The following is a 144179-nucleotide window of genomic DNA, read 5'->3' as shown; positions in this document are numbered from 1 at the left end:
AACATACAGTGTATCATTATTTCAGAGATAGAGGTCAGTGATTCATCAATTGCATATAGCACCCAGCGCTCCTTACATCACGTGGGCTCCTTAATGCCCACACCCAGTTACCCCATCTTCCCACCCCCGCTCCCCTCCACCAATCCTCATTTTGTTCCCTATAGTTGAGTCTCCTCTCTCTCTCTCTGTTTTTATCTTTTTTCTTTTTCCTTCCCTTCCCCTATGTTCATCTGTTTTGTTTCTTAAAATCCACATAGGAGTGAAACAATATGCTAATTGACTTTCTCTGACTGACTTATTTTGCTTACCATAATACCCTCTAGTTCCATCCACGTTGTTGCAAATGGTAAGATCTCATCTTTTTTGAGGCCGAGTTAAAAAAAAATGAGCTACTGCTTAATGGCTTGAAGAATGGTTTCAGTCAGGAACTTCCAACTTCGGGCAAATTAATATCTCTATCCAAAATTGAAGAAGAGGGCAGCCCCGGTGGCTCAGCGGTTTAGCGCCGCCTACAGCTCAGGGCGTGATCCTGGAGACCTGAGATCAAGTCCCACGTCAGGCTCCCTGCATGGAGCCTGCTTTTCCCTCTGCCTGTGTCTCTGCCTCTCTCTCTCTCTCTCCTCTCTGTGTATTCTCATGAATAAATAAATAAAATCTTTAAAAAAAAAAATTGAAGAAGAGGGCTCTCTTTCTTTTTATTAAGTTTATTTCTTAAAAATCCTTTGAAAAAAATAAAATAAAAATAAAAACTTAAATAAATAAATAAATAAAAATAATTTAAAAATAAAAATAAATTAAAAAAATGATTTCAGTCAGGAACTTCCAACTTCGGGCAAGTTAATATCGCTATCCAAAATTGAAGAAGAGAGCTCTCTTTCTTTTTATTGTTTATTTTTTAAAAACTCCTTTAAAAAATATAAAAATAATAAAAATAAAATTAATTAATTAAATTAATAAAATAAAAATAAAATAAAATAAAAAAGAATGGTTTCAGTCAGGAACTTCCAACTTTGGGCAAATTAATATCTCTATCCAAAATTGAAGAAGAGGGCTCTCTTTATTAAGTTTATTTTATTAAGTTTATTTTATTTTATTAAGTATTAAGTTTTATTTATTAAGTTTAGTTTTTAAAAATTCCTTTGAAAAAAATTAAAATAATAAAAATAAAATAAATATCCATTCATCTTTCGATGGACACCGAGGCTCCTTCCACAGTTTGACTATTGTGGACATTGCTGCTATAAACATCGGGGTGCAGGTGTCCCGGTGTTTCAATGCATCTGAATCTTTGGGGTAAATCCCCAACAGTGCAATTGCTGGGTCTTAGGGCAGGTTTATTTTTAACTCTTTGAGGAACCTCCACACAGTTTTCCAGAGTGGCTGCACCATTTCACATTCCCACCAACAGTGTAAGAGGGTTCCCTTTTCTCCGCATCCTCTCCAACATTTGTGGTTTCCTGCCTTGTTAATTTTCCCCATTCTCACTGGTGTGAGGTGGTATCTCATTGTGGTTTTGATTTGTATTTCCCTGATGGCAAGTGATGCAGAGCATTTTCTCATGTGCTTGTTGGCCATGTCTTGTGAGATTTCTCTTCATGTCTTTTGCCCATTTCATGATTGGATTGTTTGTTTCATTGATGTTGAGCTTAATAAGTTCTTTATAGATCTTGGAAACTAGCCCTTGATCTGATACGTCATTTGCAAATATCTTCTCCCATTCTGTAGGTTGTCTTTTAGTTTTGTTGACTGTATCCTTTGCTGTGCAAAAGCTTCTTATCTTGATGAAGTCCCAATAGTTCATTTTTGCTTTTGTTTCTTTTGCCTTCATGGATGTATCTTGCAAGAAGTTACTGTGGCCAAGTTCAAAAAGGGTGTTGCCTGTGTTCTTCTCTAGGATTTTGATGGAATCTTGTCTCACATTTAGATCTTTCATCCATTCTCAGTTTATCTTTGTGTGTGGTGTAAGAGAGTGGTCTAGTTTCATTCTTCTGCATGTGGATGTCCAATTTTCCCAGCACCATTTATTGAAGAGACTGTCTTTCTTCCAATGGATAGTCTTTCCTCCTTTATTGAATATTCGTTGACCATAAAGTTCAGGGTAATGGATAAAGAAGATGTGGTCTATGTATACAGTGGAATATTACTCAGCCATTAGAAACGACAAATACCCACCATTTCCTTCAATGTGGATGGAACTGGATGGTATTATGCTGAGTGAAGTAAGTCAATCAGAGAAGGACAAACATTATATGTTCTCATTCATTTGGGGAATATAAATAATAGTGAAAGGGAATATAAGGGAAGGGAGAAGAAATGTGTGGGAAATATCAGAAAGGGAGACAGAACATAAAGACTCCTAACTCTGGGAAACGAACTAGGGGTGGTGGAAGGGGAGGAGGGCGGGGGGTGGGGGGGAATGAGTGACGGGCACTGAGGGGGGCACTTGACGGGATGAGCACTGGGTGTTATTCTGTATGTTGGTAATTGAACACCAATAAAAAATAAATTTATTTTAAAAAAATAAAAAATAAAAATAAAAAAATAAAAGATATCACTGATTAAAAAAACTGAAACTTAAGGAACAAAGAAAAAGAAAAGAAAAAAGAAGAAATATAAATAGACAGGTGAACATAACAGAGCAATACATTATAGCCTAGGTGTTTTGGGTCAGTTTGTTAGAAGAAACTACATCTCAAAATTGTAAAGAAAGGAAAACATATACGTACAAAAATAAAATTAAATACAATGAAAAAAAATAAAATAAATAAAATTAATTAATTAATTAAATAACTAAAAATAAATAAATAAAAATAAAAATAAATTAAAAATAAATAAATACATGAATAAATAAATAAATAAATAAATAAATATATAAAAATAAAAACTCCTTTGAAACACCACAGTATTTGGTCTTACCAATAGACCAAATTGGTAAGACCAAATCTACTTACCTCATTTCTAATCAATAAAAGACTATTGAGCTTCTACAATTTCCCTGGATTTGTTTGTGAAGATATACCATGAAAAACAATCCACATTGTCTGAATTAATCACCTACTGGGAGTTCAGGGAATATAAGTCATGAAACCTAGGACTAAGGAAAAACTTCAAGAATAAGGCTTTGGATTTGCTCATTTTAAAATGATCTCGAGGGGATCCCTGGGTGGATCCGTGGTTTAGGGCCTGCCTTTGGCCCAGGGCACGATCCTGGAGTCCTGAGTCGGGCTCCCGGCATGGAGCCTGCTTCTCCTTCTGCCTATGTCTCTGCCTCTCTCTCTCTCTCTCTCTCTATGTCTATGAATAAATAATAAATAAAATCTTAAAAAAATAAAATGATCTCGAGGACTAAAAAGTTATTGCTGAATTCATTGTGTTGTAAAATAACTACAAAAATAATTTTAAGTTGTATCCATTGTATTTGTCAATGGTTATAATTTTGATATGATAGATCAGAGACTCCAAAAGAGAATGGCTTAAACAAGATAGATTATTATTTCCCTACCACATTATAGACTAGCTGTTTGAGGCTGGCAGGACCTCTCTGCTCCACATGGGCATTCTGAGATCCATGTGTCTGCCACCTGTGCTTGGTCATTCACAAAGGCATTGTCTTTGTCTTTATGGTCATAGGTCCCTAGCATGTCTGTGTTCCAGTTCCTGCAGGGGGAAAAGAACCATTGTCTGGGAAAAGTAACTAGTCCTGAAGTCGGAGAAGAGATATAAGTTGAATATGTCACTTATAGTTCCCAGATCTCCTTGTCCAATGTTAGTCACATGGCCACACCCATCTGCAAGAAAGACTAAGAAATGTAGTCTCTGTATGAATTACCACATATCCAGGAAGAAAGAGACAACTTGCATTCTGCTCTGGTCTGCCTTTCTGTCCACCCGATTTTCCTACACACCATTCCACCCACACATGGAACATACTACCCTTTTCCTAAAATACTCAACATCCCATTCAGTTACTGTGGCCAGATCAAAATTCAGGATCCCTGAATGACAAGCAACTTTTCCATTTGGTCCAGAGTGGCTCCTCTGGACTAGAAAGCAGCTTATATATGTTATCTACATCTTTCCCAATATGCACACAATATACAATGAGGACCAATTCCAGCCTGAGCCTATCTTGTTCTTATAATACTTTGCTAACAACATCAAAGGCTCAAAGGAATACACGTCTTCAAATTATGCAGACCTCTAGGCACCTCAGATCACTGGTATCGGCTTCCTGAGAAGCTGCAGGCTGAGGAAGTGGTCAGTGGCCTCCTCTGGAGGTTCCTGAGATCTTTAGGGAGCTCTCAAGCAGTGCTGGGTTAGAGTAACAATGACAAGTTCCCAGCTCTTCTCTTCCCTCAGTGGTGGTGGAAGACTCTAATTGTCTGTATTAAAATGTTTTATTCTTGGAATACTGATTGACTTTTATTTTCCTGATCAGACTCAAACTGCTACATCATATTTCATCAAACCTTAGTCATCATCAAATGTAAGATCCAGGGCAGCCCCAGTAGCCCAGCGGTTTAGCGCCGCCTTCAGCCTGGGGTGTGATCCTGGAGACCCAGGATTGAGTCCCACGTTGGGCTCCCAGCACGGAGCTTCTCTCTCTGCCTCTCTCTCTCTCTCTCTCTGTCATAAATAAATAAAATTTTTAAAAAATTTTTAAAAATGTAAGATCCACCATTAATATATTCAACACAAAAAAAGAACGACTATATAAGCCAAGTAAACTATGGCGTTGATTGGGAAACATCCTGATTTCAGAGAAAGAGATATTTGAATGTTTAAAATGTGTCTCTTAGAATTGATAAAATATGGGAAGATGTTAATCCTCTTGGAATTTCGCCCCCTCCTTGGAATTTTTTTTTAAGTATGGGATGAAGTAGGATCAAGCTTTATCTTTTTCCACATGGATACCAAATTATCTCAGCTTCATTTATTATAAACTGTGTCCTTTCTCCACTAATCTGTAGTGCTACTTCTGTCAAATATCAAATACCTTTACGTGTGTAGATATGATTCTGGGTTTTCTAGTCCATTCCATTGATTTGCCTATCTCCATACCAATACCATGCTGCCTAAATCACTATATTGTCAAAAAAAAATTTTTGATAGCTATTAGCAAATCTTACCATCTAGTTCTTCTTTAGGGTGATCTTGGCCTTCTGTATACTATATAAATTTTAGCTTAGCTTACCAAGTTACACACAAAGCCTTCTGCGGTTGTGATTCAGATAGCATTGACTCTAAGTCCATATAGTACTTACTCTTCCAATTTATAAACATAGTACATAACTCTCCACTTTTATATTATTCTTTCAATAAAGTCTTTTAAGATTATTTATAGAAGGCTTGTGCATAGGTTGTTGGATTCATTCCAAAGTGCTCCATATTTTTTATGTTTTTGTGTATGGTATCTGTACAGTTCAATTCATGTCTGTTGTTTTCACAAAGTCTCACAAGTCTGCATAATGACAGTTTTGTTTCTTCCCTCTAATCCTCGTACCTTTTATTTCTTTTTCAAGTTTTACTGAACTCGCTGGAATCTCGAGGAAAATGTTGAATGGAAGTGGTGATAGCAGACACGCTCGTCTTCTTGATCACAGAGGGAAAGAATTCAACATTTCACCATTAAGTGTGACGTTAGCTATCGTTATTTTGGAAAATAAGAATGCTAACTTCTCTTTTATTTGTAGTTTTTAAAGATATTTTATTTTAAAATAGACCATTTTACCACATTTTATTATGTGATGAAAAATGGCCAGTGGCACTCCAGGCTCCAATATCTATTTCCCTGTCACCTGCAATTCATCTGCTAATAAGCAACATATCATCAATTTTTTGTTATGACAGTACACTATCTCCAGGTACCTATCTCTAAATATGTTAAGGTAAGTGCTAAACTTTTCCAACAAAGGTAACCTCTCACATAGCAGTTTATTTTATTTTTTAAAAAAAGAATTTATTACTTTATTCATGAGAGACACAGAGAGAGAGGCAGAAACACAGGCAGAGGGAGAAGCAGGCTCCATGCAGGGAGCCCGATGGGGGACTGGATCTCAGGACTCCAGGATCACACCCTGTCACATAGCAGTTTGGAGGAAATGTTTTCTTTCTTACCTAGCACTCTGACCATCTACCCTCACAGGGATACTCTCGTCATCAGTTTTTATATAGCACCCAATGTTGTCATGCACCTGAGATTCTTTTGAATGCACTAAAGCTCTACTCCCTAAAGAAAAGAAAATGTGTATACTGTCTTGAGGAATTTCAAAACAAAAATGATTGATGCTGCTGCTTAAAATGATCATGCCAAATACGTCCTTTCAAATTCTGTTCTTCCCATGCACCTGGCTTCCCAGCCAAGGACTATAATTCTAAGTTTCCCTTGCAGCCAGGTGGGCTGCCTGACAGCTTGAGCCAATGACTGGTGAGGGAAATGGAGTGTACAAAGTCTACATCAGCTCCTTTTTATAGACAAGCTGCCTTTCCAGGACTTTGGCTCTTTTTCCTTTCCTCCAAACCTGAAAGCAGATATGCCAGGAATCCAGTTTCGAATAAGCAGCTAAAGATAAGGGCTAGGAGAAGAGCAGAGTAACTGGCAGAAACTTAACCTATTCTTAAATTGCCTCCTCCACTGCGTTAGCATAAACCCCTTTTGGAAAAGAACCTTGATTACCAATCAATAAAATCAGATTTTAAAAATTAATTGGAGAGTTTCTTATTTCAGCAACTCCATTAGAAGATAATAAAGTGTTCGAATGTCTAGGAAAAGATGGCTAGAAAATAGATTTTTAAAAACCAAACCAATTGTTCGCAAATTTTCTTATTTTATATCTCAATCACAAAATTCAAGCCTAACAAATCTATTGAGTGCCTATGTTTTGTTCTAGCATTATAGGAGGTACTGGGAAACAATAATCAATAAGACAGCCACTGGCTGCATAACCACAACACATAAAAAGGAACTGACACACGTTTCCCTCTATGTCTCTCTCCACTTTCCCCTTGTCTCTGAAATTTGGCTAATGGATGCAGGTACTCATGAAATTTCGAGTACATTTTAAACTATTTGGTGGATGTGGGACAGAACTCAACTTCAAACTAAATCAAATCTTTGAGCTGTTTTCAAGCAGATATCATTTACATATTACCGCAGCACAAAGAAAAATTATCACTGTGGTAGGTTGCCCTGGTTCTATTATCCTGAATAAGCTCAAAAATGAGAGAATGACCACATACACTATATAAAGTCAGTTGTCTGCTGATCGCTATGTTAAAGAGTTACTAAATGTAAACCTTTTATAACTTAAATAATACTAATACTAAACCTTTAAACTAAAGTGACTAAGTCATTTTTGAAGCTTACAATCTAAGGAATAGTATTACCTCATATTAGTACCCAGTATATATTAAGGGATTCAATCCTCGCACAAAAACTCCGTGACGTAGCCATCACCAACGTCCTCCTTGTACAGATACAAAAAACAAAGCCTCGAAGAGGTCGAGTAACTTGCTCAAGCAATACAGTATTCAAGTGCATGAGGCCTGGATCATCAGTATATTCTCTTTGTTTGAAGTCACTGTCCTGTTCTCATCTTCTCATCTGGCTTCCTCATGGCCTTCTCTTGCTTTCTCTCCTTTTCTCCTCTATTTAAAGAAGATATGATGGAATATGACACCATGGAATATTACTCAGCCATCAGAAAGGATGAAAATCCACCATTTGCTTCGACATGGATGGAATTTTGGGGTACGATGCTGATTGACGTAAGTCAATCGGAGAAGGACAATAATATGGTTTCACTCATACAGGGAATATAAGAAATAGTGAAATGGATTATAAGGGAAAGGAGGGTAACTGAGTGGGAAAAATTATAGATGATGACAAACCATGAGAAACTCCTAACTCTGGGAAACAAACAAAGGGTTACAGAAGGGGTGGCAGGTGGGGGGATGGGGTGACTGGGTGACGGGCCCTGAGGAGGGCACTTGATGGGATGAGCACTGGGTGTTATGCTCTATGTTGGCAAATTGAATTTAAATTAAAAAATTAAAAAGAAAGAAAAGAAAGAAAGAAAGAAAGAAAGAAAGAAAGAAAGAGAAGAAAGAAAGAAAGAAAGAAAGAAAGAAAGAAAGAAAGAAAGAAAGAAAGAAGAAAGAAAGAAAGGAAGAAGAAAGAAAGAAAGAAAGAAAGAAAGAAAGAAAGAAAGAGAAAGAAAAAGAAAGAAGAAAGAAAGAAAGAAAGAAAGAAAGAAAGAAAGAAAAAGAAAGAAAGAAAGAAAAAAGAAAGAAAGAAAGAAAGAAAGAAGAAGAAAGAAAGAAAGAAAGAAAGAAAGAAAGAAAGAAAGAAAGAAAGAAAGAAAGAAAGAGAAAAAGAAAAAGAAAAATGTATTTTGGGACACCTGAGTGGCTCAGTGGTTAAGCATCTGCCTTTGGCTCAGATTGTGATCCCAGGGTCCTAGGATTGAGTTCAGCATTGGGCTCCCCACAGGGATCTTGCTTTCCCCCTGCCTATGTCTCTGCCTCTCTCTGTGTATCTCTCATAAATAAATAAATAAATAGTCTTTATAAATAAATGAATGAATAAATAAAATAATAAATAAAATGTATTTCATAGGGTGCATTGTAAGAATCAATAAGGAATGTCTTAAACTTCTTCAGATTTAAGCAGAATGGGAAAAAGTTAAATAATCACTCAAGTTCTATATCTTTCTGTGATGTAAAGTCTTATTTTTAATTTTTGCATAACATTTAAATTTTTTTTGGTAATTTACATAATTATTTTATTAAGTGGCTTTAATTACTATAAAAATATAGGAATAATTTTTAAGTGGCTGGACGACACTGACTAGGTCAAAACAGGAGTTCTCCCTTGTTGGCAATATATTTTATAATCCAATGTATGCAAATATCAATGAGCCATAAATATTTTTCTTTATGCTAAGAATGATGCAAAGTAACATTTGTCATAATTTGGGAAGGGTATAATCCTGTAGCAGTCTGCAAGCCACAAATGCAATTGTGTGCCAAGTCACATATTTTATGTATCCCAGTGATCAATCAATCATAAAAACAATAATCAATCACACTAAAAGATGGAATTATCACTCACATCTATATAAAAATTATATTGAATTATTATCATATAAATAAGCAATAAAAGATTATGCTGCCTGAAATATAGTGAAAATGTCCTATAGATATGTTTCATTAATAAAACTATAGCCTGGGTGGCTCAGCAGTTGAGCGTCTGCCTTTGGCTTGGGGCATGATCCAGGGTCACGGGATCAAGTCCCACATGGGGATCCCTGCCTGTGTCTCTGCCTCTCGCTCTTTGAGTCTCTCATGAATAAATAAACAACATCTTTTAAAAAAAATTATTTTTTTAAATTTTTATTTATTTATGATAGTCACAGAGAGAGAGAGAGAGGCAGAGACATAGGCAGAGGGAGAAGCAGGCTCCATGCACCAGGGGCCCGATGTGGGATTCGATCCTGGGTCTCCAGGATCGCGCCCTGGGCCAAAGGCAGGCGCTAAACTGCTGCGCCACCCAGGGATCCCTAAAAAAATTATTTAACTATAGTTATATTTTTAGTTTTGGAGATGATTATGGTATTATCATATTTTTAAGGTTGTAATGTGTTGTGATTTCTTTCCTCATTCCAAAAAAATATTTTCTTACATAATTTATTCTGACGATCCCCAAAATTACATAAGCTTTAGTCTCCATCAGAAAACCTAGGGATGCTTGGGTGGTTCAGCAGTTGAGCATTTGCCTTTGGCTCAGGGTGTGATCCCAGGAGCCTCCTGTATCAGGCTCCCTGCAGGGAGCCTGCTTCTCCCTCTGCCTATGTTTGCTTGTCTCTCTGTCTCTCATGAATAAATAAATAAAAACTTCAAAAAAAAAAAAAGAAAGAAAGAAAGAAAATCTAGATCTTCCTCTACCTCCGCTTTTTGTTGATATCACATGATTGTCATGAGGATAAAAGGAAACAATGCATTTTAAAGACCTTGGAAAAGCAAAAAAGTACTATAGTACTGAAAACTGTTAGTATTATATTGTTTTGGCTGTGACTCATTTTCACTTAAATCTTTCACACATGGTAGAGAGATTTCCATAATGGATTTTCATTTCCAGCTTAAAATGGAATGCAGTTTTCTATGTATAATATTCAGGTGTGAGGCATAACTGCTAAATTATGTGGTATCTTAGAAATTTAAGATACATTCTCTGCACTGAAGAGATTCAGGAATTCCTGAGGAGTTTCTTCATTTGCTTGCTGAGCCATACCATAAGCCAGACAATATGTTATATGATGAGTCAGAAATAGAACCTGCTTTCAAGGTTGTCTCAATGATAGTGTTAATCCATTGAGAACAGGTGTGGTTTTGAAAAATCCAAGTCATTTGGAGATAATGGGATGAATGAGTCAAACAAACTTGGATAATCGTGTTTGAGGCTGTAAGTAAGAAGTGAGTGAAATAATGAGGTTAAGTTTTCTTGTATGGCCCATACAGTGGATCTGGATACAACTTTTGAAATATTTGTTTATAGGAGCACCGGGTGGCTCAGTTGATTGGGCATCCAGCTCTTGATTTTGGCTCGGGTCATGATTTCAGGGTCCTGGGATCAAGCCCTGTGTTGGGCTCCAAAGTGAGTTAGGAGTCCGCGTGAGAATTCTCTCTCTTCCTCTGCCCCTCCCTGCACTCACACGCATGCTCTCTAAAATAAATAAATAAATCTTTAAAAAGTTAAAATGAAATGAAATATTAATTTACAGTAATCCTTCATGACTTTATTGCCACATTTTGTACACACTGTGATTTGGAGACTTGCTTGTACACATGCCTTCAGCAAAGAAAAAGCCAATGCAGCTATATATTTAAATATATATATATATTTACTCTTAAATTTCTTCAAGAGAGATGTATTCACCAAAGCAGGTTTTATTAAAAAAAAAACCGAAAAATTAATCAATTTGTGAAATTATATATGCAGAAACATAGGCCAGCAAGAGCACTACTTTCACTGAGGCAAAGCATATGCTTGTATTGGCATAATGATGAATTACTATTAAATAATTAAAGCTTCATTCATGTCTATGAAAAATGGCTGCTGTTTGGAATTTCAGAACAACTGCTGGGATTTCCTCTGCTTTTTGAAGAAAAAATTTAACTTATAAAGAATAAAAGAAACATATGTTAATCCAATGTCAAATCAATAAATTTTTTTTAGTCTGCCCATTAGAGCCCAGTAATATCAGTAAATTTATATGCAAACTTGAACCTCCTTAATATCTATTCCTTTTGCATGGAATGAATTTAATTTTACTTACTATGGAAATCAGTCAAGCTTAATTCCTTCATTGCTCATCTGTAATGGATTCATGGGTTTCTATCCCTCTCATAGCTGGAAGAAGAACAAAGCTCAGGGTGACATATTCAGAAATGTAACCAGTACAAACATGAAAGCGGAGTCCTGCAACTTGCTGCTAACACAATGTTTACAGTTTACCCAACTTCATAACTTGCACAGCAGGTCTCCCTTTGCTTCTGGAGATTTCTCAAGACACATTCTGAACACTAAGAGGCTATTCCCATAGTTTGGAGAATCTAGTACCAATCATTTTCCTTTACAATTGCCCCCTTTCACAGAGCTCCATATTTAATAGAAAAGTTGTGCCTAGGCATTACTAATTCTAAGAAGCTACCTTTAAAAACTTATGTGTACCCTGCCTCATTCCACAAAAATTGAGAAAATTCACCAAAATCAATTAATTATAACTGGGTAGGATAAACATAAAACTAAAAAAACCAAGGCCAGGAGGAAAAGGCAATCATGCAAGGGACTAGTAACGGACATTGCAAAATGTGTAGAATCTTCTATTTTTTTTCTTTTTTCTTTTTGTTTTTCTTTTTTTCTTTTTGTTTTTCTTTTTTTCTTTTTCTTTTTCTTTTTCTTTTTCTTTCGTGTGTGTGTGTGTGTGTGTGTGTGTGTGTGTGTGTGTGTAGAATGTTCTATTAGCAAAGACTCTGCGAAGCACACTGGGAAGGACCAGGACTTGGAGTCTGTTCCCAAGTCCACCACTATATCTGTTACTCAGCCAGGGATTTGAGTTACTTTCCAATTTAATAAATAAATTCTTCTGGAGCATTTTCTGGGCCTCAGGGGCTGTTCTGGGGGTGGAAGATGCAAAACTTCAGGGCTCCTGCCTCCACCCAGGGGAGGCAGGCGGCTCCTGGCCCTCCCTGCGAGGAGGAGGAGGAGGTAGGTGGTTAGCTGGCCACGCTCACGAGGAGTGGGGAGAGATTTCAATTCCGACTTGGAATCACGAAGGGCTTTGGAGAAGTAATGAGTGAGGTGAGCTTTCAAACACAGAATTTTGACAGGAAGGCGAGGCAGGCGAAGAGCCGCCAGGCCCGGAGGCCGCCCGCCCCCTCCCCGCCGGGCCTGGGAGCCCCCAGCTGCAGCTGCAGGGCCCCGGGGCCCTAACCCGGCTCCCCCGCCTCACCTGGCGCCCTTCACCTCGCCAGCTCCTTCCATCTGCACAACCGCAGAGTCTTTATGCCCTTAGCATTTTCCTTCTATTAGCTAAACACAGAGGCCCAGGTTCAGCTTTGGCAATGGCCCCCCTGGGCCACAGAGCCTCCTTCCCGTGGAGGGCAGGGATCCTGTCTGCTATTTTGACGGTCCTCATCCACACTGACTTAACATGTGCTTTCATTGAAAAGCTAATTAATGAATGTTAGCTATTTTTTTATTTATAAGAATATAATTTATTATATACTGAACACATGCAATGAAGATATATATTTATGATTTTAAGTGTTTATTTACTTATATATTTGTGTACTTTAACAGCTATGAGCTAAATGTTGACATTAAATAAAATATGGGACGCCTGGGTGACTCAGCGGTTGAGCATCTGCTTTCGGCTCAAGGCATGCTCCTGCAGTCCTAGGATCGAGTCCCATATCGGGCTTCTTGGGGGAAGCCTGCTTCTCCCTCCACCTATGTCTCTACCTCTCTCTCTCTCTCTCTCTCATGAATAAATAAATAAAATCTTTATAAATAAATAAATAAAATAATAAAAGTTACCTAATAAGATCCTCCCTCTCAAATCATTCCGCAGACTATAGCGTATAATGGTACCATATGGTGATGTCACAACCCAAACAAAGCTCTCTTTTGTGTCCTACCCTCCCTGGGTGACGCCCCAACCTTCTCAGCCTGGTGTATGAAACTCTACATCGTCCACCAGTGCTTAGCAATCTTGCCCCATGGCTCTTCATCCTACCGTCATACTCTACACTCCAGCTCTCACATTCCTTGAACCATATCTTTTCTTTCCAGTTCTCTTATGCTTTTAGAGACTGTTCACACTGTCTGAAATCTCCTACCAAAATGATCCTTCAGCCTAAAACCCTTTTCCATTCTCTTGCTGAAAAAATAGAGAGAGAGGGGTGATAAGAGGTTAAGTTTTAAGATAATCTTTAGAGGGTAACATGATATAGGAAGAGGAGGCAATCAAACGTAATTTTTATGACAATCTTTTGATGCATGGGTCTGAATTCCTCCTAGGGCATCTGCTTAGAGGTATCCACAGAGAAATCAAACTTAAAGAGACACCTGACAAACAAGCCTGGAGCAGGTTTATATTGGCTTCTGCCACATTCAAATAAAGCAAGGCTGAGATTTCCAGAGTTAGAAAGCCCTTAGAAGCTTAAAGGCCATGCCTTGATGAGCAGAGTCTCTGAGAGGCACAGGTTTGCAGTGATGGTTTAGCAGTGACCTCAACAGCAGTGAGGCCCAGCCCCACAGCTCAGGAGAAACTTCCTAATGCTGTCCTGAACCTGATTCCACCCACCCCATAACTTCTTTTGCTTGGCTACCTGCCACCCCTTCTTCATATTTCAGCTGAAGTATCATTATCCAGCATCTAGGGACCACCCTAATAGCAAGTTCACAACATCTTCTGGGTTCCTTGCCAAGGTGTTAAGTCTTATATCACCAAAGCATGTCCATAAACTAATATACTCTCTACTAATCAAGCACCTCACAACCCAGTCTCATTCATACTCTCCTGACTCCTCCTACATTCTCTTTACTCTTTTATCAGGCCCAGCATATCCTGCTGGGTTGTGTTGAGACTTAATTCTGGATCCAGGACCCATGGCCAGGAGAAGATACAAGGGAAGATCCCAAGGGGGTACCTCTGCATCACCTTCAACAAAGGGAGAATGTTAGCTATTAATAGGAGGAGAGGGCTATTCAGGATCAGAGAGTTCAGGGAAATCTAGAAACTCAAGATTTGAGGATCAGACAAGTGGGATTTATTCCCAGGGTGTATGGGTGGCTCAATATTCACAAATCAATCAATGTGATATATCATGCAAATAAGAGAAAAGATAAAAACCTAATTTCATTTCAATAGATGCAGATAAAGCATTTGACAAGTAAAACATCCATTCATGATAAAAATTCTCAACAAAATAGGTTTGGAGATAACATATCTCAACAAAACAAAAGCCATACATGAAAAACCCATAGCCAACATCATACTCAATGGTGAGAAACAGAGAGCTTTTACCCTAAGGTCAGGAACAACACAAGGATGTTCACTCTTACCACTTTTATTCAACATAGTAGTGGAAGTCCTAGCCACAGCAATCAGACAAAAAAAAGGAATAAAAGGCATGCAAATTGGTAAGGAAGAAATAAAACTTTCACTATTTGCAGGTGACATGACAGTAGTATATATAGAAAACCCTGAAGACGCCACTATAAAACTACTAAAACTGATATATGAATTCACTAAAGTTGCAGGATACAAAAACAATGTCTAGAAATCCATCACGTTTCTGTACACTAATAATGAAGCAGCAGAAAGAGAAATTAAGAAAACAATCTCATTGACAATTAGATCAAAAATGATAAAATATCCAGGAATAAATTTAACCAAGGAGGTGAAAGACTTGTACTCTGAAAACTATAAAACATTAATGAAAGAAATTGAAGATGATGAAAAAAATGGAAAGATATTCCATCTCATGGATTGGAAGAATAAATATTGTTGAATAGTCAAGTCAGTTAAGTCAGTCAGAGAAAGACAAATACCTTCTGATTTCACCAGTGTATAATTTAAGAAACAAAACAAATGAACAAATGAAAAAAAAAAAAAAAAACAAGATTTTAAAAAACAGACTCTTAACCATAGTGAACAAACAGATGGTTACCAGGGGAGGGGGTGATGGGGGATTAAGAGTACACTTAAATTGGATGAGCACAGAATAGTATATGGAATTGGTGAATCACTATATTGCACACCTGAAACTAATACAACACTGTATATTAACTATACTGGAATTAAGATTAAAATTAAATTTTTAAAAAATTTTTAAATTTAAAAAAAATTAGTAACACTTAAAAATTGAGAAAAAGAAGATTTGGGCATCAGAGGAATCACTGTCTATGTGTCAGGGTCCCATTCTTTCTCAATAAGCCTGCTAACCAGGACCTACCTGCTGTGGTTGGAAGTTTAACACTTTCTGGAGCTGAGCTACTCTGAGAATTAAGTCCTAGGCATGACTCCAATCTCCACAGCTTCTCTAAGCTTCGTCTTCAGAAATGAGAGCCTTTTTGGAAGGTACCTATGCCCTCTGGCTTTCACACTTGGTTTTCATTGCCTATTAAATGTTCCTTGCCTTTCATTATCATTTTATAGAACATCGATCAAACTTACCCAGAGTCATCAATTCCATTCTTAAAATTACAATTCCCTTCCTACTTTTCAAATACCTGATCCATTGCACCAGCAAGCGTAACCCTTTATGCCAGCACAGCATCACAATTCACCACTAGTAAAACTTTAAACAATCAGAGCATCGGTGGGAGTGATCTGCACCCCACCTACCAGAGATGGGTCTCTGATATTAGTCCCACAGTAACTGATCTAGCTCCAAAACCCATCCTTTAAGAAAAAAAAAAAAAAAGATATTATTTATTTGACAGAGAGAGAGAGCACAAGCAAGGGAACTGGCAGACAGAGGGAGGGGGAGAAGCAGGCGCCCTGGAGAGCAGGGAACCTAATGTGGGACTCAATTCCAGGACTCTGGGATCATGACCCGAGCCAAAGGCAGATACTTAACCAGCTGAGCCACCCAGATTCCCCCCATCTCTTTTTTTTTTTAAGAATTTCTTTCCAAGTTTTTTTTTGCGGGGGGAATAATGGACATACATCATCATATATATGTAAGGGGTACAGCATGATGGTTTGACTTACATATAATGTGAAATGATTGCAATATGTTGAGTGTTCCATCCATTTTCTCATATAGATACAATAAAAAGAAAATAAAAACAAAATTTCTCCCTGTGATGAGAACTCTAAGATCTACTCTCTTAACAACTTTCCCATGTCTCAGGCAGTGGTGCTGGCTGCAGTCATCATGTTGTACGTGACATCCCTAGTACTTATCTTATAACTGGACGTTTGCACCTTCCTCCAGTTTCTGTGAGTTTATTTTTGTTTGTTGGTTCTGAGATTCCAAATTTAAGATCATACAATATTTGTCTTTCTCCGACTTATTCCACATAGCACAATGCCTTCCAGGTCCAACATGTTGCTGTAAATTGTAGAATTTCCTCGTTTTTTATGGCTATTATTTCATTGTGTATATTTATCACAATTTACTTATCTTTCGATATACAACTTAGGTTGTTTCAAAGTCTTGACTATTATAAATAGTCTTGTTATGAACATGGAGGTGCAGGTATCTTTTTGGGTTAGTGGGTTTCTTTTTTCCTTTGGATATATACCCCAAAGTGGAACTGCTGGATTATATGGTAGTTCTATTTTTATTTTTTATTTTTTTTCCTTAGGAGTTGTACCAATTTACAATCCTATCAACAGTACACAAGCGTTCCCTTTTCTCCACATCCATATCAGACACATGGAAAAGTAAGTATAGGCCAGACAATGACAAAGGAGCTTAGACCTGTGTCGGCCATGGAAGCTTTGGGGCAAACGTGATATAATCAGAAGTGGGAGTTGGGAAGATGATTATATTCATCACTCCAACTTTCATCCAACTAATTGTTATTAAGAAGCATCAGTGTATTATTCCAAATGTTGTATATACTTGGGTCTTTGCCCTCAAGGAAATAGGCAATAAACAAATACATATACTGACAATATATCATTATAAACTTTGTCTGTGGGAAGAAGTCATCAATACGAAGCTCAGTTTGGAGGCTCCTGTAATGGTCCAGGCCAAACAAAAAACAAAACAAAACAACAACAACAAAACTTAGTTCGGCCTCTAAGGAATGTCAGTGGCAGGTAAGGAGGATAGAAAAAAAGCACGACACATCTGGAAATACAAGGAGAAGACTGTGTGACCGATGGGAGTAAGAGAATCAGTATTTTAGGAAATAAGAGATGTGGTTAGTTGGATTACAATTATGTTGAATTTCAGATTTCCACGGGATATCTCAAGGGACAGTATAAAGAAAAAGAAGATCTAAATAATAATAAAGTATGTGGTAACTCTCTTAGGTTCCGGGGAGGGGGGGGGGAGAGAGCCCTATCGATTCACTTCATCTCACTGCAGTTCAGCTTCACTGCACTGCTAACATCATAGGGTTTGAAGGAGGATTTAAAAAATAATAATAATATGTGTGAAGACACTCTGTAAATCGCATACAAGTAAAGCTTTCTAAGAAATGGCCTTGGGGAGTCTTGGTGGCTCAGGCGGTAGAGTGCAAACTCTTCATTTTGTCTTGGGGTTGTGGGTTCGAGCCCTGCGTCAGGCTCCATGCTCAGGACAGGGTTTGTCCCTTCCCCTCTGCGCCTCCTCCACCCACTTGCACACTTTCCCTCTCTCTCTCTCTCTCTCTCTCTCTCTCTCTCTCTCATTAAGATAGATAGATGATAGATGATAGATAGATAGATAGAAGATAGATGCTAGATAGGTAGATAGGCAGATAACTTTTTTAAAAAAAGGCCTCAAATGCTATAGGAAAGTCAAAGCAGTTGAGGAGCTGGCAAAGGCCTCTGGGTGCTGCCATTTGGCGGTGAAAAACCAGGTGAAGCATGAAGAGAGGTGAAGCGACCTCTCCTCTTGAAGCCCAAAGATAGAGTGAAATGACAATGGTGTGCCCCTTTGAGCTCCCTGAAAAACAAATATTTTTAAAACCAGATTGAAAGAAAGCTTTAAAATGCTTTACTGCCAAACATGAATTTTTTTCTCTTTAAACTTAAAGTCAAAAACACCGCGTTTTTCACTTCTGCATCCCCAGCTCATGGCACAAAGCCTCACACGCGGGAGGTAGTCAGGAGGCTTTGAGGGGTGAAGCGCACGAGGCCCGGTGACCCCATCTTCCCTTCCCAAGCACCTCATTCCTCCTGCCCTCTCCTCGGCCCTGCTGGCTCTCTCCAGCTCTTCAGACAAACACATTACAGCAGGGGGTCAGGTACGGGTTGAGCCGCCCGGGCCCTCCCAGCCTGTGTGTCCAGTAAATATTACACAGGTGGTCAACGGACATTGACTTAGGAGAACACACAGGCTTTAAAAGTACGTTTTTATTTAAAAACATATGAGGATAGGGATCCCTGGGTGGCGCAGCGGTTTGGTGCCTGCCTTTGGCCCAGGGCGCGATCCTGGAGACCCGGGATCGAATCCCACGTCGGGCTCCCGGTGCATGGAGCCTGCTTCTCCCTCTGCCTGTGTCTCTGCCCCTCTCTCTCTCTCTCTGTGACTATCATAAATAAATAAAAATTAAAAAAAAAAACATATGAGGATATAATTATCCTTCATCCAAGATATAGAAGACCAGGGATCAAGCAAACACTTTTGCGACCTTCTAATTTCTAAAAGCACTTGTAATCTTTAGCAAGCCCGATGGCTGATACTGGGTGGTTTCATTTCTTGTTTCTTTTTTTTTATTTTTTCTCTTTTTTTATTTTTATCTTTTGGTCCTCATAAACTGGAGGATGTTGCCCCCTTCAGGAAAACTCAGATTTAAAAAAAAATCTGTTCTAGAAGAAAAAATGTGGGGAGAAGCCCTGGCCTGCCCAGGCCCTGCGAGGAAAGGCAACTTGGAGGGAGTGGCCACTAAGGCGTGGGGGTTCTGACAAATCTTGGTGCCTGTTCACACGTCTCCGGGGCACACGCTCCTGTCCTTCACGTTTTATTTGTTCATCCATCGGAGTTTGCTCGTGTCTGGGGACTCACGCCGGTGAGGCCGCCGTGGCCTTCCCTTCCCAGAGCCCTGGGTGCACCTGCCGCGCCATCCACACCCAACTCGCAGCTTCTGCTCCGACAGCTCACTTCTTCACATTTTCAGAATCTTAGATACTCCAAATTTCAGATTTTCGAAATTTTAATCCCACACATTCTTTTTAAAGATTTTATTGATCTATTCATGAGAGACACGGAGAGAGAGAGGCAGAGACACAGGCAGAGGGAGAAGCAGCCCGACGTGGGACTCGATCCCGGGTCCCCGGGGTCACGCCCTGGGCCGAAGGCAGCGCTAAACCGCTGGGCCGCCCAGGGATGTCCTGATTCCGCAAAATTTTAGTGATGAAGGGAACCGGCACCCTGGTAGCGGCTGCGCTGTCCCGAAGGCAGGGAGCGACATGCTGCCCCTTTCAGTGCAGGAGACGGTGGCCCTTCTAGATGTTTCTAGCAGGAAAGGGTCACAACACGGGGACAGCGAGCGCTCGTGCAAGCTGCTGGCTGAAGGCGCAGTCCCGAGCGGCCGCGGCCCCTGAGGCTCCCGCCCCCCCCCCCCCGCGAGGTGCTCCGGCGCCCCGGCAGGTGCAGGCGCCCCCCCCCCCGCTCTCCCGCAGGCGCCCCGGCAGGTGCAGGTGCCCCCCCACCCCCGCTCTCCCGCAGGCGCCCTGGCAGGTGCAGGCCCCCCCCACGCCCGCCCGCCCGCCGAGCGCCCCGGCAGGTGCAGCACCCCACACACACACACCTGCAGGCGCCCCGGCAGGTGCAGGTGCCCCCCCCCCAGCTCTCCCGCAGGCGCCCCGGCAGGTGCAGCACCCCCCACCCCCGCCCACCGGCTGAGCACAGGGCTCGCACCTGCGGCCCGAGGCGCCCACCCGCCGACGTCGGCCGCCGCGAGCCCCGCGTGGGAGGCGCCTCGGCCCCGCTCCCCCTCCCGGGGCTCGGCGAGCCCAGCGCCTTCGCCTTAGCAGAACCGGAGTCCGGCGGGAGCTGCGGCCCCAAAGGCCGGGGAGCGAGGGCGCCGGCGGGAAGCGGCTCCCGGGCGACCCCCCGCGGCCCCCGCGGCCCCCAGCGCCGCCCCGCCAGGCCGCAGCCCGCGCCGCGCATCCCCCCCCGCCCCCCGGGATGCGAGCCTGGCTTCCCAGCACCGCAGCAGGGCCCCGGGGCCCCCCGTGAGCCGGCCCCCCTCCTGCCCCGGCGGCGCCCTCCTCATCCTCCCGCCGCTCCGCGTGTCGCCGCCTGCACGTGCTGGGGGGGGGCTCGCGAGGCCATCCACGTACCCCCTCTTCTAACAGGAATACCACCACCCACCACCCCACCCCCGCTCGCAGGACGAGTTTCCCTAGTTCCACACACCGTCTCTTGCAGGTGGGACACTCCGATCAGGACCCGCCCTGTGCTACCCCAGGCCGTGACCCGGGGCACCAGAAGGCCAGACAGCACATGCTCAGTGGCACTGGCCTTAGATACCTTAGGCACCAATTCAAGGGTCAAAGATCCTTCGGTGAGGACAATCCGGTTTGCATTCCCCTCTCCAGTGTTCTCTGAAGGTTGCCTTTTAAGAATTACCTATGGTTGAAGAACATTCTGCAGAGCCCTTTTGTAAGAAGTGCCCAATTACCTAATCGGAGCTGAGGTGTTTCACCTCAAAACATCTGTGCTAAATAGGATTCTGTGCTAATTCTGACGCTCACCTTACTCACTGAGGACTGGCTATTGGTGTGGACACTTACGGTTCTCAGTAAGATCTGTTACCGAGCCATCTAGAAGCTTTGACCTAGAGGGAGCTTCAAATATTGGCCACTCAGTCCTGCCTATTAGCTCCGAGAGAGGACAATGTAGGCTCATCCAGCGCTAATTACAACAGGCATGAGTAGGCATAAAATATTCACCTGCTGAAGGATGAACACAAGGAGTCTACATACTGAATACACGAGACCATCAAGGATAAACTCTGAGTGACAGATGACACCACTTCTGCTTGATAGCAGCGCTCCTGCTGCTAGCTTTCCTGAGAAGGGCTTCTATCGCTGGTTTTGGAATGGCGGGATCAGGGTACAAAAGGTCCCCGTGAAGAACGTGTAAGTGTAGAGAGACACTTAGCTTATCTAAACACCTTTTAAGACTTTATGTTGGTCTGGATTACTGTATCGCCTATTCCCATGACAAAGGAAGAACCCTCCTGTCCCAGCAACATCACCTTTCCAAGGCTGCTTGGAAACACCAGAACTTTTGTCTTTAGTATTTTCACCATTGGGGTGGACTCCCTGTTGGCCCATCCTTTGGCCCTCGACTCCTGGTTCTCTTTTCTATCTAGTTTTCCAGATCCTTCAACACACCTCTTGCTCTCCATGAAGGGTTGCATCAAGAGCTCAAAAAATAATTCTCCTGGCATTTATTTTTACTTACAGCTAACTTTCAAATTATACTATTCTCTCATTATAAAGGCGTGGATAATGTGATCTTGTTTTCGTTATTGTTCTGGATAGTTTCTAGAGGATGGCTAAAGAGATTTGGATTTTGGTGACTTACATTACCCTTAAAATCCTAGGTTCCCATTTTTTTCCCCCTTGGCCAACCTGTTTTAGGAACCCTCCATGATACAAGAGATTAAGGGACAGCAGCATAGCAAGAATAAAACTTTAGTATTCTTAAAAAAAAAAAAAGATGTATTTATTCATGAGAGACAGAGAGAGAGAGAGAGAGAGAGAGAGAGAGAGAGAGGCAGAGACACAGGCAGAGGGAGAAGCAGGCTCCATGCAGGGAGCCCAACATGGGACTGGATCCTGGGACTTCAGGATCACGCCCCTGGGCCAAAGGCAGGCACTAAAAGCAGGCTGAGCCACCCAGGTGTCCCACTTTAATATTCTTTACACCATTTCTACTTGACAGCAGTGCTACTGAATATTTCAAGTACACTGGACCCATTGAGTCAAAAGCAGTGAAGTGCATAGCTGCTTGCATTGCTGCACTGCAGTTACCACCTGGGTTTATTTTTTTCCCTGGGTCCCTACTCAAAACCCAACTCGTGGTTAGTCACTGATCACTGATGTATTTGGGTTCAGATTAGGTTTCTCTAATGTATTTTGAGTTTCCTAATGTATTTGTGTTCCGATTAGGTTCCCAATGTATTGATGTTCAGATTAGGTTCACTAAAGATCTTCATTTTATTTCTGAGAAAAGTTATAGGTCTTCTTACTTTAAATGAAGATCGATGATAGATTAAACAGTCACACTGTGCCTGGAATAAGGGGAACTTTAAAAGTGTGATCCTATCTGCTTTCTCATAATCACTTAGTTTTTTGTATAGCCTTCCACTGTTTGGTATGCAAGGATAAGCACATGCAAATGTTTTCTTCCTCTTTATCCAAAATACAGCATTATTATACACATACTTCTGACCTTTGCTGTTTTCCACTTAACACTATCTCTTTCTATATTAGGAATAGTATCTCTTTTGTATTTAATATGCACCAATAAATGTATTATTTTAGTCCCCTAATGATGGGTATTTAGGCTACAAATGTTTTGATGAATCACTTTTTAAATATATCATTTTGCACACACATGCAAGTATATTCCAGAATGAGGACTGCAGGGTCAAAAGATTGAAATATTAGTGATTTTTGACAATAGCTGCCAAACTGCTCTTTATATAAATCATATCAATTTATAATTCCAGCGGTAATATAGGAGAATGCTGGTTTCTTTAAAATCTTACTAAAGCCTTATCAAACCTTTGAATTTCTGCAAATTTGAACTTTTAGTTTGTACTTGAGATAAAGCATCTTTTCATACATTTAAGGGCCTGTTATCTGCCTATTGTATCCATTTTTTCTCGAGTAGATTTTTTTTTCTAAAGATTTTTATTTATTTGAAAGAGACACAGCGCTTGGAAGGAGAGGGACAAGCAGACTGAATGTGCGACTCACCAGAGGGTTACACCTCATGCTTTGAGCTCATGACCTGAGTTGAAATCAAGAGTCAGACAGACACTAAACCTATTGAGCCACTCAGGCGCCCCTTGAGTGGATGGTCTTTTATTGATATTTTACAGTAATAGAGATTAGCATTAGCCATTTGTAAAAATAACTTGCAATTCTTGTTCAACTTTATCATTTGTCTTTTACATATGCTTTTTTGCCATGCACATTTTTTTTTAATTGGACTTGCCAACCTTTTCTATAATGGCTACTAGATTTTAAGTCATAGAGAACTCTTTCCCACTGTAACACTGTAAAATAATTAAACTAGAGAAATAAAGTTAAGCTTTCTGCATAACCTTCTGATGTTTACGACAGTTTTTATGCAAAACAGATCATCGCTACATAACAGGATCTACTCCACATCTCAGCCATGGTCCCTTGCACAAAGTTGCATAGAGAACCTGGAAAAGGGCTGTCTTTAGAATTGTTTCCCCAACCAATGAGCTATATCAAATAGCTAAGAGGCTTATCAATAATAGTTTGTGATGAACTAACCAGGAAAGCCCTTATTTGAATCAAAGGCCTTAGACTATAAAAATTAAAGCATCAAGTAATTAGCAGCTACATTCACAAGGCAAATGAAATTTCATGTGCAGTATGAACAAAATTAATTGCCCATCTATAATATCGTATAGAGACCATGTTTGACATGAATGTACTGCTAGATTTCTGCTTGAAGGGAGAAGAGACGAAACACTGGTACAAATAAATTAATAGTGTATGATTTATATAATTATACTCAAAATCAGCTACCATTTGTGTGACTTCTATTTGCCAGGTGTTTTTTTTTTTTTTAACATTATTAGGTGTATATCACCCCAAATAAAAAACTGAGCTTGAGCTCGAAGAATTGAGGTGGTGGTGATCCAGTAGGATAGCCAAAGCTAACATATTTTCCATCATGTTACTATGGATCTCCAAATACACTGTGTGTGTGGCTGGTAAGCACTCTCAACTGTTTGTGGGTTTGTGTTTTAATGAAAATGCTATGTGGGAACTTGTAATTATGATTATTTGGGCCATTACAAACATTTCTATGAAGAGCGATATCAATGTGTTTTCCTTTGGTCTGGAATCTGAGTCATCTCTGTATCCCAAGGGTTAGCACAGTAGCTGACTAAACAAAAACTCTGTATATGTTTGCCAAAGGAGTGATATGAACCTGTAAGTCACGGTAATTAAATTGCAATATCTATGCAATCTATGTCAGGAAAAAATTAATTTTGGTTAAGTATAGTATCTATGTTCATTTAAATGAGATTTAAGGCAATAACCCAGAAAGTTAAGTACTGTATTCTGTTATATGGAATAAGCATCATATAGAAGGGGAAAAAAAAAAAGAAGACTACAGTTGACCCTTGAACAACAAACACGGGGGGCTAGGGGCACCAACTGCCCCACAACCCCCACACAGTCAAAAATCCAGGTATAATCTCTGACTCTTCAAAACTTAACTACTAGGGGTCTATTGATCTGAAGTCTTACCAGTAATATAAACAGTCTATTAACACATATTTTATCTATGTATTCCTACAATAAAGCTAGAGAAAATGTTAAGAAAATCATAAGGAACATACATTTATCACACTATATAAAAAAATCTTGCATAAGTGAAGCCCAATTCAAACCTGTGTTGCTCAAAGGTCAACTGTAATTTACTCTCCATATAACTTCTGCCAGAAACTTAAGCCAGCAGAAGAAATATCTGCAACCATTTCATATCCTATGTATGCAAATTCCATGTCCTATGCTGCTGTCAACAAAGTTAATATCTGGTATCTAAGAGTGGAAAAAATTTTGTCCGTGATCATCAATTATGTAAACCATCATTAGAAATTCATTATATATGTACATTACCAAACCATTAAACAGTCAAAATGCCTGGATTCACTAAATATTCATAACAAAAAGGAAATTTCACCTGCTTCAACAAAATATTTCTACTATTAGCTCCTGAGAAGGATTCTGGTTACAATGTTTCACAAAACTAACAATTTTGTTTCCAGTATCCTTTGCTTTGGTTCCATGAAGACACCTATGAAAAGGTCAAGGTGACTGTGACAGCTAATTTTTTTACACATACTAATAAACAAAAATAAAACACATGCATATTAGAAGCATCATGTATTTAATGTCAAAGAATTTGAATTCAAGTACAAAAATTAAACAACACATGATTTCAACATTAGAAAACTGTGAACACTTATTATTCAAACAACTATACAGTGAATATCAAAAACACAAAAGAAGCATAACTATAAAAACCTGAAATACATTAACAGCAAAATTAAAATTTATTTCTATAACAAACAATTAACAAAAATATTTCTAGTTATTTTCAAGGACCACAATGGTAGAGTGCTTTTCCTTTAGTACTGCATAAAATTTGTATCTTAATCTTTTTGCCCTTCATTTCTTTCTACATAATAGATGCTTCTGGTTATATAATTGTTAAAATCTCTAATACAGATAGTGATCCTTGGTAATCAAATCTAGCATAACCATTGTCTGCAAGTGCTTAAATATTTGTGAAATGCTATTTGGCAAAGTTATTATGCAAAAATCTAACACAAACTATTGGGTTCTACTGTCCACTCAGGAATTAGAAGTATTTAAAATCCCAAAAGTTTAAAAAGAGGAGTAGTTTGCTATATCTTTATCAAACGAAACCACTGAATAACTTTTTAAACTTAGCATTTTCACAAGTTCTACAACTGTAGGTTATTCTGAATTATGGTTGATGTTTTTACTATGTTGAAATAAATATATATGTATCATTTTAAAACCAAGTGTGCAAACCCGATTCTAAAATAAAACAATATTTTAATTTGCATGCTTTACAAAGAAACTTTCATACTCAATGTTTACAGTATCTTCTTCAGAAGAATGAGGCCTGATTGGAGATATATAGTCGCTGTCCAACATGGCTGCCATTAGTAAGTGATATTGTTGGTGACAAGGGATAGCTTGGATAAGAATAAGGCCTTGAAGTATAAGGAAGCACGCTGGGAGTCCCAGAAGAGAGAGTAGCACTAACAGGGGAAAGACTATTTATTGAGCTGCGACGGAAAGTGTAGTCTGTAAATAAATACATGAACAATTATGCTGCACATCTTTATGGATACAAATTTAATTCAAAGAGACAAAGCATTAAAACCATAATCACAGTTTAACATAATGTTCTAACATTCAAAATCGTACTAATACTATTTTGCTAGTAAAGAATGTTTCAGCATTCACTAAATTGCAAATCCTGATAGGTTTTATTACAGTCAGTCTTATTTCTTTCACTGACACAACGGCTTCAGAGGTCTTACTAGAATGCATTCTTGGATATCTTTTACTTGTATATCTATTCATTGTTTTGTGTATTTTTGATCACAGAAAAAAGAGAACCTCTGATTTCTCTTGCTCTACAATGCACCTCCTTTTAAATTTGGTTCTGATGCTAAGGGGTAGTCCATGAAGAAAAGATTTAAAAAAACAGCAAATTCATATTTGCTTATCCTTTTTGAAAACTGTATTAGGCATCAAATCAGCAGAAACATTCTCCCCTGGACTGCAAAAACATTTGGTGTAAACTAACTGCCCAATATTTCATTATTTAAATACTAATATAAACATTTGTATAACTCAATACACCAATTTAACAATGGAGTTCCTACTTGTACCATAAAACAGTAAAATAAATCGTGTTTATAAAATAAACTTCAAGAAACCATTATCAACTTATAGCATAGAAAAATCCAAAAATTAAAAACAAATTTTTAAAAAACCAGTTATATTTGAAATATTATTATTCCACATTAAACATTCATCTTATGCACCAATAATTTCCTGCTTCATTAATTGTAATGTTTATATGTGTGTAAGAATATTAAAGACCAAATCTGTAAATCCTGTACTTTCCAAAAACTCAACTATGTTCTTTGGGGTAGAATAGGCCACAGGTCTGACAATAACTATAAGATGATTATTTATAAAAGTCATGGTGTTTCTGGGAATGAAAGAAAAGGAATTAGGTAATCTAATGTACAAGTCTTTTCTGTATTTTCCTGGTATTATAGATGAGGCCTAAAACATATGAGCATTAACTTAATGTTGTCATGGGGCTTAATATTTAGCCAACAGGAATGAGATCAACTGCAGGAGAATAAGCTCAAGCAACATCAGTAAGGACCTAGTTAAGAAAAAAAAATGGAAAAAATAAAAATCAGTTAAATATAGGTTTAATTTCTAGCACTGCAAAACTCTAACTTGATTAATTTTAATGGTGCCATAAAACCAACAAAAGCAGTCTGTTCCAAGAAAACAAATCCATTTAAAATATCCAGTTCAAAATATTTTCAGTATTTTGAAATTGGATAAGGAATTACTTTGATACCATTTGCTTTTTTAATATCCAAAGTAGGATAAGTAGTTGTCACAGAATTTTTCTTCTTCTCTTATGGATACACTTTGCCTGAAGGGTATGGTATTTAGTAGTAACAGAAACCTTAGTGCTCCTGTAATTCAAATTAATTGCTTACAAAGTTTTGATTCTCTCCTCCTAAAGAATATTACACAAATACAATCAATTCCTTATTAGACATGCATCTATGATACAACTAGCTCTTTCAATTTTTAACAATGTGGTCATAAACAATATAATTTAGAAGAGCAGATCTTTAGTTACACTTCTGTAGGTGGGGAAAATGCAGTTTTCAGAGAAATCACTTTCAACTTTGGGTTTATATCCATGCAAGAGTTAATGCAGCATATTCTTTGAAATCTAGATAAAAGAGATAGCTTCAGGGAACGATTTTACAAAGAAGATAGCAAGACAACGGACTACTGGCATAGTACCTAAGTCTGAAAATGGGCATTTTTAATAGTCTCCTACTGCAAACCTTTAATTTAAGAATACACTAATCAACCACTGTTTTCCTACATTTCTAAGGAAACTAAATTAAAATACAAAATTAAAAGCTGACTTTGATGACCTCATTCATACAGGATGAATCAAGAGAAAAAAAAAATCTCCCCCTAATGCTACAAAGATTAGGAAATGAAAAGCCTCAGTGTTCATAAGATTTTACAAGCATTTCAAAAATAAATTTTATTATGGCATAATAATCTAAATATATTCAGAAAAAATCTAGGTAATTAGAAAATACAATACATATCAAACTTAAGATAGTAACTATTGGCATAAACCTAGATGAATCATCTTTTCCTTAGATCTAACATACAATATATAGCACAGAAAATAAACATCAAAAGACATCACTGATTTTTATGAAACAAGTTAATAAGTGAGTTACAATTCCTAGCATGTACTTACTTGCCCACCCCTGGTTTTTTTCCCCAATGAATATCCTTAACTCTTCAATACCACTGTTTCTGTCTCAGACTTGGATCCGTACTCCCCCTTCCCCTTCTTAAGGGAATGATAGAGCCAATTTCAGATTTTAAGTTTTACACTGAGAATGATTCAATTGTCTTAATACTTTTTAAACTGAGGTACAATTTACATACAGTGAAATGCATACATCCTATGTGTTCATTTCAATGAGTTCTGGTAACTGTTAACCTAGGCAACCAACCCCTAGAACAAGATATAAAACATAGCCATCAATCCAGAAGTTCCTTGTGGCTCCTTTCCAGTCAATAGCTCCTCTACTGGAGGCAACCACTTCCTGACTTCTCACTACAGCTTAGATTTTTCTGTCCTTGGACTTCATATAAAATGTATTTTTAAAGTACTTTTAAATCTAGCTTCTCTCAATACAATTTCTAAGATTCATTACGTTGCATCAGTTTATTCCTTTTAATTGTTCAGCAGTATCCTGTCGTACATATACAGCATAACGTTTTTTAATCCATTTATCTACCTGTTGACAGATAAATATTTGAGTTGTTTCTAAATTTTGACTATTATGAATAAAGCTGTTATGAACATTCTTATGCCAGCTTTTTTGTGGATATATGGTTTCATTTCTTTTGGGTAAATAGGAGTGAAACTGGTGAGTTATAGGGCAGACAGGTATTGCTGAACAGTTCTCCAATGTGACCATTTTGCATTCACACCAGGAAAATATAGAGCTCTGGCTGTTCCACATCCTCACCAACATTTGGTATTGCCAGTGTTTTGAATTGTAACTATTCCAGTGATGTGACATAGTATGTCATTTCAGTTTTAATTTGAATTTCCCTCATGACTAATGTGTTTAGCTTCCCATCTGAACATTCATGTTCTTTAGTAAAGTATGTTTTCAAGACTTTTGCTCATTTTTATTGGTTTGACTATTTATGGTTGGTATTAATAAAGCTTTTAACTAATCAAATTCTCTAACTCAAAATCATAAACCAGGGATAGGCTGGTCCTCAGAAGTCTCTAATTCCAATCACCTCTTTCATTGAAGAATGACAGACAAAAGATGGCTGATTGTTGTACACTCCCACAGTTAAATGAAGAAAAACAAGTTAAAAATTGGGCCTCCTAATTCCTAGGAAAGTATTGTTTCTACTTGACCAAGCTTTTTCACTCTGGCAATCTTCTCAAAGCTTGGTTGGGCTAAGGGTCTCAAGAGGTTATCAGCAACAGGGGATAGAAATACAGTAGTAGGTGCTCTAAGCTACCTGGCCGCTACTTGCACCTGGCCACCCCATACTTCCCATTTCAAGGCATACTGCTCTGCATTCCCAATGTATATGCTAAATGTTATCTAAGAATTTCATTTGAATAAAAGGTCCTTTTGCAAAATAATAAAAAATAAATAAAGTGACTTGCTCTAATATAATATTAGAGAGAGCATTTTCGGTCAAATCCTCTACAATTTCATATTTATATCTTGAATGAATACAAACATTTTCATATAATAACACTTTGATCTATATAGCAAATAGGCTAACCTTAAGTGCAATTCTAATCAAGCAGTAATGGCTAAAAGGACCCCAGATTCTGAAGGATTCGGGAGCTGTGTCTAGAAAGAGCAGGAAAGTGAAGAGGTTGTAACTGTTGTGCCACTGACCTGGGAGCAAGTGCAGAGACTGGCAGCACATTCACCACCTACTCATCAGCCCCACCTTTTAAATAATAATTTGGTCTACTACCTTTCTCTGTCCAACACAAGAGATGCATACCATCAATATGCTTCTCTGTGAAAACCTAAGCAATGGACGACAGACACTGCTCTACTCCAATTGTATCTTGTTTGTTTCTAATTCTCTTACACATTTTGACCAAACTCCATGGATTCTCGAACTGCTTTTCTGCCTCATATAAAGAGGAGGAAACCCTTAATGGAGACTCTAACCTGAGTTCAGTGAAAAGGTCTTCTTATACTTATTTCGGCTTTTTCTTCTAGTTTGTTTCTGACCATACTCTTTAATTTTCCATTTATAAGTACCCTCCCTCATAATTTTCCTTAACTATTTTTTCTTGTTAACTAAGTTCTACCTTCACATCCACTCCCTCTTTCTGATGCACCCTTTTTGAGTGTACAATTCAGTGGTTTTTAATAGATTCACAAGGCTGTGTAACCATTACCATTAATCAGAACATTTTCACACCCTAAACAGAGACTCTATACCTATTAGCAGTAACTCCTCCATTTTCTCTCCCCCAGCTCCTACAAACACTAATTTTTCTGTTTCTATTGATATGCCAGTCCTGGATTTTTTATATAAGTGGAATCATACAATTTATGTCATCTTTTTAAACTAGCTCTTTAGCATATGTTTTCATGGTTCATCCATGTTGTGGTATATATCAGAACTCCATTCCTCTTTTTTTTTTTTTTCCATTCCTCTTTATAATCCCTTCTATGAATATACCACATTTTGTTTATACACTCATCAGTCGATGGACAGTTAGGTTGTTTCCATCTGTTGGCTGTTATAAATAATGCTGCTAAGGAATAATATGCACAAAATTTCATGTGGACATATGCTTTCAATTCTCTGGAGTAAATAACTAAAAATGGACATGCTGGGTCATAAGGGAATTGTATGTTTAACTTTTTTGAGGCAACTATACTGTTTCCCAAGACAGCTATACTGTTTTACCTTCCCCCAGGCAGTGTGAGAATGAAGCACCTGATATTTTGATTTATGAAATACATTTCCCCACACCTTTAATTCATATTTTAATTACTTCTTTAGATTTCTATAGGATCTTTATTAAAATTTTTGAAAACATTTCCTCACCTCACCATATTATTATTTCAATTTCTAACATTCAAATAGCCACAAATGAAATAACTCAGTAACTTTCTTTCACTGAACTTCATCTGCAAAAGTGTTAACACTTGTTAACACAGCACTGTATATATGCAGAACAGAAAACATGGCTGGGTTGAAAGAGAGATTTCTAAAATTTCTAGTATAATGTAATTGACATTTATCATTTATTTTGTACTTTCCATCCTAGTAAAGAACTATCAAGAACTAACTGTAAAACAGAGGAAGGAATTTTCAAAATTGCTAATTATTAACTTATAGCCTATGACATATTTACAAATCACTAACTAGAAATTTTTAAGTGATATTTCTGGCTAGCACACTTAGTTATGATCAAATTTACTGGCATTTTTAAAATCTCATTTACTTTCCCTATTACAATTAAATTTTGACCAAAAAAAAAAAATAAAAAAGTATTTTTACCCCCTACTTAATTTTTGCTGAAGGCAACTGACAGCAAATATAGTATAGCAGACATGAAATGACCAATGTTTTTTCTTACGACTAGGCTCACAGAGTAGCTTAAGTCAGTTTTTCTGTTTTAAGATGATTTTTAGGAGGCTTTCAATATGTTAATCTTAGTAATGGTGGCTGGATAAAAATGAAAGTTATTATCTCTAACTCCTTTCTAGAAAGTTCTAGTTGGCTAGTTCTCTATTTTTAGTAATTATATTTTTCAGATTCAGTTTTGGGGGGGGGGAAATCACCTGCTTTTGTTTTTAATTGAAGTATTTTTAAAATTTACAATATATTTTCCATATAATTTTGAAAGAGTGATGTGAGTTTCAAATTCTTATTGTGAAACTTTGTATATAACAATTTTTATAAACCTATAATTGTCAGGTATCTGTACTTATATTTTTAAGAAATTACAACTGTTTCATCCTAATTTATCTAAAGATTATAAACATTCAAAAACAAAGGTATGAAATTCTAGAAAATACAAAGTAATATATAGTAACAGCAATCAGATCAGTGGTTGCTTGAAAAAGAAGGTAGTCCTCCAGGAGGAACAGGTTACATTAGGGGTGACAGAAATGTTTGTCTTCTTGATTGTAATATTATTTCACAGATGTATACATAAGTGCAAACTGACCAAAGTGTACACTTTAAATGTGCACTTTATTGTATTTCAATTGTCAATAAAGTTATAAACAAAACCCAAGTGTTTCCTTGAGTTAGTTTCAGTGTTTCCCAACCTATTACAATTCAAGTACCTCAAAACATTAAGAATCCCTTAGCCAAGAAAAAAAAATTTGAAAAAATAAAATTGGTAAAACTGATTTAACACTTGTACAGGTTGCTACTACTATGCTTTTCAATATGCTAATAAGCATTATGATTATGCTAGGGCAGTATATAGTACACAGTTTTTCCCAAACTTGTTTGACCTTAGGAACAATTATTTGACCTTAGGAACAGTTATTTCATTGAACAACGTGCAGATCACTTTGGGAAGAACATTTAATGGGGGGCTAATATGTAATAGGGAAACATTAAAAACAAAACAAAAATATTCTTGAACTATGTTAAACACAGTGATTACAAACTTAACTGCCCTAAGAAGCTAAGATGTAACAAACAAATGAAAAAAGAACTCAAAGAGGACTAAATGTATAACAGGTGTCTACTATTTGTCCTGAAATTAAATCTAGGTGCATTCCTTTCAAAAAACCAAACAGACAAAGCAAACCATATCAGGAGCTTCCAATTTGCTACCTTTGTTTAACAGATTATGTCAAATTCCTTTTAATGACAGTTTCTAAACCATTTGGAAGAGATTAATCGAAATGCAACCTACAAGAGAGAAACTTATGATCTGAGCACTACAGTTTATTTAGGATCCAGTATGGCTCAAAAATTGTAACTTGCTAAAAAAAACTATCTGGGCAAAAGTTAGGAGACGATAAAAGTCTTAGGAAAGATAGCAACTCTTTTCAAGTTTCATTTCTATCAGTAAAATTAGTCCCCATAATTCAAAATTTGAACTATAAAGACTTGTTAGAAAAGGTACTTCTGACAATAACATCATATATTTGAGTTTTTATGTTAAGATCTACAATAGTTATAAGCCTCAAGCAAAATATATCTCCTTGTATCTCAAGTATGAATTCTATTAATATTTATTGAGTACTTACAAAGTGCAAAAATAACTATACAACATCAACACTACTTAATCCTTACAAAAGCCTTATAAAATAAGTACTATTATTTTCCTCTTTAACAAGAAAAATGAGGCACAGAAAGATGAAATTGCTTATTTAACAACAAGAACTAAAACATGGAGTCTACCCAGGGAACCACAACATTCTTTTTGCCTCAACAGGTAAAAAGGAATTTAAATGGTAATATTTATTTGAACTATAAACTACCTTTAACATTCTACTAAAACTTATCTTCTCAGTATCATGTTGGAAAAACTAAAGAGTGAATCCTAGTAAATAACTTTTATTTTTATTTTTGTATTGTATCAACAATAATTTTAGTTGTATTAATTCAAAAAAATAGGTAAATTTCACAGGTAATCTTGAGAAATGCTGAATAATCTACATTAAAACACTGTTTACCATCTTTGGTGGTTCACAACATACATTAGTATGTCATAAGCCTTGAGAAGACCTGAAATATGGGAACCAGTTTAACTTTCTGAACTTTGCTTAATGAATCTATAATTAACAAAACTTTTATAACCAAATTATTTCACAAGCTTCTTTAGACAATTTTAAATATTTCTTCTTATAACCATAAGAAGGATAATTTATAACTGGCTTTCTGAAAACTAAATATATCACTTAATATTCCCAAAAGACTTTTTCTTACCTGTTTATTTTCTCCAAATTCTTCTACATAGGTCCAGGCTGAAGAGATTGTGTTCCCTGTCTGTAATCAGTGAAGACAGAAAAGAATTGAGTCTTTAGATTGGTGTTATCCCTAATCTTGGAAGTGCATGGAATCCTTGATAACTTTAGTTAAAAACCTTCTGATCAGTAAATAGGAAAATAGAGAAAAGAAACAAGTGACAAATAATTATCATTTCTGAATCTCTGCAAAGATGAACAAAGAGAACAGTATTTGATATCTGAATGAAAAGTATGAGTTAATACATTATCAAAAGTATTTCTATACCAATTAAGTCCTTATTAGTTGGTTTTTTCAAGAATTGCTACTCTACTAATAAAGGACTTTAAAAACAAATAAGATTGGCCAATTTCTGATAAGCAGATAGCCCAAAGAATCTAAACAAATTTGAAAACTACCACCATCCTTTCCTTCTGTTTTAAAAAGAGATAGATGGCCAAAATAATACTAAGCTTAAAAAAATTTTTGCTTATTAATAGCTCAACAATCTACTTGAAGCCCAATATAACCATATACAGTACAACTCTGGATTATCCATACATTTTAGTGGCTATCTCTTTATATCCCTTAAAGCTTTCTGGTAGGGACATACATCCAACCCTCTCCTAAGATACTGTGCAAAAAAGTATGAACAAATGAAAATGTTTGATGATCCACAAAGAACTATAGATTTTTAAACAGCCATCTTAAAGATAACTCAGAAAAAAAAATAGTCACAATATTTTCTTGATTTCTACATAATGAAATTAGGTAACTTCAATCAATCTTCCTGGTGAGAATTAGAAAATGGAAGCAATTATTACAAGCAACAGTATCTATCAGAGAGCACCAAGAAGGATCAAGGAAGACAATGAAGAATTATGGGATCATGATCTTGGATAAGAAGGAAACCCAAAATGGTTTGCACATCTTTTGGAGGTGTGTTTCCCCTAGAAGGACTAGCTGATCCTGTAGAGGTATCTGACAGCCAACAGAAGATAACAAGAGATAGACGAATTTCTAAGGATAAAAGTACAAAATCAGAGCTGAAAAACTAGTGATAAGGCATGTCTCGAACCTGAATAAAACTGAACTAGAAGTAGACCAACTTTAAAAGAGATTAACTTCAACTCTTCCCAGTGCCTTCCTGGATTAATAAGGCACTCTGGGATTGACAGTCCCTTGGCCATTTTTCTGAAGCAAAATAAATCTTCCCTTATAAACATTAAAGCAGCATGCTAGCTTTCAAACTCTTTATTTTTCATAGACATATGTGACATTCAATCAAAAATAACCAGTCATACAAAGATAAAACAATCTAACCTAAAACCAACAGAAACAATAGTCAACAGTAACTGATCTACAGGGAATTTAGGTAAAAGTTTTCAGAACTAGATATTAAAATAACTATGCCTAATATGCTCAAGGAAATAAAAGACTAAATATTTGGAAGAAAAAATATAAATCAAAAAAGAGTCAAAAGAAATTCTAGAACTGAGAAATAAATACAAATAAATGGTTTTATCAGCATGATAGACACATGCTTTAAAAAAAGGGGGGGGGTAGTGTAAGAAGAACTAATGAACCAAACAAAAGATTTTAAGAAAATACACAGACTACACATAAAAAGAATGGAAAATGCAGAAAGAACATAATAAATATATGGGATACCTGTAGAGGTCTAACACAGGTGTAACTGGAGTACCAAATGAAAAAAATGAGACAAAAGCAATATTTTAAAACAGAATAACTGAATTTTCTGCAACAACTGAGTAACATTGATTCACAGATTTTAGAAGCAGTGAAAGTCTCAATTAAGATAACCAAGAAAACCATATGTAAGTTCATCTTAATGACACTCCCCCAAATCACAGAGAAATATTAAAACTCCCTGCAGGGGTGAGGAGAGTTTATGTTCAAAGGAGCAATAAATAAACGACAGTTGACTTCTCAACAGAAACCATGGGAAACCAGAAGACAGTGAGTGGAATTATAACTTCAAATGGCTAAAGGAAAATAACTGGTGACCTAAATATATAATATATATATATATATAAAATATATTTATTATATATTATTTATTGTATATTATATAAATATATATTTTTTTATCTATATTTCTTTCAAAGACATATTCAGGTAAAACAAAACTAAATGAAATCTGTCATAAGCATGGATCCACACTAAAGAAAATACAAATTAATGTTCTTTGGGCAGAATATATAGAAATAATCATAGTGGAAACTTGGTGATGTAATAGGAAATGAAGAGCAAAGGAAATGATAAATATATAAATGGTAAATGAATACAAATGTATATTAACAAAAAACTATTATAACTAGGTATGTCGGGATTAAAATATATAAATTTAAAACACACGGAAATATCAGGACACTTGGGTGGCACAGTTAAGTGTCTGACTCTACATCTCAGCTCAGGTCTCAATCCTAGGGTCATGAGTTTGAGCCTCGCACTGGGCTCCATGCTAAGTGTGAAGCTTACTTATTCAAAAAAAAAAAAAAAAAAAGGTAAAACATATAGAAATACCAAGGCACTATTGAAATTGGAAGAAGAAATAAGTTAGAGTGTACAAAGGCTCTTGCACTGTCTAGAAAATGATAAAAGCATTAATTAATATTAGTCTTCAATAAATTAAGAATGCAAGTTGGAGTCTACAGGGTAATCCCTAAAAGAACAGTAAAGACTCGGGACGCCTGGGTGGCTCAGCAGTTGAGCATCTGCCTTTGGCTCAGGGTGTGATCCCAGAGTCCCAGGAGTCCCAGGATCAAGGCCCACATTGTGCTCTTTGCCTGGAGCTTGCTTCTTCTCCCTCTTCCTATGTCTCTGCCTCTCTCTCTCTTTCATGAATAAATAAATAAAATCTTTAAAGAAAAAAAATAATAGTAAAGACTCTACAGCTCTAATATAGCTAAAGGAAGAGAAAAAAGGCCAAGTAATCACCTATCTAAAGAAAGTAAGAAAGGAGAACAGGGCAACAGAACAAGGAATAGAAAGCAAATGGCAAGATGAGAGATTCTAAGCAAAGCAATAAGTACAGTAAATGCTAGCTGACCAAACACTTAAAAAATAGACTTTCAACAAAAACAGCAGCAACAAAAACAACAACAGAATCTAACTATATACTGGTGTTATCTTAAGGATAAGATACAGGAAAAGCAGAAGGTGCAAAATGGAAATATACATCATATGCAAACTTTAACCAAAAGACAGCTTATAAGCTTACGTTAATATCAGAGAAAGTAAATTTTGTTTTAAGTCAAGAATTCATGATAGAGATGGAATGACAGCAAAATGACAAAAGGTACATTTCACCAAAAAAAATAACAATTCTAGATTTCCATGTACCTAATATATAAAATCTCAAAATATATAAAGCAAAAACTGACAGAACCAAAGGAGGAATAAAAATAGATCTATAATCACAGTGGGTGGTTTTTATCACCCTTTCTCAATATCAGAACGAGCAGACAAAAAAATCATGATAAAATTTAAATATGATCAACAAACCTGACCTAACCGAACTGTATGCCCCAAAAAGATACGTTGTGAAGTACCAAATGCTCTTACCTCTGAATGTGAACTTATGTGAAATAATGTCACTGCAAATATAATTAGTTAAGATTAGGTCATTGATCTGATTGGTATCCTTACAGAGAAAAACAGAAAGGAGACTGCCTTGTGAAGACAGACATGCCGGGAGAAGACAACATTACAACAGAGGCAGTGACTAGAGAAATGCATCCATAAGCCAACACTATAAGCCAACAACTTGAGGCCTGCTGACAACAGAAGCTAAAAGAGGCAAAGAAATTCTCTATTAGCCTAACAGAAAACATAGCCCTGCCAACACCTCAAATTTCTGGCTTTTAGCCTTCAGAACTATGGGCGAGTAAATTTCTATTGCTTAAGCCACTCAGATTGTGGTATATTGCCACAGCGATGCTCGCAAATACACTGCAATCAATTAACAACTGCAAACATATTCTTTCTAATAAGCAAGCATGGCATATATATACTAATTGGTTGTTACAAAACAAAGGGACTGAAATGATACTTTCTGATCATAGTAAAAAATATATGTAAATAACTACAAAAACTTCTGTTATGTTTAGAATTTCCTATGTTCAAGAAGAAATTAAAACAAAATATTTTGAAATAAATTATAAAAATAAAATACAGCAAAATATAAATGTTGCAGCTATAACCATACTTTAGCAGGGAATATTGTAGTAAAAGAAAGGCTGAAAACTTTAAACTAAATGGCTTCCTAGATATTTCATATATTCAAAAACTATATCATACCAATTATATACAAACTCTTCCATACAACAAAGAAAAAAAAAAACTTCCTTCTTTTAGGAGGAAAGGTATGGGCCAATCTCACTAATGAACACAGGTATAAAAATCCTAAAGAAAATTACAAAAACCAAATGAACACAGGTATAAAAATCCTAAAGAAAATTACAAAAACCAAATTTATCAATACAGTAAAAGGAGAACGCATGATGACCAAATTGCATCTATTACAGAAATACAAGGTTGATGTCACATTGAAACATCAATGCAATTCACATTAAAAGAGACAAAAAAAATAATAATTATCTAAGTATAAACAAAAAAGCACTTAATAAAATTCATCACCCAACTCATTCTTGATAAAAACTCTTAGCAAACTAGGAATAGAAGGAAATGCCCTTAATGTGACAAAGAGCTTCTATAATAAAAGCTGCAACAAACATCCTACCTTAATGGCGAAATAGTGAAAGTTTAAAAGGAAGCCTTCTATCATCATTTGTATTCAATGCTGGACAAGGGGTTCTAGCCAGTGCAATAAGGCAAGAGAAAAAACTATAAGGATAGAAAGGAAGGAAAAAGCTCATTATTTGCAACTGAAATGACTGTGTAGGTAGAAAATTAAAAATAATGTAGGATCAAACCAAAAATAATGTAAATCAAGTAGTTTTATTCAATACATAAGAGCTGAATTTATAAAAACAGGAACAATCAGAAGTCAAATTAAAAGGCACTTTTTACAATGCTGTTGAAAAACCTTAAATACCTATAAATAAATCTAATAAAAGATGTAGGAGAAATTTACACAGGAAACTACTGAATGTTTGGAGAAATTAAAGGAAGCCTAAATAAATGGAGAGATCTATAATGTTCATGGATCAGAAGTTACAATACTATAAAATATGTCATTTCTTTGTAAATTGATCTATAGATACAAGTCAACTTTAATCAAAGTCCAGGTAGACTTCTTTTTTGGTATAAACTTGGTATAAATTTACAATCTAATTATAAAATTCATATGGAAATATAAGGGTGAGAAGAGCTAAGATAATTAAGAAAAAACAGGTAAAGATGTTCTCTATCAAATCTTAAGATTTTCCAAAGTTACAATGTAGTAACTTAAAGATGGTATACTAAATTAAATTATATCAATGGAATAAAGAATCCAGAAGAAGCATATATATGTATATAGGTGTGCCTGTGTGTACATAACACAACATACATACTTGATTTCCACTAAAGGTGGCACTTCAGAGCCATGGGAATAGGATAGTCTTTTCAATAAACAGTGCTATGTAGATGATTATACATACTGAGAATAAAACCAAACTTGAACATGTAGTTTTACACCCTCACTAAATTTAAAAGAGTAAAAAAAATACCAAAATATAAGAGAATATCACACAACTTTGATAAGCAAATCTAAGCAAAGATTAAGACACAAACAGGATTAACTTTAAAAGATTGATAAAATGAACCAAACTAAAATTAAGAACTTTTGTATTTTTCAAAGTGTACCATAAATAGGGTATAAAGGTAATAAGCCACACAGAAGAAGATATTTGTAGAAAACATATCCAACAAGGGGACTGTATCTTAAGTAATAAAGAAAAAACAAACAACCCACTACATCATTTGTATTCAATGAGACTTAACAGACATTTCATCAAGAGGATATCTTAATGCCCTATAATTCTCTTAAAAGATGTTCAATATCATTAGTAAACAGTGATATAAAAGTTAAAATCTCATTGAGACATCAATATATACTAACAGAATATTCAAAATGCTCAAAGGTTAGTAATACTCAAGCGTTGGCAGGAATTTGGAACAACCAAAATCTATATGCTGCTCATGAAGCGTAAACTGATACAATCACTTTGAAAAACTGGCATTATTTACCCAAGTTTTAAAAATATGACCCACTTTTACTCCCATGTATTCAACAGGAATGCATGCAAGAATCTTCACAGCATCATTATTATTCAAATAGCACAAACTGAAAGTACCTCAAATATTTATCAACAATAGAAACAGCAAATAAATTCTAACATTCTAATAGAACATTACTATCAGCGAGAGTGAATGAACAGTACTGCCACATGTAACATGGACCAATCTTTATTCATAACATAATGTTAAAAGAAGCCAGACAAAAGTATATAAAATGCTGAATAAATTTCAAAAACACAGAAGTCAGAAAGATGGTTTCCTGTGGGAAGAGAGAAGGTAATATGTGCATTGGGGTACAAACGAAGGAGCTTTTTGGGATATTGATATTTTATGTCTTAGTAGTTAAAAGGATGTGGTTCCTTTGTAGTAATTCCACAAAGCTTACAGTCATTTGTGGACTTTTCTGACTGCATGTAAAGTAATAAATCACAAAGTCAAAAAAGGGGGGAATCACAACAGCTATCACAGTGATATACATAAATGAGAAACTGATCATTTATAATTATGGTCAAAAAATAAAACACTGTAACACAGTTATGGTCAAAATAAAAATGATTCAGAGTAACTTAAAAACTATTAATAGTGATTTTCAGTAAAGATGCTAATCGAAATTACTATTAAATATGGAACCAGTTGTCCCTCCATAAGGCCTTCACATACTACCACCTGGAGTTTCACAATTAATGCATTAATCTTGAGAGAGAAAAAAATGCTGGGATTTAAATTATCAGTCTAGGACAATTACATTTCTGTTAATGTGCAGAAGACATGATGATAATCCTCAAAGGAAAAGTAAAAACTATCAGCAGAATCTCAAGTAAATGTTAAACAGAAGGTTACTAGTCCTTTAATCTCATTTGTTAGCATCATTCCCTTTAAAAAGTATTGACTGTTAATGAATATATTCTAAGAAATTATTTCAAAAGAAATGTGTTTCCTATTTTTTTTTATTTTCAGGTGTACAACATTAGTGATTATTCAGTAAGGAATTATTGAGACACAAGGAAAAAACTAGGGAAAAGAAAAGGCATGTCAAAAAGTCAAGAATAAGAATAGGATACATCAAATTTCAGAGATCAGAGACAGGATCTTATTTTCTATAAAAATGCAATCATTAGATACGTTATTTTTAGTGTTGTTATGTAGGAATAAAAGCCAAAAAAGATAAATTAGGTAAAATTCCTACTAATTAGGGTATTTATTTTCATTATATGCACTAAGACCTAACATTGTGGATATGAATTGTTCTATAAACAAGTGATGAAAAGTTTTATTTTTTGAGGCTTTTTTTTAAAGATTGATTGATTTGAGAGAGGGAGAGAGCACACGCGCAAGGGAGAAAAAGAACAAGAGAGAGATCTGGGGGAAGCAGGCTCCCCGCAGAGCAGAGAGCCAGATGCAGGGTTCAAATTCAGGACCCTGAGATCAGCACCTGAGCCACAGGCAGACACTTAACCAGCTGAGCCCACCCAGGTGCCCCTGATGAAAAGTTTTAGAAGTCACTTAAAACTAATTATACAGGAAAACTGTGTATCTCTTAAGATTTCACTGATTTTCAGTTTGAAGAAGAATTCCATATAAATTTTTAAATAACTGGTACAAAAAAATGAAGAACTGTTTTTCAGACTCTCAGATACGGCATACTACTCTTCCTTCTTTTCAAAACAGAAAATAACTGCATGCACAGGATTCCAGTATAATCCAAATAAAATTTCTACATTAGCAAGCTCAACTTTTAGGGCTATTCTTGCTTTTAGAAAACTAAACTAAAAGAACTCCATCTTCTTAGTTTATACCTGTTTAGAAGAATGAACATGAAATGCAAGCTAGTATAAGTAGTTTAGAAATAACATACAACAAGCTATTGCTGTTTTCCATTTGTGAAGTCTAAGAAATGTTACAGATGGTACTAAATATAACTACAGCTTATGTAATGAGCTTAAGAATCTTCATAATGGTCAATAAAATTATAAAATTGCATGTAATATGATCCATTATATTCTACAGTACAACCAAAATCCCCTATTCTTCGACTATCCAAATTTCATTTATACGTATATATAATACACACATCTTTAATATAAAATAATCCATGACTCATGTCAAGTCATTTCAAGGATTTCACTAAAACCATACTGATCATTTCTATTTAAATGAAATATAAGTATATATCATTCTGTTAACCACCATTCATAATGTAATTGTTCTGTGTCTGTACCTACCACCTCAGATACTTCCTTTCCAATCCTTTGTCACTTTCTGCTCAAAGTACAGCCTTTATCTTTCATAAGAATCTTTATCTTTTAATCTTACAGCACATAGATAATTTTCAATTATTTGAAAAGCACTACATGCTAAGTATTAAAGGAGGAGACAGTACTGACCTATATAAATGCAGGAAATAATAACAAAAAAACTTATGTACAAAAGTCCCTTGCCTTTACAATCCTGAGGGATCAAAAATTTTATAATAGTAAATAAACAGCAATTTAAAAATTACTAAATTGTTAATATTATACAGAACAAGTTATCCTCAGCAGTTACTTTGTCTAAGAAAAGCTTCATAACAAGGTAAGTCAATGAAATCAGGGAGAATATTCCAAGTAGAGTGAACAACACTAGGAAAGGCCTGGAAGTACCAATGAGCAATGTGAATCCAGATAACCAAAACAAGAGGTATTTGTCTATGGTTAGGTAAGATGGGGAAAACCAGGAGAGCATTCTGAACAAGAGAATGTGGAGTTCAGAGGACCTAATCATACCACAATAGCAAGCCATTGTTGGTTCCTGAACAAGGAAATAACAATGAAAAATCATAGATAAAATTGGAGTGAAAAATTGTATGGTTGAATTATGTATTTGAGATGTTCTGAGTATAATCAGAGAGCAAAATGAAAGTACCAAACAAGGGACCGTGAAATAGATATAAACAAACTCCACCTACGTGAAATTCTGTCTAGCATCTGATAGAGGTAAAAAAAAAGAACAAAAAACAAAAAACAAAACACATCATCTACTGGTTGTCAATGCTTACCCTAAACTTAAAGATCCCAGTTACTTTGTAAACGAAGTATACTCACAAGATCTTTGTAATTTAGAATGATTCATTTAGGTTTGAAACAGATGTCCTAGGTCCACACTACACCGAATTGGTCTGATATACAGGCTTGTAGGACTGGTCAAGATAAAACTGTCTGAAAAGGAAGTAAAGCATGGAACAAAGACCCACTTCCTTCTATTTTAATTTTTAGGAGAATAATTGGCCAAAAATATTCTACAAGTTCATAGTCTGTTGTTTAACATCAGACTAAGGTCAGTTTTTCACTTGAATCACATGACATAAGAACGGCAGCTAAGAGCACACAGAGTCTTAGCTAACTGGGGAATCCTGAACAAATGATTTAATCTACTAAAGCCTCAGTTTCTTCATTTGTTACCCAAAAAAGTATATAGACATTAAAGTAATATTTACCTCAAGCAAGTGCTATATAAAGGCATTTAGCATAAGTGCTAAATTTATAAAATTACTTATAAATTTATAAATTTTTAAGTGTTCAAAGAATCTGAACTATTATTATTACTAGTAACATTTGTTATTATAAATTATTAGAAACGGTTGTCTTGGATTTGTTTTCTGAAAAAAATGTTACTTTTCAATACTTACATGGCACATTTTAATATACAAAAGGCACTACTGTGGGCTTTTTAACATTTTAACTCATTTAATACATATAATTACCCTACGAGATAAATACTGTTAACATTCCCATTTTACAGATGAGGACACCAAAGAACAAAGAGGTTAAAATAACTTTTCCAAATAAGTAAAGAAGCTGGGACACGAACTCAGGAAATTTGGCTCCAAATGCCATGCTTTTAGTCCATGAAGACTATATGCGGTACTAAATTTAAGTACTGAATTCCATTTTGCTGAAATTCTTTCTGAACACAATGTACTATTTCCTGACCCTCTCATATCTCTGATTAGGTCAGGTCATCCAGTTATGTATTCTGGTACACCCTATACCTCTTCACAATGTTTATCAGAACTGTGACTGAGTATCTTCCTCATAGAATGTAAACTCTATGAAGGGAGCAACTGGGTCTGATTCACTACAGATCATCAGGACTTTACAGAGTGTTCAGCAAGTATTTATTGAATGAACCACATATTAACAAGGATTAACAATCAGTCAGGTGCCAGTTAATAAGCCAAAAAGGAGAACAGAAAGCCTAAAGAAGTGACTAATAAACAGAAAGGTTATCCATAGGCAAATAAGAATGCCAAAACCAAACTTTCTTACATTGAAGTTTCGAAAAGCACATTTTTCAGAGGGCTTCAAAACAGTTAAGGTTAATATACTCTTAAGCGGTGTTAAGGAAGATAATTCTAACTTCTAATTGTCTAGTAAAGAATCTTTCCTTTCCCTACATATTTGTTTGACAATATAAATAGATTTAAAACAAAGGTTAAAAAAATTTTTTTAATTAAAAATAAAAAAATTTAAAAAATAAAAAAATAAAAAATCAAAGGTTAACTTTCTTTTCTTTTTTAACTAAGTGAAATAGAGCTTTTAGTACTTTAAAAACTTACATGGTTCTGGGTTGTATTAAATCATTATCTACTTCCTTGAAACTTTCCTCTATTAGACTTAATTCTAACCCCTAGATTTCACATGTTAAAGTTTTTTTCCCAGGTGTCAGCTCCTCAAACATCTGAAGACAGTAATCATATTTCCCCTGTTAATATCAGGATTTATAGAGACGCCTGGGTGGCTCAGTAATTGAGCATCTGCCCTCAGCTCAGGGTATGATCCTGGGGTCCCAGTATCAAGTCCTGAATCAGGCTCCCTGCATGGAGACTGCTTCTCCCTCTGCCTATGTCTCTGCCTCTCTCTGTGTCTTTCATGAATAAATAAAATCTTTTTTAAAAAATAGGATTTATAAACTAAAAAGTCCCAAATTCTTCAGTTGTTCACTGTCCTACTTTGCATTAGAGTTTCCAAGTTCTCTCTAGTTGTCAAGTTTTAATTAAACTTGGTGCCCAAAAAGAAACAAAACATTTCATACCTAGTCTGAACAGAATAAAAATATTTGGTCTGGAAACAACACAACTTTCCTATATTATACCCTGAATTATAAGAATTTGAGAATCCCTAGAGTACAACTACTCATTCTAATTTTGATAAAATAATTAAGTTCTTACTCTTGGCTGGCTAGCAAACTTTCATTCTTTGCCAAATTCTTTACTTCATTATAAAAGTATGTTATTAAAACAGAAGAATATATAACATATATACAACTATATTATTTACAAAATAAAAACATGTACTCACTCAGGTTTAGAAACAGAAAATTATCAGTAACTTAGAAGTCTCTCCTGCATCATTTCTAATTTCTCCTTCTAACCCTTAACCATGATCCTACTTTTTAAGTGTTAAGCATTCCCTTGCTTTTCTCTATGGTTTTGCCACATATTCCTATATCCCTAAACAATAAATTCTTTAGTTTTGTTTGGCCTTATTTCCTTTTTTTTTTTTTTAAAGATTTTATTTATTCCTTCATGAGACACACAGAGACAGGGTAGAGACAAAGGCAGAGGGAGCAGCAGGCTCCTCACAGGGAGCCTGTGTAGGACTTGATCCTGGGACTCCAGGATCATGCCCTGAGCCAAATGCAGAAGCTCAATTGTTAGGCCTTATTTCCTACACATAATTTCCCATTGCTTCAATTCTTTCAATTTAAAATTTGAATCCTGGGGTGCCTAAGTGGCTCAGTCAATTGGTTAAGCATCTGACTCTTGATTTAGGCTCAGGTGAGGATCTTAGGATCCTGGAATCCAGCCCTGTGTTAGGCTCTCTGATCAGTAGGGAGTCAGCTTGAGATTCTCTCCTCTCTCTCTCTGCCCTTCCCCACAGGCCCCTCACATATGCACATATGCATACTCTCTCTAAAATAAATAAATCTTTAAAATTTGAATCCTTTTGTATTTTACACATTTTTAATAATCCACTTCGTATCTTTCTTACAATGAAGTAAGGATTAAAGTGAATAACCCGTCCACTACCAGCAAAAAAAAAAGAGAGAATAGAGGAAAGATATATATTCTACTCAAGTTAATACACTCCACGAACATAAGATAATGCCATCCTCCCCAATAGAAAACTGAGCTGAAGAGAAGTTTCCCACTTTTCCTAAGTTGGATTTTATAATAGGGCTTTAGAATATATGTAAATTCCCTGAATTGATGAACCATACGTTTAAACAGCATTCCGGGATAAACAAATATAATTAAATAAATTAGCCAATTGTACTTGGTTTATTTAGTTTTGGTTTATTCATACTTCATATCTAAATATAAATATTTGGGAGGTGGCTACAGAATTGATCTTGTCATATACAGAATACTAGACTGAAGGAACTCAAAATAAAAATTACCTGAAAATGCATTTAAAATCTTAAGGCAATGGACTAATTCCCTTAGTCACCAACTCAAATGAGAGAGTGCCTGATACCAGCAATCTACTTTTTGAAGCCTTAGAGGATTAATGAAAAAGCTTGTCCATCTCCCTCCCCAAGTCATGTTCACTAATGTAGCAACTCCTTGTGTGCACATGAACTACAATAAATACAAATAAATAAGTAAAAATAAAGTTTAAAGGTTTTTAAAAATCAAGAGAAGTGAGATTTTTTAAAAACACTGGTGTATACACACACACACATATATATACACACACACACACTTTTATTTATATAATAAAAGTAGATGACTGCAAAAAGACCAGGAAAATCACAGATAACCTAGATGCACTGCAATATAAGTTAAAAATCTTAAGTCTACTACTAAATAAATTAGGAAAAAAAATTTAAGAAATGGAAAAGAAAAAACAATTATGACTATTTCATCATATTTGTAAATGCCCCTCACGAGCTAGGAGAGTGCTTTCATAGGGCAAGTATTCCTATTTTTGCTTAGTATCTCCTTTTTGCCTCTAGTTCGTAAGAGAAAAGGATAAACTTTCCATTGTTCTGATACCATCACTATTTCTGTACTTGATAAAGCTAAATTTCATACCAAGGAATCCCTAAGGGATTCTTGAACACTCAAGAAAACTTAATTTTGAGACCTCAAGGAAACACAGACACATAATATACACAGGTAAGAATCATTTAAATTAGTAAGTATGTCCCTGCTTGAATTATTTTTTTACTTTTGGCAAAAACTGTTAACTTTATAGTACAGAATACAACTTTAAAACTGTTTTCCAAAGATTCATAATGGCTTACTTGGAATCTTATAAAACTCTGTGCTTCAAATAATCTATAGTTTTCACAAATTCGTAACTATAGATTTGATCACTCTTAAACCAAAATTAACACAGCAATAGAAGAAAAAAAAAAGCCACACATATGGCACATAAGCCACAAACTTATTTGTTTACCCCATAACCTGGCCAGTAAACAAGCAGACTGGAACATGTATTGCTGAAACAAAGGTAACAAGAAAAAATATTAAGTTAATAGGCTTGCATTGCAGTCTTACAAAAATTACATAACAAAACAAGATTACAAAAAAAAGTTTAAAAAGCATTTCTTGTAATATCCTTAGAAAATATAATGAAAGAAAAATCAAAGGGAATAAAGGGGAAAGGAGAAAAAATGAGTGGGAAATATCAGGGAAGGAGACAGAACATGAAGACTCCTAACTCTGGAAACGAACTAGGGGTGGTAGAAGGGGAGGGGAGTCGGGGTGACTGGGTGACAGGCACTGAGGAGGGCACTTGATGGGATGAGCACTGGGTGTTACTCTATATGTTGGCAAATTGAACACCAATAAAAAATAAATTTATAAAAAAAAAGGAAAATCAAAAAGTGCAAAAGGTGGAGGTCAACACAGATATATACTGTATAAGGAAGCTAGAATTGTACATCCTAGTTTACATTATTTTTACTTATTCAAGTTTACTCAAATGCAAATCCCTTAAGTTAATCTACATAGAAAAATCAAGCTATGCTGTTTAAACACAAAGGAGACTTCAGTGTACGCTCTCCAAATTATCAGGCAATACAATCACAACAGATTTTTCCTAATGATTGCATTCCTATATACTTTTTAACCTAAAGTTGTAGATACAATTATAGTATAATTCATTATCAGTGTGGTATACAGATGCTATTTACTGAATCAAAACACAGGAGAGTATATAGACAAATCACTTTCTTAAAATTTGAACTATATTATGTATTTTTAAAAACCTACATATAGGTCATTTTTATAGTTCAAATGTCACTATGAGATATACAATGGCTCACATGTAACTAGCATATCTTCAGGCAAATACCACAAATTTAAAGAGTAAGGGAATCTGAGTTCTTATTAACTTCTAATTAGATGGTAGAACTAAAGTGTTTTGTTGTTGTTGTTGTTGTTGTTTTATTTTATTTTGAATCCCCAGAGGTAAAAACACCATTCTTGGACATAGTGCACTACTATGTCTTGCAAAGAGGATGTATTACTCTAGAACAGAGGATAAATTGGCTCTAGAGTAGATGATACATCTGAAATTAACTCACAGAAGTAGACGCTATATGTAATCTAACCAAAAGGCCTGGAAGCAACTGACACTGAATAATTTTTAAGTAGTTAAAAGCACAGATAATTACTTAAATAAAATCATAGTAAAACTGCTTTTCCAAAACATTTTCTGTCAACATTCACTAGTCCACTTACTAAATTATATTGCTCTATCATAAGCAATTGTTGTCTACTAAATTTTAAATAGGAAACAGAAATAACGGCACAACAGGCAGAAGACTAATGCAGCTTTTCACATAGATTTTACGGATTCTAACCCTCTCTTCCAAAAATAAGCCACAAAGGAGAGAAAAATCAATGTAACACTGAAATTTCTTTCAACGCCATGCTAAAAAATATATTTAGGTGACATCATGTGGCAAAATTAGAAACTGCTGCTGACATCTAAGAATAGAGTATACGTGCAAAATTTATTGTGGCGTTTGATATGAGAGGGGAATATTTACAAACCATTACTTCTTAAATATTAAATGACAAAATCAGATGTTAAATTTCAAAATAAAGCAGTTGCACCTGTTAAAATGTGTATTAGAACAATTATTTTAGGAATGTATTAACCAAAGATATGAAAGAAAATGGGATCAAACAGGATTAAATAAATATATAAAGCAAATGAAATCACAGATCACATTAGCAGTTAATAACTATGGAACAAATACTGACACATGATGTTTTAATACACATCATTATTTTCCTAGATTTTCTGTTACAAAAGAAAACAAATTTCCAAACTTTTAAGTAATTATGTTGTTTTATACAATCTTGGTTTTGATTAGATTTAACTGAAAAATTCAGGAAAGGAAATAACCAAAAAGCAATTATTTGTCATCATGCAAATAAAACAGGTGACTCTTTCCTTTTTTTTTTTTTTAAACCAGTTGTTCTGCTGTGAAGTAGACAGATAAAAGCTTTCAATTAAATACAGGAAGGGATACTAAACTGAAAGTTAATTATTGCAAAAGCAACTCTTGGTTTCAAACTATTTGAATTCAAATATATATATTTTGGTATAGTTTTTTTTAAATTCAAGTATTATTTTTGGCCCTTCATAAGATTTTCACTGTATTTTAAACAAAATCATAAATTGGGGGGGGGATAAAGGAATCATTAAAGCTCACTAAGTAAAACCCTGATACTTTAGAGGTGAAGGCACTGAGGTCCCCAAAGAGTGAATGATTCATTTGCCATCCAAGATCATGGTTTGTTGGTGGTTGAGGTTAAACATTCTTCTATTTTTACTCAATACTCTATGTTAAATAAGCTGCTTCTCTCACATTACTAACTCCATAATTATGGTTCATTAATACAGAAGTGTTAATAAGATAAGAATTATGAGTAATACCAGATGATGATATTTCAGGAAAAAATATAAGTTTCAAGAGGAACAGAAATATGTTTTCATGAGCACTAGGCCCCCTAGAGGGTCAAAGATACATAGTTGAGTTAATGGAATTTTCATTTCACCATTTGGTCATATGAAAGCAAATTAATGAACAAATGTTGGTGCTATTCCTACTTCTTATTTAAGTGAATTTTATAGCAAATTATTTTATTCTTTACATCAATTTGAAATAGTATCATCAAAGTTAGGTCCGTAATTAAAACTGGAAAAGACAACTTTCTAAAAGTATTACTTTTTAAATTATTTATAATAAATTTTGTTACGATACAACCATTTTATGTATTTAGCTTAAGTGTCTCCCAAAATATTATCTAAATTTAAAAAAAGAGTTTCTGTTTCAAAGCAATTTATTAGATATTTTTAAAATCACAATTTTATTTTTGCATTTCTGCCCATCAATCTGGAAATGATAACTCATAAGAAAAAAAGCACCAATTATTTTTCAGATTAAAACTTCTCAGAAGTTTTACTTTCATCCCATTGTATCTTCTATTTTATTTTATAACTGTCAACCAAATTACAAGTAATAGCAAAAAATCAAAACCTAATTTTAATGATAGTAAAGGGATAGCAAACATAATGGCTATCATGCTTAGAATATATTTCTAAATATTTTTCCACTCTATAACTACAAAAAAATAAAAATTCTAATGATGTATGTCATTACAAAGTAAAATATGAGAAGCAATATGCAAGTCAGCCACAAAGTGAATACTGGAAACAGAATGTAAAGGAGATATTAAAAAAAGACCATAAAATGACACGTAAAATAGTCCACACAAATTAAGATCGATTCATCCAGAAAAAAAAATCACTTGCTCAGAAGAAAAGCAACTAAAGCCACATAGTTGTACTAAAAAACAAACAAACAAAAACAACTTGCAAAGTTTTAAAAAGCAAGACTGGTGAAATTTCAATTAACCGAAGGCCACATCCTCTCAACTTCTAATCTTTAAAATCAACTGAAATCACCAAAGCAAACACTATACACAACTGTTTGCCACTTAACCCACCACCATGCTATTTTTCTAGCAAGAATTTGCACATTGTACTCCTCTGCCCATGAACTCTCCTCAAGATTTACAACTCAAATCAGGTGGGAGGTATGCCCTTCCTTTGTACTCTCAAAACAACCTCTGCAGAGTTTGTGTCTCTGCTTTTTTCAGTAAATCATGAGGTCTTAAGACCAAAAACAGTATTTTATTTGTGTTTATCTCCTGATACTTAGAAAAGTATGCTTAGTACGTGAGAGGCATTCAAGTTCTTTAATTAAACTTCATCCATCATAGACAAAACAACAGCATACAAGTCAGATGAAATTCAATCAATGGCACTAGCTGCTTTGTGACAGAGGTTCTCTAGTCCTGTTTGAAAGTTTTGTGTGGTCATACAAGTAAAAAACTGCCACTTACATTGGTATTAAACACAGAAATAAGAAAAGAAATGCCCTGCCTTCAATTAGTTGTTAATGAGTTATTTAACAAGGTGAATTGCCAATAACACATTTGAGGCTACCTTCCTCCTTCCAGTAAGTATTCTCCAGGACTTTCTTTCTTCAAAGCTATAATTCTCCAGGACGTTCCTTTATTTCCTTTATTTTGCTTATCCCACTTAGGTGGTGAAGAATCCTCCAGGGGAAAGCAGTGGCAAAATTGGAAGGCCCATATTCAAAACAGAGGCAAAGTTTTAGGAATATCAAGATTATTCACATGATAGTCTGATCCATTATTAAACAGATATAAAATTATGAGATAGAAAATGCTTATTTAAAAAGATACTGAATGACCCACAATGTCTCCATACATCAAATACTTAGTACAGAAACTCTTAGCCTATAAGTATATATTCTATGTATTAAACCCACTGAGTATCCCACTTATCATAGGTTCCTAAATATAAACGGGTAACAATTTCTTATCCCATTGGTTGGGTGATCAATTTCCAGTGAGGTTAGGGAAATCATTATCTGACATTATGAAGATGAAGATAGTCTCTAACTTTCACATCAAAAACAAAACAAAACAAAAAACAAACAAACAAAAAAAAACACAAAGCATTCAATTTTGGCATTAATCCCAAGCTTTTAGTTTCATCTATTGAGGTATTTTGCTTAAAACAGAGTTCACTTTAAATGGGACCAAAAAACCCAAAATTTTTTAAAAATTGATTTTAAAGTACTACTCACCAAGAACTTTTGGGGTTCTGCTAAGAAGTAAACTATCTGATCTCTAATACTCGTTTAGGTAACTATTATGCCTTTAAGAAAACTATTTTCCTCATAACACCAATGATAATCATTTAAAGTCTCATTTTTCCTCTTTTACTTTTCAAACCTGAAAATGGGCATGGTAACACCAAAACAATGTGGATATTAAAAGTACATTCTTAAAAGATTCTGAAATAAAAAGATAAATGACCATTCACATATAATAATCAAACATCATCAAGGCTGGATAATAATGCTCAAAACAGCATCAAACTGAAAGGGTTAACAGAAGGGTATCAAAACAAACTAAAAAAAAAAAAAAAAAAAAAAAAAAAATTACTACACCAAAGAAGACATCTTAAAATGGTAGTTAAATTCACTGCCTAGAGAGATAGAATTCTTTAAGAAAACAGAGCCAAAAGATGATTTAATATTTAATGAACTCTATTTGAGAGATTCCAGGAACCAATAACCATCTCTCAAGATCTCAGGAAAACCCAATGCTTGAAACACGTAAATATTTAGCAGAATATGAAGAACACACCACCACTACCAACTGATCTCAGCCCTTAACCACCCAATAAAACTTTGCAACTTTTAGATAAAAGAATTTGCACCTAAAAAGACATCAACTCTTTAAAGCCCAGAGACTCCAATATTAACAAAAGTAAAAAGCAAGTCAGAATACTGCCACAACAATATTCAAGCTATATGTATCTTAATCTCCCATATAGCAACATGTAACCTCTTGGCTATCTATAGCTCCCCGCCCTATTTTAGTAACCTCCAAAGGTGAGGCATTTGTTTTCTGACCAAAGATTCCTTGACTCCTAATTTATGATTCCTATACTTCCCTAAATTCTATCCCTCCTTCTCCTCAGCTGCCTCTACTCCACCTTCTCTCACATTTCTAGTCAACTCCAATAAGGATTTTTATGTTACACCCTGAAGACAAGGCCTTAGGCCTTGTATACAGCATCCAAACAAGCCCTAGTGTTTAACATTTTTGGCTTGTATCTTAGGTCTTTTCTCTTAGGTAATTAGAAACTGAGAAAATGCATGAAACACAAATTGACCATTTTTTAAAAGTAGCTTTTACATAAAATTGATAAAATCTGAAATAGATGACTAAACTGTGCCCTCTAAGTATTTCATTTATTGAAGCTAATTTCATCCCTAAATAACAAAATTAAGTTGTGAATACTATACTTGAACAGGGATTTTCTTTGGAAACTATAAGGTCATTAGAAGTTAACTATGGGAGCAGCCCAGGTGGCTCAGTGGTTTAGTGCTGCCTTTGGCCCAGGGTGTGGTCCTGGAGACTTGGGATCAAGTCCCACGTCGGGCTCCTGCCATGGAATGGAGCCTGCTTCTCCCTCTGTCTGTGTCTGTGCCCGCCCCGCCACCACCCTCCCTGTCTCTCATGAATAAATAAATTAAATCTTTAAAAAAAAAAAAAAAAAAGAAGAAGAAGTTAACTATGGTCCTAGGACTCAAATAAAAACCATCTTAATAATGGAATTAAAAGCTGATGAAAAACTTCTGGTTCCATATAACATCTGATCTTCTTTATAGGACAACCAAATGGGCAAATCATGTCTAAACAGAAAATCTGACATAAACTAAGGCTATACTTTAAGAATATTGGAAATTTAAGCGAAGTTAAATTTGTAAGGGAAATGAGTGGGGATAGAAATATGTTTCAGTATTACCATGTTAGATCAGATACAAGTATCAGAAAACCTTGCTCAGCAACTAATTACCTATACTCCACTCCAAAAAATAATTTGATCCATTTTTCTCTAAGGACCCTAATTTGAATTACTTGCTGTTCAAGTCATTTTATCTTTAACCTAAATTGTCTTTATTAAAATAAAAAATGGAAGGCTTCTATTTTGTGCATTAACGAAAATTATACCTAAGAATTTATTAACTTAAATTTCAAGACTGTAAAATTCTCAACTATCTCCAACTGAGTTATTACTGAGGACACTACCAAAAAGTTTCTTTGAAAGAAACCTACCCTTCTGCCCTAAAATTCTGAATATCCAAGTCTCCTAAAAATATGCATACCCTGGGAGTGGCTATGATAGATAAGCACTGTATAAAATACATCCGTACAATGTATAAAATTCTCTCCCCTTGACAGTGGTTTTCCTTTTAGACTGCCTTACCTTTAATAAATCTGTGACTACCCATTTTAAATAAGCTTCAGCTGTATGGTTCTGCAACCATAAAATAAATCAATTTTAAACTAAGAGTTTGACAATTATAATCAAGAAACAATTATAATCAATCGTAGGGGACTCTTCCTTCTTCCTTCTTATCGTTATTTTTAAGGAAACCACTATCCTTCTAATGTCATTTGGGGCACAAAATAATCACCAACTGAAATCTATAGCTAAGTTAAACAAAAAAAAATGAGAAAAAGTAGGGGCAGGGAACTAACATAACAATAAAAAACAGAATACCAGAGTGATACTGCATCTCTTCCTTCACAATGCCAAATATTTTGTTACCATATGACCCAAAGCCTTTTTAACTATCCCTCAAAGGCTTTAGAGAAACCTTTCTTCAAAGCATGAAATTAAAGAGGGAAATGGTCATAAACATCTCTTAGTGATGCTTTTTGTCTTTAGATGAGTAATAATGATGAATTTCCAGATTGGTGAGCATAAGGCTGTGTCTACACAGGACCCACCTGAAATGCCTCAGATTTTACCAACTCCCTACTGATGCCCCTCAAAATGACTACTGTGTAGACTTCACCAAAGATGTGGGGACACTCTTAGAAACTGGCTTAAAATAACATCATATGGAAATGATCAAATGAGAATTAGTCATTATAAAAACAACAAATTAATGAAATAAGATTATGAACTCTATAAAATAAATCAAAACCAAATTTTCCCCCAAGTAAGCAATGTTTAAAAAGCTAAATACAGGAAGATTATGCAAGAGAAAAGTCTCAACAAAATTTACCATGAATTCATAAAATTGAGGTAAAATTCAGGTTAAACATTACAAATTCTAAATAATTCAAAATAATTTATAATAATACTTCTTCCTCATTTCATATTCTATGATATTATTTAAAGTATTTCTAAACTTACCCAAATGAAGTAATGTAAACTGGGCTGCCAGTTCCTTTGCATCTTCTAATGTAGTACAGAGTTTGTCTGGCATAAAGTAACTCTGGGATCCATTTGCAATAGCAGGAATAACAATTTTATATACCAAGAGTACTTTCCCATCTTGACTTGTTGTTGAATATAAATAATATTCTGGTGGTGCCCAATTATTTTTGTTGCAGTAATAATCCAAATGCATTACTGCAGAATTGAAATGATTGGATTTTAAAGAATACATGCTAATTGGAGTAAGCTTTGTTCCAGGAAAAAATGGATAAGTGCATCTTTCGATTTCAGGGGGGCTTGGGCTATGCTGACCATTGAGACGAGCTGGAAGAGTTGGTGGTTTGCCTAGAGTTTTTGGGTGGCTCTCTTCTTTGTTAGCAAACACAATCAGGTTTTCAGAATTAGGGCTAATCTGACCATTAAGATGCTGTCTCCAAGTGTTTTCTTTATTTACTGGTTTTGCCAGTGTTACCTCAATACTTGCTCCATCAATGCATTTTCCATTCATAACAGACATAGCAGCCACTGCATCTTCTCGGTTGAAAAAGTGAACAAAAGCATAATCTCTAAGTTTCTTTACTCGTTCAACTGCACCAGGTTTGAATTTGTTGAATTCTGCTTTAATAGTCTCCTCTGTAGTTGAGATCATTAAATTTCTTACATAGAGAACTTTAACTCTCTGCATGGTTTCCTCATCAACCTCTTTCTCTGGGTCAGCCCAATCTACCTGAATGGTATGGCCCCATAGTTGGAAGGTACCTATAAAAAAAGAAATTAACCTGAAGACAATTAAAACAACTAAAGGGGAAAAAAAAAAAAAAAAAAAAAAAAAAACCAACAACTAAAGGTCAAAAACTATTAAAGAAAACTTTCTCCAGAGAAGCAGGAACACAAATACCTATCAGTATACTTGATTAAACATTAGTTTCTCACAAGAAAACCTTCATGAAAGTTTTTACTAAGGCAAACAAACCCCAGCTAGAATTTACAATACAATTCATTTCAAGAGTCAACAGTACAAAGACACTTCAAAAACACTTTTACCAGAAGAATTAGGTACTGTCCTTTGGATTTTTATCAAACAACAATTAATACCACAAAAAAGTGTATACATCCAGTAAATTAGTATATAACTACAGATAATGACTCATAGGAACAACTTCTGGCCTTCTTAAAACCCTTATTTCACTTCTTACTCAAAAAACCTACCTCTTTAAAGATACTACATATTTTCAAAATATTGATCTATGAGGTGTCATTCTTCCATGTTTATACTACGGCTAATATGAAAAAATAAACTTCAGAAGGACAAGCTTACCTGGAATTAGTTTTCTCCTAGCCATAGCAGCAGCTCTGTGAGATTCATATTCAACAAATGCAAAACCACGATTTTTGGTTTTATCAGTTGCACTTGGATAAACAATGACATCTACAACTCCTTCTGTAACTTTCTTCATTTCATCCAAAATTTCTTCTTTCTTCTTTTCCTTAGGAATAGCTCCAATAAATAATCTGCAATTATCCAAGCTTACACACACACCAATAAACTTCCCTGGTCGAATCTCATAATTATTAAGAATTCTGATGGCTAACTGAGCCTCTTCTTTTGTAGTGTACATCACAAAAGCATACCCTCGATTTTCACCACTAAATTCCATCATAAGTCGAAATTCATATATCTTTCCAGCTCTTTCAAATACAGGAACTAACTCATCTTCATACATATCACGAGGTATTTTCCCTACAAAAACTTCACAGCCTCTAGGTGGAGGGGGACCTTCCCAACCTGAAAGTCAAAAATAAACAAATTCTAGTTAACATATTTATATGCACTATTCAATGATCATTCATTCCACAAATTTACTGTGCTTTCTATGTGCTGTGCACCACTCCAGATGTTGAGGATACAAATGAACAAAACAGAAGACCTTTCCCTCATTGGCTTAAATTCAATAGAGAAAAGAGGCTATGATTGGTAAGTGCTATGGGGGGAAAAAAAAAAAAAAAGCCACACAAGAGTTGATATTTTTGGTAGTCAGGTAAACCTTCTCTGAGAACATGAAGTTTAAACAGAGACCTGAATAAAATGAGGGAATAAGCCTTCAGAACATATCATTAAGAAAAAGCAAGTGTTTTATATGTTAAAACAACATCAAGTGCATAGGCCTGTATGGCTAATGAGTACTTGAGGTAGTATTAAAGTGGTGGGCATTGCAGCCATCCATGTGGCTACAGGCCAGATTTTAAGTCTAACAGAAAGATAATTGGAGAGTTATGAGCAAATAAGTTATACTAGCTACTAGAACAGCAAAACATATTTAGATAGCTGTTTCCATCTGGTTTGCCTCTAGTATAAACACCACTCCTCTACTCACTGCTCTTTCAAAATCTTCCCCAAAACAACCTCTCCTTTAATAGTTAAAGGATTCTTTCCCCCGTAACTCAATCCTGACTTCTTTATAAACCCAACTAGAACACCTGAAAGACTCCACCAAAAATTGCTGGAACTGATACACAAATTCAGTTGCAAGATATAAAATCAATGTACAGAAATCTGCTGCATTTCTATACAAAAATAATGAAGCAGCAGAAAGAGAAATCAAGGAATTGATTCCATTTAAACTGCACCAAAAATCACAGATATTCTTAGATACCTAAGAATAAACCTAACCAAAGAGGTAAAAGATCTATACTCTGAAAACTACAGAATGCTCATGAAAGAAAATGAAGAGGACACAGAGAAATGGAAAAACATTCCATGCTCACGGATTGGAAAAACAAATATTGTTAAAATGTCTATACTACCCGAAGCAATCTATACATTTAATGCAATCCTTATCAAAATACTAGTAGCATTTTTCACATAGCTAGAACAAAAAAAATCTGAAAATTTGTATGTAACCACAAAAGACCCCAATTAGCCAAGGCAATCTTGAAAAAGGAAAAAAAGCTGGAAGTATCATGATTCTGGACTTCAAGCTATATTACAAAGCTGGAGTCATCAAGACAGTATGGTACTGGCACAAAAAGATACATAGCCCAATGGAACAGAAAACCCAAAAATGGACCCACAACTGTATGTTCAACTAATTTTTGACAAAGCAGGAAAGAATATCCAATGGAAAAAAAGTCTCTTCAGCAAATGATATTGGGAAAACAAAATGTTAGACGACAACATTCCGAAGAATAAAATTGGACTACTTCCTTATACCACACATAAAAATAAATTCAAAATGTATGAAAGACCTAAGTGGGAGACAGAAAAACATCAAAATCCTAGAAGTGAATACAGGCAGCAAACTCTTTGATCTCAACCATAGGAACTTTTTTTTTTTTTAAGATTTATTTAGGGAAAGAGCACACATATGCATGCAAGCCTGAGTGGGGGGAGGGACAGAGGGAAAAGGAAAAAGAACTTCAATCAGACTCCACACTGAACAGAGAGCCCGACATGAGGCTCAATCTCATGACCTTGAGATCACGACCTGAGCTAAATCAAAAGTTAGATGCCTAACCAACTGAGTCCCTGAAGCACCCCACTATAGCAACTTCTTACTAGACACATCTCTGGAGGCAAGGAAAACAAAAGCAAAAATGAACTATTGGGATTTCATCAAAATAAAAAGCTTCTGCACAGTGAAGGAAACAATCAATGAAAGTAAAAGGCTGCCTACAGAATGGGAGAAGATATTTAAATAACATCTAATAACGGATTAGTATCCAAAATCTATAAAGAACTTATCAAATTTGGCACCCAAAAAAACAAATAATCCAGTTAAGAAATGGGCAAAAGATATGAATAGACATTTTTCCAAAGAAGACATCCAGATGGCCAAAAGACATGTGAAAAAATGCTCCCCATCACTTATCACCAGGGAAATACAAATCAAAACTACAATACACACCTGTCAGAATGGCTGAAATTAACAACACAAGAAAAAACAAATGATGGCAAAGATGCCAAGAAAATGGAACCCTCTGATACTGTTCATGGGAATGTAAACTGGTGCAGCCACTCTAGAAAACAGGAAGTTCCTTAAAAAGTTAAAAATAGAACTACCCTATAACCCAGCAGTTGCACTACTGGATACACAGGATAAAAAAAAAAAATACTGATTTGAAGGGGCGCATACACCCCAATGTTTACAGTAGCATTTATCAACAAGAGCCAAATTATGGAAAGAGCCTAAATGTCCATCAATTGATGAATGGATAAAGATGTAGTACACACACACACACACACACACACACACACACACACACACACAATACGGGATATTACTCAGTCATCAAAAAGAATGAAATTTTGCCATTTGCAATAACATGGATGGAGCGAGGGTATACTATGATGCTAAGTGAAATAAATCAGTCAGAAAAATACAAATACCATATGATTTCATTCATATGTGGAATTTAAGAAACAAAACAGAGGAATATAGAGGAAGGGGGAAAAAAGAGAGGGAAGCAAACCATAAGAAACTCTTAACTACAGAGAACAAACTGAGGGTTGCTAGAGCCAGGGAGTACAGGGGTCATTACCTGGTGGTAGGTATTAAGGAGGGCCCTTGCTGCATTGAGCACTGGGTATTATATGTAAGTGATGAATCGCTGAATTCTAATCCTGAAACCAATATTACACTATATGTTAACCAACTAGAATTTAGTAAAAATTTGGGGGAAAAAACCTGCAAACCCAACTTCCTTCTCAACTATTTCTTAAATCAAGAGCAGAGATGAAAAAAAAAATAAAAGAATCAAACATGCATAATATACACAATCTACCTCTTTTCTGTCACAACAGTAAAAACGATTGCTAAGGTCTCACAACAGTAAAAACGATTGCTAAGATCTTAAAGCAGTTATGAGGAAAGAACTATTGTTCGGCATACTTATGGATATGTATACCTAATGTACATTAAAGATTCAACTTTTTTGAACATAAATAAATCCACACCTGGAGGAGGACCACCAAATTTTCTTTGCCCATTCTCTTGAACCATGTTGTAACCAGTCTTTTCCATCAAAGCAAGTAATGCTGCTTCATTCTGAATACCGGTTCTGACTTTACTGCATCCATTTGTTCCATCTATGTTTTCTTCATTCATGGTTGCAGTTCCTAAAACAATATTCAAAAATAATGTTTATGACATGAAGCCACAGAGCTCTGTGAAGGATTTCTTTGGGTTGCAAGGAACCAAAAACATTTGTGGATGCTACATTTGGTGATCACTACAGTCCTGCCCACTAGGTTCTCCACAAATGGAAGCTAGAAATTTCATTTAATGTCACTGATCAATCAAGCAGTACCTTTAGAAAGTCTAAGCTACAAGAAAGGGAGGCAAAAGTAAAAAAGAGAAAAGAACAAAAAAAAAAAAGAAAAAGAAAAAAAGAATAAGTGAAAAGGAATTAGCAAAGAAAAAAAGCAAAAGAAGTAACAAAATAAATATACTGCCATTAATGAATATGACCACTGCTGATCGATACAGCCAAAATTTAAGTTTTTTATCATATAGGCCAATTGGATTTTACTGTGCCTTACATTTTTCGGATAAATGTAGCCTAATGCCAGTATAGCTCACGTTGTCAACAATCTTTAAGAGCTCCACTAGTTATCAGAAATTGAACAGATGCTCGGAGTTGGAGTAAGTAAAGAGAACTTCAAACCAGCCCCTGTTCCTAAAAGCAGCTACTAGAGAAAGCAGGGATCACATTCTCTGAGCAGAAACAGGAACTACTGTGATTTTCAACTAGCAGCAGCTTAAGAAAATTACCTAAGGGGTTCATGGGTGGCTTAGTAGGTTAAGCATCTGACTCTTGATTTCAGCTCTGGTCATAACCTCAGGGTTGTGAGATTAAGTCCGTGTCAGGCTCCATGCTCAGAACAAAGTCTGCTTGAGATTCTCTCACCCTCTCCCTCTGCCCCTCCTGTTCAAGCTCTCTCATTCTCTCAAAAATAAATATTTTTAAAAATTACATCAATGGGTAAGCAGGAGCTAGGGAGAACGTGAGATCTGTGTTGACCACTGTATATAAAAATGTTTTTAATTTTTTTAAATGAACTTAATTACCATATCTGTAAGTCATCAGAAAAATCACATTGATCCTACAGATTAATACTGTGATTTATTCCATTTCTTAATTTTATATCTCCCTTATTTGGTTTTATCATGAACAAATAACAAAAATCAAAATCCATAGTATAGGAAATGTACTGGGAAAACCATTTTGGCTTTCAATAGAACTTTCCTAAATGGAAACCAAGTCACTGTAGCACACCATTTTAAAAAGTATGAAATATTCAGCCAGAGCACCTCAGTCTGACTTAGCTCTGCCACTTTCTAGCTATGCAAACCTGGTGGCTCAGTCGGTTAAGGGTCTGATTCTTGATTTCAGCTCAGGTCATGACCTCAGGGTCCTGAGATCTAACCCTGCATTGGGCCCTGCATTCAGCAAGGAGACTGCTTGGGATTCTCTCCTAATTCCTCTGCCCATCCCTCCACCCCTGCTAGTGCTCTCTCAAAAAAAAAAAAAAAAAAAAAAAAAAAGAGAGAGAATTAAGATAATCTATAGGCATACTGAATTCAACATACCCAAAACTGGAATATCATTTTATCTTCCAAACCTGTTTATGTTTCCTGTCATCAATTCATGCATTCAACAAGGGCACAACAAACATACTCCCTCCCCTCCAAACTTTCACAACCAGAAACTCATGAGTTAACCCAGAGTATTCCTTTGATTCACAGCTAATCATTCACAAAGATCTGCATATTTTACCACTGAATATATCGTGAAATCAATCTTCATAGCCTGTTCTCAAATATTACCAGAATTAGTACTAGTTTCCAGATTTTAGTCTTGTGCCCTTTGAACAAAATCTCCATGATGCTATCAAGGTGATATAAAATATGTATATCAGGCAGCCCGGGTGGCTCAGTGGTTTACCGCCGCCTTCAGCTCAGGGCTTGATCCTGGAGACCTGAGATCCAGTCCCACGTCAGGCTCCCTGCACGGAGCTTGCTTCTCCCTCTGTCTGTATCTCTGCCTCTCTCTCTCTCTATGTCTCTAATGAATAAATAAATAAAATCTTTAAAAAAATAAAATAAAATAAGTATATCATCTTAAGCTTTGACTACAAATCAAAACTAAAGAGAAAAAATTAGCACATTTACATTTTAATCTTAAAATCAAGTAGGCCATTCTAAAAAAATAAAAAAGCCTCGAAGGAAAATATTGCTATATTATTTTCACTAAATATTAACTATTATTTTGGAAGGCAAAAAAAAAAACAAAATCAAGACTGAAAATTATAAACAGGGAAAAATGATCTGCAACACACACATTTAAGGCTAATTTAAAATAAAGAAGAACAGCATGGTGTCACAATTAAGAGCCAATTCAAGTATCCAAATAATTGCTTTTATGCAAGTCCTGTTCTCCCCCTTAATAGCTCTGACTTTGGGCAAGTTTGGCTTCAGTTTACTTGTCCCTAAGAAATGGATAATAATAGTTTCTACCTCACAGGGTTGCTGCCAGGATTAAGCATAAAGGACTTAAAAAACAGTATTTTGCATATAACAATGCAAATGTATTTACTATCTAATTAATACACAATAAATAAAACTAACTTCTAATAAAATTTTGTCCAATAAATTAGTAAAATAATAAGAAAAGCACAAACTGCAAACCAGGGATTGCAAACTCAGATTCATTCACTTGTTCAACAAATGTTTGTTGAGCACCAACTGTATGTGAGTACTATTCCTTATGTCTGGGCTACATCAGTAAAAGACCAAAATTCCTCCCTGGAATAGCTTGTTCGCCAGTGGCAGAAAACAAATGCTAATAAAAGTAATAAGGAAGTAATATATGTTAAAAGGTAATTGTGTGGGCAGCCCCGGTGGCCCAGCGGTTTAGTGCTGCCTTCAGCCCAGGGTGTGATCCTGGAGACCTGGGATCAAGTCCCACATCAGGCTCGGAAAAAAAAAAAAAAAAAAAAAAAGGTAATTGTGTGTAGGAGGGAGTATAGGGTATATAGAAGGGATCGACAGAAGACAGGGTACAATTTTAAATAGGATAACTAGTACTGACCTCAATGAGAAAACATTTGAGCAAAGAATTAAGAAATGTATCCATCTAGTTATTTGGGAAGAGCCTTCCGCACAAATAGAAAAATGAAGACAAAGGTACAAGGTAGAAGTGTGCATGGCACACAAAAGGTACAGCAAAGTGACTGGTATGGTAAAGCCAGCGGGGGGGGTGGGGGGGGGATGGGTATTTCGGAATAAGAATAGTAGGAGATGGCCAGCCCAGATGGCTCAGCAGTTTAGCACCGTCTTCAGCCCAGGATGTGATCCTGGAGACCTGGGATCCAGTCCCACGTCGGGCTCCCTGCGTGGAGCCTGCTTCTCCCTCTGCCTGTGTCTCTCATGAATAAATAAATAAAATCTAAAAAAAAAAAAAAGGAATAGTAGGAGATGAGATCAGAGAGGTAACAAGCTGTCACATGACACAGACCTTAAGTCACAGACACAGATACAGACCAAAATTCAGGTAATGAAGGACTTTAGCTTTTTTTTTTTTTTAATTTACTTATTTATTCATGAGAGAGAGAGGCAGAGACATGGGCAAAGGGAGAAGCAGGTTCCCTGCAGGGAGCCTGATGCAGAACTCGATCCAAGAACCCCGGGGTCACAACCTGAGCCAAAGGCAGATGCTCAATCACTGGCCAAAGGCAGATGCTCAACCACTGAGCCACCCAGGTGCCCCTAGCTTTTATTCTGAGTTTAAATGAGGAGCCACCATAGATTCCTAAACACAGAATATGATCTTGCCTTTTTAAAGTCAAAAAGAAGTGGGGTGCCTGACTGGCTCAGCGAGTAGAGCATTTGACTCTTGATCTCAGGGTTCAAGTGTGTTCAAGCCCCATATTAGGTGTAGAGTTTACTTAAAAATCAAATCTTCAACAACAACAACAACAAAAAGAACAAAGGAGGAAGCAGGGAGACCAATGAGTAAACTAGGACTAAAACTCCGGTGAGAGAGGATGGTAGCATGGATGAGAGAGAGGCTGGTGAAAGGAAAAAGATAAAAAGAAGTAGTTTCTGATATGAGATATATTTTGAAAATATAGCCAACAGAATTCACCAATACACTAGATACGGATCATGAAATGAATAGAGAAGTCAAGGATAAGACCAAAGTACTGGTCCAAGCAATGAGAAGCCAAATGATGAGAAAGAACAGATTTTAGGGGTAAAATCAAAGTTCAGTTTTGGACATAAGTTTTTGTATCCACTGAATGACTAACTCAAATGCCTACAAGGCCCTGGGAAGAAATGTTAAATGAGCAGAAAGGCCAAGGACAAGACTCTAAGAAGTGCTAAGCACCATCTTGAAAGGGCAGTGACTACTCAATTCTAGCAAACTATTAGCATGATCAAATCTAGTTTACACAGTTATGCCGCCAAATTTTCCAACTTTTCAGGAAGGAAGCTGTAAATCTGATTCTAATGTGAAATCTCAATTTTTAAAATTTGAGAACCAAAGAACTACATTTCCCTACTAAACCTGCAAAACTGGTAGGAAAGCAAATTGGTGCAGCTGCCATGAAAAACAGTACGGAGGTTTCTCAAAAAATTAAAAATAGAATTACCAGATGATCCAGTAATTCCACTACTGGGTATTTACCCAAAGAATAGGAGAATGCTAATTTAAAAAGATATATGTGGGATCCCTGGGTGGCGCAGCGGTTTGGCGCCTGCCTTTGGCCCAGGGCGCGATCCTGGAGACCTGGGATCGAATCCCACCTCAGGCTCCCAGTGCATGGAGCCTGCTTCTCCCTCTGCCTGTGTCTCTGCCTCTCTCTCTGTGTGTGTGTGTGACTATCATAAATAAAAAATAAAATAAATAAATAAATAAATAAATAAATAAATAAATAAATAAATAAAAAGATATATGTGCTCCTATGTTCATTGCAGCATTATTTACAATAACCAAGCTATGGAAGTAACCTTAAGTATCCACTGATAAACAGATGGATAAAGATGTGACATAATCCAAACAGTGGAATACTAGTCAGCCATAAAAAAGAAACTGTGCCATTTGTGACAACATGGATGAACCTATAAGGGCATTATGCTAAGCAAAATAAGTCAATCAGAGAAAGACAAATACCGTATGATTGCACTCACATGTAGAATTTAAGAAACAAAGCCAAATGGACAAAAAACAAGAGACAAAACAGAGATGCCAAAACAGTCTTAAATACAGAGAACAAAATGGTGGCTGCCAGAAGGGAGGTGGGTAGGGTGGTAGGTTAAACAGATGAAAGGAAATTAAGAGTATACTTATACTCTCTACTGAAAACATAGAGAATTGTTGAATCACTATATTGTACACGTGAAACTAACATAACACTGTATATTTTAATACAAAAATTAAGTAGAATATTGCAAAGCTACATAAACATCATCTTATTTACATGTGCAGATACTCAAAGGCATTAAGATGGCATGACTAGAGAGTAATACAGTAGAAAATCATGTTCAAATTTAGTCCTGTGTATATATACATTAGTTCTAAATTCCAATTCAAAACTTAATAGCGAGTCAAATTCTCACAATTCAGTTCAATTCTCTACACATTTATTAACTGTTTTCTATGTCTGAGTCACTTTACTGGACTTTAGTCATACTGATCACCTTGAGGAGTAGAACTACAGTCATTTTGTGCAAGGGATAGAGTATGCCTTTATATATCTTTCTACTCAGAACTGTACTCAGAAAGGACTGCCACAGAAGGTAACTTCCTGTCAAGTAGAAGTATTCAAACATTAGCTAAACATGCTATAGAGATTCAAGCAAAGAGTACACTGCTGGACCATGTGGTTTTGGCCATTCCTTAGAAAATCTGGTATGGACTTAAAGCACAGATGATGGCTTAAAAGAATTTATAATCCAGGATATAGTATACCATCATCCAATTAGGTGACTTCTATGTGTTAAGCCTGCATTTTCGAGAGCAATATCTCTATTCCTTGAAAGTAGAGTAGTGGGTAGTCAAGAAAACTAAAATAAACCAAACAAAAAACTGAAAATTAATTCATATGTAAAAATAGTAACAAATATTATACAACAGACCAAATAAAACACCGACAGATTTTCTATGGTTTTAATTCTGGGCTGCTTAAGGGCAGAGATCCCATTTTCCTTGAATACTTTCCCTATTATCCACTACAGTGTTTGGTACATGGTAGGTACTCAATAATTATTTGTTGGATGAAGAGTCTAGCAGAAAATTCAGAAAAATCCTTACCAGGACTTCATATACTGTTAACAGGGACGTATTAAACTGGAATTATCTTTTTAGAGGGAAATTTGGCAATATTTATCAAAATCTAAGATGTTTATAAACTTATTTAGCAATTCAATTACTAAAAAATTAAGCTAGATATAGTTGCACAAGTACCCAAAAATAAATGCACAAGAATGTGGACTGAAACAATGTATGTAAAAGCAAAAATCCGGGTGTGGGGGGGGGGATACCTGGGTGGCTCAGTTCCTTAAGTGTCTGCCTTCTGCTCAGGTCCTGTCCTAGGATCCATCCCATCTGGCTCTTTGCTCACCATCTGCTTCTCCCTCTCCTTCTGCATGCTCTTTCTCTTTCTCACTCTTGCTCTCTCTCAATAAATAAAATCTTAGAAAAAAGAAGACAAAAATCTAGAAAATATCTACTTGTCTACAAATAGAGTACTTACTCAAAAATTACGGTATAACTACATGATGAAGTATTATGCAACTGTTAGAGAATGTCAGATTTGCATGAGCTAATACGGAAAAATACTCAAGAAATAGATGAGAAAAAGCATGTTGGAGAGCAGTACGTTTACTGGTTTACCAGCTGAATGTTTTGTTTAAATATATTAATATATATATTCACATGTCTATATAAGCATACAAAAATTTTAGAAAAATTTTATAAGAAACTTTAACAATCATTATCACTGTTAAGTAGGAATGAGGAATCAAAGTACCTTAACTTCTCACTTTTCTGTGACTGTCAAGAATATCTTCTACTTGTATTAAAATCAAGAAGCCCTTTCAGGGGTTTCCCACTGTTCCTTAAATATAAAGTCTAAACTCCTTAAAAAGCCATAGGGGCACCTGAGTGGCACAGTGGATTAAGCACCTGACTTTTGGTTTCAGCTCAGGTCTGATCTCAGGGTCTTGAGATCAAGTGCCCAGTCAGACTCTGCCCACAGTGAGGAGTCTGCTTGGGTCTCTCTCTCTCTCCCTCTGCTCCTCCCCACTGTGCTCTCTCTCTCTCACAGACTGAAATAAATAAATATTTATAAATAAATAAATAAATAAAATAAATAAAATAAAATAAAATAAAATGTCCTAAAGGTCCCTTCATAATCTGGCCCAGCCTGTCTCTCCAACTTCATTTCTTACTATATGGCAACAACAGTACTTACGTATTTGCAATTTGTCAAATGTGCCAAGTTCCCACATATCAGCCTTTGTGTAGCTTGTTCCCAGTCCTTTCTCACTCTCTTTGCCTTTCCCACTCCTAACATCCTCCAGGGAAACCACCCCCTGACCCTCCCATCTCTGCTAAATTGGGGATTCCTCTGTGTGTGCTACTGTCACAGACCATCTCAGAGGGCTGCTCTGTCAATCCCTTCCACCTCCTTCTCTCCTAAATTCTGCCAGATATTAAGAAGGGTCTAGTCTTTTATTTCCAAAACTCTACCACCACGTACACTCCCTGCTATGCGATTATTCTTCAGGAAACGAGGCAGAAAAAGAGGACCACCGTGATTTAACTAGAAATAATGGACTTGGGTGAGAGAAGACCTGAGTTCTGGGCTTAGTCAAGAGATCTTTGACGAATTACTTTACAGTTTTTACCTTTACTTTGCAACTCTGTGAAATTCCATTTAATGCTTATTTCTGCATTCTTTCGTTTAGCACCTTGTATACCTTGCACAATGACAGTCACTGTTTATACATGATTTCATTTAGTACTTAAAATACTCCTGTGAGGTACATATGATCTTATTCCATTTCAAAAATAAACTGAGACTAAGATAAAGTTACAGTACTAGCAAATTGGTGGAGTAGATACTCCAATCAGAGACCTGTCTGCCTAGATATTGGGCTCCTAACAGCCCACTTTAGATTACCTTCATTTTAGATATTTAATAATCTGAGATCTCCAAAAAGTGATGTGATTTGCCTAAAATCATATAAATTACAAAACCAGGACCCGAATCCAGATTTTTTTCACATCAATAGTTTTTTTAACATAATTATAAAAATTATTAAATTACGCATGCCTCCTTTGAAAAACTACAGCATGATTTTAAAAAAACAAAACAAAAACGAAAACAAAAAAAAAAACGTATTAAACTTAGAAGGAAAAAAGTTAATTAAAAAAACTTTTGGAAAAACTCTAATAAAATAATTTCAGATTTATTAGAGACCTTAAAATTCATCTTATTCAATACCACCTGATGTTTGCATCTCCTTTACAATATTGGTGTGCAAAGCAGTCACCTATTTTATTCTTGAATTCTTACAAGAAAATCACTATTCTCTGACTTTGGTTAACTCTTTAAGAAAGTTCTTCCTTATACTGGATTATAATTTCTTCCCTTGTAACTTGTACATAGAGATCCTCCTATTATCCTTCTAGCCAAAGTGAACATACACCTCTTTCATAGAATTGCATTTGAAAAGTGATTCTCCTCTTCTTCAAGCCAAACATTACCAGTTCCTTAAACCCAACTTTTCCTAAAATGATGTCCCTTAACATATTATTCCAGGAGCTATTAATAGACCTCAAAAATAACCAAATACATCTGAGAATCACTAGACCTCTCCCTTAAGAGTATCACAATGAACATCAGCCTATTTAAGGCCGTGAAAAGTTTTAGTTACAAAAAACCTTGCAGCCTTAACTCCTGTCTCTCAAACATTAATTGTACTTTATATGATAGTTTCATGTTCCCTCACTATCCCGTCTTTTTGTCCCTTAAAAGCATGGTGGCCAAAATTACAGAGAGAGATATCAATGTTCTACATAGCTGCATGACATTGATGGTTCAAATCAAACATACTGTCAACAAAATACCCAAATCTTCTTTAGCCTATGTCGAAGTAACTGGATTTTAAAGTCATACTGAATTTCATCCTATTAGATTCAACCAACAAGCTCTTCCTAACCTTCCCTCTAATCTTTTACCCACTTGTGTCCCATCTATGAAATGTCCTAACTTAACCTCCTTTTCCAAGGCGTAGCTTTTTTTAAGAGAAGGAAACAGATACAGGAGGGCAGAGGGAGAGAGAGAATCCTAAGTAGGCTCCATACCCAGCCCCGCACCTGATGCACTCGATCTCACAACCCCAAGATATGACCTGAGCTGCCTGCAATCCAGAGTCAAGACACTTAACCCACTGACCCACCCAGGTGCCCCCAAGACATAACTTTCTTATTTTCATGCTTAATTGAGAGCAATTTTTCCAAATATAATTAGAAAATATTTTTAAATTGCCCTAGTTGGACCAGTGAATAGTACTAATTCTACATTGTCTTTTTAAATAGTTAACATTCTGTCATCCTTGTAATGAGACAAATTATCCACCCATTATGGGTCCTGATAATTCATTTTAGAAATGCATTTACATATGAAGAACAAGTACGTGTGATATTCTAAAGAAACTTAAAAAAATAATAATAAAGCTACCTTTCTCCGTTTAAGATTGTTTTTACCAGGTTTTGATACTATACCATCATTGAAGATTTTCTACTAAGAGAATATTAGAATTGCAAGTGGACCTTGGACCACTTCCAATTTTACATTTAGAAAACCAACAGCAAATAAAGTAGAGACCTGCTTAAGGTCACAACGCTAGTAACTGACAAACCTGTGCCTCAAACCATCAGACATTTATAAACTCTGGCCCTCTCCCATAATTTAGTCCAGAGGGACCTTAAGAGTCTAAACATCCCAGAGGACACATTACCGGCCCATTACACTAAAAACATCATGTTGATACAGTGTGGAGACTAGGAAAGTGTGAGATTTATATTTTTTAAACACGCTACTAGTTTAATATGCCACCTTACGTACACTATTTACTGCCATAAAAACAATTGATAAATATACCTTCTGCTTCTATTTTACCTGAAATGTAGAATTTAATTAATACACAGGAGTTTTTTGTTTTTCTGTAACTGATAGCTTACTCTGAATGGCTGATTTGTGCAATCCAACCCACCCCTGCAATTACTTACAGACATCTATTTTGGGCCAATTCATGTCTCTAAAGTTGTATTTTTAAAGATATTAACATATTATCCACCGTGTCAAGATGAAGTTGGTTAGTCCCCACATTAAGACTCTCTTTAATAGACAATGACTAGAAACATATGCTAGACTTACTACACTTAAAGAAATCTCAATCAAAATATTTTAAAAACTTAAAATTACAAAAGTATAAGACACACAGGAGAGTCACCAATCTCACCCTATGTTTTTTGTCTCACTCTCTCTTTAGAAAGGTGTTTTATCTTAGAGCCTCAACAAAAGTAACATATACACATATCTAATTCAAAAATCTAAAAATATCTAACCTTAATAGTATATCTAGCAAAATACATTTCTAAAAAAGCCAGAATTCAAGAACCTCAACCAGAGAATTAAAAATCAAATCTAAAACAGGTATACAGTTATTTTTATTCTAAAATATTCCAGAATCAATCTGAGAATTACCAAAATTCCAAGAAAGCATAGCAGTCTTATATGACAAAACTGACATGCCAACTGAAACTTGTAGGCTCAATTAGTTCTTGCTGATCCAAGGAATCTGAGTAAGGGAAGGAGGACCCAGAGCAAGAGAACGACATGAACAAACAAACAAACCAAAGTGGGGACAGGACGGCAGATTAAGAGTTGCTATATCACATATAAACTCTAGTTTTCAAGATAGATCTTTTTTCCTAAACTTTGGACTTTCAAAGATTCCTTTCCAGCTCAGTTTCAAAAGTAAAACTGAAGAAACATTAAAGAAAAAAGTCCTCTAAGCTATGAAGTAGAAGGCCAAGATGGCACAGCCAATCACAGGATAGATATCCACGGAACAATTTGAATCAAGACTTTTTTTTTTTTAAAGGACTTTAGCTTTAAATGCTAACTATATCTTCACTAATTTTAAGTACTTTAATAAGCTGACAAAATATAAACTTTCAAATTCATACTTCCTTTTAAAATAGAAAATATAGTAATAAAAAATTACTAGTACAATTTTAGCAAAATATACGTGAAAATTAATCACTTTAAGGAATTTGTCAGCTGTGTTGAAACCTAAACTGAAACTTCATCTTATGAATTACTGTTAAAATTTATGAAGATGAACATTTTAAATTTCACTATAATTTTTTAAAGTGAATGCAATAATTAAAACATTTATTTTTAAGATATCAAAATGTTTTAATAGAAAGCACATTAGATCTATATGGCATTCCTTAAATTACATGGGATTATATTCCTGATCTGTTGATCCAATTGTTATGGAGTATGATACACTGAGACCATGGTTGCCAAATCAATGGAGACGTTTCGGCGGCAACTCATTTTAGTGACAGACTGCACTATTTCCCACACGGTTGGAAAATGAGAAGGATTACTAAAAGTGTAGAGATATGGAAGCCTAACATTATTTCAAAATAAAAAGGTATAGATGGAACAGTTCAATTCCACTTTAAATGATTTTTATTAAAAAAATGCAGACACGTTTTTATTCCTAGAAGTCAAATATAAGAATATATGAAAAGTGTTGGTACTGGGTGTTTCACGACTTTTAGCAATACTGTGGAGGGCAGTATTGTTTTTGATTATATAATTAACAATAAAGTCTTTAAATCCTGTGTCGAACACAAAATTCTCTGAATCTAGGATAAAGATACCCACAACCAAAATTCTTGAACGCTCTGACACAATACACTGCTTTCCTCACATTAGGTCTTCTATAAGCTTTCATCCAAAGTGTTACAATTTCAACAGAGATTGTATTTTCTTCCCTCATTTTTGTTTTACCAAGGACCGGATAGTAAAATGAAGACACAACTCAGCATTCATATCCAGGTCTGGTCAGATTCTACGCCAACCATTCGATTTGTGTTCGCAAACGCCCTGTCTGCCTTCCTAACCAAAATGACAACATCGAAACTATGGCGCTTTATTTCAGTCCATAAATTCGGCATATTCCTATTAAGAATTGCTAAGTCCTTCTGCACCCAGCAACACACAAGCCTACATTTCAGATGTTGACATGTACTAGGATCGTTGGCCATACCGTTCAAGTCCAACACTCCGCCCTCTAAAGAGAACACTCGGGGATCCCAGGTGGCTCAGCGGTTAGCGCCGCCTTCGGCCCAGGGCGTGATCCTGGAGTCCCGGGATCGAGTCCCGCATCGGGCTCCCCGCGTGGAGCCTGCTTCTCCCTCTGCCTGGGTCTCTGCCTCTCTATCTCTTGTCTTACATAAATGAATTTTTTTTTAAAAAAAAAAAATCTTAAAACATAATAATAAAGTGACCATTCGCGGTTAAGGCCGTGCCTTAAACAGAAACCGGGGCGCCGCCAGCCCTGAGCAGGTGCCGCGCCAACCACCATCTCCAGGTCTGGGATGGCCTCTGGGCGCAAACAAGCACAAGTTTTTTAAAAAGAGACTTTTCCACGTGTACCCTGGAAAGCAGAAAAATCATTACAGCCGAGGGGCTTTGGCTCTGAACGTCTCCGAGGGGAAGCTGGTGCAACCGCTCAACTATACACCGCAGTGGTTCCCGAAAACATCCTATAATTTCCTTCCTTCCTTCCCAATAAGCAGAAGTCTACCGACACGTGGACGGGGCCCTCCAGAGGGCACGGGCCCTGGTGCGCGGCACGTCCTGCTCCCGGACACCGGGCGGCCCGCTCCGCAGAGGCGCCGAGCCTGCGGGCTCCTCCCGACACTGCCCGGTCCACGCTGGCTCGGCGCGGCTCGGCTCGGCTCGGCATCGTCGCGGATCGTGAAGGCTGCGAGCCGTCGGCCAAGAAGGCAGAGCGGGAGCTCAAACCACACTAACTCCACAGAGGAGGAACCCGGTGCCCCGAACAACGGGTCCTGGCTTCCCGGGGACCCCAGGCTCCCACCGATGCCACCACGACGGAGTCCCGGGTCTCCGGCCTCGGGGGTCAGACTTCACCGAGTGTGGTCACAACGAGCAAGGCCTCGGCGCGCAGCGATGCCGCGGCCCCACGCCGCCCCCGGTCGCGGCCCCGCGGCCCCGCAGCCCCGCGGCCCCGCGGCCCCGCCCGGCGCCGGGCCCCACTCGCCCGGGGAGCCAACAGGCAGGCGGACGCGGGCGCGGAGGCCAGCTCGAGGCTCGCCCGCCGCCGGCACCCAGGGACAAGGCGCGGTCGCCAAACCTCACCCAGCAGTCGGACGCCCCGACGTCGTCCACGGCCGCCGGAGGGGACGCGCGGCGCGACAACGGCCGGACGCCCCGGGCGCGCGCTCCACGGGCGGCGTTGGGGGAACCGGGAGGCAGCGGGCGGGAAGCGGCCGGAAGGCGGCGGGCAGAGCGGAAATGGGGCAGCGCGGGGGCAGGGCGGGGCGGGGCGGCGGGAGGAGCCCAGGGCCGCGAGCACGCGGCGCCCAGGCTGCGGCGGCGGCCGTCGGGCCGAGGCCGCCCTCGCCCTCGGGGCCGCGACACCGCCGCCCCCCGCGGGGCCCTGCGGCCGGGGGCAGGCGCTCCAGCCCTTCCCGGCGGTGACCGGCGGCCCCCGGCAGTGCCCCCGCTGCCCCCATCCCCTCCTCACCCCTTCGGGTCTTCAAATGTTGGTCCTAAATCTCTGGGACCAACGACCACAAACCGCCGCCACCGATTCGGGGACCAGTCGGTCGGAGCGGGGGTGGGGGGAGGGTGAGGGGGGGCCGCCGCCGCGGAGGAGGGGAGCCCGCGGGGAGGAGCTCGCGTCGTCCTCACGCCTAGGCCGGCCTCCCGGCAGCCGCCGCGCGCAGCGGCCGAGGCGGCCCCACGAGGAGCGGAGCCCCGGCCAATCAGCGGCCAGCTCCTCCCCGGGGGGGCGGGGTCAGAGCGGGGAGAGTGGGCGGGACTAAGGTTTGAATCAGAAAGAGGCTCTCGGAGGGGGGGGCGTGAAAGCGCCTGGAGTGACAGGCCCTTTAGCCAATTGGGGCTGGGGGTGGGCGTAACGTAGCGGTGCCGCGAGACTGCCCTGCGTGTTTGGTTTGGGTGCAGAACAACAAAAGGCTTTGCTTTTGACGTGCTTCTTACTTCGGGGAAGATACGGATACACTGTACTGGTTCTTCTCGGCTGGTGGGAGTTTTCGAATCTTAACCTCCTGGTTTAGGCCCTTTTTTAACGAGGGCTTGAGGGTGGAGGGTGCGGAGGTTTAAGGGGGCAGGCGGCTTCACAGACAGGAGCGGACACGCGGTTGGGTGGGCCGAGGGCCGAGGGCCGGGGCGAGGCCGCTGGGCGGGGGCGGAGGGGCCGGGGCGGCCGGGCCCACCTAGCCCCGGGGGACGCCGCGGCCTGCGGCTGAGGCTCCGGCTGCTCTTCTGGCCTGAAACCAGCTTTCACGGGCTCTGCACACACGCCTTGAATTTTGCTCCCTTTGAAGATAGAGCGTGAGTTTAAACGGCGAAGAAAATAAAAATAATGCCCAATCAGACTCCTAGACTAATAGGACTGCAAAGCCCCTCCATCACGTAGCTTCTGCTCCAACAAATGAGGAACCTGAAGCCCGGAATAATCCACCGGGTTATACAACCTCGAAGGGCCGTCTTCCACAGTGGCCGGTGAATTCAGTTTGTTGCCTGCGTGTGTTCAAGGCACTAACAAGTGTCTTAAAATCTGTGAACAACAACAAAAAATTTGTGAACAAGCCGCGTCTGTGTACTTTTTACCCCTCCCCTCATAGTAGGATTGAGCAAGGCCTTTGGTGTCTGGCCGACCTGGACTCCAATCCCTGGTACCGTTTTGTGGTTGTGACACAACTTCTCTGAGCCCCAGTTTAAAACGGGGAATGGGAAGATAAATGATAGATAATATCAACAAATGCTGAGCCCTTGTTATGTGCCAGAAACAACTGCAAGGTATTTTCACGTGTGGGTGCATTTAGCTCTCACGGTAAGACTGGCAAAGGTACTTTGGCCCCACGTAGCTGCATATTCCAGGTGGAGGCACCCAGACAGCTGAAGTAGTCTGTTCAAGGTCATCCAGCAAGTAAGTTTATTTCTGCTCTGAACCCTGCAGACATAACCACTGTGCTATACTGTCTCAAAATGTGTCCAGAAACAAGTGGCATAATGCCCAGAGTGCCCAGAGCATGTTGGGTAGAAGCTTAACAAATCCCTTCCTAAACCATCTGCCTTCAGCCCAGGGATAGGACCAATCTCATGTATGTAGGCTATATGCCTATATAAATAATAATGATAAACAACTAGAAAATCTAGACATAGAATGTAACTACTTGGCTGTGTGTGTGTGTGTGTGTGTGTGTGTGTGTGTTTAATATGTTAATTCTCTAAGAACTGCAAAGGTGGCAAGTTCTATCATATTGACTATGTCTGTGACCGCTCTTTCATTTCTCCAGAAAGAGATTACTCATATTTTCATGTCGATGCCATCGGCAGTTCTCAGTAATTAGTTCTAAATGCACATGTTGAAGGTTTAAACTAGCTGAAGTTGTGTTGTTAGGCCCATTAATCTGAAAAGTTCCAACAACTAAAAAAATTCTAGGAGTTGCTGTAAGATCCTTAAAACCTCACTAGGTGGAGATGTTATCTTGTGAGGTGCGAAAGACAGTTCCAGGAAATCCCCTGAAGAGTTATTTTACAGTTCTAGCTTCCTTTTTTTTTCTTCCACCAGACACCCTCCCCCACCCTCATATAAAAAAAACCAAACAAACAAAGGCTTCTCAATAGGCATTAGTCAGGCCATAGAACCGTGCTTAGATGAAGATAATACTATTTAAAGATCCTTGCAGTGCTTGTGTAGTCTGTCCTTTTGGTCAGATTTCTCCTAAACTTTTTTACTATCCAAAATCTAGTAATAGATGTATTTTTCAAATGCTATAAAAACTATATTCTGTGTATATAAAAGTAAAGGAATCACCTTTATTTCTCAAGACTCCTAGAAAAGAGAATCTTAAATACCTTTACCAACTAGAATTTTTTTTTTCAGAAATAAATTCCAAATTAGGGTTTGTTATAAATTTATTTGCAAGTTTATGGGGAAAGGAGATCCAGATTAATGGGAAGAGTGAAGATAAGTGATATGGAGGTATTATTTTTTTTTACTGAAAAGCAGCCTAAAGTAGAATACTTGTTGGTAAGGGAAAAAAAAAATAGAAGCGGAGGTCTGCATCACTATGGGACCTGGAAAGAAAAAGTTATCAATAAAAATTGAAAGAGATGTAAAAGATATAGTTGGTTAAAGTAGTCTAGATACAATGTAAATGTGGTTTTTCTCATATAAAATGCAATTTTTTTAGAATAAAATCTTCATACACCTTCTGTAAAATACAAACTCCCAAAAGGAAGAAAAGCAATGAGAAGTCTGTATAAATGTTTAAAATCCAACTTAGTCATAGTAGAAGAAATGAAAGGTGAACAGTTTCACAGAAAAAAAGAGCATTGTATAGTGTTAGAGCTTCCTACCTCCATATCATATCTGGCGGTGATGGCGTAGATCCACCAAAAAATAGCAACTGTTTACATGTTTATAGAATTAATGATCTTTCTACAGGAAACTTGGAAGCTAAGGGCCATTCTTTAACCTGGCAACTCTCCATTCTAAAAGATATCTCAAAATGCTTTCAGAAGTATGAGGGCTTTAAAAAAAAAAAATCTCAGAGTAAATATATTTATTTCAATTTACTGACCACCCTCATTTGATGATTTCTACTTAACAGATTAACTTGAACTTTTGATGTGTCTGGAATGTGAATGTCAGCACCACGATGATTATAAGGTGGAATAGGTGCTTTTCCCAGTAGGCTATCCCAAGCCATCTTTACATTCAGTCAGTGTACCTCCCATGATTAACAACCTATCTTCCCAAGGCAACAAATTAGAAATAGAGATCTTTGTACACAATTTAATGGTCTGTACAGGAACCAAACCTATAACGAAGGCCTCAGTTAACATAGATACCAACTAAAGGAAGCAGTAGTAAAGGCAACCTTTGATTGGTATTAGTTGGTAGTTAACATCAAGATCCAGACATCCAATTACTATTTTTTAAATAATTTTTAATGATTTTTTAATAATATTAGAAATAATGCTATCCTATAAGAATCATCTTTTTCCCCTTTGAGAAATAGAGATTTAACTTATATGAAATAACTACTGTATGTAAAAAATAACTTTCTTTTCCTCTCTCTCTCTTTTTTAAGTAGGCTCCACACCCAGTGTGGAGCCCAATGGGGAGCCCAACCCAGGGCTTGAACTCATGACCCTGGGATCAAGACCTGAGCTGAGATCAAGAGTCAGATGCTTCCCTGACTGAGCCACCCAGGCACCCCTAAAAAATAACTTTCTTTCCTTGTGTTTTCTTTTCTTTTTTTTTTTTTAATAACTTTCTGCTTAAAAATTTAAACACTTGATTGGAGAGAGAGTGGGATGAAGCTTTCCTGTCTTATCTCACTGAAGCAGCTTTCTTAGGTAACAAATTATAGTGGAACTATAGCCGACAGACACCAGCAATTTTTAAGCTGGGAGAGCCAGAATGACTTGCCCAAAAATCACAGTCAGTTAGTGGCAATACTAGATCTCCAGCGTCTCTCTTCTGACTTTCAGTCTTAAAACCTGGCTCTCACAGAAACTTAAATTGTGCTTTAAATTCTACAGTGGTTTAAAAAAAAAAAAAAAAAAAAAAACACCTATGAATATATTCAATGAAGAAAAGTATTTGGCTGAGGACAACAGGGTCAGCTTTGGTTCAGGAACATTAGTATACCTGGCCAGAAAGGATGTGTGAAGTAAAGCAATTTCTTGGGTATTGAGGTTTCTTTCTTCACACTCCATGGGTGGTGCCCTCCCAAGGTGACTCCAGCCCTGTCTATCTAACTCAGTTATTGTCTTAGCCCAAGAAGCAGAGGAAGACTCCCTCTCTTTGACTAGGGGAGTGTTTTGCATTTTCTCAAAAGCAGGGAATAGAGAGTCCTTGGAACCCTAAGAGGAAAGGATACCATTATAATCCACAATTCAGTCAGTCAGTGTTTTAAATTAAAGCATCAGATCTTTTTAATAAATCATTTGTTTTAATTTGCATTGCTCTGCTTAGATGTACAATCTCCAGGGCATCCTTGAAATCACTGACTTATTATGTTCTGCCAACTTTCACTTATTCCATTCCAATCGTCGTTCTTTTTTTTTTTTTAATCCAATCGTTCTTAATAAAAGGCATACATTCCCTTTTCATCTCAATTTGCACTTTAGCACCACTGAATTACTAAATCCTTACAAGTTAAAAAACAAAACAAAATAAAGCAAAAACAAAAACAAAAAGAATCCCAGAAAACCCTAATCTTGTTCTGTTGAAATAATGTATTTAAATGTAAACTGTGGAAACAGCTAGTGTGTAATTCTGATTTTCATCAGGACTGCCCAGTGTATATGGGGCAGGCTAACCAAACCGGATTAGAACTGATTCTTTGGTTCAGTCCAGTAGCCCTGTGTAACCCAGAGATAGGGCTTTAGTACTACAATAACTAAGGGACAGAGGAAGTCTGTGGTATGTGGTTAGAGGGCTAGGAAGTGAGTGAATAGTATATACATCACTTAGTTTAGGTATAGAGGTAGAGGAGTAGGTGCAGAATGACCATAAGGTATAAATTCATGATGACTGGTTTAAGAACAGATATTAATAGCATCAAATCATATTAAAATTTTACACAGATTTGTTTTTCTTACTACTTATTTACTACAAGCAACAAATAGTTAAATATATTTCTTACTTTATGTTTATAGAAAAGCCTCTTTTTATATGCATCTTATATGTAGGGTGGTATTAAAAAAAAAAAAAAAAAAAAGCACTGGAATTAGAGCCAAAAAATCTCTATGCCAATTTCAGCTCTTCTTTTTCCAGTTGTGTATGGCCTCTCTGAGCTTCAGTTTTCACAGTTGTCAAATGGACGTAACACCAACTGTCTCACAGGTAGTAGTATATAATAGGAGGTACTGAGTGAAAATACCAAGCCCTGTAGTGCCCACTTCATTTGTAGGATGTGAGATTTTAAGTGTCATGTTTTGAATTGTTGGTTGTATAGTATTGTAATTTTAGAAATTTTAAAAATAGACATTTTAAAAATGTACTTTCTCACAACTCAGAATTGACTGCTATTAACATCCAGTCATCTTGGCTTTCATTATTTTTTTACTAAAAAAAATGTATACGCATACACACATATAGAAACTGAATCTCCTTTGGCCTCCCATTTGTTCCCTTTGCCAATTGATAGGTTCGTTTATTCAGTGTGCATTTATGGAGTGCCTACTACATATGAGGCACAATGCCAGTTGGTAAGGTGGGGATTCATGGTAAACAAGACAAAAATCTTTGCCTTCACTTTAGCCACACTGACTTCCTGATTGTTCTGGAGTATACCAGGCAAACTTCTGCCCCAGGCCCAGTACTCTTGCTATTCCATGCCCCTGAAATGTGCTTCCTATACAAGGCCAAGTGGCAGGCCATTTCATCTTCTTTAAGGCTTTATTCAAATTCCCCTTTCTCAGTAAGACCCTCCAAGGCCATACTGTATAAGTTACATCCTTCGTCCCCATCACTCATACAAGCTATATCTATGCCTGTTTAATTTTTCTCCACAGTGTTTCTCACCATCTATCTCTCCATATATTATCTTGCCATTAACTGTCTCTTCTCCTAAAATACAGGATCCAAGAAAGCAGAGATTTTTGTCTATTTTATTCCTTGCCCCCTCTCCAGTGCTTACATAGTGCCCTTAACAATTATTGGTCAAATGACACAAAGGAGTGAATAAAAGTTTAAAAATTAGACGCAGGTAATTTCTTCTCAAATTTGAATGCTTAAAGTGACTGAATGAAAGAAAAATGTAATTCCTCTGTGATTTACCAAATTACCAAAATGTAGACAGACCTTATCTCCATCTCCCTGCTTCCAGGAAAACTACTTATTTTCAAAATATGAGTGAAATAATTTTCATAATGTCAGGGTTTACAGAGGTTATATAGCTCAAAGTATTTTGAAACTGATAGAAATAAGCCTCCAAAATTACGTTTCAGACAGTTGAAGCTGCTCTGTTTATTTATCCTGGGATTTGAAATTACAGTGAAGCTTAAAGTCCTGTAGACCCCAAAGGAAATTTTATAGCCAGCCTTCTCTTTAGCCTTCAGAAGTAGACTTAGCTGTCACAATTGAGGACTCTAACCCCAGGCATCACTGAAAGAGTAGTTCAAGGACATGAGCAACACTGTTCAACAAATATTTGTCTAATACCTATTTCTCTCTAAGCACTTAGGAAGTCTAATGAGTTGTATTTCAATATTTTTTTTTTTTTTTTTTTTTTTGCCACAGTAATGAAGTGGAGATACGATGGACCTTGGAATGAGATAGTTCAAGCACTGACAGTGTCAGTTTGGACACAAGTTGTTTAGCTTCCCAAAGTCTCCATTTTCATATCAATCACTCAAACAGCAATATTGGTTGCCTTGGTTATTGGTAGTCTAGCTTAAATAAGATACTATATCAGTCAGGATAAACTAGGTTATGCTGCAATAATAAATAATCCCACAAATCTCAACTTATAATAAGAGGTATATTTTTTTCCTGAGCTACACTAGCTGTGCTTCTCCTGCCATGTAGTCATCCTGCAGCCCTTTACTCAGGAACCCAGCCTGATGGAGACCAGCTAGCTATTACATTGCAGGCTGCCATGGCAGAGGAAAAGGACAATCTCACACGGGCAATCGCATGCCAGATTTCAAACTGACACATATCCTTCCGATCACATTGCATTAGCTGCAACTGGTCACATGGTACCACCAACAAAGGAGCCTAAGAGGTATACTTCTACATACCCAGAATGCAAGCACCTGAATTTTTGCTGAGCATCAGAATCAATGACTACCACAGATGGTAAATGTAAAGTGTTTAGTATAACATCCACCTCAGGCCTGTCCCTTTTCTCTCTCCAGGCTACTCCCTGTATGCCTTCTTGTTTATTGAGTGGAGATACCCATATTTCAAAAACAGTCTCTTTGAATTCACAAACTGTGTTTAGTACAATACTTGAACTAGAAAATGCTCTATGAAAAAATAATTATGTGATCAAATTAATTTGAGAAACACTACATACTACATCCCACATCCCTTTCTAAAAATTATCACTATATAGTAGCTTATTAGAAGTTCTGAGATGTCTTCTGGTAAAGATAACTGTTTATGGGGGATGCCTGGGTGGCTCAGCTGTTGAGCATCTGCCTTTGGCTCAGGGTGTGATCCCGGAGCCCCAGGATCGAGTCCCACATCAGGCTCCCTTCATGGAGCCTGCTTCTCTCTCTGCCTATATCTCTGCCTCTCTCTCTGTGTCTCTCATTAATAAGTAAATAAAATCTTAAAAGAAAAAAAAAGATAACTGTTTGCTTCTGTTTAACCCAAGGTTTATTCAACAAATATTTATTGTGAATTTAATTCTACCTCCAGTACTACTAAGACTAATGCTACTATTCGCATTTATTGAACAACTCCTAGCTGCCAAATTGATATCAAACCTTAGAAATACAAAACTGAAAAAGGCAGACAAGATTTTTGCTTTGATGGTGGTCATGGTCTAAAAGAGGATTATCAGCATGGCTCTGAAGCCTTTGCCTGGGTAATTCCTTTAATTCTCCTGACAGACCTTAAAGTTGGCATTATTATTGATCTCATTGTACAGATGAGGAAAAGGGAGGTTGCACAGCTAGCAAAATGTCTGAAATTCAGGGATTAATCAAATAAATTATGAAAGATCCATAAGGTAGAGTATTTGACAGTCACTAAAAATTCTTTACGGAAGAGTAGCCATGACGTGGAAAACACTGCTTATGATTTTCATGGCAAAAAGAGAGTCTCATTTTTATTAAAAGTAGCACTCCTTCCCTTCCTCAAATTCTTACAGAACACGCCTGTCTTCGTTAGATGAGTCAGAACATTATCGCATGGGAAAGGCAGTCCGGAAATTCAGTATTTTAATAGGTGTTTTGCTAGTCCCAACTAAATCAGGATCATGTTACTAAAGAGAAGAGCAACAGTGCTGTGGTGATAGCCAGCTACTAATCCCAGCTCCACCGTCTGTGGAATGTTATTCAGGCACCTGCAATTTCAACACATTTCCTGGGTGATTCTGATGCAAGTGGCCCACGGAGTACACATTAGAGAATAGTACTGTAGGCAATCAGAATAAGGGGGAAAGTAGGACTGGGTGACATTAAGGTTTATTATTTACTTTTTGGATGGTATTAAGGTAAAAAAATTAAAAAAGCAGTCCATTTATCAGAGGCACTCAGACCTGATGAAACGCATACCTTGAGAAGAAAGCTGACATCGATTAAGAATAATAGAAATGGAGTGTGAGTGCTAATAAAAAATTTAGCTCGCTAAGTATTGTCATGTCATTATAGATGGATTATTATTTCCAAGTATCCAGAATAAATAATAAACCCGGAACACACACACACACACACACACACACACACACGCCACCCCCAGAGACTAATCGTAATTGAGTCTTTCTCTCCGGTGGAATCTTGAACGCTATAAAACCCCAGTGATCAATATGATTGCTAATGACAACTGAACAGTTATGTCAGCTTTCCTAGGTTCTGAGTTTAGAATAAGACGTGTCCACTTATGCCACAAGCTGTGGTTCACATTCATGGCCTCTGTGTTAAGGGCACCCTTTCATTTTCCCTCCCTCCCTCCTTCTCCTGGCTGCTTCTAAACTTTTCCTATTACCCAGATTCACATAAAAAACTTTTCACTGGCAGTAGCCCTTTCTCTTCATGAAGTCTATGCTTTAAGGGAGCCAGCACATCCAGTTGCTGTAAGCCAGGCCACCCTGGCCACTGCTGGTATTTCCAAGAGGTCAGCAGCTGGGTCACATCATTGGAATGGCCAGACCGCCTAAACAACCATCTGGGGACCTTGGAGCCTGACCACTCTGCCAGCATAGAAACCTCACCCTGGCCAGACCCTGCTCCACAAAAGCTCCACAGCAGGAGAGCCAAACAGCTGCTTTGCTTCTGAGAGCTAAAGTTGCAGAGCAGAGGCTGAGTGCAGAGAATCCCTTTGGTAAACATTAAGAGAAAGAATCGGTGTATAGGTCCCAGCAAGGGAGCCTAAGCCCAGAAATACGGCTTAGTGCATGGAAGAGGCAATACTCACCACAGCCTCCTGGTTACCACTTAGCAAGCACATCTATGTTCCCAGCCCAGTGAAAGGCTCGACATTCTTTAACCTTCACAATAATCTTGAGAAGGAATATCATCCCCCATTTATACTGCAGAAAATTAAAAATGAGATAGTTTGCCAAAGACTCTCAGCTGTTCGGGAGCAAGAATCAAAGCCAGATCTTTCCATTTTTATCACAGAGGATCCCTGACAAAGACTGAACAGCATCAGTGGTGGGGAGGGGGAGGGGGCTGGGAGTGAAGGTATGGTGAGGAATCACAAATAAATGTGATAATGTTTATGAAACGACAGAAAAATTAAAGGGTTAAACAAAACCAGCATTTCTAGTATGCATAAACATTATTCGTATTAAATCTAGAAATACAATTATTTTGACAATCTCCCAGAGATGGGATGGTGGACAAACAGGAAAACTTGCAAGACAGAACAGGTTGTTTCGCAAATATCAAGGGTGGTTAAGGGAACCCGTCATGTAGCCAACCTGCAAGCCCATGCACGGCACTGACAGGTGTGCCTGCTGCAGCAGCAAGGTGGGCAGCAGGCCCACACTTGGGGGAGCAGTGGTGCTCTCAGATCCAGCCAAAAAAACACTTCCACTTGGTGCACTGTCAAAACTTTTTTTTTTTTTTTTTTTATAAGTTAGTTGTCTGGGTAACAGAAGAAATTTAGCAAGATGGAGAAAGACCATTTGTGCCTTAAACCAGCCTTAAACCAACTCCTAAGAATGAAGATGTTAAACTATGACATGAGATGTTCTACAGAGATAAGCAAAGGATTAAACGAGAGATTTACAACTCGTGGTGATTAGTGCCAGGCTTATGCCCATAAATCACAGCCTGAATAATATCCCCATGAACACTGTCAGGCACAAGAGTATAAGCAGCAATACAGCAATACAGAGCCACCCTTCTGCTGGTAAGGAAGACCCAGGGCCTCATCACCCACAGCCATAGCACATAAAGTACCTCTCCCTCAAGTAGTCAGTGTATACTTGTTGAAAGGAAGAAAGTAAAAAAAAAAAAAAAGAATCAAAAGAATCAGAGGATGACTGGTTAGATGTTTGAATGTAAGAGTGCTGAGGACCTAAAAATGAGAGAATGTTCTTCCTTTGGCTGACTGTCTGTAAGAAACAAACAAAACAAACAAAAACCAAAACCAAAAAACTGTGAGAGACAGTGAAATCATATTCATTTTTTAGAATTTATTGGGCACCATGCCAGACACTCAGAAACACTTGAAAAGAGCCTATGGTTTAATTCAGAAGCCTGACAAGCCAGCTGTCGACGAAGCAAATGCATTGATTACAAACCTGCAACCTGTGGCGTTTGGGTCATCTTAGCCTCTTGAATGGGCCTAGACCCATTTTAGAGTCATGAATAAAGGGGACTGCATCCACTAGGTCACCTCCAGTGTAGGCTTTCTGTTTATTTCCTCACGCTGCTGCAGACATTCGGTCTGGAACTTAATAGGTGCCCAGTGGGACCACATGAGGTCCTATACTTATGAACCAGGCCAATCCTGTGGCCTTCCGACAGTTGCCATCCTGAACCTGTCTCCCACTTTGCCTTCTGTTACATGTCCATCTCCTAGGCTAATTTCCTCTAGGGCCTCACCCTTCAGACCTGTCACCTCTGACTTGTGCACTCAACGGGCTGTTGTCAGGGATTCTAGGGCCTGGTTCATAAGAAGAGAGACTGGAGGAAAAATGTTTAGAACTAAGGCCAATAATCAATCCAGATTGCCTCAGAAAATGGCCAAGACAGATTACTGCTGAATCAACAGTATTACATATATCACACGTGTATGTAATGTCCTCCAATCTGTAACCCAGGGCCTGGTATTACTTGTGACTCTACCCCTCACCATAAACCTTCTAAGAAGGATTTTCACTATTCCTCCCTGGTAGAGAGGCAGGATGGTTCCCTTTGCCACCCCCGTTTCTTAGCTTTTCAATATTCACCAGTTGAGTTCCCAGGCTATTTTTTCGAATGTGAATCTCATTGCTGGAATACTAAATCCCAAATAACAAGATGTGCAGTTTAGGGAACTGTATATCTGTGTGTTTACCAACAAATGGATGGTAGAGGGACACACCTGTTGTTATTATTACAGGCTTTTGTTTTATCTGTCTTGGCATTGCTTCACAAAAGGAAGTTGCCTTGTAAACAGCTCACTGTGGAATTTAGGGTGCTCACCATGGTGTCAGCTTATAGACTCTGTACTGTACACATCAGAGAGCTGCTGATGCTCTCTGCTGGAGCATGAAGCATGCTGAACATGCACAGTATCTGGTGTAACTGGGTACAGTTTGTGTTCCTTAACAGAACTGAAACCAGACATTAGCTGTATTAGCTAAACTTTCCGATCCCAGGGACAGGGACCACCTTACCTTTCCATATCACTTTCTTGTAAGGATTTAAGATCTTAAGACCTGTTGCATTATTTTGAACTTTAAGGTGTACAGCCAAAAAGCACAGGTAAAGACTGGGCAAGTAAGTGTGCCTCCTCATGACAAGACATTGGCTGGCTACAACAATATGATCTTGGAAAGAAATTGATGACTTCATTTACTTGGTTGCCCACAGTTTGGGCCATTTGATATGATACAGAATTTAGAGTAAAAATACCAAGGCTTGAGTCCTGATACCACATTGCTGACTGCAGGATCATGAACATCGAACCTGCTTAGCCTCAAGTTCCTGGACTATAAAATGAGAATAACAACCATTGTGGTTAAAAAACAAGTCATTTAATGTTTATAGGCCCAGTGTCTCCTTTATGGGATAATAGTTATTAAATAAGCAAATGTGCACGACAGTACTTTATATAAAATAATAAATGAGAAAATGATATTTTCCAAAGCTACTTTCAACTTGGATACTTCTAAAATTGTGGTCACAATATACCTGCTCGTTGAGAGTGACGACTTTTCTCTCTCTCCTCTGTAGCCCTGTTACCAAGTTCAGTGACTACTATATAATGGATACCCAATACAAGTGAGCAGAATGAGAGGAATGCAGCAGAATCTGAATTCTCTGCCATGGGAATGAGTTGGCTCCTTTGCCCTGCCAAAAAGTAGTTGGTATCCTAAGCCCATAAGTACAAATGTGGAGTGGTTGGTAACTCAGCCCCACAGATTCCAGGTACTCAGGAGAGACCTCACTGACCCTACCATGTCTCCCTCATATCAGGAAAAATGTGTACTGAGGAGCACATGCTAACGTGGTGACTTAGAAGCACATGTTGTGAATGATGTTCAACATTAGTCAATTGCCTCTTGGAGGTAGTCTGACCATTAATCAGCTTGGCACAGATGGTGACATTCCATAGTTTCAACATACTACTTAGATCAATCTTAAAACTTTCATGTTCTGGTCTCTTGCTGAGTGTCCCTTGTGCGTGTTGCATCAGTTCACCTGGCATTGAAAGGTCCAGATGAGCAGGTGAAGCCACTGAGAGCTGTAGTGCCTAGATGTGATGGAAAGATGAACACTTTGTTGCCTTAAAAAAAAAAAAATTATTTATTTGAGAGAGAGAGAGAGAGCATGGGTGAACATAAGCTGGGAGGAAGAGCAGATAGGGAGGGAGAAGAAGACTCCCCACTGAGCAGGGAGCCTGATGTGGGGCTGGATCCCAGGACCCTGAGATCATGACCTGAGCTGAAGGCAGACACTTAACCGACTGAGCCACTCAGGCACCCTAGTTGCCTTTCATATAAAAAAAATAAAGATGAAGTTCCAAGAATGAAAATGGACTCATATATCCCTAAGTAAAAATAAATAATAATAATAATAATAATAATAATAATAGATAAAAAAGGAAAACAGCAAATTTACAAATTATACTTAATTATACTTAATGGTATTGCAAGAGGGTAAACTTCCAAATGCTCACGTGAAGCCAAGATTACAGCTCTTCTAGTTCATGTCCATTCAAGCCACGCAGCCCTCTCCCACAATGACTTAAGCTTTTATATCTGCCTCATAAGAAGACAAAGACTGCAGCTCATCAATCCCATCCATTCCCACTTTCTAGCACAGACCAATGGATGGGCCTACCTGGGATGGGGCAGGGGGAGGGGGGGAGCAGTTTGAGACCTGGCATGAAAACCAAGTAAAGGGCCATATTCAGAGAATCACTGCTCTAAAAGAAAGTCTTCTGGTTGGTTTCTCCACCTATTGCTGAGGTGTGTATAAAATAAATGCAAAAAGCACATTTTTTCAAAATCTCTTCTGAGAGAAGATATCCATAGCACTTGGTTTCAGAGTGGTCATGGGAATGAGTGTCAGCAAAGTAGAGAAATCTGAGCTACAGAAGGGGGGGTAGTTCCCACAGCGCCCACAAAGAGAAGCGGGGATGGAGTGGCTCCTCACCTCCTGAGGAACTAGTCCCAGACTGTTCTGGTGCTCTATAGCCATTCTCTTCATCCTCCTGATTTTCAGATTTTCTCCCGTCTCACAGCTTCAGTTCCTTTAGAGCTTTTAAGATAATTGTGGCAAATGTTATTGTCAGTTGAAGGCCTTATCCAGGAAGAATCAGATGAAGGATGAAACAAAGAGAATTTGCCACTGTTAATAAATTCCCTGACAGTCACTTGTCTGTGATTTACCAGAGGTGAAGTGGAGAGAGATGTGCGTGCATTGGTGGAGTGTGGAGCTGAATTGAGGAGTCTCGAAGAGGAAATGAATCTTGATGTTGCTCAAGCATGTAGCGATTGCTACATTTTTGGTTTCCACCCAGCAGTGAGGCACCTGGTCAGAACAGGTGTCTGGACCAACATGGAGCTTAAAGCTCTGGTTCTTCTGCTTGAGCAGATCCTCCGGGCGCAGCCACAGACTGAGCCAGGCTTAGCAGACAAGGATTGTTCATCTGATAGATTTTGGGGTTTCAGCTCATTGTTTGATTCCGTATAAACAAGAAGATTTACTCAGGAATGGTAACACAGTCTTCTTCAAAGAATAAGTGATTCAGACAAGTAGCAGATCAAATTATCTCAAAATTCTGCATGTGTTGAGGTCAATATAGACTGAAGGATAAGAAACCATTATTTTATGTAATATTGGTTGAACATGTTAGCATTAATTTAATGGATTAGTTTAATCTTCCATTATAATTTTTATGACTATTTTAATTGTAGAGAATCTGAAGTACTTATGAGGTAATGATGCCCCCAAAATTCCAATAGCATTTGAATCTGAGTCTTGCACCATATCTTGATCTCTCCACCATTCTGTGAAAGAGAAGAAATGGTAATGGACTGCCCCCAATATGTTGTTTGGAGGAGAGCACAGGACTCTAGAGTCCATGCAGTATGGTTTCTCCACCTTTCCACTTCCCCTAACCTTATCAGGATTTCCATCTGAATGAATGTGTTCTTTTCAAAGAATAGAAATGAGAATGTTCATTGATTTGACTTAACCCTCTAAAAGAAATCACTGCTCTGAAAGAAAACTGCAATTCTGATAATATCACAAAGAGTGTCCTTCTGAAAATAGTTATGAAGATTAACTTGATTTATGCTTCTTAAGTGAGGCATAAAGCAGTTCCCAGTATGTTCCCTTCCAAAGAATGCCGAAGGGAAAACAGAGATGTCAGATACTATACTGTTTTCTGAGTCTTTGGGCTTTATTTATTTCCTTTTCCCACCAAACTACTACAAAAGGAAGCCCACGCTCATTTTCCATTTCCATCTCAACCCATAATCTGCCTTCTCCCCTAACCTCCCTAATACCCCCCCTACCTAACATTAGTGGGATGCTTATTCATCAAGGCCACTCAGTCTCCTTATTTGTCACATCCACTGTGAACACCCTTCAGTCCCTATCTCTCTTCTATATCTTGATGCTATTCAGATTGTTAGCTTCTAAACCTCGCTCCTCCTGGCCCCACAGTCTCTCCTCAGTCGGCTCTAACCTTTGTGCCACTATTCCTCAGTCTTCTTCTAGAACTGTTCTTGATCTTTCTTCTTCCATCTTGTTTGTGTGTGTGTGTGTGTGTGTGTGTGTGTGTGACTTTAATCTTACATCCTTCCACCTTGTAAGACTCTGCACAGACTTCCCTAGGATGGTCTAATACACATCCCTGGCATCAACTGTCATGACTTCTAAATATGTCCTCATACCGGAGCTCTGTCTTGAGCATGAGACTCCAGTTTCCAGTTGTCTACCCTGTATTTCCATCTATGAGACCCGAGGCTTCTCCAATTTACGTCCCAAACTAGGCTTGTCCTACTTCTCCCAAAGTTGACTCCCCTAAATTAGCCAGTATGTCATATACAACCAGTTATATGTATCCTGGTGCCGACACATTTATTGCCTTTCCTGGCAGGCTCTCTGCCAGCTGGTTTCTGGCTTATTTGGCCAACGTGAGGCCCTCACGGGAGATTGGAGGGTGAAAGGAAAGGGAAAACTAGGGTATTACACACGTGCACACACACATCCTGCCCAGCAAGACTTAGAATGGTTTCTGTTTTCTTCATGGAACCTGTATGAAACCCCCTCCTCACCTCTCAAATCAATCCATTCTCCTTTCTCCATCCTCATTGCCATTGAATTACTTCTAGTCTTCATCATTTCTCTTACAGTCTGGTGATAGAATGTATGTCCTTTGAGTTATACCTCATCTAATCCATTCTCTACATTCTTGCAGAATGAGCTATGATGATAATGAGATGTTACTCTTTTTTTTTTTTTTTAATTTTTTTATTTATTTATTTATGATAGTCATCAGAGAGAGAGAGAGAGGCAGAGACACAGGCAGAGGGAGAAGCAGGCTCCATGCACCGGGAGCCCGATGTGGGATTCGATCCTGGGTCTCCAGGATCGTGCCCCAGGCCAAAGACAAGCGCCAAACCGCTGCGCCACCCAGGGATCCCGAGATGTTACTCTTTTTAAATTAAAAGTGATAACTATCTTCTAAAGAAAATCAGTTACAAGTAGCCCCTTTAGAATAGATCACCATATCTTGGAGCATGTCATTGTGCAACTTGGCAACAACTGATTGGCCCAAGGATGTCACCTGAGAACAGAACTAAAGGATATGAGAAGAACCAATGACCGTGAGGTAGCCTGGCCAGAGAACTTTGGTCATGACCACCAATATTGTGTAATGACTGGTCAGCCTAATTGGTCAGCTTAGTTCCTTTGGAATTTTCTTTCTTTTTTTTCCCCCCCTTTGGAATTTTCAAATGAGAGACAGAGGCTGAGCAGAGTGGAAAAGTAGAAGTAACACAAAATCAAAGTGTAAGGAAAACCATGAGGCAGTAGAAGTGATGATACACTGAAGGTTAGAACAGTAAGTGAGCAGCAATAGTAGTAGCAGTTATAAGGTCAGTGGAATGAAGAATCTGGGACAGAATCTAGAATCAAGAGGAGGATGGCACCAGGGTTGTTGTTGGAAGGTGGAAGTAGTTGTGAGCTGATGGGGGAGATGTAACCATTCACGCTTTGATTCCTGTAGTTCCCACATCTCCATGTCCCCTGAAATAAACCTCTGTCCATAAACCTTAGGATTCTTTTCCTAACAACCTAATCCCACCCCTCTTCATCATGTGTTTGACCAAACCAATGCTCATAAGCCTCACCTGAGGTACTTGGAAAGTTTAGGAAGTGCTTTCTTTCCACTTGAGACTTTTATAGTGTCAAGTCCTCCATGACCTTGCCTCTTGTCTCTAACTTCACCTGAGCCGAGTTGTCTTCCTCAAAGGAATGGTGGAACAGTATAGGTCCCTTACTCTCAAAGCAACAATATAAACACAGGGTAATTGTTCTTAGGGACTGGCAGTGATCCCACTGTGATGTGGGTTCTCATGACTCTGTGCCTTTGTATGTACTTCTCTAGGTGCCTGTAATGGCCTAGAAAAAGGAGGTCTTTCACTTCAAATGTTTGTATTCTTTACAACTCAATTAAGGTATCACTGAAAACACGTTTCTCTTCTCTCTCCTTTCCTGGCCCTCAACAGACAGCTATAGGTTTTGTCTCTGCCCTTCGGACACTTGTACAAGCTTATTCTTGTTTTGAAATCTATTTACTTGCCTTTCTTTCTCATGAGACTGAGGAACCACAGAACTAAAATTCTAACTAGTTCATTCTTTTGTGGCCCTGATTGGAATACACAAAGGGTCTGCAAGAAATTAATACATTAATTGGACCAAAGCTTGTCTAATTTATGAGAGACTTCAGGAAGCCAATGTCATAGAGAGGAAGGAAAGCTGGAGTCAAATTGTGGATCTGCCTGTGATTATTTGCGTAAAATAACAAAGTATCTCAACCTCTGTGCCTGCTTTTTCATGTCTGAAATATGGTTAGGTGTTTAACAGTATGGCTCAATAACCTCTGTGGTTCTTTGCAATAAATATATTTCAAGACTGACCCTGGGATTTGCTTCATCCCAGTTCGATCCATAGCCGGAGTAAACTGGCAGGCCACCTTGGTAGTGTTTGAGTTTATGCCCATGGCTCTGTGTTGTAGCTGCTTGGTTTTATGGAATGGAGAGTTGCTTTTTAATATTATGCAGAAACTTTTTCTCCATAACCAAAGGAGGCTCCCAGATGTAGATGACATAGATCATGTCAATCTAAAGGCAGATCCACATAGTTTTAACTTCAAATATGTAAAGCCAGCTATGTTCAATAAAGGAAGCCTTGAAAGACCAAATTCTTCAGGCTACCATGCTCAGAAAAATGTTTATGTATATCAAATTCAAAGACAAGAGAAGACGGTATATAAAATTGATTTTATTTCATACACATATATACCAAGTTTAAACTAGTTGGGCAATCAGATCTAGGTTAGGTAAAATTCTCTAAACAGATCATATAAAACACAATATTGGCAGTCATCATTTCCTATATGTTTTTCATCTATAACAAGACTTTGCCATTGACATAACTGTGATATTACTAAAAAACATCTTTATAAATATTTGACAGTAATAGTATGAAATAGAGAATGGAAAAAGTAGAAATATCTATTCTGAAAAACAACATTTAAACAACAAATCTGTACTTATTTGCTTGTCCTTATGAAGAAGCATAACCAGCAGAACAAAGATCTGGACTATCCAATATACATACATCACCATATTAAGTTATATTTCAGGAACCAATTTTCTGGCAGGAAAGGATACATGACTTCTCCCTGACACCCTACCAACAGTTACTCATGAGTCAAATAGGATTTGGCTAGTCGGCTGACACTTCCTTGACATGTTTGCTCTCCACCCTCACAATTATAGGCCCTTATTTGAGAGATTAAGGGCCATAACTAGTCTTCTAGGAGAGTCCCTTGTCCTGTCTTGCCCCATGCCCCATCCTTCCTCTGTACTTTGCGGAGTTACCTTTCTGAACTCAAATGTCCACTGCCGGTTCATAAAGTCCAAACTTCTTGGTCTACACAAAACTTGCATCACTTGATCATTGCTCTCCTTTTCCAACACCTCTCCTCATCACCCTTGCTCCACACTAACCTCTGAACCACTTGCCTCTGCCTAATTACCCCATGCAGTTTCATGCTATAGTCAACGAACTTGTGTGCTAGGCATGTTGTAGACAGTTGTCCTGCATTCGCTCATCCTGTTCCCAATGTGTAGAATGCCCTGCCTAAATCTGTCCCCTTGGAAGACATCCCATTTTTTCCAAGTCTCAGTACACAGTCCCTATAATTTTGGCCTTCTCGGTTAAATCTAGCCAGTCATTTTCTGTGCTTTAAATCCGCTCTACTATGTAGTCTTAATGCTTCGATGTCAATGAGGCCACAAACTTGGAGGCCCAGGTCTCATTCTTCTTTTCCTTCCTAGTACCTGCACAGTACTTGACACATTATTTCACCTCAGCCCCAGCTAGTTCTTTGGCCTTCATCTACATATGGCAACAACATAAGCAACAAAAAGCTGTGTTAGACACTGCTTATCATTTCACAAGTTAGAAGGGAAATTTAGAACTGTAAGGGATTTGCAGAATCATAAGGATGAACCTTAGTTAATGAAGCCCAGAGACATTCATTAGAGACACAGAAATACCGGTTTCTTCCACGACCACAATCAGGGATCTATGCTGCTTCTAACTTGCTAACTGAGCACAATAAAACAAAACTTTCCTTTGTCCTAAGTTCAACAGATTCTAGTGTTGTGGAATACTGAATAAATAAAACCTTCCTTCCAGTTTCCTCTTCCTGTAAATAGTAGAACACATCAATGTATACAGTATTAATTAGAGATCGTGAAATTACAACAGGTCAGTGTCTAGCATATAATGAGCACTCAAATGAACTAGGAATTGGATCTTACTTTAAGGATATGAAGTAGGACTAATTATGTTAATTCTAACCTTAGTACTTCCCTTAGCATTTAATAAGAGATCGTACCTTTGAACACATATTTAACAACAGGCAGTGTTTTTTGCTACCGGAAATACTGAAAACCTGCAAAAAAGGTAGTTATTTTAGGAGGACACCATATGTTTAAAAAATCAATTTATTTAAACAGTTGCTACAAAGGTAATATATAGTAAGTGAAAAACCTCTAATACAATGCAGTTCACATAGTGCTTGCTTTCAAGTACACATACTTAAGATAATTTTAAGTGGTTGGAATAGGCCCAAAGAACCTTTATGCCATTTCATGTTTTGGTGTTGCCATTTCATGTTTTAACAACTTAAAACATTTAAATGATTAAACACAAAGTTCAATTACTATTAAGCTCCAACTGAATTTGTTGTAAATTAGTGGTAGCAAAACATCAGTTATGCTAAAATCTGCTCTTAAATTTCTTCTGATTGCGTCACTGGGTAAATGACTCCACTCTCCCTGTATCACTCATTAGGTGACTCATTATTTTGTGATTCCTGATAGTTCATAAAGCAATTTTAATACTGGAAATGCAAGTCTAGCTTGTGGCCTAGTTTTTATAAGTTTGGTAATTCTGCAAAAGTACATGAACGCTCGCTCTAACAGTGCAACATCTCAACTCTTGACAGGCTCAGTGTAATCAATTTTCATGCGTGGTGGTACGGAGACACTCAAAACCTACTTCTGACAGTTATTTCCTTGTGGCATCCTTCTTTTAAGAATGGAAACTATGCAATGAAATGAAGAAGTCCATTAGAAGACAAATCTGAGGACTTTAAAAAATTATACATTAGTAAGTGCTTTAAAAGGTAAACCATCCAATGACATATATGCAAGTTATACCATGGATGCAAAGGTCATAAGAAAACAGACGAAGCTTATTTTTATATTTACTTCTACAAATGCTCCCTGGTAACCACAATGGTATAACATAGCAATCAAGTACAAACTTAATTTGTCTCTCATCAGTCTGTGTATAGGTGGACACTTGCATATTCAATTGGCCCATACACACTCCAAGTATCCAAATTACTTCAATCCTATATCCATTTGCCTCTCAAGAGTGCTTGAACGGCACCAGAGTGACACATAAGAGATAAAAAAATTAACAAATGCCAGGCTTCTGAGTAAGTAAAGCCAAATGAAATTGTTCAGCTGATGCTATAATAGGTATTCCTGCAAGAAAATGCAGATTTCTATAGTTCTTCTAGTCAGTTTCTTTATCACTAAACTCTAACTTTGCCAACAGGATTTCAAGCAATGGAAGTATTTTTGATTCATTGGGAATTATATATAATACATGGAAAAAAAAGATTTTGAATCTTTTTTTGCCAATCATGAAACATGTTTTCATCTGAACGAGGGGAAAATCGTTTAGTTTAGTTTAATGTAAGTTTTCCAATGAACCAGAATAAATTTACAATGAAGTTAGTGGTCTCATTCAGTAAGTCTTCTAATCTTCAAATTCAGGCCAAACTGAGAAGAACAATGATTACAGGAGAAAAAAACAAACAAATAATCTCCTGTGGCCATCATCTTAGGGGCTGGTTCTCCTGTAATGATGAATGCTATCAGAAGTTGTCATGTTTCCAAGATTTGCACAGTGCTTTAAAATGGAACTGCCTGAGAAGATTCAGAAAGCCTTTGTTCTTGGGCTTACACAGTAAGCACTTTGAGTGATTCTTAATCACATTTTTATCTAGGACACAGTGTTACAGGTCACATCTTTCTCGACCGATGCTTAAACTTGTGCTCTATAAATATAAACATATTTACACACAGAATACACACACTGACACGGGGATATGAAGTTAGCCAGCCATCCATAAGAAGAATGGAATAAAAATTGCAGGAAGGGTAGTATATGATGCCAAGCCCAGACAGACTATAGATGCCAACCCCAAGACTGCTGAAGCAAGAACACTTCTCTGATCACGAATAATTATCTTCACATTCTCACAGAACTGGAAAATAAAATTGAAGAATATTAGAAAACATGGCTAAAACTGAGAAGGATCACACGTACCAACTAGTAAAGCATAATTTTCTCACCAATTTTCTGTCTAACAGAAAAACTAGTATTTCTCTGATGACTTTGGAAAGAACTGAAGATTGAATAGTTCAGTTCCTTGATTCCACTTCCCATAGTAACTGAAATGATGCTTTAGGCAACTGAGTTCATAATAGCAGCTGCCTTTGTAAATGCAGAATTTTTATAGAAAACTATATATAGAGAATGTAACCACATAAGAGTTATTCAGGATTAAAAGTCAAAACTGTAAACTACCTGTCAATAACATCTAAAATTATATAAGCAAAAGAATCTCTAATCGTGAGTGATAGAATTTAGCTTATTATTATTATTGGTGAATTCAATTCCTATAACCCATCATTTGAAAATCTGATGATACCAATGACAACCTTCTTCCTACGTCTCTAAATCTAAAGGCACAGAAAGTCTAATTTTTTTTTGTCCTATCCCATTCCCTGAATAAATTAAATTCAATCAATTCTGTGACATAAAATTGGCTGCCGGGGATAAAGATAAATTAAATATGATCCGTACCCCTGAGGAAGGCATGCTTCTAACATGTGAAAATGTTTCTCTTTAAAAACTAATTTTACTCAGTACTGATGGCTTATGTTTGAGTCCTGGCTCACCTCTTATTAGCTCAAGTAAATCTCTTGTAAATCATTTAACTTGTCCAGACTACCCTCTTCTCTTCCATGGGAATAAGAAGGTTGTTGGGGGGATCCCTGGGTGGCTCAGCGGTTTGGCGCCTGCCTTTGGCCCAGGGCGCGATCCTGGAGTCCCGGGGTCGAGTCCCCCATCGGGCTCCTGGCATGGAGCCTGCTTCTCCCTCTGCCTGTCTCTCTCTCTCTGTCTATCATAAATAAATAAATAAATCTTAAAAAAAAAAAAAAAAAAGAAGAAGAAGAAGGTTGTTGGGAGGATCAAGTGAAATCTTTAAAGGTACTCTGTATTCTTCTACATGCTGCATAAATGTAAGGCATTACAATGACTATTATTACTGCTACATCTGTTGACAATCATCTCTACCTATTCACTGTCAGGGCAAAATTTAGCAATGAACGGCTTTGTTTTTAATATAGGACTTTTGCTACTCCTACTAGTTTTAAGCTCCTTTTCTAGACATGACACTGTATACGCTTTGATGGTCTCCTACAGTGGCCTATACGGTCCTGAACACCTCGGTTTCTAAGTGCACATAGTATATAAGACCAATTTATTTTAATGCACTCTCTTGACCGTGAGGTTGTCTCTATCCATACTTTTGTAAAATTTCTAGACAAAAAGCTTCCTCTTAGTTATCCAGATGTTGTTTTTCTTACATATCAATCAGATGATTTGTCCCTTTTTACTAAACACTGAGACCTAAACATAACATCTTAAAGTAGTGAAGATGAAACTAAATCGAGTTTTCAGGACAATGAGAAAAGGTGCTTGGCAAATAATGGGAAGTTATACATTCAGGTAAATGAGTAAGCTGTCTTCGTACAATTGTGCTTATTTTGTCTTTTCCCCCAATAATGGTTAATTAAGGAAAACAGAGAATCATTGTGGAATCCCTTCCCCAAAAGATTTTCTCAAGGAGCATCTTATTTCTACGGTTCTGTTCTTGTTCAATGGGCCATTATTAGCCCAGGAGGCATCTCCAGTGATGCTCAACAGGAGGGAATGTCCTGCATTTCTAGGTGTTAAGATGCCTATAGGGGCACTTTTTGAGCACTGAAACCCCCCAAATTAAAAGGGATGTTTGCATTCCTCTTTTGGCAATGAAAAGCAGTACCCGCAACAATAACAAAAACAAAGAGTTGAAAAAAAGCATAAGGCAGAGTAATAGTAATTAAAGGTCTTTATAGTTTACAAAACGCTGAAATTGTTAACAGTAATATAAAACGCCCTTAATTTTATGATTCCTAAACTTGTTAAAAAGAGCTTCACGCTACAAAAAAGCAAAATGTTTTCTTCCCACTAATTTTCAAATTAGTTGTAGGGCTCTCAAGAGGGAAAGTGCTCTTCAGAGTGTTTATAAACTCGAATTTAAGTAAGACAACTTGCAACTCTCAGTGTTAGGTTTACCATAGTATACACAGATGGAGAACTAAACAATCAGACCCCAATTCAAGTCATTCCTTACATCTCTGAAAAGTAGGAATCAGTCCTCCTCCAGTATTAATGACCTACTTCTCTGAAGGCATGTTCAAAAAACAGTTCTTAGAATTGGAAAATTTGGGATGGGGATTTTTTTTTTCCCCGAGAAATCTACTCTGGCCAAACTGTTACATCATTCAAAGTGAAGACAAAAAGTCAGTTTCACAAGAGGTGTTAGGCAGCAACAGCAATTTAAAACACTTCTCTACTTCTGTAAAACCTTACAAAGTTTCCAAAGATGAAAAACTACTCCAGCTAGTTATTTATGCAGATTAAATATTTTACTAGCTCAAGGAAAGCCCTTGTACGGTTTTGTTTTGGTTTTGGTCAAAATATAGAATACAGTGCCATCTGTGTTCCATGAAAGAGTAACTCCTAATTACGGATAGAAATACTGTTTTTCCTTAGAGAAATCATTTGCTTGGTTCCTAAATAAATCTGACGTGCTTCCTTTTTGTATACTTTTGGAGCTAGTGTTTGTAAATGTAGTGAAGTTCATTTCTAATCAGGCCTGGACTGGGGCTGTGATTCTTAAATCACTGCACACTGATCTAACAATATTTTTATTTTACTTACAAAAGAATTCCAAGATTGAGTCTGTTGTGGCTCTATAAATAATCTATAAGGAGTTTCATATACCGATGTGTAAAAAGCATGGTACTTGTGTGCTCTGCCACAGAGGAGACAAAGATTTTCCCGTATGGGTCAAAAATTTAATCAAGATGTGGAGCAATAAAAAATCGGTGGCATGGATGCATTCTTTTGGTCCGAAAAACATCTAAAGGCTAAAACATGAAGCTTATTAGGTGATGGCCCAGGTTTCAATTGAGAGTAAACATTAACAATAACCTCCTTACTATTTTCTATAGTTGAAAGTGGCTGATAGAACAGATCTTAAAAGTTCTTATCAAAGGGAAAACGTTACTATGTAAGGTGACGGATGTTAGCTAAACTTACTGCAGTGATTATTGCACAATATGTACATATATCCAATCATTATGTTGTACACCTGAAACTAATACAGTGTTATATATCAATTATATCTCAATAAAACAGAGACTTGGCAAAAAAAAAAAACAAAAAAAAAACAATAACCTCTTTAACAACTACAGGGAAGGTTGAGAAAGCTAAATGCAAATGAAGTTGCAGGCTTAAAAAGTTGCCTATCTTTAAATGAGCAGGTTTCAAAAAGAAATTAAAAAAAAAAATCCATTCCCTCCCCCCCTTTGGATTTGTGGCTAACTTTAATCATCTTTAATGCTAATACTGTTTTTTTTTTTTTAAAGTGCCCATAAAAATTACAACATTGAATGGATCTTCTTGAAAATCAATTGTTCTGATCTCTGAGGAACCCATAAACAATCTAACCCACCTTTAGAGCTAATGGTTACAGGATGCCTAACAATGAGGAAGTCTAGATGGGGATTAAAGCCTGCAAGGAAAGAATTCAGAGTATCAAGGAAATGACTTCTCCGAAGCCAGAAGGGATCTACCAGGGAGGTCTTTGTACTGGGAATTTTGATAGGTTTCAAGTGAGCAAAGGGAATCCAGGCCACAGCTTACAGACGGAGAAACCTGCCCGATTCCTTAATTTTGAAGGCACAGCAATTTGTACACAAGGTTATAGATAAAATACAAACTCTGAGTGCCTTTCTTCCAGTTGTAATTCTTGGGAAAATCTGCAAGCACACAGCGACAGAGTTTCTCTAGAGCCCCCCCCCTTACCCCCACCTGCTCTTTAGTCGTTTCGACTACTGGGTGCACACCCTGAGGGCCTCGGCAGCAGTAACTGGGTAGATTTGCAATCGCCGGCGGCGGTGCTGCAATCGCCACACTCCGGACCGTGCATCTCGAGGTTACCTTGCAGGGGACAACCACGCCTTTTATTTACTTAGCCTCTTTTAGGAACACCAGAGAGCTCGCTCCTTGTTCCAGGACTCAATCCCTGATCCCAGAGTATATGGGAAAAGGCTAGGGATGGGGAAGGGCGAGTCCCCGGCGAGTCCCACGTGTACCTTGTCGGCCTGGGGGCTGACCGGGGTGCCGAACCTGCAGTAGGTCACGAAGTGCTCGCAGTTGTTCCACAGGAGGCTGTAGGAGGTCATGCCCAGCAGCTTCTCGGCCCTCTGCGCCACCTCTTCGTTGAGCAGCGCCTTCTTCTTGAGGGACTGGTCCAGGTGATTGACCAGGATGTCGGCTCCGTAGGCGAAGTCCTCCACGGTGTCCACGCGGATGCTCGCTACCCTGCCAATGACGCCCAGGATGAGACGCTTGTTGGACACCACCTTCTGGGTGAGCCCCGTGTCGTCGGTCAGGGCCAACAGGATGTCGGGCATCATGTGCGCCACTCGGTTGTCGCCCAGGTAGATGCCGTAGTGGGTCAGGTGCGTCCGGGGCACTTCCAGCACGTCGCCGCGGAGGAAGGAGCTGGTATCGTAGAAGCCGCGCCTCGCCTGGTCTTCGCCCGCGGTGCCCGCACTGAAGAGCCGGAGGTTGGAGAGGAGCAGCAGCTTCTCCAGCAACAGGGACAGCGCCTCCAGCATGGGGTTCTTCATCCTGCGGGGGACAGCGAGTGTCGGGGGCACGGCCGCCGCTGGCGCGCGGGGACCTCACCTGCAGGCGGGCGGCCCGGGGCCCGGGGGGCGGGGGGCGCCGAGGGAAGGGGGGAAGCCTGGACACGGGTCTGGGCGCCCCGCACCGGGAACGGGGAGGACGGGGGCCCGGGGCCCGGGGCTGCACCGAGGGAAGGGGGGAAGCCTGGAGACTGGTCTGGGCGCCCCGCACCGGGGACGGGGAGGACGGGGGCCCGGGTCCCGGGGGTGCACCGAGGCAAGGGGGGAAGCCTGGAGACTGGTCTGGGCGCCCCGCACCGGGGGCGGGGAGGACGGGGGCCCGGGTCCCGGGGGTGCACCGAGGCAAGGGGGGAAGCCTGGAGACTGGTCTGGGTGCCCCGCACCGGGAGCGCGGAGGACGGGGGCCCGGGTCCCGGGGGTGCACCGAGGCAAGGGGGGAAGCCTGGAGACTGGTCTGGGTGCCCCGCACCGGGAGCGCGGAGGACGGGGCCCCGGGGACACCGAGGGAAGGGGGGAAGCCTGGAGACTGGTCTGGGCGCCCGGCACCGGGAGCGCGGAGGACGGGGCCGGGGGCCGGGGGGCGCGCGGTGGCGGCGGCGGCGGCGGCGGGGGCGGAACGCACCTGGGGCCGGGCCGGGGCGCAGGGCCGCGCGGAGCTGGGCGGCGGGGCGGCCTCGGGGACCTTTTAGCGCCGCCGGGGGGCGGGGCCGAGGCCGTCACGGCCGCGGCGGCAGCGCTGATTGGGCGCCCGCGGCGAGCGCGGCTCCCCCGAGGGGCGCAACGGCCCGGAGCCCCGGAGCCCGGGCGGACGCCGCTGCCCTCGGCCGCTCGCCCGCGAAGCCCTCCCACCCTGCGGGCGGCCGCACGGAAGCCCCCGCACCTGTCCGGACGGGGGCGCCTTCTGGGCAGCCTGGGAGTCCCCGGGGGACGGTCCTGGGTCGCACCACCTCCCCCCGGAGGCCGGGTACCCAGGGCTTTCCAGAGTGTTTGCATTTACTCTGCGAAGCGCGCGCACCTCCAAAGCCCGCGGCCGCCGTCGCGGATTCCCCGGGGACCTAGGCCCCCGCGCCGCGCGCCGTCCTCCCCTGGACTTGCCCCGAGGCCCGGGGCTGCCAGGCGCCCCGCGCGTCCCCGTGTCCCCGTGTCACGCTCCGGCCACTGGAACCCGCGGCGCCTCTGCGCTCGGGCGCGCCGGTGACCGTTGAGCGCGCGGCTCCCAACGGTCGTTTGAAAACCGGCGAAGCCCCCAACGACCGCCTGCAAAAGGCGGATTAACGCCGTTTATTTCCCTAGCTTCGGGGTCAGAGGGACGAGCGCGGCTTCACGCACCCAGACTCTGCCACTTGCAAAGCGCCGCCGCCCGGAGGTGGCCGCGGTCCCCGGGCGCCGCCGAGCGAGCTGCAGCAGGTCCCGCCCCGCTCGGCACGCGGCGTCCCGGCCCCGCGCGGGGTTCGGGGCTGACGCGGGATGTAAATGCTTAAATTCCGCAGACAAAGACCACAATGGGGAGCCCCGGGTGGCTCCACAAAGCTGCCCGATTCGGAGCTAATAGGTTTCCTCGGAAAGCAGCTTCCCCGCCCGCCCGGGGGAGGAGGCTGACTGTGCATGATGGATGAAGGGCCATTCATCTTACCTGGAGGATGAAGGGGACCCTGGAGACCGGGGCGGGGGGGGGGGGAGCCGGGGCGGGGGGAGGCTGCCTCCCAGTTCTCCTCGGACGCCAGCCCTTCGCTCCCACCCCGGGTCCGCCATCCGCCCCGGTCCCCCCGCTTGCCCGTGACTATTGTTCATTTCACAAACGATCCCGAATCGCTCTACAGTCCCGGCAAAGACAAGAAGACCCCCAGCTCCCGCAAACGGATCGAAAGCAGAGGATGGAGAAGCGGGGCAGGCGGCGCATTGGCAATTAGTAATAGTTTATTTCCCCAAATCTAAAGCGCAGAGCCGCGGAGTCGCTGGTGTTAATCCAGCAGCCCCGCCCATGAGCGGTTGTAAACTTTGGGCCGCCGGAGAGAAAACCCGGGGAGTCGGCGGACACGTTTAAAAGCGCGATCCAGGGGATCCCAGGTGGCTCAGCGGTTAGCGCCGCCTTCGGCCCAGGGCGGGATCCTGGAGTCCCGGGATCGAGACCCGCGTCGGGCTCCGTGCGTGGAGCCTGTTTCTCCCTCTGCCTGGGTCTCTGCCTCTCTATCATGAATGAATGAATGAATGAATGAATGAATGAATGAAAGCGCGATCCAGACCTCCGCGCGCACGTGAAACCGCAGACCCGGCGCCCGGCCCTACGGCTCCGGCCACGCGAGCCCGGCACAGTCCTCCCGCGGCGTAGACGCCGGGACCCCCCCGGGTCGGGAGCCAAACGGCTCGGGGAGATCAGAGAGGACCTAGTAATTAGCGATTTCCGTCTCCGGTGGTCACTCCTTCGGCTTATTAACGCCTACGACCGTCTCCCTCCTCCCCCCGCCCGGGGGCCCTGCGGAGACCGAAGCGAGGAGAGCACGGGGCCCCCGCGGCGCGCCAGCACCCCGGGGCGCCCAGCCCGGCCGCGAGGGCCGCACCCCACGCGGGGTCCCGCCCCGCCCCGCCTGCGGAAATCCGGCCTCGGGGAACCCAGACGAGGCTGGAGGACGTTTCCGTTTGTCCTGTGTTTGAAGTCTGTCTCCTCAAACCTTCGGCGGGGAGTGGCTGGGGACGATTGGCTGCTTCTCAATTAGAAAAAAAAAAAACGAAAAGGAAATTTGCTGCGTCCTCGAATGAGCTCTTGTGGGCCCAACCGATGTGCCCAGGAGCCCCAGAAACCCCACCTGATGTGCCCAGGAGCCCCAGAAACCCCACCGATGTGCCCAGAAACCCCACCTGAGAGAGGGCCGCTGCTCCCGTTGCTCCCTCCAGGCACACTCCCTAAGGGTTCACGCTAGCGGGCACACGCACACTGATACTTTCCCGTCTGCATCAATTTTAGCTAAACTGGGGGGGGCGGGGGGGCTGTTAGATGTCCCCGGAGAAATCTGACATTAGAAATCTCTCCTTCCAAAAAAAAAGAAATCTCTCCCTCCTACACCAGGAGAATCCTCCTGGGTTGCCAGAAAGACCTCTTGTTTTCCAGACTGTATGAAAGTCAGCTGTCTTCAAACCTCCCTGTGCAAATGCCTCAGAGGCACACAAATGGGTGGCCAGGTGTGGCCTGGGGATCCTAAAAGAGCTGAGGCTTTCCAGGTCAACACCCAGACTTCCCTGAAAGGTCCCGGGACTCGCACCCAGGTCACCTCTTCCCCTACCCTCCCATCCCACAGTGACAGCATCCCCACCTGCGGTTCTCCAGTCTGGGTCCATTTCTCCCAGCTGCACAGGGTTTCTGTGCAGAGGAGGCTGAAATTGGGGCGCAGAGAGCCCGCCTAACTTCTGGGCTTCATCTTGAGCTCATCATGGGTCCCAGGAGAAAGAGGGCCTGCTCTCAGAGACGAGGTGCAGCGTCCAGCAGAAATCTGGAAAATCAAACAAGTTTTCTCCCGGCATACTTCTCGCCTCTGGAGCCCCCCTGTGCCTCAGTGAAGTCTTCAGAGTGGAGGATGTGATCACCAGATTGTGTGCTTCCATAGTTAGGCTCTGAACAAAGCATTTTCTCACTTAACCCTCATTGCCCTGTGAAGTGTCATTTCCCCTTTTACACAGGACGAAGTTGAGGCTTATAGTTTCGCCTCCATCACTGTGTTGGTGTGGATCAGGACTCAACCACTGGTTTCTCTGCCCCCGGGTCCATCACCCTGGGGAAGGACTGACCTTCCATCAGTCCACCCACCTGTCATCCGTTCATTTATTAAATACCGCTATATGTCAGCTGCTGTGCTTGTCCTGGAAGTTCCATGAAATGCCTAACCCTCAACTTAGATCCCCCGCCTTTTCTCTTTCACTTAGACTTCATTTCCCTGCTTCTCTAGTGCCACGGGAGTCTAATTTTTAGCATCAGTTATCTTCCTGCAAAGGCGAGGAAGGTCTGATTAAGATGCTGGTTAGTAGCATTCCCTCCCCAGGAAGGCCCCAGCACTCGGTGGCCTTGTGGTCCCACACCCTCCTTAGACCTCTGTGCTCGGTGTCTTGCCCCAGGGCACAGGCTCAGAAGCAGAACCTAGGTTTTCCCAGACTTCTTACCTCTCATACCTTCTTCCCGTCTGGCTTCTAAGCCTGATAAATTTGGTTTTCTAAACTTTGTGTTTTAAAATTAACTGCCCTCCTTTAGGGTTATTTTGTCATTCTTAGATTTTTAAGATTATTAAACTTGGGAGCACATAAATCATGATAATCTTTTTTAAAAATATTTTTTAATTTATTCATGAGAGACACAGAAAGAGAGAGAGAGAGGCAGAGACATAGGTAGAGGGAGAAGCAGGCTCCATGCAGGGAGCCCCACATGGGACTGGATCCTGGGTCTGCAGGATCACGCCCTGGGCTGAAGGCAGTGCTAAACCGATGAGCCACCTGGGCCGCCCACTTTTTTTTTTTTTTTAAGATTTTATTTATTTATTCATGAGATAGAGGGAGAGAGAGGCAGAGACACAGGCAGAGGGAGAAGCAGGTGCCCCACAAGGGGCCTGATGTGGGACTCGATCCCGGAACCCGGGACCACTCCCTGAGCCGAAGGCAGCCGCTCAGGCCTCGCAAATCATAATCTTAACACCTGTTTTTCTTCTGAGCCATCCTCCTGCCTTCGGTTCATTTACATATGTTCAGGTCTGGCTCCCTGGACACACAGGGCCCCTAACTGGCTAATTCTAAGGGAGTGGGGAGACTAAAGGCTTTGTGCACTTTCCCCTGGGGGCGGAGGAGAAAGAGCAGGTACCTTTCCCTGGAGCCTCCAAGATCGCTGCTACCTAGAGTGTTAGGAATCAATTACTTGCTGCGAGGAAGGCTTCCTTCCCCAGCTTCCTTCCTGGTTGGCTAGCACCTTATTATGAGGGCCCCAGTCCTGCTTATTGTCTTTAGGAAGATTAAATACTGCAGTTTCAGCCAGACAGGATTTAGGGTTTTTTGTTGTTGTTTCTTTGTTTCTTTTGCGAACCATAAAATAAGAACATTGAGCAAAAACAATGTACGTTTCATATGAAGAATCATGACCACAAATATAGCTTCATGTAAATGAACCACAGGTTGAGGAAGCTGTGACATAGAGGATGGAGGCAAAAATCCGGAGTTTAAGGCCTTGTGGTACCATTTACAGCTACATGAACTCAGACGAGTCACTTTGTCACCTCTGAGCCTCAAAGTCATCTTTCTAAAATGAGAATGATATTGCAAAGGGATGCTTGGGAGATTAAATACAATCAAATCTGCGGTGCACACAGAGGATATGCTTTTACTCATAGACCCCTCCTCATGGCTGGGCCCAGAGCCACAAGGGTGAGCGGAAAGTAGGCATGGACGTGTTCTGGCGTTGAGTGCCACCCCACGGGCCAGTCAGCAGACAGCGGGCATGGGGAGGATCACACAGGAGATTCAGAAGCTTCCCTAGAGCTCTGCCCTGCAGCTGCTCACCACCAATGAATTTGTTTATAATTCATAAAAACGGAGGTAAAGGCCAGTCTTGTTTGAAGATGCCTCTCAAAACATACAAAACCCCCAAATGGGGACGCCTGGGTGGCTCAGTGATTGAGCAACTGCCTTCAGCTCAGGGCGTGATCCCAGGGTCCTGGGATCGGGTCCCATGTCAGGCTCCCTGCATGGAGCCTGCTTCTCCCTCTGCCTGTGTCTCTGCCTCTCTCTCTCTCTCTCTCTCTCTCTCTGTATCTCTCATGAATACATAAATTATTTTTTAAAACCCCCCCAAATGTCTATGTTTGAAATGATACAATGACATAATACCAAGGAAGACTGCAAATGTTTGAGATGCCCCATGATAGGGAAAGCACATTTCATTTCAAAACACCAATAATAAATGGCGAGTCGTGTGACGTCTCACTAACTTCATCTTGCTTCCTTTTGATTTCAACTTAGCATTGTGAGGCTATAGTAAATATGAACATTCGGTGGCCCAGATTTGTTTAAAAAAGCAAATACATCATACAGCAATTCGGCAGTGTGGCAGGATACAAAATCAATGCCCAGAAGTCAGTGGCATTTCTATACACTAACAATGAGACTGAAGAAAGAGAAATTAAGGAGTCAATCCCATTTACATGGGTTATGCATGAGTTATGTATGCAAAGAGTTATGCACCCAAAGGCATAAGATACCTAGGAATAAACCAAACCAAAGAGGTAAAGGATCTATACTCTAAAAACTACAGAACACTTCTGAAAGAAATTGAGGAAGACACAAAGAGATGGAAAAATACTCCATGCCCATGGATTGGAACAATTAATATTGTGAAAATGTCAATGCTACCCAGGGCAATTTACACATTTAATGCAATCCCTATCAAAATACCGTGGACTTTCTTCAGAGAGTTAGAACAAATCATCTTAAGATTTGTGTGGAATCAGAAAAGACCCCGAATAGCCAGGGGAATATTAAAAAGGAAAACCATAGCTGGGGGCATCACAATGCCAGATTTCAGGTTGTACTACAAAGCTGTGGTCATCAAGACAGTGTGGTACTGGCACAAAAACAGACACATAGATCAATGGAACAGAATAGAGAATCCAGAAGTGGACCCTCAACTCTATGGTCAACTAATATTTGACAAGGCAGGAAAGACTATCCACTGGAAAAAAGTCTTCAATAAATGGTGCTGGGAAAATTTGAAATCCACATGCAGAAAAATGAAACTAGGCCATTATCTTACACCATACGCAAAGATAAACTCAAAATGGATGAAAGATCTAAATGTGAGACAAGATTCCATCAAAATTCTAGAGGAGAACACAGGCAACACCCTTTTTGAACTCGGCCACAGCAACTTCTTGCAAGATACATCCACGAAGGCAAAAGAAACAAAAGCAAAAATGAACTATTGGGACTTCATCAAGATAAGAAGCTTTTGCACAGCAAAGGATACAGTCAACAAAACTCAAAGACAACCTACAGGATGGGAGAAGATATTTGCAAATGACGTATCAGATCAAGGGCTAGCATCCAAGATCTATAACGAACTTATTAAACTCAACAGCAAAGAAACAAACAATCCAATCATGAAATGGGCAAAAGACATGAACAGAAATCTCACAGAGGAAGGCATAGACATGGCCAACATGCACATGAGAAAATGTTCTGCATCACTTGCCATCAGGGAAATACAAATCAAAACCACAATGAGATACCACCTCACCCCAGTGAGAAAGGGGAACATTAACAAGACAGGAAACCACAAATGTTGGAGAGGATGTGGAGAAAGGGGAACCCTCCTGCACTGTTGGTGGGAATGTGAACTGGTGCAGCCACTCTGGGAAACTGTGTGGAGGTTCCTCAAAGAGTTAAAAATAGACCTGCCCTACGACCCAGCAATTGCACTGCTGGGGATTTACCCCAAAGATACAGATGCAGTGAATGACTGAGACACCTGCACCCCGATGTTTCTAGCAGCAATGTCCACAATAGCCAAACTGTGGAAGGAGCCTCGGTGTCCAACAAAAGATGAGTGGATAAAGAAGATGTGGTTTATGTATACAATGGAATATGACTCAGCCATTAGAAACGACAAATACCCACTATTTGCTTCGACGTGGAGGGACCTGGAGGGTATTGTGCTGAGTGAAATACAAGCAGGAAAGGACAAACATTATATGGTCTCATTCATTTGAGGAATATAAAAATTAGTGCAAGGGAATAAAAGGAAAGGAGAGAAAATGAGTGAAAATATCAGTGAGGGAGACAAAACATGAGAGACACCTAACTCTGGGAAATGAACAAAGGGTGATAGAAGGGGAAGTGGGCGGGGGATTGGGGTGACTGGGTGATGGGCACTGAGGGGGCACTTGGGATGAGCACTGGGTGTTATTCTATATGTTGGCAAATTGAACTCCAATAAAAAATTTTAAAAAATAAAATAAATAAAAATAAAATAAAAATAAAAAAGCAAATACAATAGCCTTTGGCTGCATATTTGAAAGGCAATACACCTCCACTGTATTCATATACAAAATAAACGGAGAAATGAGGTACTGTCATCAACCCAACAGGACAGTATTGGCAATCAGCAGTAATGCTAACAACTAGGAACACTGATAAATGCCATGTTATTAATATTTCAAAAATTCTTTGTAAATGCACAGACATTCGAAGGATATAATGACAGGTAACTGCAGAATTTTCCTAATATCAGGTTTAGCTTTAGATCCTCCTAGCTGATGGTGTGTGAGATCTCACAGACTCCTGGGGCCTAGAAGACCTCATGTGTAAAGCTTCTTGAGCTGGATTAGAATGACATACTCTCTAAACCCTCCAAGGTTTAGAGGTGTGAATGGTCCTGGAGTTTATGAAAATCAGATTATTCAGGCCCGGCAGAGAGTCTTAGCTGTTGTTCTGGTGAATTTTCACAGAGAGTAATTACCAGAAAAAGAAGATAAATCACTGTCCAGTCTTAGAAAATCTAAATAGGATTCACAATAACTGCTTTCAACAATGCAGTGCCTCACTGAATTAAAAAAAAAAAAAAAGGTGAGAGAAATCACTCACACTCCAGTGAAACAGTAATTCCGTAAGAAGGGCAGGAGAGACGGGGCAAAAGTTTGGTAGCAGTTGGTGCTGGCAATCAATCAGTGGCTCCTTTGATTACATATGTTTGATCATATAGAAACTTTTATTATTTTTTAATAGAAACTTTTATTATTTTTTAATTTAAATTCAATTAGCCAACTTACAGAGATCATATAGAAACTTTAAATGGTATAAACACCCTGTTTCATAAATATTTTGTAGCAATATCTAGTATTGATATGTTCTTGAAGAGAAATTATTATCTCTTTGATTTCTAAACTGAATTTGAAGGGAAGTAATAAGCGCATCATTCTGGTAGTTTTGTAATTACGTTTACTCTTAACCCACCCCATGCTAAAACAAAATTCAGCGTGGTTCAGCTAAAGCTGACTCATACCTAAACAGCTCAAGCACCTATGAAAAGGGGAAATTTGATTTTAAATTATCTCGAGTTTCTTAACTGGAAAAAGTCCACGTGGACAGATCTCTCTTTAAGAACTAGGCTGCTTGTGTTCTTCTCTACAGGCACAAACCTTCCTGTTTTAATTAAGTTCACTTATTTTTATCCTGGTTGCCCTCTACAGTGACTTCCCATTAAGTTGAATTACTTGCCTTCTATTTTTGCCCATTCTGTACATGGAATGCATATGAATAGGGGGCTCCTGGCTGGCTTAGTCAGTAGAGCTGTGACTCTCCATCTCTGGGTTGTGAGTTCAAGCCTTATGTTGAGTGCGGAGATTACTTAAAAAAGAAAAAAGCATGTAAGTGGAGCTGAGCTTGGATCACACAGAATTAACACAGAAAATAAATTCAATAACTTTTTCTTTAAAGATGAATTAAAAATCTGTGTAATTGTTTTCATCCACTAGAGGTTGAAATCAGAAATCACTGTAAGTTTAATGTTCAATTAGTTTAACTTTCAAAAAGAATAAAACAGGATATTTGCCCTTTGGTCAAAACTATTTCATGTGTTAACACTTACATATATTACATTTTTTCTTTTCTAATCTGTCATTCTTTTATCTCTCTTACTTAATTCTAGAAGTTGCTAGTCTTAAAGGGAGGGTTCAGATATTTCTCTGTGATATCTTCTAAGGGCACCATCCCCACTGGCTCTAATCTTTGTGGATCAGATGGCATCCAGAAAATCGGAATCCTAAATGCATTCTGGAATCTGGGAATGCAGGCTTACAGTCAGCATGAGAATGGCCCATGAGATCACTTGTCTCTTCTACTAGTGACCTGCCTCCCACAGAAGAGTAAGTAACCAAACCAGCCATGCTGTGAAGCTCAGGGTGCCAGGCCAGAGTCAGCAGGCCGTACCAATGGGGAAGCCATTATAGGGTGATGTTGGTGCCGGGCCCAAAGGCCCGAATTTAGACATCCTTGATGTTGGTAGTAGAATTCCTACATTCAGCCCAGTATCACCCAAAATATTGTCACAACCTACTTTGTGATCTTAAGTAAATTGGTTCCACTCTCCGTGTCCTGTCAGTCCTCCTACAGTAGGTGTGACAGTATCCATTACTTCCTGTTGAAGACTCTCATCATCTCTTCACCTCCTGAACTTTCTGGAATTCAATCGAGCAACAGCTAGAGACAGTCATCCTGCGTGCCTCACTGCCAAGTCAAATACAAGATGACAGTCTGAATTCTCTGTTTTCCTTAAACAATGGCTCTTCCAGCCTTTATTTTTACTTTAGATGAAAGGGACCAGATTTTCTTATACAGTGCCAACCCCCACGCCCCCATCTGAGTTTTGCTTCACTTGGTTTTGGTTATTTCTGGTTAACCACAGTCTGGAAGCAGATGGCCCTCCTTCTGACATATCCTCAGAAGGTTAATAGTAGCCTAACACTACTATACAAAGCCTACGTCATTCACCTCACTGCATCTCATCGTGTAGGCACGATCATCTCACATCATCACAAGAAGGGGGAGTACAGTACAGTAGGAAATTCTGAGAGAGACCACATTCACGTAACTTTTGTTAGTTTCTTGTTGCTATAATTGGTCTATGATTAGTAATTACGGTTAATCTCCTACTATGCCTAATTTATAAATTAAACTTTAACAGTCTATTGACTGCCCATAGCACTCATAGAAATTTGCAAGAGTCAGCGAGGATCCATAGGGTAGTAGGAAATTCTAGAAACGGGGATGGGAGAGTTCTAATCTCTAGTCCACTTCAACAAATGTGATGGATCTCCAGGTGAACCTCAAGTTCTGTGTGGGCGCCCAGAAATACAACAAGAAATGAGATTCACTCCCCTTCCTAATGAAACACGGAGTCATTAGGTGGGGAGGAGACAGACCCAAATAAAATTTCCATAATTCAGTGTGATGTGCTGAACAGCAGCAGGCACTAAAGGTGTTGGCATACTTCTGAGGGAGCAATCATTTTTTAATTGGGGCAAGAAAAGTGAGGGAAGGGGTGGCACCTAAGTACCCCGAGAAGTCAGAGTTTGCCAGGCACACAGGTGGACAGAACTGGTGCCAAGGGGCCAGGCAAGGGCACAGCATGAATAAAGGCAGGATTTCAAAAAGTGTTTGGTGTATTTTGCAGCACACAAGGTGGATGTGTCTCTGAGTAGAGGTGAGAGCTCCAGCTGGCAGCCTGTGGGGGCCGGTTGCGAAGGCCTCCCATGCCCTGCAGGGACTTCAGGCTCTACTGAGGAGGCAGCAGAGAGCCATCGCAGGCTTCCAGGGAGGTGAACCGTGTGCTCCAAGGTGACTCTGAAGGCAGGGTGGCGAACGGATTGAGGGGAGAAGGGAGAAAAACTGGAAGCAGAGACCAGCTGGAAGGCCATGCAGCTGGGCAGGTGAGAGAGCTAGAATAAGGTGGGGGTCGGGGGGGATGAGATGGAGGGGCAAAGCTTCTTCTAGAGATAAAGGAATAAGGTGAGTCCAGGCATGATTCTGCAGTTCCCTTACTGGGGCAACTGGACCAACAGTAAGAGGAGGAGGAAGGGAGGCATAGGTAGAGGTTTATGGGAGGAAAAATGAGTTTAGTTTTTAAAAAAGATTTTGTTTATTTGAGAGAGAGAATGCAGAGTGTGAGAGAGTGCATGAGGGGGGCAGGAGCAGAGGCAGAGGGAGAAACAGACTCCCCACTGACCAGGGAGCCTGATGCAGGACTTGATGCCAGGGCCCCAGGATCATGACCTAAGCCGGAGGCAGATGCCTAACCGACTGAGCCACCCAGGTGCCCCATGAGTTTAATTTTTGATAGATTTTCTTTCTGTTAAGGACTTGCCATATGTTTACAACAATCTGAATTTCAGCATAATGTAGGTTGTTGGCTTAGACAAGAAGCACAGCTGAAGATGTGAGTTGTTTTTAGCAGCTCTACAATCCCTTCCTTTAACCAATGACCAAAGTTCAGAATGACTTCATGGGCTTCGGATAATTCAAATGATGGATTGAAAAACAGCAGAACTACAGGGACGCCTGGGTGGCTCAGTGGTTGAGTGCCTTCGGTTCAGGGCGTGATCCCAGGGTCCTGGGATCGAGACAGGGAGCCTGCTTCTCCTTCTGCCTGTGTCTCTGCCTCTCTTTCTGTGTCTCTCATGAATAAATAAATAAAATCTTAAAAGACAGCAGAACTACAGAGAAGCTGAATTTAGGATAATTTATGTACTTCTAACCTTCTAAAATAGATGGAATAAGATCATTTCTGTGGTTTCTCATGTTTGAGACATTAACCATGTGATGCGGTGAGAAATATGAAAGAGATATAAAAGGCTATAAAGTACATCCACTGTTACAAATTTCATTTCAGGCAAGTCTTACTGGGAATGTTTTTCCCACGTTAGATACCTAAGAATTGCTTCACAGAGCCTCCCATCAAGAGCCTCCAACTGAACAGGTCTGAGGTGGAGGCAGGAATCTTCATTCTAACAAGCACTCCAGGTGATCTTCAGGCAAGTGGCCCTCACACCTTGAGAACCACCTTTACTGAAGATCTTCTTTTTTATAATTCTGCTAAACCCAGGTCATTGACAAAAGGTAATGGGGCTGAGCGAAGTTCATAATGGAGTCTTCATGGTAAAGTATATACGTGAGAACTTACGAGAAGCTTCCACTACTACACAAAATTTTGTAACAATACTTTTATCAAAAATCACATAGCTACCACTAGTTGTCAATTATCATTAAGAAGATCTAAATATAGCAAAGTTTCAAAGTGATAGGTAAATTTTAAGACTAAATGATACACTGGAGTGAGCTCAAGTTACTGACTTTAGTTCCTTCTTAGGACGATCCAGGCATATTTCAACCCAGTTCCATTGTACGTGGGTGGCTTCAGCTGGTTCTGGACAATGATAACGCAGAGTAACTTTCTTTACCTCAAATAATGTCTTTCCTTAATCTATAGAATACTGAACATTCTTTAGCTTCAAGATTAAATCATATATGAACGGTTTTCTTGAATCTTGAGACACAAGTTTTCTAAGCAACATTTATAATGAAGATAACTGTTTTGCACCAAGTTCTCCAAAGAGACTTCCCTCCTATTTTCTTCCTCATTCAGAAAGTTCTGTGGTATTAGTTCATACGTTATGTTTTATAGAATGGTGTTGATGCAGGCTAATGTCAACCCGTGGAAAGGACACCAAAGGGAAAACATTCAATGTTTAGGCGCTCGCCTGTGGATCACTCCTCAGTGAGGCAGTGCTTCCACCACCAAGAGAACTTTTCAAAACAAAGCTCAATATATATATATATGTTCCTAGCAATCCATATGTAAAGAATTTTTAAACGAAGATGAATTATGATAAATTTTTACCAAATATAAGGGCTGCTAAAGGAAGTAGCTACCCCCCAAGGAAACCCCATACCAGCCTTAAAATATTAGCCATAAAAATTAAGGAGATTTAGATGTAAATACGCATATAAATAGATGTTTTACTCAAGAAGGCAGTGAGTGAGGGGTGCCTGGATGGCTCAGTCGGTTAAATGGCAGACTCCTGAGTACAGCTTACGTCATGATTTCAGGGTTTGAAGATCAAGCCAGGCACCAGGCTCTGCACTGGGCATGGAGCCTGCTTAATAGTCTCTCTGCCCTCCCCCAGTCATGCTCTCTCTCTTTCTCTGTCTTAAAAAAAAGAAATGTAGTGAGTGAAACACCAATGCTGAGTTCATCCTCACCCAAGATAACCTTTACTCAAAAAAGAAAAGGACTTGTAAATGGCAAGAGAAAGGCATTTTTTTCTTTTAACTTTTGGTATAATTACAAAGAGTTGCAAAAATTATGTAAAGAACTTCCATGTATTCACCCAGATTTTCCAAATTTTGCTTTATCCTTTCTCTGTGTACACGCACACACACACACACACACACACACTCATGTTTATACATATATACATTTTTTTTCTGAATTGATTGAGTGTAAGTTGTAGATATGATGCCCCTTCACCCCTAAATCCTTCAATGTGTTTCCTGAAAGTAAAGACATTCTCTTAAATATCATAGTATCATTATCAAAATTGGAAAATTAACATTGCTACAATGATCTAAACTACAGATTTATTTAGGATTTTCCAGTTAGCCTAGTAATGTCTGCTATAGCAAAAGAAAATTCCAATTCTTAGGTTGCAGTCAGTTGTTACAGTTGGCTCATCTCCTTTAATCTAGAACAATTTCAATCTCTTTCTTTCACAACACTGACATTTTTGAGGCCCATGAATGCAATCCCACTCTTCTGCAGCATATCCACCAATCCGTGTTTGATATTCCTCTTGATTGGGCTCAGGGTATGCATTTTTGGCAGAAATACCACAAGAGTAATGTTTTCCTTTTCATATCAGTAGGCGCGTGATGTTGATTTGGTTGATTCTGGTTAATGGGTTACTAGTGAGAAAGAGAAAAGCAGTCCCTGACATCTGGCGTCTGAGAATGCCACTTGCTAGTGCTTCGTGTTGCTAGGAGATGCCCTAGCACTCAGAGCTGGGCCCTGGTGTTCCTATGTTGAACATAATCTGTTTCACAAAACATCAATATTCGTCAAGGCTACTCTGTGACCTTGTGACAAGACCCCCTCCATTATCATGTCTGAACACAGACAAAACAATGAACACTGTCATCATTGCAAAAATGGCCAAGACTCCCTTTCTCTTGGCTGATATATATGCCTGTGGCTGCTTTGCCAATTACAGCTCTTGCTTTAGTCTACTCTTCCTTCCTTCCGCATAAGATTTCCGGAGACACGCATTGACAGGATTACCCACTTTTCCTGACGACTTCCAACTCAGAACCACTTTCTTTACCCCTCCGCAGTTACCTAACAGCCTCCCACCAATCCGCCCCATGCTTTCCCACTGTGTGCACTCTTCCTTACTGCCGTGATTAATAATCCCAACTCGTTCAACTACAGGTGCGCTCCTGGTGGTCTCAACCTGCAAGGCACTGATGCTAGTGATGCTAACTGCTCCGTGGAGACTATTGATATGTTCCAGTAATATCTAACTTTCTACCACAGTCTTAGTATCCATTGATGATTCTTGCCTGAATCGGTTCTTACTAGGATCATGGCCTGTGATGCTGTGATTTATGATAAGAAATGTATTTGGTCTTTCTCCCATTTCTAACACGAAACTCCTAAAACCTTTGCAATTTCTTAAGTGATGAGAAGAATAAAGGTGTCTTTTGTTATGTGAATGAGGTGACTTCTGCAATGCCCCTAGATCACTTAAGGATGGGGGTGGTCACCAGTGGAACAACCAGGTAATTAGAAGGTTGGCATTTCCAGTCCCATCCCCCACTGACCTTCACTGAGGAGGGAGGGGCTGGAAGTTAGATCAGTCACCAGTGGCCAATAACTTAATCAACTATGCTATGTAAGGACACCCCATAAAACCTCCACAGGACAGGGTTCCTAGAGCTTCCAAGTTGGTGAACACATGGAGATGCAGTGACACTGCCATGCCTGGAAGCAGCACAGAAGCTCCAGTGTCTTCCCACCTACCTTGCCCTATGCATCTCTTTCATCTGGCTATTGTTGAGCTGTATCCTTTTTACAATAAATAGGTAATCTAGTGAATAAATGGGTTTCCTGAGTTCTGTGAGCCGCTCTAGCAAATTAAGCAAACCCAAGGAGGGAATTATGGGACTCTCTGGTTTACAGTCAATCAGTCAGAAGTATAGGTAACAACCTACGCTTTAGAGGAGCATCTGAAGTGCTGGTGGAGAACTGAGCCCATAGCCTATATCTAGCTCCAGGTTGTGTCCTGGTTTGCGAGCTCTAGGTAGACAGTGTCAGAATTGAGTTGAATTGTAGGATATTACCATTTGGAGTTGGTGCCCAAAGAATTGTTTAGTGTTAAGAGAAAACCATACTCCAATCTTGTGCCATTGAAATTGGGTCCAGAAATTCAAAATACTACCAAGTGGTAATTTTCCTGTTTTCATCATCCTTTCTATAGTAAGATATTAGATTTCTATCATAAGGAAAAACTTTCCATTCTCCCCTACTCGTTAATATTATTTTGGGTTTCATTGTATTCTTATTTTATCCAGTGGATTACAATCCATTCGTGTTATTTATTTTGATGTTCAAATTATTATCATCACCAAATTATTACCATCATTACCAAGTTTGCCTTGTGGGAGCTCCTTCAGACTGGCCTGTGTATTCTGGATTTGTCTCTTATTCTTTGAGCATTTCTCCACTTTCTGCCACCACAAGATATTCCAAGCTTATCTTTTTCTTTCCTACCCCAATTCTCAATCAGCCATTTATCCATACAGCCATTGTTTCTCCTAGTGTAAAATATTTAAAAATAAAAATCTGGATACTTGGTCTATTCATTACTATTGCTTCTAGGCCCTCTCAGCTGACAGAAAAAAATAATTATATATATATATATATATACACATATATGTATATATATCCACATATGTTGTAATCTATATTTATTTCCATGTCTGTCTATATACATTAAAAACCATAAGTTTATCCTGATACCCCTAATCTAACCCCATAGGGGTCCTTGTAGAATTGGAAGGCATTTTATTTATTTTTAGTTTTCTTTTTTTTTTTAAGATTTTATGTATTTATTCATGAGAGACAGAGAGAGAGAGAGAGAGAGAGAGAGGGGCAAAGGGAGAAGCAGGCTCCATGCAAGGAAGCCCGAGGTGGGACTCGATCCCCGGACACGGGATCATGCCCTGAGCCAAAGGCAGACACTCAACCACAGAGCCACTCAGGCAGCCCAGAAGGCATTTTAAATACACATATGCATCATGGGTGAAAGGTAAAAAGCATGTCCTCGACCATAGCAGCTTTAAGTGAAGAACATCTTATTGGATAGATACAATATGGTCCTTATGAACAAGCATGGCCAGGCTGTGTTAGCAATCCCTCTTCCTAAAGCTCTGATTAGACTCTAGCCATAGTTTCCTCCGGGCACGGTCCTTAACAGTTACTGGTCTGCCCTCCCAAGTGTCAGCAGTGGTAATGATGATGCCCTTCATATCAGCAATGGGCTCCCATCAAATCCTAAGTTGACTTTCCCCAGTGTTTATTTATTTATTTTTTCCCCACTGTTTAATTGACAATTAGTTGAAGAAAACTTATGTCAGGGTCAAACGTGCATTTTAATGTACAGAAACATCCTTCCAGTTTCTTTGCTATAGCATCAGCACTAGCACTGGCATACTGCTATCAGCCTTAAAATTCAAAACCGTTTGCCAGGATGTAAAATTGATAGTAGACAGCAAGAAGTCTACATACGGCACCTATTATATTAATCATGAGGCTGATATCAAGATGTTATTTTTCCCCCTAAATTTTTTTGCCTTCAAGCTTTAGCCTTTGAGCATTGACCAAACCATATGCCACAAAATATGCACTGAAGTCAGAATATCTCAACAGATAGGTTCATGAGAGTGTTTACTGGTAAGATTTACTAATGACCACAAGACAGATATATTGTATGTTCTGTTCAATGTTCTTTGGGCTCAGAGCATGGGAAAAAGATATATATGTATATGAATACATACATATATAGTACATATAGTATGTACTAATAGATTATTTTATATATATGTGTCTTCATTTATACTTATGTGTCCGTATACATGAATGGAGGTCATTCTGAGAAGATCACCACTGTCCAGGACAGGGTCACAGGGGTGACCAAGATGTGTATCCGTGAAAGGAGAAGCAGAAATGAGGAAATTAAGTGAAAAAATAAAAGTGGCTGAACTGCTTGGATATAGTATGGATACTTTCATCTAGTCACAAAATATTTTCCTTATGATATTTTTTTAATTTTTTTTTTATTTATTTATGATAGTCACACAGAGAGAGAGAGAGGCAGAGACACAGGTAGAGGGAGAAGCAGGCTTCACGCACCGGGAGCCCGACGTGGGATTCGATCCCGGGTCTCCAGGATCACGCCCTGGGCCAAAGGCAGGCGCCAAACCGCTGCGCCACCCAGGGATCCCCCTCCTTATGATATTTTAAATAGTTTTTGCCAATTTCTTGAATAACAATGTGGAAAAATGAATACAATTGCAATTATGCAAGGATGTATAAAAGCAATAAAATTATTATGGATGTAGAATAAATATCGTGGTTGATTGTGCAGGCACTGATAGGAGAATTTACACATTCAACATCTGTCCTAGCATTAAGACTGATAGAAGACAACGTCATCGTCAATTCTTTAAAACAGTTCTTCATTTTCTTCATATATTCATTTTGTGAATATTGCATGTATTGTGTTAATCATCAGACTGGTATAAGGGAGGATTATTATTTCCTCTTAGACTTTTTACCTTGAGGAATTGAAACAACTAGCCTTTGATTTTGTTTTTCCACTGTGCAATTTCAGTTACCAATTTTCCATAGTATTAAAAACATTCATGGGGCACCTGGGTGGGGCTCCTCAGTTAAGTGTCTGACTTCAGCTCAGGTCATAATCTTGGGGTCCTGGGATCCAGCCAGGTAGGGCTCCACACTCAGCAGGGAGTCTGTTTGTTTGTCTGCCTCTGCCTGCACACCCCACCCACTCCTGCATGCTTGTGCCCACACTCATTCACTCTCTCAAATAAACAAATAAAATCTTTTAAAAAATACATTCATTATTACTCAAATGGATAATATCTATGTTTAAGAGCAATTTCTAAATGCATCCTTTCAAGCAAAGATTAATTTTGAATAAGGAAACCTGCCTTAGCTTACTATTTCCTTTGTAAGTTAATGACTGTTAATATACATTTGACTCATTTTTTCCTTCTACATATAACCAAGTAGAATGTGGGCTTAACGAAGAGATTGAACATTATATAAGAACCGTTATTTATGACACTTTTATAATTACTGCAATTACATTCAAAAAGAAAAGTTTGCTCATAAATTTCAGGTGATCCAGAATTCTCCCCAGACTTCTTTCATCTACTTCCTGGTTTACTGGATAGATATTTCTGCCCTGCAGGATGTAGACCAGCCTTCCATAACAATCCAAGGCTGAGAGTGACAAGAGGATAATGTGAGGTCCTTTAAGAGCTCAAAGAAGGACAAATGTTGGCCAAGATTGACTCATATATATTCAAGTTGAATCACTTTAGTGTGTTAGTGCTAGATGAAGAAGATGAAGCCTCAAGCCCACATGTACTATACATCTCATTATATCTTGGAAGCAATAATGTCCAACTCTGGAAAAAGAAATAATGCAAGAGAGGAATACTTTGTTGCAGAGAGGGAGATCATGAATAGGATCAACAATTTATTTACAAAACAAAAACAAAAACAAAAACCTTAACTCCAGATAAGGAAGAATCAAGATACTTATCTTAATATCTAGAAACTATAAACATATTTTATCAGAGACTTGAAAATATGAGTTCCAATATCCTGTTTAAACCAGCAGCAAACTAAGCTCATGATATTCATAGTATTAAAATTTGGATGACTTTAAACATAGATCAAGGTAAAGCCTCAAACCCACATGTATCATATATACCCTGTTCCATCTTGGAAGCAAACATGTCCAACTCTGCCAAAAGAAAGAGTGCAAGAGAGGGTGTCACCTCCTTGCAGAGATAGATTGTGATGGGCAGTGCTTTGAGAGGTAAGGTAAAGTGGCGTAGTCATCAAAAGCACAGAGTTGAGAGCTACATTGCCTAGTTGAATCTTGGGTCAACTACCGTTACCTTATGTAAATTATTTCTTCGTTGCGTACTGTACCTCCTGCCCAGTATCATTAGGTTGTGAGGAGGAATAAGTGAATTAATACGTGCTGAAAGACCCTCAGTTAGTCAGTTGGACTTTTAAAAATAATGCTCATTGAATGAATTGCTATAGCTCAAAGTATGCTGGAGGTCCTTCTCCATGCAGGACATCACACTTGGGCTTAGATGCTACCTCCTACAAGGATCTTTGATATGGCTGATGCGAAATTACCTGGCAGGCTTCCCAGAACTGATTCAATGACCACGGTTGTGTCAGCCAGTGTGTGGCCTGTGTTTACTTTCATTTATTTAGTCAATAGTAAGTTGGGGACATATACTTATGCTATATTCAGTGCTGGTAATATGAAGAGGTGTGAGACATCATCTCTGTCTTGGAGGGCCTTAAATGGTAGTTGAGGATAGGGCATACAATACCAATGATTACAAAAGCTGGCATATCTCAAGTGATGGCATAGATAGAAACTAGGTATGTATAGGTACTGAAATACAAATGAACAATTATTAACAGGGTCATTCTTTTCTCAAGCATGATTGACTCAACCATTTTCCCTTGAATTGCTGTTTCAATTTTGTATTGCTATTCAAGGCTTGATGTTTATTTATGTTTTGATGTTTACTCCAGTTTTAGAACTGGAGTAGACTATTTCTCCCTGCAAGGAGTCTGCTTCTTCCTCTGCCTATGTCTCTGCCTCTCTCTGTGTCTCTCATGAATAAATAAAATCTTTAAAAAATAATTTAAAAAAATAATTAAAAAAAATAAAGTTCTACTTCTCTGCGATTTTGTTTTTGTTGTCATATTATTGTTTTGCTTTATACTCCTAAAGAGCTAAAAGCAACTCGAGTGCTAGATCCATATGCCACATTTTTTTGTAACACTAGTTCACTTTGCGCAGTACATTACATATTGGTGCCACACACACACACACACACACACAGACACACACACACCCCTACATATATATTAATAAATTAAATACATAGAAACCAAAAGTTAATCCACATACCAAAGTTTAACTAAAGCAAGTTTCTTTTCAGTTCAAACACTATATAGATTATCAAGTTCACTTGCATATCTACAACTGGAGGATGATGCAGACAACTGGTAGGATAAATGAAAGAGAACAATTAATAGCGATAAAAGATTTACAGCATCGATTTTATAAAGAAGCTGAAGAGATTTATGTGTATGAAAATAAGCGAATGACTGAATGTCACTCCATAGGGATTGTCTGAAGATCCTTACCAAAGGAAGAAGGATACAGGTACTTGGCCTTAAAATGAAGCCAGAATAATTTAAGTAAGAGATTAGAAAAATGAAAAGAACTGCAAAGCAGTGCTACTCAAACAGTGATCTGTGGGCAGGCTGTATCTGCATAGTTAGTCAGAATTGCAAATTCTGGGTGACTCAGCTGGTTAAGCATCTGCTTTCTGCTCTGGTCATGATCCAGAGGTCCTGGGATGGAGCCCCACATGAAGCCCTACATTTGGCTCTCTGCTCAGTGGGGAGCCTGCTCTTCCCTCTCTGCCTGCCACACTCCCTCTTTCTGCTTTCTCTCACTCTTTCTGTCTCAAATAAATAAAATATTAAAAAAAAGAATTGCAAATGTCCAATTTCCATTGCATAAGGGGGTGCACTTAGCAGGCTGTTCTAACAAGTTCTCCAGGTGACTGACATAAGCTCAAAATTTCTTAAGCACTACTCTAAAAGATCTTTGCTGGAAAGAGTGTTTGAGATACTCATCAGAGAGGGTGGACTTTTGTTTCTCACAAAATTGCAAATGTGCATAGCAATCTGACTGACCGTCTCTGGACCTAAACTGGCACTGTACATCATTCATTGCAAGTGTTACCTGTAAGCCCATTAGACTTTTGCCCCACAGAGACGGGAACAAGTGGCTCAGGCGTGGGAATGCTGAACACCCACTCTGCACACCTTGAGAGTTCTGAGTCCTGCAAACACTTCCAGCTAAGGATTTTAGGAAAGGTAACCGTGCTGGGAAAAGGTGATAGAAGGAAGGGAAAAAAATGGCAGAAGATAAATTAGTGACCCAAATAGGGCACCAGGGCAGAAAAATAAAAAGAGTAAGAAGGAAGCATGACAGGAAAATATAAGAAAAAAGAAAGGAGATTCCATCTAAAGTCAGAATTGAGTTTGGTGAGAAGAGAACAAAGAAAAGGCATTTGGAGGCAATATTTAAGAGATCGCTATAAGGGTTACAGGAATCAGTATATGAAAAGTGCAGCAGTGCTTGGCAAACAGGGAGCACTATAAAAAGGATAGTTATGATTAAGACTGCAATGAAGAAAAACAAAGTGGAAGAGCAAGAGATAAGAAAAATATTAGCTAACCTTGTTCCAGGGGTAATAATGGGAGCAGCCCTTTCTGAAGTAAGGTTATGAACCAGATGACCTCTACAGTCTTTCACAACTAATATTATTACATGGCTGGTATGTAATATGGCATGTGCATGCACGTGCACACACACAACTGGAAAATACTGGTGATATTTATTACTATTTTGCAAATTGAATAGGTGTTTTATTGGCATATCTAGGCCATTTGTTTCAAAAATCATCTTTAAGTGACAAAAGAATCATGAAAAAAATATATTTATAGAGTGGTATTGCTACTAACAAATTCTTTTAAATTTTTGTTTTAAAATGTAACATACTTTAAATTTGACAAAAGCTCATAAAAATAGAAAAATCCTCTGTTTTAGCTGACCTAGTATATCTAAACACTGTGGGGTGCCTTTTTAATTACTTCCTTTAATATGCTGAGCTTGGTTTCAGAATTAATTAGAGATCAGACTTCCAGAAGAATTTCCTGTTTGTTTTGGCTAAATTATTATTGGCAAATTTTAGAGAAAAGTAGAACATATCAATTGATTATAGATAGTCTTTGGAAAGTATGAAATGAAAATACAAGAGAGAAAATATGTTTGCACAGAATCTAGCTATAGAAGCAACAGATGATCGGAGCACATCTCAGAATACACTAGTGAAATTCAACTCTCTCATTGGCCAGCATTAGTAATGACTGGCAGCATATGGGTTTGCTCAAAGCAACTAGAAACATATTTACTCCTTCCTTCTTAGGTTACCAGATGGCCCCCAAAAAAGGATATGATTTTTCTTCAATTTTACTTATCCAGAAAATAAAAATCTTAAATTTAATGTATTATAGCTTTCACGATTTCCTTGTGATTAAGCACACTTAGGAAATGATGTTATACAAAGAAAACCCTAATCCTTTAGGAACCAATCTAAGCATGAAGTCACTCGAAGATATTCAAAGGGATGCTTTGTGTAGTTTTCCCTGGTACTGATAGGAAACATGAGTTTATTAGGATGAATGACGAAACAGGCTCTTTGTTCTCAGAAAAATTGCAGCACCGTGTGTGTGTGTGTGTGTGTGTGTGTGTGTGTGTGTATGGTGTGAGGGAGCTGGTGGGTGGCTGTATTACTACCCATGTGGTGGCCACATGCTACTCTGGTTAGCAGAATCAGAAATTGCTTTTCTTGGTCTACACATTTCCTAGGATTTAGTACTTCAAGTACAGATTCCATCATCCAAAGACTGATAATGATAATGGCTGTACCATTTAAAAATCATTGGAGTAATGTTTATGTCCAACAGCCTATGCTATTGGTGCTAGTTAGTGCAACTGATTAGGGAAATTTTTTAATGAGTACTAAATTAGCACTATACAGGGTAATCAGTATTTTTGTCTCTAGCGCAAATGGCTCTACTTTCATGCAGGAACGTCCTACAAATAAGAAAGGGGATAGGGTGAGAGGGTGAGGATGAACTGGAAGGTCTATCAACATCATTAGAGATCAATGAATATATCACATCTGCTTAAATATTTAAAGTGTAGGTGGGTTTAGGTGGTGCAGGCTTTAAAATCACTATCTCCTATGGAAAGACATATGTGGGCATAAACCTATAACTATGCCTGACTGACACAAGAGTAAACTTGTGTATTTAGGGAACTATTACATTCTTAGGAAATGTACTTTATTACTTTATTCAAACACTGAATATTCACTGAAATAAACTGAAGAGCAATAGAATATATAAGGTTTGCTTTTTCTGATTAGATACTTCCATTATGATGCACATTAATTTCTTTGGGGGCAAAAGTTTTGTTTTACTTTTTTAAAGACAAAATTTAAAAAAAAATTAGAAACCTGAAAAATGTAAATTTTCCTAAAATGCTTTTATTTAATAACTTTATAAATGACATTCACAATGTGTGTAAAAAAACTGCTGACTGAATCTTTCCACCTGCATAAAATTAACAAAAAAGTAATCCGTTAGGAACGAAGACATAATTGTAACATAATTATGTAACATAATTGTACATAACATATTGTAACATAATCCTTATGATTCTCCTAAATTAAATAAAAATTTCTAACTTTTCCTCCAGTAGCTTTTACTCTCCATTCTCAAAAATTCATTCTAATTCCAATTTAAAGACAGACCCCAAATTATACAATTCAATAATCCAAAGTATTTTTAAGTGTCCTGAAAAACTAAAAAAAGTACTTTTAATGCTTTCCTTTACCAAAGATATTTTCTTATTGAAAAAGATGTTCTGGAAAACAAAGATATCTTGTTTACTGCTAAATACTAGCTAACAAAGTGATACTAAAAATCTGTGAAAAAGTGATCCAAGGGTCACAAATATTTATTGAGCATCTGCTATGTGCTTAGTGCCCAGAACAAAAGAATGTAAGGACGTAATAGGGGAAGAAAACGTACTCCCTATCCTTCAAGGAGCTGATGGAGCCATAAAGTGTCTACAACAACATCAATACAAGGTAGAGACACATGCCAAACAAAGCAGAAGGGAATTAAAGAGTAAAAGTAGAGGTTGTTTCTGCCTGGGAGAATTAAGGACAGTTCATAGGGGAAGAATAATTGGAGCTAGGATTTATAAGGGCAATAGGAGTGTTTGGTTGTGAAAAGATGGAGAGGAAGAAGAGCAGGTTGATAGAAAGAAGTAGTGAGATCCAATACATGGAGTTGGGAAAGCACAGATTATCTACTGGGGATGGTAAAGTCTAAGCTCTTTAGTGTGGCAAAGCGGCCCTCCACTTTCTGACCAAAGCTCCCATCCTCAGACTCATTATATTCTGATTTCCTACTTGCAAATTCTGTTTCCTGAGCTTGGAATGCCCTTCCCATTTTCTCTGCTAAACTAGGTGTAGACTATTAAGCATGCAATAGCATTATGTCCACAAAAAAAAAAAAAAAAATGTACTACCTTAATTAAAAAATAATTTATGGCTAAAAAATGCTAACCATCATCGTAGCTTCCAGTGAGTCTGAATGTTTTTGCCTGTGGAGGGTCTTGCCTTGATGTTGATGGGTGTTGAAGGTCAGGCTGTGGTACTTTCTTAAAATAAGACAACAATGAAGTTATAGCTGGTTTGATCTTCTATCCAGACCACTCAGACTTTCTCCTTATCAGCAGTTAGACTGTTTCACTTTCTTATCATTCATGTATTCACTGGGGTAGAGCTTTTAATTTCCTCCAAGAACTTCTCCTTTGCCTTTACAACTTGGCTAACTGGCACAGGAGGCCTAACTTTCAGCCTATCTGGGTTTTTGACATGCCTTCCTCACTAAGCTTAATCATTTCTAGCTTTTGATTTAAAGTGAGAGGTGATTCTTCCTTTCACATGAACATGTAGAGGCCATTGTGGGGGTATTCACTGGCCTAATTTCAACACTGCTGTGTCTCAGGCAAGGGCAATAGAGAGGCCCAAGGAAAGGAAGAAAGAGAATGATGATCATGAACATTTATTAAGTTTGTTGTCTTACATGGGCACAGTGTGTGATACCCCAAAACAATTACAACAGTAGCATTAAAGATCATGGATTACAGAGTTCCCTAACAAATATAATATTAATGAAAAAGTTTGAAGTATTGCAAGAGTTACTAAAAAGTGACACAGAGAAACACAAAGTAAGCAAACGCTCTTAGAAAAATGGCACCAAGAGACTTGCTGGACACAAGGGCTGCCACTAACAACCCTTTTGTTGTAAAAAAAAAAAAATGCAATATCTGCTACGTGCAATAAAGTATAGCACAGTAAAACAAGGTATGCCTGTAAAAGGGAATATTTAAAATCTTTGAGGGAGATTTACCAGACTTGGCAACTTATTGGAATTAGGTACTGTTGGGAGGGTCAGAGAATATTGAGGTTTACAACCTGGGTAAGTAGGAAAATGCTAGTATCATTGACATTGACAAGAAAGAAAATAGAAGATACTGGCTTGGAAGAAAAGAAGGCAGAGTCACTCAGACGATATTTGTCTATGCACGAAGCACCGGGCCAGGCACTGGACCACAGATATGAAAGACACAATCTTTTCTAAGGAATGATAAGTCTTCACTCACTCATCAACTTCTTTACTATCCAATTCACATTTTGAAGCACCAGATTTTAGGGCAAAATTAAAGAAGAAACCATCCTTGTCTTCAAGGAATTTCCAGGTCAGTAGTGAAGACCGTCACCTATAAAAATGATCACCAAACTTAAAGTGCTATAAGAGAAACACACCAGAATGTATTAGATTTTATTAAATTTAGGGAGTGGCAGTGGATCAGCCAGGTGGAATTATCTGTCGGATAACAAGCAGTCTGGCCTGAAGTTGAAGAGTGGTGTCATGGCTAGGAGTGTTTGTAGATTTAAGGATCATTCACTTGGTTAAGAAGAAGGCAAGGACACCAAGTAGAGGGTGGCCAACACCTGCATTCAGCGTATGGCAAAGGGAGAAGGAAAAGGAGCCTCAAAGATGGGACTGTCAGGGTCGTGAGCATGTACTAATAGGGAAAATAGGGAAATACTAAAAGGGAATGCAGGAAAATGAAGAACCACATCTGGTGTGGCTCTGCTCTTCTTGGGAACAATCACATGGCAAACTGAAGAAAAGTGGGGAAGAATGATCTTTAATAAGTGATTTATCAAGGATCCCATTTCGCCAAGAAATCCAAGGATTTTGAAGAGTGAGTGGTCTGGCAACTTGCCATTGAGATTACCTTCAGGAGAGAGCAGAATTGGGAGTGGAAATCACATTATGAGAGTTTTAGGAGCCAGTAGATGGTAAAGAAATAGTACCAGTGAGTACCTAAAATGGTTTATTGATACTGGGCCCTACATGGAAGAAATGAAGTGGAATGTTAATTTGAGGGAGCAAGTAGTAGGCTTAAGAGTTTTGTTTTTGCTTTTATTTGATATTTTAGGGGTGAAAAACTCAAGTACTTTTCTAAGGGGTGGAAAGTACTGGTGAGGCATTAAAGATGCAAGAGACAAGAGTTGGGAATGGGGGGGGTGGAGGGACCAGCGCCTTGGGTAGATCTGTTGTTATCCTTGGGAAGGAGATGAAAAGATGCCTTCTTCTGAGAGGGCAGGAAGGAGAACAGGGTGGACACAGAGAAAACAGTAAAGGGAAGAGGGAGGGACTTTGAATAAGTTTTGTTGAATGAAGAGTCTGAGGAAACAAGAAAATGAAATGAGGGCATAATTGGGTGGTTTTGAGAAAATAGTTTGGGACAGTTACTAGTGGAAATGCAAGTGGGAGTCAACTAGAGATCACTACAAGTATTGTCAGTCCCGAGTGTGCTGTGGGAACTTTGTGTAGGGTAATTCTTGGTTCCGCAGGACTATCCGTGTGCATTGTAGGAAGGTGGCATCACTGGCTTCCATCCATTCGATACCAGAATTGCTCCCCTGTCATTGTGATAACCAAAAACCCAGTCCAATTAGTTTCTAAATGCCCTGGGTTGAGAATAACTTTAGCTGATTTTAGACAGCCTGCCACTCCTGCAGAATCAAGTCACACTAGCATGAAGCTCTCCCCAGGAATACTTAGGGACCTTAGATCAGAGGTCAGTAGTTATAAAAGCTCGACGAGAAAAAAAGAACTAAAAAAAAAAAAAAAAAGCTCTGACGAGGAGACAGTAAAAAGAAATGTTTCTAGGTTATCTTCCCCCATTGACGGAAAATGTTTTTTTTTCTTTTTTTTTTCGGAAAATGTTTATATCATCCCCAACCTAATCTCTGTAGATCTGGTTCCAGTAAGAGCAATTGCTAAACACTCGTAGCATTGTAAAGCCAAATACAGTTGCACAGGAGATTAATTACTGTCGATTCAGAGACATTTTTATAGGCCATGTATGTCTAAACCCTGACCCAATGCCTGGCTTTATAAGCCTGGCCCTTGGCCCAAAATGTAGGGGTAGGGAGGGAGTGTAAGTCCCATGAAGGAGGCTAAGCTAAAAGGAAATCAGAGGACTTCTAAGAGGGCTCCTGCCGAAGTCTCCTGGCAGAGCACTGCCGTCCCACGCAAATGTGGCTCAGGTCTTGGAAGTGTGAAAACACAGCTGCTGCTCTGCGGTAGTCTTAGAAATACTGACACAGTGGCAAAGCTACCTGTGGAAGGCTTGTACCTGTCCAGATGGAGAAAAGGCAGGTTAAATATAGCTTATCCCAATAATTTACAGAAACTGATATGTAGTGCTATTTCAGAGCTAGAACTCAGCTTATCTGGCTGTCTTATGTTCCTTAAGAAATTCTCAGTATGCCTTGCTAACTTCTCTGATCACGACCTGTCTTCCCTGAGAAAGGCTAAGCCAATGGGTTTCAACCTGTTAAGAGTTCCACCCTACCGTGACCCCACGCAACTGGGTCATGGTCTTCAATTAAGCCTTGCCCGAGTCATTCTTCAGGTTGCAATGCCAGCCCATTTCAAACACTCCCACTCAAAACACTGGTGGTGATCTGTCTGGTTTTGCTCCCTGCCTGTCTTCTCAGAATTCTTGTATAAACCTTCTATCTGCAATGCCTCACCTTCTGAACTTGTTTATCAAAGTGTAGTGGCACACATACGCTCTAATAGCTATCGACCTCACATATCTAAACATCTAATACAGGTCAAAAGTGTGGGCGCCTGGGTGGCTCAGTTGGTTAGGCATCTGACTCTTGGTCACAGCTCAGGTCCTGATCTCAGGGTTTTCAGTTCAAGTTCCACGTTGGGCTCCATGCTCTGCGTGGAGCCTATTTAAAGAATAATAATAAAATTAAATAGGTCAAGCCTTTTCATAAGACCCATGCAGAGTGTGAAGGAGTGACAAATGGCTTTACTTGGGGGTGAAGGAGTGCCAAAAATAATGTATGACCTCACTGTTGCTTTTAGGCAGGCATAAAACACCAACGAACCAAAATAACCAAAATAGGAACATATTCCAAAATCAAAAATGACAGAAAGGATTATTTATATCCTAGTAGGAGCATCTATTATACCGCCTTTAGCATTGATTGTTCTGATCGTTGATTTGAGGTGGTACGTATAGAATTATTTATTGCAACCTTCTGATCTTAGACTGTTAAGGTATATTTCTAAAAGTTTGCTATCTGAAAATGAATGGGAGGTAAATAACAATGAAACAAAAACAGATTAAAAGAAAATATGTATAGTTTTCATTGAAAATGTTAATCATCTTTAAAGGAAACATAATCATGCCAAAAATACATATATAATTTAGAGTTTTAAAATGTAAATACCATCCCATATTTTGAATATATTTCTTATGCTCTTTAAAAACTCTTTAATTTTAAGGGGTGTCTGGATGGCTCAGTCGGTTAAGTGTCTGCCTTTGGCTCAAGTCATGATCTCAGGGTCCTGGGATTGATTGACCCCTGCGTCAGGCTCCTCTCTTGGCAGTGAGTCTGCTTCTCCCCCTTCCTCACCCTCTGTGATCTCTTTTGTTCTTCCTCACTCTCAAATAAATAAATCTTTTTAAAAACCCTTTAATTTTAAGAAAATTAGACCGTTTACATTTTATTTAGAGTCAGCAACTAGAAGAGTCTTGCATTTCATTAATAAGCTTTCTCCAGCATGTGATTCAATTACAATTTTTGACACTGAGGAGGCTCCTGGATGGCTTAGTAGGTTAAGCACCTGACTCTTGATTTCAGTTCAGGTCATGATCTCAGGGTCATGGGATCAAGCCTAGCTTCGGGCCCTGCTCAGTGCCGAATCTTCCTGACTCTCTCCTTCTGTTATTCTTCCTGTTGTCTCTCAAATAAATAAATAAATAAATAAATAAATAAAATCTTTAAAAAGAAAAAAAAAAAGATTTTGACACTGAGGCAATATCTAAAAGGCTACTATTTCTATCAGGTTTTTCCCTAGCCCACGTTTTACGCTTCTCTCCCATCTCCTAGATTTAGTGTTTGGATTACTCAATTTAGCCTATATCACTGGGTCTCATATTGACCTCTGGATGCTCCAAATCAGTTTAACAAGTGTACAAAGAGTACTAATTTAGTAAAACTATTGGTTTATTTTGAAAAATGACAATCATGTATTCTGCTTCTTTTCTGGTAACTCCTATAATGAGGGCAAGAGATAAAGGTCCTAGAATCAGAATATAAACCATTGATCTGCTAGTTCCAAATTAATATCCTTAACTACTTATAAGCCCCAGATACAAACATGGTAATCCAATCACTTAAATTTGATCATACCTTATTACTTACTGAATTCCCTTTCCAGTTGTTCTTTATGCAGAATATGTTGGAAGTAATCTTGAGTGCTTGAGCAGTTAGAAATATTTTTAAGTATAGGTAGTAGAGAGGAGGTCATGCTATGATGCCTATTTGTATACTAATTATCACACTAATAAACACACATGCTAAAGATTGATCAAGATGACTAATTAATTTGAAGTATCTTAATCTGATTCTGTGAGGATATCATGTAGTGGGTGGGGATGGGAGTGATAGAGGGTATGAGGGATACAGTGGACAAACTGTTGTCATCAAAGTGAATCACCTGGTGGTGAATGTCATTCTCACTACTTTGGCCATTTCCAGTGTTTTTCTAATTTATTTAACCTAGTTTAGTTTGCCATGTTTATGCATGTCTAATTTAGGCCATAACTAATATTGCATGGTACGCATTTATATTAAAAATTATTTACTGCTTATCTGAAATTCAAATTTAACAAGGCATTCCATATTTTATCTAGCAACTCTACCTTGATTATCTCAAGCAGCATTAAGAAATTCTAAGAAAATTTGTTTCATTCCTTTCATTTTTGAAACTGGTATATGTCATATAATTGCATCTTGCAAAGAGAGGACAAAAGATGGATGTAAAATTAATGTAAAATCAAAAGAAGGATCACTAGGATACTAACTTTAAAAGATTATGCATTTCAGAGGTCATGGGCTAACATGCTCACTGTTCGATTCCTGTCCACAACGGATGTTCTAGGGAATGGAAAGTGCTAAATATCTTTTAAGTAAAAAATGGCATATATAAATGATATAAATGACTCCATTTCTTCTGAGAATGTAAACTCTTCTGCTAAGTATAGACAAAGTGTCAATGGAGTCATTGTAAGATTTCAGATACAGACATCTTTAACAGGAATGTGCACACTTGCATTACAAACTCACTTGACAATAGAGATTTACGTCTGCTCTGACTTTTATATATTAGTTCTACTAAACGACCATGATTTTATAGTCTACTTAAAGGCATTTACTGAAAAATATTCAATTATTCATAGGATGTCAGTAAAGAGATGGGTCAATGGCATTCCATTCGGTTACAAGGAAAAGAACCAGGAAAATTATTCTACAGAGAAAGAAAGGACCCAGCAATTTTTGGAGAGGAAAAAAGTAGAAAAGAACTTTGCAAGTGAAGAGATATTCTTTAAAAATAAATAAATAAAGGAAATATATATGAGTAAGGAAAAACAGAAATATGGTGATAATAACGAAGTACTATACTATTTAGAGAACATTAGGGAAAAGAAGATTGAAAGGGAGCACTTGACAAAAGGCTAATTAATAGAATATATGCATTATAATACTATAAAACATGAGTGGATTATTCTGGCCCCAACAACATTTTAAAATATGTAATTTTTGCGAAAATTATTATATTGAGAGTGACAGCTTATTTGAAGCACACAGTTTTGTTATGTCAATGAGTAAAAGCTACATGACATTGAAAAATCTAATATAACTTAATCGATACAGTAGAAGAAAACCTTATTTTAAGGTTTAAATGCAAGTGAAAAGTGACTAAATGACTGGATCAAGTTTAGAGACATGAAAAATGGCTTTTATGAACAAAAACACCTATCTTTGCAGAGATTGTCCCAACTTGTAATAGGCCAGACCTTCTAAGTGATATGTTAGCGAGCCACTTGGTAGATCTACCAATGGAAGAAAATTGAAAAGGTATACAAAAAAACTAAAACATGTCATATGAATGTGGTTATTCTGACATGGAAGTTACATAGAAAAGCTTACTTGGTCAAAATTAGTCCTATTTTGGAGGAATCATAGCACTCTAGGTCAGATATACTATGTGTTTCTTTGGACCCCTAAGAACACTTAACACTCATGAGGCATAACTATATGTTTTGATTTTAAAAATTCCAATTTTTATGTAAAATTAGTAACAAAAATCAGTAGGTGGCAATGTTAGTTGAGTTGTTAAAAAAAATCAACTAAGTAAATTTGAAGATCTAATTGGCTTTATTCAGTGAATCATGAATTGAACAGCCTTCCATCTAGCAAGAAAGGAGCTCTGAGGGGCTGTACAAAATGGAAGATTTTACAGGCAGAAAGAAGGTAGGACAAGGAAGTTAAAAGAATGGATTATTTCAGGCAGGTTACTTTCCTTTTGAGGAAGGCTGAGGTCTTATCAAGATTACCTCACTAGCGCTGATCAGGAATTTCTAGAGTGACTGGTTCAAGATTCCACTCCTGGGAAAGGCTGAAACTCCAATTAGGTTAGGTATTAAGTCTTAGTGGGGCTTAGCAACAGTGACTCCATTTTGGGCCTAGTGTTCCTTTTTTAATTATTTTTATTTTTATTTTATTTACTTACTTTTTAAAGATATATTTATTTATTCATGAAAGATGCAGAGAGAGAGAGAGAGGCAGAGACACAGGCAGAGGGAGAAGCAGGCTCCCCACAGGGAGCCAGATGTGGGACTCGATCCCAGACCCCAGAATCATGCGCTGAGCTGAAGGCAGACGTTCAACCACTGAGTCACCTGTCTCCTATTGTTCCTTTTTTTAAACACCAACATTTTTATAGAAAAAGTAAGAATCTTAGCCCTGGGAAGAGGGAAGTCTCTGTGAGACTCACTCTGGATTTCTGCTGTCCTTCCCCTCTCCAAGCTCTGCTGGTTGACTTCTATGTGTGTCCCTATGGCTTTGGTCCTAACTCAATTGCCTTGGAAGGATGTGTTCTTGCATCAGGTCTCCACAAATGCAAAATGCACCCTGACTCAAAATGGATTTGAGTCCTTTAAGTGCTAACTTCAAGGGAGGCTTTGCAGTCTCTCACTTTTCAGAGTCCTGCCAGGGACTAAAGCTGAGCTAGACACCCCCATAGTCTCAGTGTTTTCTCTTCTCTGTCGTCATGAGTGTCTGTGCTGCTATGTAGTTTTTATGATTCTGGGTTTGTTTTGTTTTGTTTTGTTTCAAGTATTTATTTAAATTCTAGTTAGTTGGGGATCCCTGGGTGGCTCAGCGGTTTAGCACCTGCCTTTGTTTGGCCCAGGACGTGATCCTGGAGTCCTGGGATCGAGTCCCACATCAGGCTCCCTGCATGGAGCCTGCTTCTCCCTGTGCCCGTGTCTCTGCCACTCTCTCTCTCTCTCTGCCTCTCACAAATAAATAAATAAAATCTTTTAAAAAAATTCTAGTTCGTTAGCATACAGTATAATATTGCTACAGGAGTAGAATTTAGTGACTTATCACTTATATATAACACCCAGTGCTCATCACAAGTGCCCTCCCTCCTTAACATCCACCACCCATTTAGCCCATCATCCCCACCCATCTCCCCTCCAAAAACCCTCAGTTTGTTCTTTATAGTTAAGAGTCTCTCATGGTTTGCCTCCTTCTCTTTTTTTCTTTCTTTCTTCCACTATGTTCTTCTGTTTTGTTTCTTAAATTCCACATGAGTGAAATCCTATAGCATTTGTTTTTTTCTGACTGACTTATTTTGCTTCTCATAATACATTCTAGTTCCATCCACATCATTGTGAAGGGCAAGATTTCAATCTTTTTGATGGCTGAGTAATATTCCTATGTGTGTGTGTGTGTGCACGCGCGCGTATGCCACATCGTCTTTATCCATTCATCAGTCCATGGACATTTGGGCTTTTTCCAGATATTGGCTATCATTGATAATGCTGCTATAATCATTGGGGGTTGAGGTGCATGTGCGTCTTTGAATCAGTATTTTTGTGTCCTTTGGGTAAATAACTAGTAGTGCGGTTGCTGGGTCACAGAGTAGTTCCATTTTTAACTTTTTGAGAAACCTCCATACTGTCTTACAGAGTGGCTGCAAGAGTTTGCATTCTAATCAATAGTATAAGAGGGTTCTTCTAGGATGCCTGGGTGGCTCAGGGGTGAGCGTTTGCCTTTGGCTCAGGGTGTGGTCCTGGGATCTGGGATCAAGTCTCGCATTGGGCTCCTTGCCAGGAGCCTGCTTCTCCTTCTGCCTGAATCTTTGCCTCTCGTGAAAAAATAAATAAAATCTTTTTTTTTTTTTTAAAGAAGGTTTTTCTTTCTCCACATCCTGGCCAACATTTGTTGTTGCCTGTGTTGTTAATTTTAGCCATTCTGACAGGTGTGGTACTCATTGTAGTTTTGATTTGTATTTCCCTGAAGATGAGTGATGGTGAGTTATGTTGAGCGTCTTTTCAAGTGTCTGTTGGCTATCTGGATACCTTCTTTGGAAAAATGTCTATTCATGTCTTCTGCCCATTTCTTAACTGGATTATTTGTTTTTTGGGGCGTAGAATTTGGTAAGTTCTTTATAGACTTCAGATACTAACTCTTTATTTGATATGTCATTTGCATATATCTTCTGCGATTCAGTAGGTTGCCTTTTAGTTTTGTTGATTATTTCCTCTGCAAAGGTTTTTTTTTTTTTTTTATCTTGATGAAATCCCAAAAGTTCATTTTTGCTTTTGTTTCCCTTGCCTCCTATGACATGCCTAGTAAGAATTTGCTACAGTTAAAGTCAAAGAGGTTGCTGCCTGTGTTCTACTTTAGGATTTTGATGGTTTCCTATCTCACATTTAGGTCTTTAATCCATTTTGAATTTATTTTTGTGTATGGTGTAAGAAAGTGGTCCAGTTTCATTCTTCTGAATGTTGCTGTCCAGTTTTCCCAACACCATTTGCTGAAGAGACTGTGTTTTTTTCCATTGCATATTCTTTCCTGCTTTGTCAAAGACTAGTTGACAATATAGTTGTGGGTTTATTTTTGGGTTTTCTATTCTGTTCTATTGTTCTATGTGTCTGCTTTTGTGCCAACTATACTGTCTTGCTCACTATAGCTTTGTAATATAGCTTGAAATCCAGAATTGTGATGTCTCCAGCTTTGTTTTTCTTTTTCAAGATTGCTTTGGCAATTCAGGGTGTTTTGTAGTCCCACACAAATTTTCAGATTGTTGGTTTTAGCTCTGTGAAAAATGCTGGTGGTATTTTGATAGCGATTGCATTAAATGTGTAGATTGCTTTGGGTATCATAGACATTTTAACAATATTTGCTCTTCTAATCCATGAGCATGGAATGTTTTCATCTTTGTGTGTCATCTTCAATTTCTTTCATAAAAGTTCTATAGTTTTTAGAGTACATTTCTTTACTTCTTTGGTTAGGTTATTCCTAGGTATCTTTAGGTTTTGGGTACAGTTATAAATGGAATTGATTCCTTGATTTCTCTTTCTGCTTCTTCATTATTGGTGCATAGATTGTTCACTATGTTTATTTTATATACTGTGGCTTTGCTGAATTCATATGTCAGTTCTAGCAATTTTTTTTGGTAGAATCATGATTCCTGAGGCTAGGACTTCCAGTACTATGCTAAATAACAATGGTGAGAGACAACATCCCTGTCTTGTTCCTGACAATAAAAGAAAAGCTCTCAGTTTTTCCCTATTGAAGACGATATTAGCTATGGGTTTTTCATACATAGCCTTTATGATATTGAGGTATGTTCCCTCCATCCCTACTTTGTTGAGGATTTTTATCAAGAATGGATGCTGCAATTTGTCATATGCTTTTTCTGCATCTATTGAGAGGATAATATATGGTTCTTATCCTTTCTTTTATTAATATGGTTTATCACATTCATTGATTTGAAAATATTGAGCCACCCTTGCAGCCCAACAATAAATCCCACTTAATTGTGGTAAATAATTCTTTTAATTATTGTTGGATTTGATCTGCTAGTATCTTGTTTTGCATCCATATTCATCAGGGTTATTGGCCTATAATTCTCCTTTTTAGTGGGGTCTTTGGTTTGGGAATCAAGGCAATACTGGCCTTGTAAAATGAGTTTGAAAGTTTTCTTTCCATTTCTATTTTGAGGAACAGTTTGAGATGGATAGGTATTAGCTCCTCTTTAAAATGTTTGGTAGAGGGGGATCCCTGGGTTGCTCAGTGGTTTGGCGCCTGCCTTTGGTCCAGAGCACGATCCTGGAGTCCCGGAATCGAATTCCGCATCGGGCTCCCAGCATGGAGCCTGCTTCTCCCTCTGCCTGTGCCTCTGCCTCTCTCTCTCTGTCTATCATGAATAAGTAAATAAATGTTAAAAAAAATAAAATGTTTGGTAGAATTTCTCTGGGAAGCAGTCTGGTCCTGGACTTTATTTGTTGGGACATTTTTGATTACTGATTTAATTTCTTTGCTGGTTATGTATCTATTCAAATTTTCTATTTATTCCTGTTTCAGTTTTGGTAGTTTATGTGTTTCTAGGAATTTTTCCACTTCTTACATATTGCCTAATTTGTTGGCACATGATTTCTCTTTTTTTTTTTTGGCACATGATTTTTCATAATATTCATATAATTGTGTTTCTGTGGTGTTGATTGTGATCTCTTTCATTTGTGATTTTATTTCCTTGGGTTCTTTTTCCTTTTCTTTTTGATAATACTGGCTATGGGTTTATCAGTTTTATTAATTCTTTCAAAGAACTAGCTCCTAGTTTCACTGATCTATTCTACTGTGCTTTTTGTTTCTATATCATTTATTTCTGCCCTAATCTTTATTATTTCCTTTTTTTTCTGCTAGCTTTAGGCTTTATTTGCTGTTCCTCTCTAGCTTCTTCTTTTTTTTTTTCTTCTTCTAGCTTCTTTAGGTGTAAGGTTAGGTTGTGCATTTGAGACTTTTCTTGCTTCTTGAGGTGGGCCTGTATTACTATATACTTTCCTTTTATGACCACTTTTACTGCAACCCAAAGGTTTTGGACTGGGCCTGTTTCTTTCTTCCTTTCTTTCTTTCTTTCTTCCTTCCTTCCTTTCTTTCTTTCTTTCTTTCTTTCTTTCTTTCTTTCTTTCTTTCTTTCTTTTTGATTTTATTTATTTATTCGAGAGAGAGAGAGAGAGAAAGAGAATGAAAGAAGCACAGGCAGAGGGAGAAGCAGGCTCCATGCGGGGAGCCTGATGTGGGATTTGATCCTGGGGCCCCAGGATCACACCCTGGGCAGAAGGCAGGCGCACTAAACCGCTGAGCCACCCAGGGATCCCCTGTTGTTTCTTTTTAATAAGATATTCATGTCATTCTAAATAAGCATACCTGTATAATTGCTATAAAGTTAAATATCTACAGCCTCAATTATCAAGTGGGCAGCAGAATATTTGTTTTTCTTTTTGTGCTGATGTTGTGGAAATAATAACACTTTTGTTTAGACTCTAAATCCATATCTCATTTTCATGGGAAATGAAAATCTTATAGATACTCACTAAGGTCAAACAGCATTTAATTTAATGCAAGGAATCATGCAGTACAGCTCACCAAGACAAAGGTAGAGAATAAGTACAACCAGTGAGACCTCCTCAAAATGAATTAGTAAGAAAACCATTCCAATAAGTGTGTGTGTGGGGGGGAATCTTCAATTTTGAATTGTCCTTAAACATACAAAAATTAAATTTGGGCCCAGTAGCATATGGACAGTTCTAAGTAAACCCTTTGAATATGTAGGCAGTCCTCACTATGCACATTTCCAATATACACAAAATTTGGTTCCAAGATTTGGGTGATTAACATCAGCTCCCCAACAGCACAGTTCTAATTTCAGGTACCGCAATGTGTCAACTGGGTATAATTGAATAATTAGTATTGCTTTCATACACACACGGCAAAGTGTGTAGTTGTACTGCCTCCTTAACTCCCATGACATTTTGCAAAAATCGATTCTTCAGAGAATTGGCCAAGAGAGATGAAATTGTGGTAGAGAAACCCTAAGCAACAACAGTGGAAGTAAAACAGAATCAACTGTAAATGGAATTTCAGAAGAGAGAATCAATGGTGGGAAAGTTGACACTGTGGATATATATGTAGTCAGAGGAAATGAGTGAAGGCAAACATCATCATAAATGGAGAAAGTGATTGTGCCTGAAAGATGGAGATGTCCCAGAGGAAATGATGCCAGCTAAAAGAAAACCTTCACCCAAAAGGCCTTCTTGGAGTTATTTCACAACATTTGAAAGTGCAAAGGATAAAATGTTGGAAGCTGCTCCAAAAGTAGAAAGGAGCATAACAAGTCAGAGTAGACTTGAGCTTTTAGTTTGGTTTCCAGAAACTAAATCTCTAAAAGGCTGAGAGCTTTCCAAAGCTGTCCCTCTCTTTCTGATTCAAATATTCATGATTGTTTTCCATGACAATAACTATCTTTAGTGTACTCTTCCTACCTACCTTCTCTAGAGTTTAGATCTCCCCTACCTAGGATAAGATCATTTTTCTCAACAGTTGTTTCTCCAGCCTTCCACTTGTGTGAGCATATTCTTGATTTTTGCAACAATAACCTTTACATGTGCTTGGATCCTCTCATTACGTAAGAAAAGAGACCAAGTGGAATCATAGGCTCACCATTTTCTCCATGAACCTCAGTTCCCAGTAGTCCCCCCTTTACCCCTGGTTTCCCTTTCCATGGTTTAAGTTACTTGCAGTCAACCCCCTCATCCAGCAGCAGATGATTCTCCTTCTGACCTATCTTCAGAAGGTCAATAGTACCTGATGCTATTTCACAACACCTATGTTATTCACCTCATTTCATCTCATCACGTAGGTTGTATCATCTCACAGCATCACCAGGGTGAGTAGAGTACAGTAAGATTTTTGAGACTACATTCACATAACTTATTACAATATAGTGTTATAATTGTTCTATTTTATTATCGTCTTTATTTATCTCTTACTGTGCCTAATTCATAAGTTAAACTTTATCATACTTATGTATGTATCGAAAAAACATAGTACATAAAAGGGTTCAGACTATTCAATTTCAGCCATCCACTGGGAATGTTGGGACATAGACCCCACAGATAAGGGGGAGACAATTATAGGCAGTATTTTTCATGATCTACCCCGCCTCGGCCCTGCGCTGTATGTCACATCCAGGTATTTCCATGGACCGACCTCAAAAAAACCACATTAGTACTTATAGCCAAAATGTCCTACACACTTGTCATGTCATCTTTATAGATAGCAAAAAGAAAGAATAAGTGATGAAATAGAAAGACCAGCAGCTTTGGCAGAAAATATCAGATAGAGAAAATAAACATACATTTTAGGTCATCATCTATCTTGGGTAAATTTGGTGAAGCCAATGTGTCCAGTGTAAAAGTGAGATCTTTGTGAGAGATTTCAACATGTTCTTCATTAATGTGGACAGCCACCTGAAAAACATTTTTAAGTCAGGAAATGAGTAAAAAAAGATTTTATGAATAAGAGCCTGTACTTAGAATTTAGTTTAACTGGAAGACTAATTGGTCAGTTCTTTATTTCCACCTTAGAAGCTCTGTTTTTGAAGTTTTTATGGAACTACATGGAGCATACAGTCCTTAGTAAAATGTCAGTCCTTAGTAAAATGAAACAAAACAAAACAAAAAAACAAGAACAAAAACTATATAACCTTCTTCCAGCTTCTCCTCTGCTCTGGGCAAACATTTCTCTTGCAAGAGTTCCTGCTTCTGCTTACTGCTGGCAAGGAGAGAGTGGCAATGAACTCTATCTGGTAGTCTGAGCAGACGACGTTGAAGAAGCATGAACAAGTATGGCCTTGTAGCTGACACTGAAATCAAAGACTCTTTGTTAAAAAAAAAAAAAAACAAAAAAAAAACAAAAAAAAACAAAGACTCTTTGTTTCTTGTGGATTGATGACTGATGGCTGCCTCATCAGTACAGTCTCCCTGGAAGAACATTTCCAACTTCTTCTCCCTGTCTCTGAGAACTGAATCAGGTGTGAGGCACACCTCTTCCCAAGTGTCAGGACCTCACAAAGGAGCTTTCTGTGTCAAAAGCAATGTCAGCTTCATTTTTTTTTTAATCAAGGTGTGGTAAGTCTGGCACATATACCAATGCACAGCCAACTCAGGATGTGACAGGAAATCTGGCATAGCAGGTCTTAAATTGATTTATATGACTGCATTAATTTATATGATTACATGAGGGTGGAGCCATGTCTTTTCCTTCTTTGTTCCTAATGTGGAACACAGTGAGTGTCTGCAACATACAGGCCCTCAGTAAATGTTATATTAAACTTAAGAATCTTTACTCATTTGTTGTTTTCCAAGGCTGCCTTTGCAATTACTCTCGATTGTTTTTGTGACCAATGCAAGGGCTATGAGAACTGGAACCAAGCTGCACAGAGTAGGTAGGCAATAAATATCAGCTGTAATGGTATTCTGTATACATTCCAGGATTTTATCTTCAAGATGTTCCACGGAAACAAATGGCACCCTCACTCTCCTCCCATCCTGGTAGCTTGCTTAAAACTGCTGATTAGTTTTTCTTGCTCAAGGTTACAAAGGCAAAAGTAACTGACTGCACTTTGCCACTGTTTTTTAATATACAGAGGGTTCACAGCTTGTTCATGCTCCCTGCTCTTGCAAGTTCTTGGCAAAACTGAGACCTCTGGCAAAAGCAGGTTTCACTCATTTTACAAGGTAATCTGGCAAAAATGGATGCAGTCCTACTGAATGCCATTCCCACGTAATTACCTGCAGGTTCTCTTTCAGCATATGTTCCTTCCAAATGTTAGGAAATACACCAAAGCATAATCATTTGAATATGTATTCTGATAAACAATCTTTCAAATATTTCCAGAGGGGGACTTTCACTAACTATGAATCAACTTACCCATTTTCCTACTTTTTATGACTTCACGGGCCTGTGACTAGCAGATTAGTCATCTTGTGTCTTTATTAATGAGTGAAAAGGAGGCTTTTAAAAATCAAATGATAAATGTGAGTTGTAAATTTCTTTTACAAATTAACTTTATTCTCATGCCGTATAGTGGCAGTCCTAGAAACTCTTTATCAGTTTGCGATGGCCCAAATTCCCAGTAACTATATAAAAAATCTGCAGATGGCATTGATGGGTGACACTAGCTATTCTTTTGTCATCATGGAGCGTTTTATCTTTTTCCATGACCAACAGGAGTGGGTCATTTCAAGTTTCAATGATATTACAGATAATTGAGGGTTTGGCTGTATTGCTAAAAATCAAGTTGCCATGAGTACCATCAATGAATTCACCAATGTAAGACATTATATTGTGTTATTGTATTTTTTTAAACTCTAAGAAATTATCTTTTCACAACAGAGGACAATTCAGGAAGGTCATGGTCTAGATGAATTATAAGGGGAAGTCCAGAAACTCCTCCACAGAATATATTTATTCTATGGCTTTTCATAAAGATGAAGTGACTGAAAGCAGGTTATTTTGGGGAAGAGTAAGAATCTCAAAACTTCTACTTGGAGTCAAAGAAGAAAGTGGAAAGGGGAAAGAAATTATGCAGACAGGAAAGTAATTATTTATTATATCTGGAAAAAGAAAAAAAGAACAAATTCTCTGATACAAGAAATCCAATGAATCCCAAACAAGATAAGAAGGAATGGATGGATACCTAGACATAACATGGTGAAATTTTAGAAAACCAAAGACAAAAAGAAGCCAAAAAGAGAAGAGGCATTATCATCGAAGGACTGCCAAACTGACAGGCGATTTTTCAGCAAAAATAGTGGAATAAACAAGTGCTACAATTTTGGCCTATAGTAACTCCTCATAAAATTACTTTTCAGACATAGGGGAGAAATACATTCCTTTTTTAAGACTTTATTCTTTAGGCACTTTTAGGTTCACAGTAAAATTCAGCAAGAAAACCAGAGAGCTTCTATATATCCTTTACACTCCCCCAACACACACACACACACACACACACACACACACACACACACAGAGCCTTCCCCACTATCAATATCCTGTACTATAGTGGTACATTTGGTAGCATCTTCAAACCTACATTAAACATCATTATCACCAAAATTCATAGTTCATGTTAGGTTTCACTCCTGGTGTGTGCATTTTAGGGCTTTGGACAAATGTATAATAACATGTATCTACCATTATAGTATTATACAGAATAATCTTATTGCCCTAAAAATTCTCTGTGCTTCACAATTCATCCCTACCACCACCTCCCCCACCCCACCTTGAAGCCTTAGAAACCATTGATATTTTAACCGTCTCAGAGTTTTGCCTTTGCCAAATGTCATAGCTTGGAATCATATGGTATGTAGTTCTTTCAGTATGTAGCTGCTTTCAAATAGTAATATGCATTTAAGGTTCCTGCATGTCTTTTAATGGCTTGTTAGTTCTTTTTTGCACTGAATACTATTTCATTGTTTGATGTACCACAGTTTATCTATTCACCTATTGAAGGACATCTTGGTTGCTTCCAAGTTTTGGCATCTATGAATAAAAGCTACTGTAAATACCTATGTGTAGGATA

The 144179-nt window shown here is 38.6% G+C and overlaps 2 protein-coding genes and 2 long non-coding RNA genes across 13 annotated transcripts; 1 reads left to right on the top strand and 3 right to left on the bottom strand.

Moving 5' to 3' along the window:
- Window positions 1–25333: 25333 nt before the first annotated feature.
- RBM46 (RNA binding motif protein 46) lies at window positions 25334–74918 on the bottom strand. 7 transcript variants are annotated; one of them, XM_072773731.1, is made up of 6 exons: window positions 74761–74894; window positions 62837–62956; window positions 60846–61007; window positions 57210–57677; window positions 55868–56650; window positions 25334–26300 (listed from the first exon to the last, which is right to left on the bottom strand). In XM_072773731.1, the coding sequence occupies exons 3-6, from the start codon at window positions 60994–60996 to the stop codon at window positions 26101–26103; spliced, it is 1602 nt and encodes a 533-aa protein (XP_072629832.1). In that variant the 5' UTR covers window positions 60997–61007; window positions 62837–62956; window positions 74761–74894; the 3' UTR covers window positions 25334–26100. The 7 variants fall into 7 exon arrangements, with proteins under 7 accessions (XP_072629832.1, XP_072629830.1, XP_072629831.1 ...); XM_072773733.1 differs by lacking the exon at window positions 62837–62956 and adding an exon at window positions 34266–34325 and having other exon boundaries at window positions 26162–27402; window positions 74761–74918; XM_072773732.1 differs by lacking the exon at window positions 62837–62956 and adding an exon at window positions 34266–34325 and having other exon boundaries at window positions 26165–26300; window positions 74761–74918.
- Window positions 74919–81133: 6215 nt separating this feature from the next.
- Window positions 81134–91074, bottom strand: LOC140602244 (uncharacterized). Its single transcript, XR_012005218.1, has 3 exons — window positions 90902–91074; window positions 88770–88874; window positions 81134–81387 (listed from the first exon to the last, which is right to left on the bottom strand). It is a non-coding gene; the product is annotated as an uncharacterized lncRNA (long non-coding RNA).
- A 2037-nt stretch (window positions 91075–93111) lies between these two features.
- Window positions 93112–141430, bottom strand: LRAT (lecithin retinol acyltransferase). Of its 4 annotated transcripts, none has more exons than XM_072773725.1 (4): window positions 141300–141430; window positions 140952–141063; window positions 100934–101474; window positions 93112–96705 (listed from the first exon to the last, which is right to left on the bottom strand). In XM_072773725.1, coding segments are annotated over exons 2-4 (696 nt in total). In that variant the 5' UTR covers window positions 140954–141063; window positions 141300–141430; the 3' UTR covers window positions 93112–96552. The 4 variants fall into 4 exon arrangements, with proteins under 4 accessions (XP_072629826.1, XP_072629829.1, XP_072629828.1 ...); XM_072773724.1 differs by lacking the exons at window positions 140952–141063; window positions 141300–141430 and adding exons at window positions 100291–100350; window positions 102821–102840 and having other exon boundaries at window positions 96568–96705; XM_072773728.1 differs by lacking the exons at window positions 140952–141063; window positions 141300–141430 and adding an exon at window positions 102507–102637.
- LOC140603121 (uncharacterized) lies at window positions 108677–122206 on the top strand. Its single transcript, XR_012006167.1, has 4 exons — window positions 108677–111378; window positions 112686–112941; window positions 113901–114127; window positions 119419–122206. It is a non-coding gene; the product is annotated as an uncharacterized lncRNA (long non-coding RNA).
- Window positions 141431–144179: the final 2749 nt, after the last annotated feature.

The sequence above is a fragment of the Canis lupus genome, chromosome 13 (assembly GCF_048164855.1).
Source record: "Canis lupus baileyi chromosome 13, mCanLup2.hap1, whole genome shotgun sequence".
Classification (NCBI taxonomy): Eukaryota; Metazoa; Chordata; class Mammalia; order Carnivora; family Canidae; genus Canis; species Canis lupus.
This window is presented reverse-complemented; position numbering and strand designations above follow the sequence as displayed.

Excerpts from the sequence above, each read along its gene's own strand:
- LRAT (XM_072773725.1), bottom strand. Across the intron at positions 96,706-100,933 it reads TCAGCCCCCAGGCCGACAAG|TTCTGTGAGAATGTGAAGAT; the intron begins GTACACGTGGGA and ends TTTATTTTCCAG.
- RBM46 (XM_072773729.1), bottom strand. The coding sequence starts at position 60,996 with ATGAATGAAGAAAACATAGATGGAACAAATGGATGCAGTAAAGTCAGA. Across the intron at positions 57,678-60,845 it reads ATTTGGTGGTCCTCCTCCAG|GTTGGGAAGGTCCCCCTCCA; the intron begins GTGTGGATTTAT and ends TTTGACTTTCAG. Across the intron at positions 56,651-57,209 it reads TAGGAGAAAACTAATTCCAG|GTACCTTCCAACTATGGGGC; the intron begins GTAAGCTTGTCC and ends CTTTTTTTATAG.